This window comes from Salvelinus alpinus, chromosome 32 (genome assembly GCF_045679555.1).
Source record: "Salvelinus alpinus chromosome 32, SLU_Salpinus.1, whole genome shotgun sequence".
NCBI classification, from domain to species: domain Eukaryota; kingdom Metazoa; phylum Chordata; class Actinopteri; order Salmoniformes; family Salmonidae; genus Salvelinus; species Salvelinus alpinus.
In genome coordinates this window covers 25005732-25149910 of record NC_092117.1, presented here as the reverse complement: position 1 = coordinate 25149910, position 144179 = coordinate 25005732, and the positions used below count along the sequence as shown (strand labels likewise).

At 41.0% G+C, this 144179-nt stretch overlaps 3 protein-coding genes across 6 annotated transcripts; all 3 read right to left on the bottom strand.

The window, feature by feature from the left end:
* Positions 1-52126: 52126 nt before the first annotated feature.
* bcl2l11 (BCL2 like 11) lies at positions 52127-71339 on the bottom strand. Its single transcript, XM_071380097.1, is given in 5 exon segments — positions 52127-57519; positions 66182-66315; positions 68866-69217; positions 69219-69234; positions 70985-71339. Coding segments are annotated over 5 exon segments (648 nt in total). The 5' UTR covers positions 71002-71339; the 3' UTR covers positions 52127-57390.
* Positions 71340-72508: 1169 nt separating this feature from the next.
* acoxl (acyl-CoA oxidase-like) lies at positions 72509-119715 on the bottom strand. Of its 4 annotated transcripts, XM_071380093.1 has the most exons (20): positions 119487-119715; positions 119078-119174; positions 118870-118956; positions 118569-118655; positions 118215-118313; positions 117642-117756; positions 117451-117537; positions 117196-117268; positions 116887-117019; positions 115983-116017; positions 99243-99359; positions 98548-98701; positions 96206-96295; positions 94579-94688; positions 93171-93282; positions 92849-92936; positions 90974-91044; positions 78205-78306; positions 76841-76912; positions 73815-73950 (listed from the first exon to the last, which is right to left on the bottom strand). In XM_071380093.1, the coding sequence occupies exons 1-19, from the start codon at positions 119639-119641 to the stop codon at positions 76880-76882; spliced, it is 1845 nt and encodes a 614-aa protein (XP_071236194.1). In that variant the 5' UTR covers positions 119642-119715; the 3' UTR covers positions 73815-73950; positions 76841-76879. The 4 variants fall into 4 exon arrangements, with proteins under 4 accessions (XP_071236193.1, XP_071236195.1, XP_071236194.1 ...); XM_071380092.1 differs by lacking the exon at positions 76841-76912 and having other exon boundaries at positions 72509-73950; positions 119487-119714; XM_071380094.1 differs by lacking the exons at positions 76841-76912; positions 119487-119715 and having other exon boundaries at positions 72509-73950; positions 118870-118965.
* A 3109-nt stretch (positions 119716-122824) lies between these two features.
* Positions 122825-135012, bottom strand: LOC139562471 (sulfotransferase 6B1-like). Its single transcript, XM_071380190.1, has 7 exons — positions 134670-135012; positions 127548-127660; positions 126476-126565; positions 125242-125368; positions 124998-125092; positions 124744-124900; positions 122825-123460 (listed from the first exon to the last, which is right to left on the bottom strand). The coding sequence occupies exons 1-7, from the start codon at positions 134860-134862 to the stop codon at positions 123333-123335; spliced, it is 903 nt and encodes a 300-aa protein (XP_071236291.1). The 5' UTR covers positions 134863-135012; the 3' UTR covers positions 122825-123332.
* Between the last annotated feature and the right edge of the window lie 9167 nt (positions 135013-144179).

Genomic DNA, 144179 nt, shown 5'->3' with positions numbered 1-144179 from the left:
GGCTATTTACTGTATTGCAAAAGTGTAATTTAGTTGTGTTCAGTTGTCAACGCAACCAAATATCAAAATTTAAAGAAGATGTGTCTTTTGTGCCACTGACTTAGTCTGGCTGTAATTACAGTTTGTCTACAAATGAATAATTGATATGTTGGATTCACGTCTCCATCTCAAGCAAGATTCAAAATTAAGAATAGGATTAAGCCAGTGGCTCAGATGAAACTATCCAAGCATTAGATATCCTTTAAATGCTGTGTTGTCAACCAAACACAATTCAATAATATGTTTGTTATACAGTAATACAGAATAGGACTAAATCAAATCAAGCTTTAACTTGTATTTTTGGTTGAGATGGAGATGTGAATCCAACATATGAATTATTAATTTGTAGACAAACTGTAATTAAAGCCAGACTAAGTCAGTGGCACAGATGGAACTATTCAAACAGAAGATCTCCTTCAAATGTTGATATTTGGTTGCATTGACAACCAAACACAATTCAATATCCGGTTTGTCTACAAATTAATAATTGATATGTTGGATTCTCGCCTCCATCTCAACCAAAAAGCTAAGCTAAATAATAGGACTAAATCTAGTGTAGTTAAACTTAGTCTATTTTTAGTTGAACCCTGGGTTGAATTGAAACAATAGCTGTTGATGACTTTGTTAATGCTATATATCCCTAAACGGCATTATTGATGATATATGACTTATAAAGTATATTTACATTTCATTTGCTCTGTTAAACCTAACCTTTGAAATTACTTTGATAGCAACAGTGAATCTATTGAATTTTTAAGTGGGGGATTCTCAACAGTCATTCTCACAATATCACATTGGTAGTAGTCAGTGACAAATATAAAAGCTAAGCAGAGCTGGGCTTGGTTAAAACCCTGGATGGGAGACCAAATAGCTGTAGGAGGTGCTGCCCAGCCTATAATCTTTTTTTCTTTTGATAGTGCATATAACATTGAAGATCTGACGTTGTTTCAAATGTGAAAATTCAACATATTTTATACAAGGTTTGTCTATGTTGAAAATTGGTTACAATGAAAACTTGATTCTGTGGTAATTCTGTGGACTTTCTTCAAATCCAATGTATTTTCCACGTAGATTCCATATCACAATACGTTGACAAATTACGTTGAAACAATATTGATTTTACCAGTTTGTGCCCAGTGGGTATTTTACTGTGATTGTTTTCAATCAAAAAGGTACAAAAGAACCACAAATTGCTTCTTAGCAAGATACATTTCTCAAGCAATAATTTTTCTAGGACTGTGGGAGTGAGTGGTGAGGGGAAACCTAAAAACTGGCTTTAATTGGCAGAGAGCTTTGGAACTCTCTTTGTTATTGGTCTATTAACTAATTTGCCACCTGGTGATGTCTGCACAAACTGGAATTAAAGCCAGACTGTTTTTGACTGCACTGGGCCTTTAAACAAATGCACCTCATTGGTTGTTTGCTAGATTGATTAACTCAAGGTTTTCTTTAAGGCATAGTATAATAAAATCCCCCATAATGTATAGTACACATATAATTTCTAATGGAAAACTTTAGTTTAGTGCAAGAAAGTGTATAACGATAGAGTCACACTTTATAACCCAAATCAGATGGTTAAGCTTTTAGTTGAAGCGGGAAGGATTCTTGGCTGAGGTGTTTTCTGTGATATATGGGTCTCTATTGGTAAGAGAATCCCCCACCCTCATTCTGGTTCCGCTTATACTGCACCTATTTACTGTAAATGGAGCGTCTGTTGTGTGGTGGGCGTCTGTGAAGTGCTGGTAGTTTTGGTATTATGACCAGGGTGCACACCAAGAGCAGTGCAGCGTGGGTAGGTGAGTGTGGGAGGCTATGTCTGAAATTACTCAACATTCTGTTACTGGGCAGAAAAAGGAGGCCTCCATGAAATCTGCTTGCCAAGAACAATGTAAGATCTTAATTTGATCACTCCTTTGTTGCTGGGAATTTCCTACAGATGAACTTCATTATTTACATAAATTCACCTAATTTTTGCCAGCCTATAGCCTAACCATCGATCAAGCAACTTTATGAACTAAAGGGTTCTTTGGCTGTCCCCATAGGAGAACCCTTTTTGATTCCAGGTAGAACCCTTTTTGCTTCCATGTAGAATCCTATTTGGAAAGGGTTTTACATGGAACTCAAAAGGGTTCTACCTGGAACCAAAACAAGGTTCTTCAAAGGGTTCTCCTATGGGGACAGCTGAAGAACCCTTTTAAGTTGTAAATAGCACCTTTTTTCCTAAGAGTGTAAACATTCAAATCCTGTTGCTGCCGGATTCTTTTGCTGTAACATTACTGGTCAAATTAAGATCATACATTTGTATAGCTACTAGTCAATTAGATTAGTACATTTTGTGATATGGCAATCCTTTAATTTGAAGGTAGATAAAGTTTTGTATTACACACCCATAGCAATTTAGTAATTGCTTTGTAATTGCATAGAATGGAGTTGAGTAGTTTTTGAAATAAGGAGTTGTCTTGAAATGTAAGCATATGTGGGTTAGTATATTTCTGGTTATTAGATTTTAAATGGCACAAGTATTTATGCTAGAGGTTAGATACAGTATTTCTTAGCAACCTTAGCAGATGTAAGAGGTCTCTGTGTAATGCACATCTCAACATTACTTTTAATAACTTGTCAGTTATCACGTTGTGTGGGTTTTGTTTATCATTTGTATCTTCTTTTAGAGTGGGAGGTTTATGATTCCTTGTATAGATGATGTCAGATAGAAGATGCATAAATGTCAAGTTAATGTCACTGATGAATATGAGTAGTAGTAGCCTAGTGTCTGGGTCCTGAGTGAAATGAGAGTCGTCATGAGTTCTGATCTGAACTCAATGATTAATACCTAAACAATGAGTAGTGAATAACTGTTCAGTACATATGCACGTGTTTGTATGTAGTAAAATTCAGCAGACATCTTCATCGAATACAGGGGAATGTGTGTGTACAAGGGAAAGTGTGTGTACAGGGGAATGTGTGTGTACAGTGGAATGTGTGTGTACAGGGGAAAGTGTGTGTACAGTGGAATGTGTGTGTACAGGGGAAAGTGTGTGTACAGGGGAAAGTGTGTGTACAGTGGAATGTGTGTGTACAGGGGAATGTGTGTGTACAAGGGAAAGTGTGTGTACAAGGGAAAGTGTGTGTACAGTGGAATGTGTGTGTACAGGGGAAAGTGTGTGTACAGGGGAAAGTGTGTGTAGAGTGGAATGTGTGTGTACAGGGGAAAGTGTGTGTACAAGGGAAAGTGTGTGTACAGAGGAATGTGTGTGTACAGGGGAATGTGTGTGTACAAGGGAAAGTGTGTGTACAGTGGAATGTGTGTGTACAGGGGAAAGTGTGTGTACAGGGGAAAGTGTGTGTACAGGGGAAAGTGTGTGTACAGGGGAAAGTGTGTGTACAAGGGAAAGTGTGTGTACAGGGGAAAGTGTGTGTACAGGGGAATGTGTGTGTACAGTGGAATGTGTGTGTACAGGGGAAAGTGTGTGTACAGTGGAATGTGTGTGTACAGTGGAATGTGTGTGTACAGGGAATGTGTGTGTACAGGGGAATGGGTGTGTACAGTGGAATGTGTGTGTACAGGGGAAAGTGTGTGTACAGGGGAAAGTGTGTGTACAAGGGAAAGTGTGTGTACAAGGGAAAGTGTGTGTACAAGGGAAAGTGTGTGTACAGGGGAATGTGTGTGTACAGTGGAATGTGTGTGTACAGGGAATGTGTGTGTACAGGGGAAAGTGTGTGTACAGTGGAATGTGTGTGTACAGGGGAATGTGTGTGTACAGGGGAAAGTGTGTGTACAGGGGAAAGTGTGTGTACAGTGGAAAGTGTGTGTACAGTGGAATGTGTGTGTACAGAATGTGTGTACAGAATGTGTCTATAGAGGGGAAAGTGTCTATAGAGGGGAAAGTGTCTATAGAGGGGAATGTGTCTATAGAGGGGAATGTGTCTATAGAGGGGAATGTGTCTATAGAGGGGAATGTGTGTGTACAGGGGAATGTGTGTGTACAGAATGTGTGTGTACAGGGGAATGTGTCTATAGAGGGGAATGTGTCTATAGAGGGGAATGTGTGTGTACAGGGGAATGTGTCTATAGAGGGGAATGTGTGTGTACAGGGGAATGTGTGTGTACAGAATGTGTGTGTACAGGGGAATGTGTGTGTACAGGGGAATGTGTCTATAGAGGGGAATGTGTCTATAGAGGGTATGTGTCTATAGAGGGGAATGTGTCTATAGAGGGGAATGTGTCTATAGAGGGGAATGTGTCTATAGAGGGGAATGTGTGTGTACAGGAGAATGTGTGTGTACAGAATGTGTGTGTACAGGAGAATGTGTGTGTACAGGAGAATGTGTGTGTACAGGGAATATGTGTGTACAGGATAATGTGCGTGTACAGGAGAATGTGTGTGTACAGGAGAATGTGTGTGTACAGGGAATGTGTGTGTACAGGATAATGTGCGTGTACAGGGGAAAGTGTGTGTACAGGGAATGTGTGTGTACAGGGAATGTGTGTGTACAGGGGAATGTGTGTGTACAGGAGAATGTGTGTGTACAGGGGAAAGTGTGTGTACAGTAGAATGTGTGTGTACAGGAGAATGTGTGTGTACAGGAGAATGTGTGTGTACAGGAGAATGTGTGTGTACAGGGGAAAGTGTGTGTACAGGGGAAAGTGTGTGTACAGGGGAAAGTGTGTGTACAGGGGAATGTGTGCGTACAGAATGTGTGTGTACAGGGGAATGTGTGTGTACAGGGGAATGTGTGTGTACAGGGGAATGTGTCTATAGAGGGGAATGTGTCTATAGAGGGGAATGTGTGTGTACAGTGGAAAGTGTGTGTACAGTGGAAAGTGTGTGTACAAGGGAAAGTGTGTGTACAGAGGAATGTGTGTGTACAGGGGCATGTGTCTGTACAAGGGAAAGTGTCTGTACAAGGGAAAGTGTATGTACAAGGGAAAGTGTGTGTACAGGGGAATGTGTGTGTACAGGGGAAAGTGTGTGTACAGGGGAATGTGTGTGTACAGGGGAATGTGTGTGTACAGGGGAAAGTGTGTGTACAGGGGAAAGTGTGTGTACAGGGGAATGTGTGTGTACAGGGGAATGTTTGTGTACAGGGGAAAGTGTGTGTACAGGGGAAAGTGTGTGTACAGTGGAATGTGTGTGTACAGTGGAAAGTGTGTGTACAGGGGAATGTGTGTGTACATAGAAATGTGTGTGAAGAGGGGAATGTGTGTGTACAGAATGTGTGTGTACAGGAGAATGTGTGTGTACAGGAGAATGTGTGTGTACAGGAGAATGTGTGTGTACAGGAGAATGTGTGTGTACAGGAGAATGTGTGTGTACAGGGAATGTGTGTGTACAGGGAATGTGTGTGTACAGGGGAATGTGTGTGTACAGGGGAATGTGTGTGTACAGGGGAATGTGTGTGTACAGGGGAATGTGTGTGTACAGGGGAATGTGTGTGTACAGGAGAATGTGTGTGTACAGGGAATGTGTGTGTACATAATGTGTGTACAGGGGAATGTGTGTGTACAGAATGTGTGTACAGGGGAATGTGCGTGTACAGAATGTGTGTACAGGGGAATGTGTGTGTACAGGGGAATGTGTGTGTGAGAGTTTCAGTTTGTGTTAAATGTTTAGACAAGAATGATTGTGGTTGAGTTGAAGCCCTAAGATTCAAAAGAAAGACTCAACTTGTTTTACTACACCTTGGAGATATACATGTACCTGTAGTAAAACTATAGAATATTTAGTGGTATGTTTTACATTTTGAATAACTGTTTTGTCCTCAGCATATGTTAAACTCATGTACTCTTAAACCTGGACTATGGGATTCATTTGTTTTCAGTTGCACTCTATTTATATATATTTATAGCAAGGAATATGATTACACAACAATATGCTTAGTCAACAGTTTATGTTGACAAATACATCAACACAATGTACACGGAACAAAAATAGAAACACAGTGTTAGTGTTGGTCCCATGTTTCATGAGCTGAAATAAAATATCAACACGTTTTTTCATACGCACAAAAAGCTTATTTAGCTCAAATTTTGTGCACAAGTTTGTTTACATCCCTGTTAGTGAGCATGTTTCCTTTGCCAAGATAATCCATCCACCTGACAGGTGTGGCAAATCAAGAAGCTGATTAAACAGCATGATCATTACACAGGTGCACCTTGTTTTGGTGACAATAAAAGGCCACTCTAAAATATGCCATTTTGTCACACAACACAATGCCACAGATGTCTCATGTTTTGAGGGAGTGTGCATTTGGCATGCTGACTGGAGAAATGTCCACCAGAGCTGTTGTCAGAGAATGTAATGTTCATTTATCTACCATAAGACGCCTCCAACATCGTTTTAGATAATTTGGCAGTACGTCCAACCGGACTCACAACCGCAGACCACATGTAATCATGCCATTCCAGGACCTCCACATCTGGCTTCTTCACCCGTGGGATCGTCTGAGGAGGGGGGAGGAGGAGGAGGGTGGGGGGGGGTTGCTGAGGAGTATTTCTGCCTGTAATAATGCCCTTTTGACGGAGAAAAACTCATTCTGATTGGCTGCCCAGTCATGTAAAATCCATAGATTAGGGCCTAATTAATTAATTTAAATTGACTGATTTCCTTATATGTAACTAAGTAAAATCTTTGAAATTGTTGTATGTTGCATTTAGATTTTTGTTCAGTGTAGTTAAATTTCTGCTGACTACTTACTGAGTCACGGTTGAGAAGCATCATCATCATCTCTCTCTCTAGTCATATTATTGACAGTAATGTTGCTAGTCATATCATTGACAGTAACAATACCTGAAAGTGTGATTATACTTCATAGCTCCTCAGAGGGGCTCAGTATAATTTTTTTACAACCTTTATTTAACTAGGCAAGTCAGTTAAGATCAAATTATTATCTATAATGATGGCCTACCAGGGAACAGTGGGTTAACTGCTCTGTTTAGAATGACATATTTTTACCTTGTCAGCTCGGCCCAACGCTCTAACCACTAGGATACCTGCCGCCCCAACTATAATGACATAGCATAGCATCATAGCCTATAGGCTTACTGCAGTTGCCTACAGCTTTAACCTGTTACATACGACGGTATAATGTATTGAAAGCTCTTACTTTGTAAACAAACATGACAAAATTGTAGCTACTCTGAACTGACGGGTGTCTTGTCGTTCTAGAACTGGTTGACAGGTTATAGCCAGTAGATGGCGTTAAAGTCCCAGGAAAGTATCCTAGCTCAACGAGTTTTTGCCAATGAAAAGAGCAATTGGACATTTTGTAACACCTCATTCTACTTTTAGTTTTTCTCATTTCAACATGGTCCTAGAATGCAATGATATCAGAGTAAAATATCCTATTTCATATATGCCTAATGTTTATATAGGTCTGTATGTACAGTATCACACTGGAATAGGCCTATATTAAGTTTAATGCAGTAAATTTGTGGTCCTATAACACAGTTTACTTAGCCGCTGTTCATCCGTATTGTGAATTATACAATCGCTACATGTACACAGTACCAGTCGAAAGTTTGGACACACCTATTCAAGTGTTTTTCTTTATTTGTACTATTTTCTACATTGTAGAATAACAGTGAAGACATCATAACTATGAAATAACACATATGGAATCATGTAGTAACCAAAAAAGTATTAAACAAATCAAAATATATTTAATATTTGAGATTCTTCAAAATAGCCACCCTTTGCCTTGATGACTGCTTTGCACACTCTTGGCATTCTTTCAACCAGCTTCACCTGGAATGCTTTTCAGACAGTCTTGAAGGAGTTCACACATATTATGAGCACTTGTTGGCTGCTTTTCCTTCACTCTGCGGTCCAACACATGCAGAGAACATCCGTTCAGCTACTCTGCGTCTCACAAAGACACGGCGGTTGGAACCAAAAATCTACAATTTGGACTCAGACCAAAGAACAGATTTCCACCGGACTAATGTCCATTGCCCGTGTTTCTTGGCCCAAGCAAGTCTCTTCTTCTTATTGGTGTCCTTTAGTAGTGGTTTCTTTGCAGCAATTCGACCATGATGGCCTGATTCACACAGTCTCCTCTGAACAGTTGATGTTGAGATGTATCTGTTACTTGAACCCTGTGAAGCATTTATTTGGGCTGCAATTTCTGAGGCTTGTAACTCTAATGAACTTATCCTCTGCAGCAGAGGTAAATCTGGGTCTTCCTTTCCTGTGGCGGTTCTCATGAGAGCCAGTTTCATCATAGCACGTGATGGCTTTTGCGACTGCACTTGAAGAAACTTTAAAAGTTCTTGACATTTTCCACATTGACTGACCTTCCTGTCTTAAAGTAATGATGGACTGTCGTTTCTCTTTGCTTATTTGAGCTGTTCTTCCCATAATATGGACTTGGTATTTTACCAAATAGGGCTATATTCCCAATTTGTAAGTCGCTCTGGATAAGAGCGTCTGCTAAATGACTTAAATGTAAAATGTAATATTCTATATACCCCCCTACCTTGTCACAACACAACTGATTGGCTCAAACGCATTAAGAAGGAAAGAAGTTCCACAAATGTACTTTTAACAAGGCACACCTGTTAATTGACTACCTCATGAAGCTGTTTGAGAGAATGCCAATAGTGTGCAAAGCTGTCAGCAAGTCAAATGGTGGCTACTTTGAGGAATTTGTCTAATACTTTTTTGGTTACTACATGATTCCAATGTGTTATTTCATAGTTTTGATGTCTTCACTATTATTCTACAATGTAGAAAATAGTCAAAATAAAGAAAAACCCTTGAATGAGTTGGTGTGTCGAAACTTTGGACTGGTACTGTATGTACATTATTACCCTGTAATGTCTGGTGCTCTATAGCCTACTTTCTCCTTTGCTGTATGTTTTTCATGCCCAAATAGCCACATTCAAATAGGTCTATCCTTTAACAGAATTATGCACATTTTATGGTAATCTGTTACGCTATCTGTATTGTTATTTTGACAAAACTACAGGCAAATGTGTTTTTTGTCAAAACGGAAAAGAACATACTTTTGCTCACTCAGTGAAATGCCAACATCCCTTCCGTAGAAATGTAGTCTCACCGTGAAAATGAAATCCAAGTCATCTTCTTCTAAATATTTTGCTTACATGATTTTCAGAATATGTGCGATAACAATAAGAATGGTAGATAGGATTTAAATCATATTACGTTCTCATACAAATGTTGTATAATTGTGGCTGTCTATTTAATTTGGTTAGTGTGATATCATGGAGTACACTGCATCTTATATGCGTTTTGAAATTCCGAATAGATTTGGAAATTATTGATGGATCTTAGTCAACTAAGCTATTCACATTTCTTGCTTAGTAATGTAAGCCTAATTGTAAATAATTTTACAAGTGAATATTATACAAAAAATTGTATGAATTGTTCGAAATGTCCGACATCTATATCTCTGTTGTTTAGGATCTGGGTTCAAATCCTCTTGAATTTAATTGATGGTATCTTTGGAATTGTGTGCATTTTTGTTTTCGAGGAAAATGCTCAGTAAACTGAGTGAACCAAAGGCTATTGTATTTAGTAAAAAATGTAATAATTTATTACAACATTTATAATAGAAAACTATGCATGGCATAGTTATTGCTTATGAAATTATGTTTTTTTTAAACTTTGGTAAAAAGTTAACCTTAATATTAGGCTATTTGCAAATAATCTATTCATACAGTCCTGCGTATATATCAACTCAGAAAAGAACTGTTGTACCTTTTTTATTTGAATTATTTGCATCCATAACAGCAGTGGCGCAGGTGTTGACACAGACGCCCAAACTATGAGTTTGTTTATTAATACCGCTTCCTGAACAAACAAATCGATCAAATGTCACGGCCTGTGCTGAGGCTTCCTGTTTGATACGGAGGTGATAAGAAAAAACCTTCACTGACATTTAATTTTGTCTGGGTTTAGAGATGACTATTTGGTGCTCATTATGCAGTTCGCAGCACTTTGGAGTGGTAGCCTATTTGAGGTCAATATAAAACCTATGATATATTTGTTTTTGACACATGAATACATATTTTACTGGTGAATATGAATCAAATTTCAAATATAAATATTTCTTTTATGATCATTATGATTATGAAATGTTGATTTAGAAGTGCAAATGATTTCTCTCAAAGCATACTGAAATACCAGGGTTTTAATGAAGCAATAAGGCCCGAGGAGATGTGGTATATGGCCAATATACCACGGCTAAGGGCTGTTCTTCTGCACGACGCGACGTGGACTGCCTGGATACAGCCCTTAGCTGTGGTATATTGGCCATATACTACACCTCCTCAGGCCTTATTGCTTCATTATATTATACCACAAACCCCTGAGGTGCCTTATTGCTATTATAAACTGATTACCAATGTAATTAGACCAGTAAACAAATAGGTTGTGTCGTACCCGTGTTATACGGTCGGATTTACCACGGCTTTCGGCCATGTTTTTAATAGACAAGGGTTCATTTATAAAGCAAGACAGGACAAACATGGGTTAAAATTTTGTTGCTGTGCTAACCAGGCTTGATTTGGGAAAACTTAATGACATGTTCTCTCACAGAACTGTAGTCACTGATACAAGAAATACATCTAAAGTTACCGTTGCCATTTCTACCATTATAATTGGTGATGAAGATGTGTTAAAAGTCACACAAGTGTCACTTGTTCCCTTCAGTAAAAAAGTTTGATATTGGTCGCTAGTGTTCTGGAGAGTTGTAGCCTACGTCGCTAGAAGCCTATTGGAAAGTTGTGACTGTCCCTTTCTGACTCAACCACCTCCACAGTCTGTGGTTATGTCAATTCATGATGCTTATCCTTTGTCTTTTTCACTTTCAGTCACTGGAAAAAAAGTCATAACTTTTAAGAGCTGTTTCCGCATGATAGGATGTACTGCTTTATAAATCAAGCAATACCTTTTGATTTTATGCCACACTCTCCCTATCTCCAACCAAGCTAAATGGTTCCCTTCTGCATGAAGAAAATACTATGGGTAAATATACACAAATGATTTCAGTCTGGATTTTGTAATTTGTAGTAATTATAGGATTTGCTATTTTTATAAGGGAACCTTTTTGCATTGAGTAGTTGCATCCTTGATTAGGCATCGTGCCTCTCTTTGTTGGGCAACAAGTTTGTTTTTGTGTGTGTGAGCTCGTATCAAGCTCTGACCAAGCTCTGACCATCATCCAGTACCTGACGGCAGTGTTTTGACATGTGTCCTTTCTGTACTGGTTGACATGTGTCCTGTCTGTACTGGTTGACATGTGTCCTGTCTGTACTGGTTGACATGTGTCCTGTATGTACTGGTTGACATGTGTCCTGTCTGTACTGGTTGACATGTGTCCTGTCTGTACTGGTTGACATTTGTCCTGTCTGTACTGGTTGACATGTGTCCTGTCTGTACTGATTGACATGCGTCCTGTCTGTACTGATTGTTTGGGCATTGCTTGTCTAAACAAGCTGCAGTGTAGAGAGACTGATGGATCTAAGTAATAGACAGCAGAGCTTTAGAATAGCTAAAAGACTACTTCATTGAAATCTCTTTATGGAAATCTGTCTTCATGACAAAGGCAACATTGTGGAACATGACCTCAGAGGCACTGAGCACTTCGGGATATTTAGGTCGAAATAATATAATAATAATATATATGATTCATCTATTTATGATGTGTCCATCCCATTGTCCTACTGTACCTCACATCATCTATTTGTCTATGTGGTGTTATAATCTAAACGTATTATCACGGTCACTTTTATGTAGCTTTCTATAATAACTATGTCAAACATCATGAAGATGCACACGACATAGGTAGAGTTTCAGTAGGTTTTTTGTGCAAAGGAACAAAATATATATTTTTAGTTGACAAAATTGAGGTAAAATGTGTGTAACTTAAAGTAATCTTATCACCCTTAATGTCATTTTTTTTTTGTTGAGAAGACTCACACTGTAATATTGTCCTTGGGTATCTGACAGATAAATTGTGACATGAAGTGAAAATAAGAGGGTGACATAACTTGGTGATTGAAGCAGATTGCGTCTACGAAACCCTACTTCTGAAACGGTATTGCACAATATACCAAGCTGAGGCAGAGCGAAACTTCAGTGGACTTCCACAATGTAACTATTTGATAGCTGTCTGACTGTGCAATTGTTCACCTCTGAAAAAGGAAATTGAACAAGTGTCCGGTATTTAAGACCGTGTCATAGAAATGTGAGATGTTATCATGACAGACACCTGATGTTCACCATAACAAAACCTGTATGCAGAGTGGTATGGCCATGAGGAAACACAACAAAGTCATTATACAAGTAACCAAGAGACTTAATAGTGGGTCATTCATGTTCTTCAGAACTGAATATTTGTTTTAATTAAAGACATACTGAGATAAAGTCAGGGTTTTATCTACACAGACAAAAGTAATATAACTGCAATACAATAACTTGTTCCAAACCATACCATCACCTAGGGCAGTGAATACACTCCAGCTAAAATGAACAGACACACTAATTAGAAAGGTCAATGTTGACATTTGCAAAATAAATCTACCTAAATCAATGTTTCCCAACTCCAGTCCTCAATTAGTCCCAACAGTAGCCCTGGTCAAGCACACCTGATTCAACTTCTCAACAAATCATCAAACCTTCAATCGGTTGAATCAGCTGAGATATGTCCGGGGCAACAACAAAACAAGTTGCTGTCGCGGGGTACTCATGGACTGGAGTTGGGAAACACCAAATTAGGTTGATAAAATGTTTTTATGTCAGTTTTGACCTTTCTAATTGGTGTGTCTGAAGTTAATTTTAGTTGGAGCGTATTCACTGGAGCACATGCATTATTGCCATGGCATTTAAAGAGAGAATTGAGGACAGGCATGAATGTGACCCCTGACCTTTCAAGGTCATGTTAGTCAAGTCAAACGTTAAATGTCACATGGCGAAGAAATCAGGCCTATGAATTTGCATGCTGATGGTAATTATAATTCTCTAGCACAGTGTAATAGAAACATACATATTACAGTTCATGCACTTCAGGTTTAAAGGACAAATAGACAAGTTCAGAGCTGTCTAGACAGTCCAGATATAATCCATGCAGACCTTTCAGAGATGATTGGTTTATGACACCCTATAGCTGGACTTCCACTGCTCTAACAGGTTTCAGAGTTAGGCAGTCTGCAGTGTGTATATACAGGTATGTACCACATCATAATACTGTTGTAAACAGGGAATCTGATGACTATCAATTTGACAATAGTACAGGACTATGTGAATGAAGCAACAATAACTGAGTTATAACCATATATGACCTTGTGTTAGTGTGAGAGAATGTCTACGACTCACACAAAAGAGGGGAGATTTGAGCACTGAGCAGTGAGTCGAGGTGCGCGTGGGCTTGTTTTGAATGCACAGATGGCACCAACCAAACACATAGGATGTTGAAATGTCACCAAGAGGTACCAAATCCTCCACAAAATATCTCAGTCTGAATAATAAGGGTGAGCTTTTTGAGAAAACCACAAGCCTTTCTCAGTTTTGTTTTCAGGCGTAATTTGTTTACCTCGAAGTTAGTTATCTTGTTAATGTGACAGTAAAATGCACATTCTTGGAACTACCACCTGGTATCTTCCTTGTTCATTTCTGAAAAGTTGCTTTATCACATTCTTCTGAGTCCAATAGGTGATCCAGTGTGTCAGAACATGTAAATTGTGATGTTTAGTCTACCACTAACAACAAGAGAATACAGTAGATGATAACAAATAAACGAATGTCCTCTTTAGAGATTCACCTGTAGAAATGATGTACTATACTTTCAATTATCTACTGTACAGTATTCAACCTTTTGTTGCTTATACTGGGGGGATTTAATGGAATTACAAAGTGGGGGTCTATAATATGTGTGTTTGTGTGTGCGTGTCCGTTTGCATGTGTGTGTGTGTGTGTGTGTGTGTGTGTGTGTGTGTGTGTGTGTGTGTGTGTGTGTGTGTGTGTGTGTGTGTGTGTGTGTGTGTGTGTGTGTGTGTGTGTGTGTGTGTGTGTGTGTGTGTGTGTGTGTGTGTGTGTGAGAGTGTGTGTGTGTGTGTCAACACTCCCACCTGTGGTTGTGTGTGCTGCATGACATTTGGGTTGCTCCTAGCTAGACTGTGTGAGGCCTGCAGACTCTAAACGGCTTTCACGCAGGGACAAAATGTCTGCTGCACATGAGGAACATACCGTACCTCAGTCCATGTGATGTGGAGTCTCTTACTCTACAGTGTTCAGAAAATATAACATTAATTTACTGATGGCCAGAATGGTCGGATTTTTGTGTAAAGAAAAGGCTCAATATTAAAGGCACATATAAATGCCTTTATGAGCTTAGTACAAGTGTCATAACCCATCATATAACATAATCTAAGGTTGTATGTATCACTGTTTAAATTTGTGTTATCATTTGAGTCTTTATAAACAAGCAATACATAGCATAATAATGTTAATTTCTCAGTCCTTGAATCCATAGCTTTGTTTACTAAACACACTGGCAGTGTCAAGCTGTTGAAATTGTGCCTGGTGTCCCAGTTTTCACCTGTAGGCAAATGCATTTCAAATTACATTCCAACTATATATATATATTCAGTCAAAAATCCCTTTTAGGTAAATGTCAGAATCTGATGAGGTCAATGTTGCTTTCAGATGGAGGACGGAGCTGGCTTTTGTTTACGTTATGTGTCACCATGGAGGCTATAGTTGACCTTGTGAAACGTTCTCTGTGGTAAATCTACTCAGATAATTTTTTTATTTGTGTGAGTTTCAGTATTGATCGTTGGGGTTCGTTATTACGTAGGACTGATTGACCTTTATCTCCAGTGCCCAATATCAACCTTCTCTCTAAGAGCTCTTTTAGATTGAAACCAGTTTGAAGAGACCTACATTTAACTTGAATCTATTTACCTTTTGATCATTTTACAGATCATGGTAATGTCATGCTTTATGGCTGGTGCTGTTTTCAGAACACTGCTGTCTTCCCTCCTTTTGTTCTCTTTGTCTGACTCTTCTGAGGGAATTCCATATGGGACAGTAATTCTGATCAAGTTTGTTTAAACAACTCTAAATTCACATTTTTAAACTGCAAGTGTTGTATAGTTCAGCGGTCCTGTCTTTTCTCTAGCTTAATATCTCTATCGTTCTCTGTCTGTGACAAATAGAAAGGGGGGAAAAGACTCGGCAAGTGTGCCCACGGCTCAGAAATCCTCTCAGTTTAACCACGGAACGCATCAAAGAAATGCTCTCAAAACCTCTCCTGTGTCATCTGACTAATTGTGATAGTAAAAAAGCACAGTAAACCCTATGTTTGTTTTTTTCACAAGCACTGTCATGTTTTCTGTTGAATACAGAAATGGGTCAAATGATCTGTTTACTGCAAGAGTTGTTTATTCGATTTTTGGAAACAAGTTCACACTTAACAAACCAAGTGAAAATTGTTGACATAAATCATTGCTTGTCTTTAAATGTAATTTTTTTAATGAATCACAACAAATTGCATTCTATGAAAAACGTAAGTATTTGTTATTTTTGTTAAAGGCCTCAAAGTTCTTGTTAGGCCTCAACTTTTCTGAGTGTTTATTAATATGTCAAAAGTGAACAAAATCTGCATCAATTAAGACATGTAATTGTGTAATAAACTGTAGTAGCTCATTAATATTGTAACCTATTTGTGATAGACTTGTTTTTATATAAATAAATCTAGAAGTCATTCTGAAACTATGATGGATGGGTTGATAATATTACATATTGTATGCTTCTGGGAAATCAGCCTCATGAAATGTTCTTTCACAACCCACTCTGTTTCCCACTCAGTTTCCACAATCTTTAACCTTTTCAGCAACAACAAATGCCTGTCAAAAAAACAAGTGCAATATATTTTTAGGCTCTATTTCTTTGTCCCCAGAGACATGTATTATTGATGGAAATTATTGTTTTACTAATAAATGCATGGTAATCTAAAGTATACCTCTACCATGCAAACGTAGACTTAGTTAATTACAGATTAGTTTAAGACGATAGTTGTACATTTCCAATACATTTTTGCTTGCTTTAGCCAGTATTTAAGTTTGATAAAGTTTATGAAGTTTATTTCCTGTTTCACACTGGTACAGCGTGATTAAGTGTAATATTTTGTACTTTGTTGTTTTCCAATAATATTTAGATGAGTCCATAGTATAATTTAGTTGGATGTACTTAGTTTTAGAATCTGGACTACCTGCTTTCATGACCATAAAGAGGGCACATTACAGATTACTTGTAAGTGTTATTTTTTGTTATCGTTAATGAAGTGTATACAGTATTTATCCTGTATTGTTGTGATGGCTGTCAGTTGGTGTACAGTATAATGTGAGTGAGTGACAGATATTTCCACTGTGTTTGTTTCAAAGCTCAGAGACCTGTAACTCGTTTCACCTGTCCATGCCTCTTTAACTCCTCAGGTTTCTACTAGTCAGTGTGTGGTTATTTCTGTGTGAGTATTGATCTTAAAGTCCTTTATCCACTTATCATTTGGTAGCCCAACTGTAACATTTTGCAATTCAAAACAGAAATCTTTGCTATTTGCATACATATAACCTCTTGACTATGCTTGATGCTGTGCTGTCCTGTATGTTGTCCTGTGTGTGGGAATGTGTTTTTCTTCAAATGGACACTGGCCATTTGTATCTGTTTTCTATAGTTTTGATGGGGATATGACATCTAAGTCTCATATTAGAAATCCGTGTAAAACATGGGCCTGATGTAATATGCCCTATGTATCTCAACAGACACAGGGCATGGTTAACCAATGTGTGTGTATATTTTAGGATTTGTTATATGCTTTGTTTAAAAGAAAAGGAAAGTTGAATGTAGAAACATTACAAGATTTGGACTTGTTCTATAGCTGTTCTGAACCAGCATGCAGATATTAGCCTCTCACTTCCTGTTTAAAGCTGTTTTGTTTACCATTGAATGTGCTATTTTTAAATGGCTTAGGCATATAGCTTATTCAAACATTTTCTTGGTTTCATTTGTTGTTTTTCCTGCTTGTTCACTCTTGGAGTATACTATCAATCTAAAAATGATACATTGTGACTGTTAATTAATAGAATCTGACCACTACCCAGGGACCTTCAGCATATATTTTTTCCTTTGTCAGTTGAACAGAATTAAATGTGTGTGTGCTCATAGTCTGTGTGTATACACATATACCTATACTTAGATGACTGTCTACCTGAATTGTTTTGTAAAAAGATCTCTGTCACTACTTTATCCTCATTCTGGCATGTATTTTATTCTTACCCATGCAATGGTTTTTCTCTGACACACACCCAACTAAAATACTCTATCTTGTCTCTACCTTCTTGCCTTTGTGCTGTTGTCTGTGCCCAATAATGTTTGTACCATGTTTTGTGCTGCTACCATATTGTGCTGCTGCCATGTTGTGTTGCTACCATGTTGTTGTCATGTGGTGTTGCTACCATGCTGTGTTGTCATGTGTTGCTGCCATGCTATGTTGTTGTCTTAGGTCTCTCTTTATGTAGCCTTGTGGCATCTCTCTTGTCGTGATGTGTGTTTTGTCCTAGATTTTTATTTTTAATCCCAGCCCCCGTCCCCGCAGGAGGCCTTTTTCCTTTTGGTAGGCCATTATTGTAAATAAGAATAAGGTTATTGCCTAGTTAAATAAAGGTTAAATAACATTTAACAAAATACTCCCAGACTGCCTTAGCCATGTAATTCACACCTTAAATTCAGCTCCACAAAGATATTGACTATCAGCCAACTGCCTTTGTGTCTGACTAACTCCAATAGCACTTTGTGATCGGTAAACACAGACATGGGGCTAATTGTAGTTTCCGTCCTCTCCTTTTAGTGTCTGTTTACAACATGTGTGGGAGAAAGAAAGGAGGAGAAGAGGAGAGAAGTGGCGGAACGGTCACTCTCTCATGCGTATGAATTAACTATACCTGTTGATGATGAACGAAGACCTGAAACCTCAAAGAGAAACGTTCAGATCACACATCTCTTGTCCTTCCCAGCGTGTGATAAATGCCTGCTAGTTTAGTCAACCTCCTGCTTGCCCCCGCAAAGCCATTCTCAGTTGGCCAGCCACACGTAGGAGATGTTCAGACAATGTACTGTACAGGAGATGTTTACTAATCACCCCACAAACCATCCCAACCACATAATGGATGGATGCACACCTGGGTTCTTCCCCTCTTTTTATTTGAGATTAATTCACTAAAGTGGAGCTCATCCATTAAGTAGCCATGGATGATCAATGGCTGTTTATCCATGACAGAGTGGACAAAGCGCTGGCTGCCATGATCTCTAAGCCTGGGTGCTGATGTCAATGCTGTGCTCCTATGCCTTGTCTCATTCACCACATCTGTCTGTGATGCAAGACCGAGAGAACACATACGCTACAAAGATGGGACAGTGACCTTGTTATAGAGTATTTGTTCTGTCTGTAGTTCTGTTCTGGGAACAGGGTCACAACAGTTCCCAGTCACTATGCGGTGCATTCAAAGCCATAAAATTGTCATTGGGCAGAAAGAGGTCTGTGAAAAGGAGGAATGTCATATGTCCATTTCAGGCTGTAAAACACTGTTAGAGTGGTTGTTTTTCAGGGTATATTATGAGAAGCGTGTGGGAGTGCATGCAGATCTTTCTTTGTGGTGCATCTTTTCTAGTAGCTTAGCTGGTAATTCTCAGAACAATTTAACTCATGCACACTTTGTTGTTGTGATGGTGCTTTAGATGAAAACACTGTCTGTTTATCCATTGTGATGAAGAGAGGGAGTTGAGGTGTGTAGAAGTCATCTGATCAGAGTGTGGTTTGCTTTTATTGTTGTGGGCGGTTTTCTCTTCATTTGATCAGTGATAGAGACTCAAAAGATGAGTGAATCACTTCGAAAAATCTCTCTCTCTCTCTCTCTCTCTCTTTCTCTCAATTCAATTCAAGGGGCTTTATTGGCATGGGAAACATACAGTGGGGAGAACAAGTATTTGATACACTGCCGATTTTGCAGGTTTTCCTACTTACAAAGCATGTAGAGGTGTGTAATTTTTATCATAGGTACACTTCAACTGTGAGAGACGGAATCTAAAACAAAAATCCAGAAAATCACATTGTATGATTTTTAAGTAATTAATTAACATTTTATTGCATGACATAAGTATTTGATACATCAGAAAAGCAGAACTTAATATTTGGTACAGAAACCTTTGTTTGCAATTACAGAGATCAGACGTTTCCTGTAGTTCTTGACCAGGTTTGCACACACTGCAGCAGGGATTTTGGCCCACTCCTCCATACAGACCTTCTCCAGATCCTTCAGGTTTCGGGGCTGTCGCTGGGCAATACGGACTTTCAGCTCCCTCCAAAGATTTTCTATTGGGTTCAGGTCTGGAGACTGGCTAGGCCACTCCAGGACCTTGAGATGCTTCTTACGGAGCCACTCCTTAGTTGCCCTGGCTGTGTGTTTTGGGTCGTTGTCATTCTGGAAGACCCAGCCACGACCCATCTTCAATGCTCTTACTGAGGGAAGGAGGTTGTTGGCCAAGATCTCGCGATACATGGCCCCATCCATCCTCCCCTCAATACGGTGCAGTCGTCCTGTCCCCTTTGCAGAAAAGCATCCCCAAAGAATGATGTTTCCACCTCCATGCTTCACAGTTGGGATGGTGTTCTTGGGGTTGTACTCATCCTTCTTCTTCCTCCAAACACAGCGAGTGGAGTTTAGACCAAAAAGCTATATTTTTGTCTCATCAGACCACATGACCTTCTCCCATTCCTCCTCTGGATCATCCAGATGGTCATTGGCAAACTTCAGACGGGCCTGGACATGCGCTGGCTTGAGCAGGGGGACCTTGCGTGCGCTGCAGGATTTTAATCCATGACGGCGTAGTGTGTTACTAATGGTTTTCTTTGAGACTGTGGTCCCAGCTCTCTTCAGGTCATTGACCAGGTCCTGCCGTGTAGTTCTGGGCTGATCCCTCACCTTCCTCATGATCATTGATGCCCCACGAGGTGAGATCTTGCATGGAGCCCCAGACCGAGGGTGATTGACCGTCATCTTGAACTTCTTCCATTTTCTAATAATTGCGCCAACAGTTGTTGCCTTCTCACCAAGCTGCTTGCCTATTGTCCTGTAGCCCATCCCAGCCTTGTGCAGGTCTACAATTTTATCCCTGATGTCCTTACACAGCTCTCTGGTCTTGGCCATTGTGGAGAGGTTGGAGTCTGTTTGATTGAGTGTGTGGACAGGTGTCTTTTATACAGGTAACGAGTTCAAACAGGTGCAGTTAATACAGGTAATGAGTGGAGAACAGGAGGGCGTCTTAAAGAAAAACTAACAGGTCTGTGAGAGCCGGAAATCTTACTGGTTGGTAGGTGATCAAATACTTATGTCATGCAATAAAATACAAATTAATTACTTAAAAATCATACAATGTGATTTTCTGGATTTTTGTTTTAGATTCCGTCTCTCACAGTTGAAGTGTACCTATGATAAAAATTACAGACCTCTACATGCTTTGTAAGTAGGAAAACCTGCAAACTCGGCAGTGTATCAAATACTTGTTCTCCCCACTGTATGTAAACATTGCCAAAGCAAGTGAAGTAGATAATATACAAAAGTGAAATAAACAATAAAAATGAACAGTAAACATTCCACTCACAGAAGTTCCAAAAGAATAAAGACATTACAGATGTCATATTATGTATATATACAGTGTTGTAACGATGTACAAATGGTTAAAGTACAAAAGGGAAAATAAATAAGCATAATAATGGGTTGTATTTACAATGGTGTTTGTTCTTCACTGGTTGACCTTTTCTTGTGGCAACAGGTCACAAATCTTGCTGCTGTGATGGCACACTGGTATTTCACCCAGTAATTGTGAGAGTTTATCAAAATCGGGTTTGTTTTCTAATTCTTTGTAGATCTGTGTAAGCTGAGTAAATATGTGTCTCTAATATGGTCATACATTGGGCAGGAGGTTAGGAAGTGCAGTTCAGTTTCCACCTCATTTTGTGGGCAGTGTGCACATAGCCTGTGTTCTCTTGAGAGTCAGGTCTGCCTACGATGGCCTTTCTCAATAGCAAGGCTATGCTCACTGAGTCTGTACATAGTCAAAGCTTTCCTTAAGTTTGGGTCAGTCACAGTGGTCAGGTATTCTGCCACTGTGTACTCTCTGTTTAGAGCCAAATATCATTCTAGTTTGCTCAGTTTTTTTGTTAATTCTATCCAATGTATCAAGTAATTATCTTTTTGTTTTCTCATGATTTAGATGGGTCTAATTGTGTTGCTGTCCTGGGGCTCTGTGGGGTGTGTTTGTGTTTGTGAACAGAGCCCCAGGACCAGCTTACATAGGGGACTCTTCTCCAGGTTCATCTCTCTGTAGGTGATGGCTTTGTTATGGAAGGTTTGGGAATCACTTCCTTTTCAGTGGTTGTAGAATTTAACGTCTCTTTTCTGGATTTTGATAATTAACGGGTATCGGCCTAATTCTGCTTTGCATGGATTATTTGGTGTTTTTCATTGTACACGGATTATATTTTTGCAGAATTTTGCATGTAGTCTCAATTTGGTGTTTGTCCCATTTTGTGAATTCTTGGTTGGTGAGCGGACCACAGACCTCACAACCATAAAGGGCAATGGGTTCTATAACTGATTCAAGTATTTTTAGCCAGATCCTAATTGGTATGTCAAATTTTATGTTCCTTTTGATGGCATAGAATGCCCTTCTTGCCTTGTCTCTCAGATCGTTCACAGCTTTGTGGAAGTTACCTGTGGCGCTGATGTTTAAGCCAAGGTATGTATAGTTTTTTTGTGTGCTCTAGGGCAACGGTGTCTAGATGGAATTTGTATTTGTGGCTTTTTTGGAACACCATTATTTTGTTCTTACTGAGATTTACTGTCAGGGCCCAGCTCTTGCAGAATCTGTGCAGAAGATTTAGGAAGATTTAGGCCTCCTGTAGGCCCTCCAAACAGTAGACATTTGACTTCAGATTCTAGTAGGGTGAGGCCGGGTGCTGCAGACTTTTCTAGTGCCATCGCCAATTCGTTGATATATATGTTGAAGAGGGTGGGGCTTAAGCTGCATCCCAGTCTCACCCCACAGCCCTGTGGGAAGAAATGTGTGTGTTTTTTGCCTATTTTAACCGCACACTTGTTGTTTGTGTACATGGATTTTACAATGTTGTATGTTTTTCCCCCAATACCACTTTCCATTCATTTGTATAGCAGACCCGCATGCCAAATTGAGTCGTAGGCTTTTTGAAATCAAAAAGCATGAGAAGACTTTGCTTTTGTTTTGTTTTGTTTTGTTTGTTTGTCAATTAGGGTGTGCAGGGTGAATATGTGGTCTGTCGTACGATAATTTGGTAAAAAGCCAATTTGACATTTGCTCAGTACATTGTTTTCACTGAGGAAATGTACGAGTCTGCTGGTAATGATAATGCAGAGGATTTTCCCAAGGTTGCTGTTGACGCATATCCCACAGTAGTTATTGGGGTCAAATTTGTCTCCACTTTTGTGGTTTGGGGTGATCAGTCCTTGGTTCCAGATTTTGGGGAAGATACCATAGCTAAGGATGATGTTAAAGACTTTTAGTATAGCCAATTGGAATTTGTTGTCTATATATTTAATCATTTCATTGAGGATACCATCAACACCACAGGCCTTTTTGGGTTGGAGGATTTTTATTTTGTCCTGTAGTTCATTCAAGGTAATTGGAGAATCCAGTGGGTTCTGGTAGTCTTTAATAGTTGATTCTAAGATTTGTATTTGATCATGTATATGTTTTTGCTGTTTGTTCTTTGTTATAGAGCCAAAAAGATTGGAGAGGTGGTTTATAGATAGATAATTCTTTGTGTTGTTGTTTGTTTAGTGTTTTCCAATTGTCCCAGAAGTGGTTAGAGTCTATGGATTCTTCAATTGCATTGAGCTGATTTCTGAAGTGCTGTTCCTTCTTTTTCCGTAGTGTATTTCTGTATTGTTTTAGTGATTCACCATAGTGAAGGTGTAGACTCAGGTTTTCTGGGTCTCTATGTTTTTGGTTGGACAGGTTTCTCAATTTATTTCTTAGATTTTTGCATTCGTCATCAAACCATTTGTCATTGTTGTTCATTTTCTTCGGTTTCTATTTGAGATTTTTAGATTTGATAGGGAAGCTGAGAGGTCAAATATACTGTTAAGATTTTCTACTGCCAAGTTTACACCTTCACTATTACAGTGGAATGTTTTGTCCAGGAAGTTGTCTAAAAGGGATTGAATTTGTTGCTGCCTAATTGTTTTTTGGTATGTTTCCAAACCTACATTCCTTCCATCTAAAGCATTTCTTAATATTACTCAGTTCCTTTGGCTTTGATGCCTTGTGATTGAGTATTGCTCTGTTCAAGTAGACTGTGATTTTGCTGTGGTCTGATAGGGGTGTCAGTGGGCTGACTGCGAACGCTCTGAGAGACTCTGGGTTGAGGTCAGTGATAAAGTAGTCTGCAGTACTACTGCCAAGAGATGAGCTATAGGTGTACTTACCATAGGAGTCCCCTCAAAGCCTACCATTGACTATGTACTGTAGGTCTGATCTGAGGGAGGCTAAATGGGGTGTTGGCATGGTTGACTTGGGGGGGTGTTGATTGATTGGAGTGGGGGTGTGTATGTGGCTGGTGGTGTTGTGTTCTGGATGTAGATCCTCTCGGCGTGGGTCCTCTTTGTGTAGGTCCTGGGGGGGGGGGACCCGCAGGTCTGGGAAGTGTCTCGCTGGTTTGGGTGGGGTGTCTATAAATTGGATCAATCGTGTGGCAAAGTAGTTATTTATTTAAACTTTATTTATTATTCATATTTTAAACATAATTACTTTTTGTAATCCGTTGTTGATTTTCATGTAATTAAAAAATTGATGTTTTACTCAAGTAGATTGTCATGTCCGTTTTCTATGAAAGCCAGCCGTTCTAATGACTTAATTCAGTGCAGAAAATCCTGTCGTCGCCCCTGATCTTGAACCAGTTAATACAGCAGTGTTAACAGTAGGCCTGTAACCTGCTAAATGATGAGATGCACTGTATCAAGCAGAAAGACAAAGCTCCCAAGACACTATTCAGTCTTTTTGGTATAGACTGCATAATAAATCATTCACAACACTTTCTCTGCCCTTAGGAATGTGGTCATGAAGAATGACTGCCCTTGTGAAAAGTATACAAAGCCCTTTTTTCATGGCAGGATGATAAACAGCTAACTGAAAACACCTTCAAAACTCTAATCGTCTTTGTTCTAATTGTTGCAGTGCGTGTTGTAAATTGACGTTTTTTAATTTAATTAGACTTTTTAAGGCCTCTTTAATCATAATGTCCGCCTGCGATGTGTTCAGGTGACCTGAGAAATGTGTCTTGCATAGGAGAGCCTGTCTTCGTCGGCTGGGGTGACGTGGCAGTGAATGGGACTGCTCTCAGCATAAGTAATGCTGCAATTTTAACTTTGGGGCGGCCATTTTAAGTTGGTCTATGTTGCACTTGACATTTTTGTTGTGTACTGCAGCATCTTTCTGGAGGCTTTGCAATGAACACAGGACAGCAACACTTGTATGTATTTTCCTCTGTCTTGAAGGGAAGGTTTCACGGACATACTGTAGATAAGCCTATTCCATGACTAAATTGTACTTCAATCCAGAGCAGACCACTGAAAATATGGTTTCATGAACATGATTTAAATACTCTCCCACTCACTAACTAGTCCTCACTCTACTAAATTAGAACTATTCTGTCTAATCTATGTCAAAGTACATTTTAAACCAACAGGAGATTCTCTTTGGGATGGGAATCCATGTTTTTTTTACTTCAAATCATAGGTTGAATTTTGGGATGTTAAACATTTTCCCATACAGTGAGAAGAAAGCTGACATTACATCAAAACACAGACCTAATTGTCATGGAAAGGAGTTATTATCCTGATCAGCAATACAATTAAATATTTTGAAAAGATGAATAAGACATTTTTTATTAAGATTCAGGCAAATGTTGATACTTTAAGAAAGGTTGAGCTTTGCGTTTAATCTGCGTTTTTTTGCTCAATTCTCTGTTTACACATGTTTACAATACTTGACTGAGGACTTATTGTGTAAGAATGTTATTGTGAACCACTAATCTAACTATGGGTTAGAGAAGTCCTGTGGGAACGGGGGTGGGCGTCAAATGTTTGTCTTGTTCAGTCTTGTTGCGTATTTCTTTGGATCACAAAAAAATACTTGACTGAGGATGTGGGTTTTCAGACAACTTTCTGTCAATAGCTAATAAGAGCTTGGTGAGTGAGACTAGGTTGCTTGGGGGTAAGACATAACACCCTGTGGTTTATGAGCAAGGAAAATCCATCCAAAAACAGAGATGAGAAACAGAGGTTAGAAACAGAGATGAGAAACAGAGATGAGAAACAGAGGTTAGAAACAGAGATGAGAAACAGAGGATCATAACAATACACAACACTTAAACTTGCATTTTAGCTTACTATGGTGTGATGCAAATAATATTTGATAGAATCTAGGGAAATTATATACATTATTTCCTGCTAAATGTAAGGCATGATTTATTTATCTAAATATTATTGTTTGGTAATGGCAATTTAAGTAGAGAATGGGAAATTGTAATGATATGTTTTGGCAAGACTGGTGTGTCGAAGTAACGCCTCGATTGAAGCGAGATCAAAACATGTTACACATCAATAATAACAAATCACATTATCGCATGAAACGAACATCATAAAGCTTTTGTATAGGATAATGATAGCAAAGGTTTGTTTGTCTGTTTACAGTATTTATCTGCCCCTGGATACAATGTGTCTATCTATTTATTAGCCCTCCTTCTCTGTTCCACTTTAGATTTCGTTGGATGAGACGGATGTGTCATGAGACCGAGGTGAGATGAACTACCGTTTGAAATGTGAGGACGCTTAGACAGAGACTTCACAGTTAGATCACACTAGTTAGATAACACCAGATCACATCAGTTAGATCACACCATCTTTCTCATAGTGTACCTTGGCAGGTGGTAACCCAATGATTTAGTTTGAACCATACTACTTATGTACATTTGACTTTTCATGTTTTGAAGCTGCAAATGAATCTCTATCTATAAGGATGTTATATCATTAATTGACAAAGGCATTTTGGTTTAGAGAAATATTTGATTGAAAGGATCCACTCAGAGGACCCCCAAAGCATTGAAATCAAATATAACTTTTTTAAACACATTCCCTGCCTTACTGTCATAGACTGTTCTATGGTGTACTGATGCACCAAGTCTGGAACCAACAGGACACTGAACAGCTTTTACCCCCAAGCCATAAGACTACTAAATAGTTAGTTAAATGGTTAACCAATAACTACCTATCTGTATTGACCCTTTTTGCACTAGCTCCTTTGACTCATCACATACGCTGCTGCTACTGTTAATTGTTGTCTTGTCACTTTATACCTACCTATATGTACATATATACCACAATTACGTCGTACCCCTGCACATCGACTCAGTACTGGTACCCTGCGTATATAGCCGACTTATCATTACTCATTCCTCGTGTTATAATTTTTATATTATTCCTCGTTTTCTTCACCTCTGCACCTCTGCATTGGTAAGGGCCTGTAAGTGTTTCCATGATAATCTACACATGTTGCTTACAAAGTATGTGACAAATAAAATGTGATTTGACTGTAATATGATGTACTGTATGTCTCTGTTAGTGTGGTTTGGGATTTCCTGTGTGAGCCTGCTATGTGGCTCTCCTCACCTCGTCCTCTCACTCTGGGGGCCCTGTCAATAGCCATATTCCGTTTCCATTTCCTCCCTCTAGAACACCAGGCAACCCATTACTCTACTGTTAAAGCAGGATGGACCTTTTGGGATAAAGCACCTCATAGCTCCCAAGTGATGACATGGATCTGTTAGATGGCTCTAAAGCTGTTTCTGCAGACTATTGGCTTTAAAAAGGCCTGAGGCTCAAATACTAGGAGACTACCTTTTAATGACTAGTCAAGAGACGGAGGGAAATAGCTGGACGCATGAGTTCACGGTAAGCTGGGTTCATGCTGCTGGTTTTTCCTAGTTGCAGTTTTGATTCCTGGGTTGTTGAGGTCGATTTGTTGAAGTTGACTCCTTGATGTCTCAAAATGGTTCTGTACCTCTAACATAACAACAATAAATGATTTTATACTGAGGACGGTTTCTGACTTAAGTTTTTTGTTTTATATGGATAATTATAAATGTTTGAAATAATTTAAGAACCATAAGTTCACCCTGATGTGCCAAAAGGACAAATAAATGTTTCTCATAAATAGTGTCTCAATGCTAAAGTCTTCTGTAGTTGACAGGGAAACGCTCTTGACTTTGAGCTCAGTTCTCAAATGCAGAATGATTAGTGAGTCCATTTCCACTCAAATCACCCAAAATAAACACTAGCTTCCAATGAAGACACTGTAATTGTGTGTCACGAGCTGCACAATGGGGTGTGTTGAAGGTCATGAAGGAGGGTATCTGGGGGCATGCTTATGAACAGGGTTAGTCTGATTCAGGGTGATTTAAAAAGGGTGTTGAATGTGATTCTGACAGGTTCAGACAGCAGTAGTTGAGGTCATGGACAGGGGTTCCCCAGGGGGTGAGGTTGGAACATACACTGCTGTAGTAGAATGAGTAGTTATCTATGTATCCCAGGCTATAAATGGGATACAGCAATGTAGAGTGAGTGTTATGGGGCGCCTGATAATGCAGTTTGTCTGTGATATGATGCTGAAGACAGCTGTAAGTGTTTTGTATATGGCTATCATCAGGTACTACTGAGGTTTTACAGCCCAAGTTAATTCTGATTAGGACTGTTTTATGGCTCATTTGTTTCATAACATGTTTCATTGTTTATGGCCAAAGTCCTGAATTCAATCGAAACTGGTTTATTGGGTAAGGCAATACGACATTATTACGTAGGATTTGGGGTGGCATGGGTCAGGCTTCAGAATATTAGTCAATCTGTGTGAGGTTTTAGACAGAACATACCCAGGATGCACCTGGCTCCACACATAACGTCACAGAGAGTGACGCCCAAGCCCAATAAAGCGATGTGCGGTTGTCTTATTCAGGTCTTGTTCATTTTGATTCAATTGGGATGCTCCTATACAGCTTTTTAAACCACTGTTTGGATCTGGTATTAGATTCTATATAGTGTTATGTTATAATAGGGGATTCAATAGAATGTATTACTGTATTTTGTAACTCATTATATATTATGGTCATGAAGAAAATGCTATTTGTCAAGACAATGTATCTCTGACATAACACTGTTGTCTTTTTACATGACCTTGTTACATCTGTCTGTGTTCCCTTTAACAACTCTGGTGACTCAGCGAAAATACAGGAAGTTGTGTTACTTCCATAGTTATGTACTGTATGTCTCTGAGCTTTCGGTCCAGCTTGGCTTATATTCCCATTGCTCCCTCTCCTTGCAATGGACACCCACCAAATCACCAGTTCTTATCAGTTAACTGCTTTCTTAGCTATATTAATTGATATATTTTTTTTAATAAATCAATAAACTATATTACATGTAATAAAAGAGAGGTGTTATTATGTCCAATGCTTGTCGACAGCAGCGTGTCAAGGTCAACAGAGTGGAGAATGTGTCTAGAGCAACACAGACCTGCAGGAGCCAGGGCACACGTGATGCACGTCGGATGAATATCTGTTTACACGTCACTGAAAGCTGCCACACAAAGGCTGGAGTGACTCATGGTAACCAGAGACACAAGCTGTGCTACTAGCTCCTCTCCTGTTGTTAGGCTCACTCAGGGCCACTACTGTTAAGGTACACAGTTGCAATTGGGAGTAATATCACTAAGATGGCACTAACTCATTTAGTACTTATTTATGTGAGCATGTATGTACTGCATGTGCCTGTTACAGCATATAGCTGTGTGTGCATGTTTGTATCTGTTTAATTCGTCACTATATTCCTGACTGAAAGACTGACTATATCCCCATAATAAGACACACATCACTACCCTCCCCCTGCCCAAACACAATCCAACCACACCGCCACTCATTTAATGTTCTGTGGTGAGGTCATCACTCCAAGATGGCTGTCTGCCTTTTGTTCCTTCATGTCCGAACTGGCTACAGTTACAGGCAGATAGGGTGAGCGTCTGAACAGTTTCTGTCTGGCTCTCGTGAGGGTGCTCAGTAGGGCCTCAGGGTTCTGGCTCTACAATGTACAGACAAGGATACGCCCAGACATGTTGAGCAGTCAGTAGCTCACTCCCCCCACCCGGTTTACTGCTCTGTCCAGTGCAATATAAACACAGCCTTGTAGCAATCTGAGCCAGCTGCTTTTCAGCTATAATGCAGTGTCTTAGTGAAACGTCTGTACTGTATAGCCTGCTACTTAAAGCAAGCACACTGATCCTTCATCCAACCCCTTATTTTACATTTTAGTCATTTAGCAGAAGCTCTTATCCACAGCAAATTTTGAATAAGTGCCTTGCTCAAGGGCACATCGATAGATTTTTAACCTCGTCAGGGATTTGAATCGGTGACATTTCGGTTACTGGCCCAACTCTCTTAACCTCTAGGCTATCTGCCTTCCATTATCATAACCTAATGACACAGTCCCCCACCCCCAATCAACAGGCATTCTACTGTGTAGAAACCTGCAACTATTCTGTTACAGAATTTAGGCTACATTCAATCTCTGGCTTGTTTAGACTCACTATAACCCACTATTGGCCTCTTGTACATAATTCAGTGTTACTTCAACACCTCCCCTTCACCATTGTGCCCCTCCAACACCCTCCTAACACTTACACCAGTCAATTACCCTGACATCTCTCCCAAAAATGTCCCCTTTCTACCACATTTCAAAAAGGCTTCTCTTAAAGGAGCTTAACTTTTTTTGTGTGTGAGACAAAATTAGAATTGAAGGTGTAACTGGCAGGAAGTGAAAGAAAAGGGAGATACTAACAGAACTGTTGGACAACTACTTTATTCTCAGCACCGTACCAATAAAATTATGATCCTTCTTCGAACCCAGCTTATATCCCTGCAATAAACACTTTATACCCAATGTGATAATATGAGTCTGTTCAAAACTGTTTGGTTCCTGCTTGCCTAGGACAACTACATAGCAGCGAATGCAGTGGTGGCCTCTTCCCCACAACTGATGACTCATCATAAATTCACCATTAGAACTCTGGGTGTTAACAGATGCTGTCCACTGATTACTAATGCTTGACAACAAGTGCTTTGCCAGTGAGGTATATCACAGAGGCTTTATCATTGAACTTGGGACCAAACTCGGATTAAAAAGCAGATTTGAACCATGCTGAGTGTCAGGAGCACATAGTCTCATATGGGTGTCTGGGGAGTTCAACCTGATCAGAACTCTGGTAGTGGTTCCCTTGTTTGGATAAACTGTTACAGATGTAGGATCTTAATTTGATCACCCTGATGTAGGACATCTTTCCTGAAATGCAGATTTTTTTTGAGCATATTTGAGGTTTAAAGGGGCATCTGAAGTCTGTAATTTCCACTTTGACATCTCAGACTTGATTTTCCCTTACGAAAAATGTATCAAACCCTACAAAAACATCTATTCGTTATAATCCACATAATTTCCTGTTGCTGAAGGATCATTTTCCTGCTGTAGCAAACTGGCTCAAATTAAGATCCTACATCTGAAGATGGTCTAGTCATGTGACAGGGATGTGACTGTGAGCTGGGTTGGGTTGTCAGGACTGGGGTTGTGATAGTCAGATTCAAGGCTGGAGTAATTTGGGGGGAAAAAGAAAAAGAGTATATTCTCTCTCTCATTGGATAAAAAAAATAAACAGGGTACTGTAATCCTCAGCTGAAAAAGACAGTCAGTAGTTTGTAACCACTGGTACTAGGGTTGGGCGGTATCCAGTTTTTCATACCTTCATACCGTTTCTGTACCACACCGTGGTAAACGGTATTACTAGAAGTGCACACAAGGGGCGCTATTTCAACAACAACAGAATTTGACGCACAAAACAATTCAGGCAACAGGGATCTTGATCCAGGAGGGGATTGAATGTCTCTGTTGTAACCAATAAACTTGATCTTGACATCTAGCCACTTAGCTAGCAAGTTAGGAAACCAAATGCAAAGCTAGAGCCCTGAACTGGATATAATTTATTTGACACATCTTAGATTTCTTATAGTTACACTTAATTTAGTTAGTTATAAGCAGATATTGGATATCATACCATCAGTATTTCGAAATACCCTGGTATACGGTATGAATGGTATATGGCCAAGCCTAACTGGAACTTTAAATGGCTACCAGTATGACAATGCTGTTTGCATGGATTGCAGTCCACTTATAACACCATCCACAGGAGCATTTGCACTACAATCAAATGGAACATGTCTAATTAAATAATTCTTAGTAGTACAGTCTAATATTCTTCAAAAAGCATATGAAGGGTTAGTTACATGTTCTCTCTGGTTAAAAGGAGAAGCTCTGTGTTGCTGAGAGGAGAGGAGGCACGCAACCTCTGTCAACTAGTTTCAGTGACAGGACCTGTTGACTCATGGGAGGACTCTTTCCTGTTCAGGCGGCAGTCATTTTGATTGAGCACTCACAGAGGGAAATGCAGATTCATGTAACAAAAGAAACTCATGTAACACATCTTGTGTTAGGAAATACTTGAACTATGATTTGTTTTTTGGTTTACAGTTTCAACGAAGTTGACAAAATTAAATATTACATAAGGCCTACTTCACGTCATAAATATGTTTGAAAATATAAGAAAAAACACTGTCTAAGAGCATCATGCAGCGATATGAGTTTGAAGACTTTCATTCCTGAGCTCATCTACAGAAACTAACTACCGCACTCTGATTATATACAGGGCCTTTGGAAAGTATTCAGACCCCTTGACTTTTTCCACATTTTGTTACATTACAGCCTTATTCTAAAATGTATTAAAAAAATAAAGAAATCCTCAGCAAACTACACACAATACCCCATAATGACAAATCGAAAACAGGTTTTTAGACATTTTTGCAAAAAACAGAAATACCTTATTTACATAAGTATTCAGACCCTTTGCTATGAGACTGTCACGATCGTCGTATGGTGGAAGAGAGGAGGACCAAGGCTCAGCGTGAAGTGAATACATACTACGTTTAATGACACGAAACGAAGAACACTTGACAAACTAAACAAAACAACAAACCGACGAACTTGACGCTAAAGCTAAACAGTGCAGACACAGGCAACTGACATAGACCTAGACAATAACCCACGAACTACCCAATGAATATGGCTGCCTAAATATGGTTCCCAATCAGAGACAACGATAGACAGCTATCTCTAATTGAGAACCAATCTAGGCAACCATAGACATACATACACCTAGAGTAGACACTGCCCCATAAACATACAAAACCCCATGACAATACAAAACACATACATCCCCCATGTCACACCCTGACCTAACTAAAATAATAAAGAAAACAAAGATAACTAAGGCCAGGGCGTGACAGAGACTCGAAATTGAGCTCAGGTGCATCCTGTTTCCATTGAGCATTCTTTGAGATGTTTCTACAAATTGATTGGAGTCCACCTGTGGTAAATTCAATTGATTGGACATGATTTGGAAAGGCACACACCTGTCTATATAAGGTCCCACAGTTGACAGTGCATCTCAGAGCAAAAACCAAGCCATGAGGTCAAAGAAATTGTCCGTAGGGCTCAGAGACAGGATTGTGTCGAGACACAGATTTGGGAAGGGTACCAAAACATTTCTGCAGCATTGAAGGTGCCAAAGAACACACTGGCCTTCATCATTCTTAAATAGAAGAAGTTTGGAAACACCAAGACTCTTCCTAGAGCTGGCCGCCCGGCCAAACTGAGCAATCTGGGGGGGAAGGGCCTTGGTCAGGGAGGTGACCAAGAACCCGATGGTCACTCTGACAGAGCTCCAGAGTTCCTCTGTTGAGATGGGAGAACCTTCCAGAGGGACAACTATCTCTGCAGCACTCCACCAATCAGGCCTTTTTGGTAGACTGGCCAGACGGAAGCCACTCCTCAGAAAAAGGCACATGACAGCCCGCTTGGAGTTTGCCAAAAGGTGGTGGTGGCAGCATCATGCTGTGGGGACTGAGAGACTAGTCAGGATCGAGGCAAAGATGAATGGAGAAAAGTACAGATAAATCCTTAATGAAAACCTGCTTCAGAGCGTTCAGGACCTCAGACTGGTGCGAAGGTTCACCTTCTAACAGGACAACGACCCTAAGCACACAGCCAAGACAACGCAGAAGTGGCTTCCGGACAAGTCTCTGAATGTCCTTGAGTGGCCCAGCCAGAGCCTGGACTTGAACCCGATCGAACATCTCTGGAAAGACCCTAAAATAGTTGTGCAGCAACGCTCCCCATCCAACCTGATAGAGCTTGAGAGGATCTGCAGAGAAGAATGAGAGAAACTCCCCAAATATAGGTGTGCTGAGCTTGTAGCGTCACACCCAAGAAGACTCAAGGCTGTAATCGCTGCCAAAGGTGCTTGAGTCACAATACTATAATACACACCAGAGAGGTTTTACCCTCAGACACAATGGCCAAATATCTGGATCAAGTCTATGTGTTTACCCTGTGTTGAAACCACTGCCTAGAACTGTTTAATTAGTCAAGCTTACAGTAAGTACATATATCTTCCCTCTTTCTCATTCTATTATAATCTCAGTAAAACAAAGTACTGAGTAAAGGGTCTGAATACTTATGTAAATGTGATATTTCAGTTGTTTTTTTTAAAGAAATTAGCGTCATTATGGGGTGTTGTGTGTAGATTGATGAGGTGCAAAAATGATTTAATCAATTTTAGATTAAGGTTATAACTTAACAAAATGTGGAAAAAGTCAAGGGGTCTGAATACTTTCTGAAGGCACTGTACCTGCATGGAAATAGCCTAGCCAATCACAGGTGAGAAGAGTCGACTGACAGGTAAGATGAGTCACTACAGCAAAAAGAGCTCAAAATGACAAAAGCACAGTGTTCTGAGATACTTCCCATTGGTCAACAAATACGCTAGAGGGATATTAGAATAATAATAATAATATTTGTATACAGCTTTTCAATACAAGTAACAAAGTGTTTCACATCATAAAATAACGAAATAAAAGTACTTACAAAGAAACAAAGACAGGAGGAGGGAGAATTAATGAGAAGCATCCCAAATGTCTTTGTCAAACAAACTGAAACATTAATCTTATCAAAGAAAAACCTTCAAAACCCTAACTAACAATTAGTCATCATGCCATGTCTTGATATGAATCAGGGTGTTAATGTGAGAGCTTCCTGACAGGGGGAGGTTGTAAGACATGGTTGTGTGTTAAGAGAGTGAGGCACCATGTTTCATGACTAATATCTTAGGAAAGTACTGAAGATTCTAAAACTGACAACTTATAGCCCCGGGGCAGGATAACCCTTGCTCAAGGACAGATTTTTCACGTAGTCGGCTCTGGATTTGAACCAGTCAATCAATCAATCAAATTATTTTATAAAGCTCTTTTTACATCAGCAGATGTCACAAAGTGCTATACAGAAATCCATCCTAAAACCACAAACAGCAAGCAATGCAGATGTAGAAGATGTAGCAGATGTAGCGCGGAGGCCAGGAAAAACTCCCTAGAAAGGCAGGAACCTAGGAAGAAACCTAGAGAGGAACCAGGCTCTCGGGGGTGGCCAGTCCTTTTCTGGCTGTGCCGGGTGGAGACAGTACATGGTCATTAAGGCCAGATTGTTCTTCAAGATGTTCAAACGTTCATAAATGACCAGCAGGGTCATGACAGCAGGTGCGGTAGAGAGAGAGAGATATATAGAGTCAAAAACAGCAGGTTTTTGCTACAAGGTAGCACATCCGGTGAACAGGTCAAGGTTCCATAGCCACAGGCAGAACAGTTGAAACGGGAGCAGCAGCACAACCAGGTGGACTGGGTACAGCCAGGAGTCATCAGGCCAGGTAGTCCTGAGGCATGGTCCTAGGGCTCAGATCCTCCAGGCGGGGAGGGAAAGGGAGAGAGAGAATTAGAGGGAGCATACTTAAATTTACACAGGACACCAGATAAGACAGGAGAACTACACCAGATATAACATACTGACCCTAGCCCCCCAACACATAGACTATTGCACCACAGATACCGGAAGCTGAGACAAGGGGGAGGCACTGTGGCCCCGTCCAACGATACCCCGGGACAGGGCCAACCAGGCAGCATATAACCCCACCCACCGTGCCAAAGCACAGCCCCCACACTACTAGAGGGATATCAACAGACCACCACCTTACTACCCTGAGACAAGTCTGAATATTGCCCACGAGTATAGGCTAAGTATAGCCCAGTGACCTTTCGTTACTGGCCCAACGCTCTTAACAGCTAAACAACCTGCTGGCCAACATATTTCCAATTCTTAGGGAATGGATTCTCCTGATGGTGTTTTAGTTGCATATTTTTAGTTGAATGGTTTTAGTTTAATATTTTTCTTAGGCAGCTGAACAAACCAGAATGCATTTTTAGTCCTCATCATTGGACAGAAAAAATACCTGTTGATGCCATGCATTAAGAATCCTGTCAGATAAGTGTTTAGTGATAAAATGTAGCAAGAAGTGGAGGGGCAAGGTTCACAAACCAGTAAGATGGGTGTGAATCTCTTCAGTAACGTGGATGTGAAACTCTTCAGTTAGATGGATGTGAAACTCTTCAGTTAGATGGATGTGAAACTCTTCAGTTAGATGGATGTGAAACTCTCCAGTTAGATGGATGTGAAACTCTCCACTTAGATGGATGTGAAACTCTCCACTTAGATGGATGTGAAACTCTTCAGTAAGATGGGTGTGAAACTCTTCAGTTAGATGGATGTGAAACTCTTCAGTTAGATGGATGTGAAACTCTCCAGTTAGATGGGTGTGAAACTCTCCAGTTAGATGGATGTGAAACTCTTCAGTTAGATGGATGTGAAACTCTTCAGTTAGATGGATGTGAAACTCTCCAGTAAGATGGGTGTGAAACTCTAATGTATTAGGGCCCCTAACATCACCATTCTACTCTGCTGAAGCTGTTAATAGGGCCTCTCACTCAGCCTCACACCTCTAACCCCACCAGAGGAGGCTGGTGAGAGGAGCTATACGAAGACGGGCTCATTGTAATAGCTGGAATGGAATCAATGGAACGGTATCAAACATATTGAAACCACATGGTTGACTCCGTTCCATAAATTCCATTCCAGCCATTACAATGAGCCCATCTATAGGTCCTCCCACCAGCCTACTCTGAACCACACTTCTCGGAGGCCAGTTTAACAGTTTAACCCAGTCCCTTGCTTACAGAGTAAGACCAACCCACCCGTGAGTAGGTCTCGGCTCTGACAGGTTAAAGGCATCAGGATGCTTCAGTTCAGGGAAGCATGCGAACGCCTTTACTCTGTAAGCAAAGGACCTTGTTAAACTATTAAACTGGCCTCCAAGAGGTGTGGTTCAGAGGAGGCTGGTGGGAGGAGCTATAGGAGGACGAGCTTGAGTAAGGCACTCAACTCTACTGCTCCTGTAAGTCGCTCTGGGTAAGATCGTCTAGTGAATGTAATGATAACACTTTTCTTGGATAGTCCTCTTCATGTCCTCAACTCTAACCCCAGCCATAACCCTAACCCTAGCTTCATGTCCACATCAAGGCTCAACCCTAACCCCACCCATAACCCTAACTCTAGATTCATGTCCACACCCCTGCTATCACTCAGACCAGTATGGGGGCATCACTGCTCCCCCGGTTTTCCTACCTACCCTGCTGCTCCCCCTATGGACATTTCCCACCCCCTCATCAACTGACATTTAATCTGCCCCCACCCAAATGGACATTTACTATTGCGCAGCTGTTAATATGTATATATTATTATTTCTGTTTTTATTATATTTGTATTGTTTTATTTCACTTTATCCTGTGTTGATGGAGCTCGGAGCTCAGTAATTTCACTGTACCCTGTGATTACATCTCCAACCCTGTACAAGTGACTATTAAACTCTCTAATCTAATCTCAACCCTAACCCTAGTTATAAACCTAACCTTAACCCTAATCCTCAGAGATCAAGTCGCACCCTGGCCCCTTTCCTGAAAATAGCTGCTATCAGAGAGAAAAGGGAAGGCAATAAAAGTGCAGGGTGGATGTAACTATTTGTTTGTTCTGGGTCAGTATTACCAGAAACCCATGGTTTCTCTTCCTCATCTCCTGGTATGTGGGGGATCTACAGCCTGAGTCACTGACACTCATAGCCCTAGGTGTCTATGGGATGGGCAAGAGTGTTGCTAGAATATGAGGACATAGGTGGCATAACCCAAAGCCAGTGGGGCCTGCCAAAAACAGCCTTCCAAAAACATTTGCGGCGGCAGCCTCGGAAGCCCACCCCTAACGACGCCGATGAGGATGGGCATAACTTTACAGTTCTTATCTGAATATTTTTTATACACTGCCCCAAAAAATAAAGGGAACACTTAAACAACACAATGTAACTCCAAGTCAATCACACTTCTGTGAAATCAAACTGTCCACTTAGGAAGCAACACTGATTGACAATACATTTCACATGCTGTTGTGCAAATGGAATAGACAACAGGTGGAAATTATAGGCAATTAGCAAGACACCCCCAATAAAGGATGGTTCTGCAGGTGGTGACCACAGACCACTTCTCAGTTCCTATGCTTCCTGGCTGATGTTTTGGTCACTTTTGAATGCTGGCGGTGCTTTCACTCTATTGGTAGTATGAGACGGAGTCTACAACCCACACAAGTGGCTCAGGTAGTGCAGCTCATCCAGGATGGCACATCAATGCGAGCTATGGCAAGAAGGTTTGCTGTGTCTGTCAGCGTAGTGTCCAGAGCATGGAGGCGCTACCAGGAGACAGGCCAGTACATCAGGAGACGTGGACGAGGCCGTAGGAGGGCAACAACCCAGCAGCAGGACCACTACCTCCGCCTTTGTGCAAGGAGGAGCACTGCCAGAGCCCTGCAAAATGACCTCCAGCAGGCCACAAATGTGCATGTGTCTGCTCAAACGGTCAGAAACAGACTCCATGAGGGTGGTATGAGGGCCCGACATCCACAGGTGGGGGTTGTGCTTACAGCCCAACACCGTGCAGGACGCTTGGCATTTGCCAGAGAACACCAAGATTGGCAAATTCGCCACTCGCGCCCTGTGCTCTTCACAGATGAAAGCAGGTTCACACTGACCACATGTGACAGACGTGACAGAGTCTGGAGATGCCGTGGAGAACGTTCTTCTGCCTGCAACATCCTCCAGCATGACCGGTTTGGCGGTGGGTCAGTGATGGTGTGGGGTGGCATTTCTTTGGGGGGCCGCACAGCCCTCCATGTGCTCGCCAGAGGTAGCCTGACTGCCATTAGGTACCGAGATGAGATCCTCAGACCCCTTGTGAGACCATATGCTGGTGCGGTTGGCCCTGGGTTCCTCCTAATGCAAGACAATGCTAGACCTCATGTGGCTGGAGTGTGTCAGCAGTTCCTGCAAGAGGAAGGCATTGATGCTATGGACTGGCCCGCCCGTTCCCCAGACCTGAATCCAATTGAGCACATCTGGGACATCATGTCTCGCTCCATCCACCAACGCCACGTTGCACCACAGACTGTCCAGGAGTTGGCGGATGCTTTAGTCCAGGTCTGGGAGGAGATCCCTCAGGAGACCATCCGCCACCTCATCAGGAGCATGCCCAGGCGTTGTAGGGAGGTCATACAGGCACGTGGAGGCCACACACACTACTGAGCCCATTTTGACTTGTTTTAAGGACATTACATCAAAGTTGGATCAGCCTGTAGTGTGGTTTTCCACTTTAATTTTGAGTGTGACTCCAAATCCAGACCTCCATGGGTTGATAAATTTGATTTCCATTGATAATTTTTGTGTGATTTTGTTGTCAGCACATTCAACTATGTAAAGAAAAAAGTATTTAATAAGAATATTTCATTCATTCAGATCTAGGATGTGTTATTTTAGTGTTCCCTTCATTTTTTTGAGCAGTGTATAATAAAGTATCTGTTACACAGTGTGTTTTACAATATGTGACCCGATTCAGGAAACTAGGTGGCTGGCTGGCTCCCTAGCTGACATTATTATTTGTTTCCAGGAGCCGTTTGCTTTTCTAGTTAGAGCCTAATGTTAGCTAGCCAACATTGGACTTGGTTGGTTAGCACCCAGCACTGTGGCATTGTTGCCACTTTGTTCATTGTTGTTTAACTAGCTAACGTTAGCAGGCTGGCTCGTTAGCTAACGTTACATGACGTGTGTGATCTTAAAGGTTGTTTACCCTAGCTAGGTTCATTGTTTACCTAGCTAGCTAGCTAACGTTATATGTCTTAAGCAAATGTGTACTGTTAGCTGGCTGGCTCCCTAGCGGACGTTATTATTCATTTCCCAGAGATGTTTGCTTTTCTAGTTAGTTGGTTCATTGTTGTTTAACTAGCTAATGTTATCTGGCTGGCTCGTTAGCTAACGTTACGTGACGTGTGGTCTTAAACGTTGTTTACCTAGCTAGGTTCATTGTTTACCCAGCTAGCTTGCTATATGTCTTACGCTAAAGTGTACTGTTAGCTAGCTAACGTTATTAATCGTTTCCCAGAGCTGTTTGCCTTTCTAGTTAGAGCCTAGTGTTGGTACTTTGTTGTCTCTACTTGAATCCAATGTAAAAAAAAAAAAAAAAAAAAACATTTCACATTTTGCTACATAAGACCGAATCCAGGTAGTGAGTCACATATGGTCAAGAAATGACAGCGATACAAAGCCCATTCCAAATCTCCATGGTTTTGTTATAGGTTTATTTTAACATTTTGGAACATATGCAGAAACGTACAGTACCAGTCAAAAGTTTGGACACACCTACACATTCAAGAGTTTCCCTTTATTTGTACTATTTTCTAGATCGGGTTCAAGTCTGGGCTCTGGCTGGGCCACTCAATGATATTCAGAGACTTGTCCCGAAGCCACTCCTGCGTTGTCTTGGCTGTGTGCTTAGGGTTGTTGTCCTGTTGGAAGGTGAACCTTCGCACCAGTCTGAGGTTGTGAGCGCTCTGGAGCAGGTTTTCATCAAGGATCTCTCTGTAATTTGCTCCATTCATCTTCCCCTTGATCCTGACTAGTCTTCCAGTTCCCGCTGATGAAAAACATCTCCACAGCATGATGCTGCCACCACCATGCTTCACCGTAGGGATGGTGCCAGGTTTCCTCCAGACATGACGCTTGGCATTCAAGTCAAAGAGTTCGATCTTGGTTTCATCAGCACAGATAGTCTTGAGTCTTGTTTCTCATGGTCTGAGAGTCTTTAGGTGCCTTTTGGCAAACTCCAAGCGGGCTGTCATGTGCCTTTTACTGAGGAGTGGCTTCCGTCAGGCCACTCTACCATAAAGGCCTGATTAGTGGAGTGCTGCAGAGATAGTTATCCTTCTGGAAGGTTCTCCCATCTCCACAGACGGTACCCTTCCCCAGATCTGTGCGTTGACACAATCCTGTCTCGCAGCTCTACAGACAATTCCTTCGACCTCATAGTTTTTTCATGTCCAATCAATTGAATTTACCACAGGTGGACTCCAATAAAGTTGTAGAAACATCTCAAGGATGATCAATGGAAATAGGATGCAGCTGAGCTCAATTTCGAGTCTCATAGCAAAGGGTCTGAAAACTTATGTAAATAAGGTATTTTTTGTTTTAATACGTTTGCAAAAAATTCTAATAACCCCTTTTCATTTCGTCACTATGGGGTATTGTGTGTAGATTGATGAGGGAAAAAAATATTTAATACATTTTAGAATAAGGCTGTAAAGTAACAAAATGTGCAAAAAGTCAAGGGGTCTGAATACTTTCCGAAGGCACTGTACCTGCAGTAGGATTTCAGTTGGGAGGCCAGTTTGTCTTGCTACACTTAGGTAGTAGATCATGAGTTTAACCTTTTTTAGGATATACCTGATGTGCTTGTCCCAGGTCAGGTCAGCTGACACCATTACACCCAGCAAAAGGAAGGACTCCACACGTTCAGCTGGATGGCAGTTTACAGCAACCACTGGTGGAGAGGCCTTGTCAGCAGCCCTTTTGAAGCAGATTACCATATTCTTGCTTTTCTCTTCCTTCATGTAGAGGCAGTTGGTTTTTCCCCACTCTGCCACTGCATTGATCACTGCTTGCGTTTGGCAAGGTAGCTTGCCAGGGAGCAACTCTGTGAGTGTAAGTTTATCAGCGTACTTTACAGGGTGGACGCTGCTCGGGAGGCTGGAGTATAGGGTGTTCATGCATAGCACAAATATTAGGGGAGAGAGCAATCCACCCTGGGGTATTTTAGCTGGGACTAGCTGTGGGTTACCTCACTGTTCCCTTGTGGTTGTCTAGGTAGCTCTTGATGGTGTGAGTAGAGTGAGTAGGAGCTGGCCATGGTCCATGGTGTTAAATGCTCTTCAAAAGTCTATAAAGGTTACATTAACATCTTGCTTTGGCACTTGGTTTAAGATGTTGTGCTACAACTGTAGGATATGGAGAAGAGCAGACCCTGTTGACCTGTTCTTCACAAAGACATGTGGTGAAGACTTGATGTTATGAGCAGTCTCCTTCTCCAGTATGTCATGTAGCAACCCATTAAATATTTTCCCCATGGAGCTGAGATTTGCCTGTAGGGGAGGTGGGGCTTTTTCACTTAAGCACAGCACAGACAATGGACTGTTTCCATTGAGAGGGGAAGCAGCTGTGTTCCATACATGAGTTGAAGATATGGCACAAAACTGGTGCTAGCTCCTCACACTATGTTTTCAGGAACAAGGGTGGAACCTTGTCGGGCCTGCAGACTTCTGCCCATTCTGTTGCTTCAGACAGGTTTTGATCCAGCCAATGCTGAATCTGCGGGGACAGAGCTCTTATTTAGAATAACTTATTTGTTGTAAGGATCGGTTCACCAAAAGTTACTCCTCTTTCTCACATATTTCACTTCAGATCTTCAAGAGGAGTTTTCGATGGGATTTTAGTTGCCTAAGGTAAGAAATAACATTTTATGTAGATGCACTTCGATTCCGAAACCTTTGGTGTAAATTACTGCAATAACTACAGAGGTTACACTCTTAGGTTTTAACTAGGATTTAGTTCACTCTATGCAGATGATCAATGTTTCAGTACTTGTTTCTCTGGCAGTGACTCAAGGTCTGGTGAAATATAGCATGAGGGGAATACTGACAGGATAACCACTCATAGTGAATCACTGAGAATCACAAGCTGTTAGCTCAGTCACAGAACACAACTCAGGATTATCATCAAATCAAATCAAATTTCAAATCATTACATAGTGAGGAACAACCTATCATTACCGCATGAGGCTAGTGGTACATACACAGTAAATAGCCAGTACTGTTTTAATTGTGTTTTATATTTACAGTTGGTCAAATAAAATGGAAATTAAATTCTATTTTGGTGTGTTCTCTCTATTGCGTTATTTCAGTGAACGTGTTCTACTACACTTACAGTATAATTAAATACTCTGTAGTTGTAAGTGTTACTGAGCTCTTGACCACAGGGTTTGGTTTCAGTCAGCTGTATTCATATGAAGTGACCGCTTTACACAAAATGGCTCCAAACCTGTAAAGTTCATAGTATCACACAAAACATTGATTTTACTGTATGCTGTAGGACCGTTGAATGCAATGGATACAGAACTGTCTAAAGTAAGTTACCCTTAACTGCATACTGTGTCTGACATCAAAAAGCCTGTAGTGGGGTTGATGTAAATGTGATGCAATTCCTGCAAAGGTTCAACCGAGATGAAGGCCAGAGAAACTGTGCTGCGCACACACACACGCGTCCGCACACCCACGCGTCCGCACACACACGCGTCCGCACACACACACATTATCAAAAGGGACAAGTGATGAGCTCAAAGGAACTGTTCTAAAATTCTGAAATTCTTATGAATACATTTTCAAAAAAGAGAACTTGCAAATGCATGATGTAATTCTAAGAATGTTGTTTCATAGTAAATTGCTGTGTACTTCTAATAGCATTAAAACAAATCAATATAACTCTGCTTGTCAATATTTCAAGCTGGTCACATAACTAAACTGTACAGGGCCCAGTGAAGTAAAGGGAGTGATTTCAGACACAGTGTGCCTTGGCAGCCCGAGTGGGCCCATAAAGGGAAGACACAAGAGTTTAGTTCAAGTCTCTCTTGTGGCAGGCACTGCTCTAATATAAACCAAATACATTGAGAACAGGATATGAAGTTGTACTGTATCTCAAAGCACTCAATATAGGATTTGACTGGGTTCTTTGACCACGGTATCCTGAGTACGTTGCTTCTTGGCAGAGGTAAAAAAACGATTCCAATTAGACACAGAAAGAAGGCCTTTGCACTGTGCATTTCAAGCTGTAAAAGCTGTCACTGTGCTATACCAAAGCACTATGAATTTGATAGCTTCTAGTAATCTCAAGTGCAATTTAATTTGAATGTCTAATTCTGTAGATATCCTCATTCTGTATTTATTTAGATCAAAATTCCATGTGCTGTGAATTCTTCCCACTGAGGTGAAATCAAGGTTATATGCCCTGGAGTCTGTATAATTGTTACAAGAGCAACACTGAATACAGCGAGTAAAGAACTGAATAAGAAATACAATTTGTGTATATTACAGTTTTTCTCGATCGTGTACAAGCATTTTTTTGGAACTATGTTGTCGATTTCCAAAACAGAGTCCACAAGACACTCTGTGGCCTTTTGCAAAACAGTAAATGCGTTTTGAAAATGTATTTGCCTTCTCAAAACATAAATACATTAATTCATCAAAACTATATTATACCGTCAAAATTGCAAATATGTTAATCAAAAGAACATGACCGCCTGCAAAAAGATTAACACAACCACGCTTATCTTTTGAGTCCAAGCAGACAAAACAGAAAATTAGTTTGTCTTTTAAAAATTCAGGTAGATCTATACATTTTCTTTGCAGTCAACTATCCAAAGGTTGTATAGATGGAAGTTGCAGAATTATGGGCAATTACTCTCCTTTTATACATATTTCACCAAACAATTTCACATCAAATCTAATATTATTCCTAATAAAAATTATAATAATAAGCACATTGTGTGCAGGATTCATTCATCGGTATCATCACAATCCAAATCCATGCATTTCAATACATAGCCTGGTTTCCTCCTAGTTTTGTAGACTGTCCATTGGTGCACAGAAACACAATCCACAATAGAAATAAGGAAAGGTGAATACAATGGCGAAAACAAAACTGATATGAATGTATAGGCCTCAACCCACACCAAAGCAAATCTCTAAAATGGAAGGTCACAATGTTGGAGATGATGACTTAGGAGTAACCTAAAGTTACTTAGAAGTAACCCAACTTCCTTCACTACATCTCTGTCCCCATTGCCTAGACCTTTCCCTATATTGTACATGGTTTGACACTGAGGGGGCGATTTAGAATTTTGTGCAGTAGTGTTTAACGATTGCCGGGAAACAGTGAACACAATTTACTCTTCGCTAAGCACGCCCCCCAGTGTAGCTAGCACCTGAATGGTTCTGAATTCACTGTCAGCATGCAGTCAAGGCTATAACCACTTTTGGAGCTAACTAGTGGTCTCAAATGGTATCCTGATGTTGACAGCAGATGGGAGTCATAACATTGCTAATTTAGCTAGCTAACATACATTTTGAGAAAACAGTTATATTACGTGGCTAGCTAGCTAGCATTAGCAACGTTTGATGGTCAATGAGACTGAGAGCTAGCTAGCCAGCTGCGCTAGCAAACAATGTAATACAACTATAATTTCAGATTCTAAAAATACTCCAGGAGGCTGTTCATTTCAGGAATCACAGTAGCAAGTACTCCTGGTGCACTGTTGAATTATTTGTCATTTAAACATGACTTTTCAAAAGAAAACTCCGTTTTTGCCATAGCCCTCACTGGCATTCATGCAATTTAAACGTGAGTTTGTCCGAGGTGTCAGGCTCGACAACATTTGTTATCTATTGGAGCGCTGCAACTGGTTGGCCAAAATTATGGGTTGGTGTTAGCGAAGGGTCAATTGCACACATTTCTCTTCTGACGAAAACAATGTGTTAAAATTCTGTGAACAAAACACTTAACAGTGAATTTTGTATTTAAAGTTTAGCAAAAGGTGTTCTAAGATATGAAAGTCATATACAAAGACAATATAATTATCAGAAATTCTGTACATGTATTTTGCATTTGATCATTGCTGCTCTGCTATCGATACGTTTCAACTTAAGAAAAACTGTATTGCGCTATGCATTCATTGTTCTTATCAAAGGGCTGATATAGTTGGTCTTTAGTGATCCTTCAGGTGGTAATCCACTGCTATGAGTATTCCCATGGTGATACATGAGTCTGTGGTGAAGAGGGCAAGCAGACACATGCTCAAGTTACAATTTTGTTTAATCGCTTTGGTACTATTTTCACAAGTATGTGGTAAAATGTCACAACTCTTAGTACAAAACTCCAAACAGATCATATAAAAGGCTGTTTTTTAAAACTTTAAACACATTTTTAATTTGTTTTGTATCTGTATTTATTATGGATCCCCATTAGCTGCTGCCGAAGCAGCAGCTACTCTTCCTGGGGTCCAGCAAAATTAAGGCAGTTTATACAATTTTTAAAACATTACAATACATTCACAGATTTCACAACACACTGTGTGCCCTCAGGCCCCTACTACCACTACCGCATATCTACAGTACTAAATCCACGTGTATGTATAGTGCATATGTTATTGTGTGTGTGTGTGTGTGTGTGTGTGTGTGTGTGTGTGTGTGTGTGTGTGTGTGTGTGTGTGTGTGTGTGTGTGTGTGTGTGTGTGTGTGTGTGTGTGTGTGTGTGTGTGTGTGTGTGTGTGTGTGTGTATATGCATGTGTCTGTGCCAATGTTTGTGTTGCATCACAGTCCCCGCTGTTCCATAAGGTGTTTTTTTTATCTGTTTTTTAAAATCAAATTTTACTGCTTGCGTCAGTTACTTGATGTGGAATAGAGTTCCATGTAGCCATGGCTCTATGTAGTACTATGTGCCTCCCATAGTCTGTTCTGAACTTGGGGAATGTGAAGATACCTCTTGTGGCATGTCTTGTGGGGTATGCATGGGTGTCTGAGCTGTGTGCCAGTAGTTTAGACAGACAGCTCGGTGCATTCAACATGTCAATACCTCTCATAAATAAAAGTAGTGATGAAGTCAATCTCTCCTCCACTTTCAGCCATGAGAGATTGACATGCATATTATTAATATTAGCTCTCTGTGTACATCCAAGGGCCAGCTGTGCTGCCCTGTTCTGAGCCAATTGCAATTTTTTGTGGCACCTGACCACACGACTGAACAGTAGTCAAGGTGCGACAAAACTAGGGCCTGTAGGACCTGCCTTGTCGATAGTGTTGTTAAGAGCATCGCTTTATTATAGACTTCTCCCCATCTTAGCTACTACTGCATCAATATGTTTTCACCATGACAGTTTACAATCTAGGGTTGCTCCAAGCAGTTTAGTCATCTCAACTTGCTCAATTTCCACATTATTTATTACAACATTTAGTTGAGATTTAGGGTTTAGTTATTTTTTTTTAGTTTTGGAAATATTTAGGGATAACGTATTCCTTGCCACCCACTCTGAAACTAACTGCAGCGCTTTGTTGAGTGTTGCAGTCATTTCAGTCTCTGTAGTAGCTAACGTGTATAGTGTTGAGTCATCCGCATACATAGACACTCTGGCTTTACTCAAAGTCAGTGGCATGTCATTAGTAAAAATTGAAAAAAGCAAGGGCCTAAATAGCTACCCTGGGGAACTCCTGACTCTAGATTATATTTGAGAGGCTTCCATTGAAGAACACCCTCTGTGTTCTGTTAGACAAGTAACTCATTATCCACATTATAGCAGGGGGTATAAAGCCATAACACATACGTTTTTTCAGCAGCAGACTATGATCGATAATGTCAAAAGCTACACTGAAGTTTAACAAGACAGCCCCCACAATCATTTTATCATCAATTTCTCTCAGCCAATCATCAGTCATTTGTGTACGTGCTGTGCTTGTTGAGTGTCCTTCCCTATAAGCATTCTGAAATTCTGTTGTCAATTTGTTTACTGTGAAATAGCATTGTATCTGGTCAAACACAATTTCTTCCAGAAGTTTACTAAGGGTTGGTAACAGGCTGATTGGTCGACTATTTGAGCCAGTAAAGGGAGCTTTACTATTCTTGGGTAGCGGAATGACTAGCTTCCCTCCAGGCCTGAGGGCACACACTCTCTATTAGGCTTAACTTGAAGATGTGGCAAATAGGAGTGGAAATATTGTCTGCTGTTATCCTCAGTAATTTTCCATCCAGATTGTCAGACCCCGGTGGCTTGTCATTGTTGATAGACAACAATAATTTTTTCACCTCTTCCACATTGACTTTACGGAATTCAAAAGTACAATTCTTGTCTTTCATAATTTGGTCCGATATAATTGGATGTATAGTGTCAGCGTTTGTTGCTGGCATGTTACGCCTAAGTTTGCTGATCTTGCCAATGAAAAAGCCATTCAAGTAGTTTGTAATATCAGTGGGCTTTGTGATGAATGAGCCATCTGATTCATTGAATGAAGGAGCCGAGTTGGCTTTTTTCCCAAATTTTTTATTTAAGGTGCCGCAAAGCTTTTTACTGTCATTCTTTATATAATTTATCTTTGTTTCATAGTGTAGTTTACTTTTATTTTTATTTAGTTTAGTCACATGATTTCTTAATTTGCAGCATGTTTGCCAATCAGTTGGGCTGCCAGACTTAATTGCCATACCTTTTGCCTCGTCCCTCAACCATACCATTTTTCAATTCCTCATCAATCCAAGGGGATTTAACAGTTTTTACAGTCATTTTCTTAATGGGTGTGTGCTTATTAGTAACTGGAATAAGTAGTTTTATAAATGTGTCAAGTGCAGCGTCTGGTTGCTCATCATTACACACCGCAGACCAGAAAATATTCTTTACATCATCAACATATGAATCGCTACACAACTTCTTGTATGACCTCTTATACACTATATTAGGCCCAGGCTTTTGAACTTTGGTTTACATAGGTATGGCTATTATATTGTGATCACTACATTCAATGGATTTGGATACTGCTTTAAAGCAAATATCTGCAGAATTAGTAAAGATGTGATTAATACATGTTAATGATTTAATTCCTGTGCTGTTTGTAACTACCCTGGTAGGTTGACTGACAACCTGATCCAGGTTGTAGGCACTGGTTACAGTTTGACATTTTTTCCTGAGTGTGCAGCTTGATGATAGCCAGTCAATATTTAAATCACCAAGAAAATATACTTTGTTATATCACATACATTATCTAGCATTTCACACATATTATCCAGATACTGACTGTTAGCACTTGGTGGTCTACAGCAGCTTCCCACAAGAATGGGCTTTAGGTGAGGCAGATGAACCTGTAGCCATATTACTTCAACAGTGTTTAACATTAGATCATCTCTAAGCTTTACAGGAATGTGGTTCTGAATATAGACCGCAACACTGCCTCCGTTGGCATTTCTGTCTTTTCGGCCGATATTATAACCATGTATTGCTACCATTGTATCATCAAAGGTATTATCTTAGTGAGTTTCAGAGATAGTCAGAATATGAACATCATCTGTTACAAGCAAGTTATTGATTTCATGGACCTTGTTTCTTAGGCTACATATGTTAATATGGGCTATTTTTAGCACTTTTCTGGGTTGCTTGATTGTTTTTAATGCTTTACTGGGAAGCTTATCAGAGGTAGACTTACACATGTTATTTACATTGAAGCTGATAGTGCAGGGTGAGCTGCATAAAGTGGTCTTTCTAGTGTTGCACACCGCCTCAGTGCTAACAGTGTAACTCTGGTTTATAGACTCATGATTACTGCTTACAATAGCTGTAGGATAAACAGATGTATTCGGTGCAATTAGGGGTACATAAATTAAATTACTTACATTGTGTTTGCCAATGCCCCTAAGATCACGTACATTTGATGCAGCATTATGACAACTCATTGTCACAATAGTAGGGATTAACTGAACTGGTCTTGGATCATTTACCAGTCATTGTTTCAACGCAGCCTTGAAATGCGTGGACAGAGTCCAGGAGCCAAGATGATTTGGATGGACTCCGTCATTCCTGTAGAGTATCTTCTGTTTCCAGAAGGTGTCAAAGTTATCAATAAAAGTGACTCTAGCAGAACTACAGTAGTCTTTTAGCCAAATGTGTAATGACAGTAGTCTGCTGAATCTTTCACACCCACGGCCCAACGATGGTACTGGACCTAAAATTATTGGCTGTTTTTTTTGTCTTTTCATAATAAAATCTTTTTTTTCAACCTGCCGGGGCGACAGGTAGCCTAGTGGTTAAAGCATTGGACTAGTAACCAAAAGGTCGCAAGATCGAATCGCCGAGCTGACAAGGAATAAATCTGTCATTTTGCCCCTGAACAAGGCAGTTAACCCACTGTTCCTAGGCCATCATTGAAAATGAGAATTTGTTCTTAACTGACTTGCCTAGTTAAATAAAGGAAAAAAATAATACATTTTCAAATGTTCTGAGCTAGCCCTCCTGATGTTGTTTGACCCCACATGGACTACTACAGTGTCAGCTCCTGGCATCTGTGGTAGACCAGTTGGAAGCAGCCTTGTTATGTCCTGCACTCGTGCTTTTGGGTAGCACAGGGTTTCTGCCTTGGGGACCGAGATGTTTCTCACCATAGAGCTGCCTATGATGACAGCTGGTGATGTTGAATGGGCTGGTCTCTCAGGCAGCCTCATGGTCTGGTGAGCTGGGAGCTCTGAGGATCAGAACCCAGGACGAAGACGCAGGTACCTCCGGATTCGATCTTGATTGGTAAGCCACAAAGGACGAAGGCACCAGAACCTCTGGATTGAGGGCTGCAAAGCTGTTTCTGGTCTGTGTCAGTTCCGGGCTCAACATCTCCATGGAGACCCCGTTGCCAGAGGACGCGTATGAAGACATTTTCTGTATAGTTTTTTGGCCTTTTCCCCCAGCATTGTTCCAGCCATATCCGCGGCAACAGGAAGAATTAAGTCCTCCACAATAGTATGCGGCTTGCCTGTCCTAGCCACTCGGTAGCGCACCATATTAGACGCTTCTAGCCCCTTCTTATTAATGGTATCTGTTGCTTTTATACATGTCTTACTACTCGAAAGTTGTCTTTATTCTCGCACCAAAAACTACCGTGGCTTATTTTTCGAATTGTCATGTTTCGTTTCTAAACGTCTGCGCAAGAGTGAAGGTTTCCTGCGAGAGAGTAACTAGCTGTATTTGACATTGTGTTGTTATTTCACTGAACACTAGATGGTTTAATAATATTTTTGGCAGTGAAACAATGCTACTCAGGCGAGAAAAAAACCTCACTCAAATGTATAGCCCCGTTGGAAAATCTAATATTTTCAATGGTGAATCAAACGTGAATCACATTTTTATTTGGCATACTCCCGACGGCATTGCGCGTACCCCTGGCGGTACTATACGGTATATGGATTTTGAGAACCACATAAATAAATTGTCTGCTTGTGAAGTATAAACATCTAAATTACATGTATGATACATGATAACCATACATAATGACTACTCCATATTGCTAATTGATTTCATATAGTAGTAACCACAATTGGTCACCATATAAAAGGGTGTGTGTGAACACTTGTAAGGGAGAGGAAGAAATCAAAGAGCTCGTGGACAAGGGGCCTGTCAGAGAGGTCGTCATGGGCCCCATCAAAGAGGTCAAAGAGGTGGGCATGGGCCTCATCAAAGCATGGGCTCCATTAAAGAGGTTAAAGAGGTGGGCATGGGCCCTGTCAAAGAGGTGGACATCAGAGAGAGGGAGGCAGACGGCAGGGAACTGTTGCGTCTTATGAAGTCTGGGCCATCGTCGTTGACCATGTGGTAAACAGAGGCCTTACCATGGCAGAGGGTGACAGATGAGTTCACATCAATCTGAAAAGATCAGTTGTCAATTTGATCATCACAACATTTTGCCAAGAAAACCATTAAGTCTGCAGGATATGCACCATGCTTACCATTATATTTACAGTAAATTACATATTGTAATGCATGTAAATTCACAAAACATGTCACGGTATTCTTACATTATGATCTATTGACAGTACACTGTTCTACACTCAGAATTGACAGAAGACCACATGGTGGTGGCCGTGGCTGTGTGCTGACCGACCAGCAGGAGTGGGCCGTGGTGGAAATGGTGAGGGCCAGGAATGTCCGAAATAAAGCATGCCATTGAGGAGAACGATGACACCGTTGTAAATGTGGTATCCATCAGCCGACCAACAATCGCCCGCCTTTTGAAGAGTCACCAGGTATCTATGAAACACATTTTCCTGGTGCCTTTTGAGAGAAACAATGACCGGGTGAAACAACTGCGGGCCGAGTATGTTCCGGAACAGCACTATATACTGTATTACTGTTACTATTAATGCACATGATACTTCACAATATCATATTGGAACTGTACTGTAAAAATAACTAACCAAATTATATTTTTAGAGGGTGATGGTGCTTTATGTTGCTGTGAACCATCACACGTATATCTTTGTTGATGAAGCAGGCTTCAACCTGGCGAAAACTCAGCGCCATGGGCGGAACCTCATTGGCCAACGGGTGACCGTCCAAGTGCCAGGTGGGGGAAACATCTCCATGTGTGCAGCTATCGCTGAAGACGGTGTGGTAGGACGTAGGCCATTACTTGGATCCTACAACGCTGCACACCTCATTGTGTAAATTGAGCAGGCCTGTCAAGGTGAAGGGGTCACCTATTTCATTGCGTTGGACAATGTTAGGTTTCACCATGCAGAGGTGGTTCAGTCATGGTATGGGCCCATCCCTGATTCGTAACTCTATATCTGCCCCCATACTCTCCTTTCCTCAACCCTATTGAGGATTAATTTTCAGCATGGAGGTGGAAGGTGTACGATCACCATCCCCATGAGCGTGCCACCCTCCTTCTGGCAAAAGTCCTGCGGTGCATGAACAATGAGGACATTCACTGTGATGTGGATGAGAATTTATGGCCAAATGCTCAAGACAGGATTGATGCAAATTAATGTGTGCTAAATGTTAGGTTTTATTTTCATTCATTTAATTTGTTTCATTTAATTTCTTACATTTGATTACAGACAGTAAACCTATGTTGCAATTATATCTGAAATAAATAAATACAACATTTGCATGAATGATCGTAGAGGATGTCTTCATTGAGCACACCTTTGATTACACAGATAGATATTATGGAAATTATAGATTTTCTGTAATTTTTTTGGGGTAATGTAAGTATATTGTCTAATGTGAAAACTGTAATTTACAGTACTGTAGCATATTACTTTCAGCACTTCTAAGGGAAATTTGAAACACATATCTTGCATTGTTTGCTATTGGATTAACTGGTAGTTAAAACTAAATTGAAAAGATATCGTTGTGTTTTGGTGATTAAACCAATGTTCTTGTTCTATTACATTTCACAAACATATATTATAAATCAATGGTTGTGTGGTGAAAGATGTTTACGATCCAAATGAATGCACAATGAGAGGTTTCGAATGAAAGACTGGCAGCATTACAAGTGTGACCAGTTTGGATTTTGTACTATGAGTTGTGAAATATTTTCTTTTTCTTTATTTAACTAGGCAAGTCAGTTAAGAACAAATTCTTATTTTCAATGACAGCCTAGGAACAGTGTAACTGCCTTGTTCAAGGGCAGAACGACAGATTTTTACCTTGTCAGCACGGGGATTCAATCTTGCAACCTTCCGGTTACAAGTCCAACGCTCTAACCACTAGGCTACCTAACCACTAGACTACCTGTACCACATACTCGTGAAAATCACATACTCGTGAAGCAGCCACTGACTGGCTGAATATGGGATGCATAATTATCTTGGGTGGTTTGTGCCAAGTTGGGGAAGGTACCATACTTTCCGTGTCCTGCAGATGATCAGAGATAAGCATAGTCGCCACACAGAAGAAAAGAGTCCTCTTTTTACACGGTTACATAAATGAATAGTCTGCCCTATTTTCACTTGAACCAAAATAGAGACCGTTTTGAGAATTGATTTACACAAATGAAGACATATACAGTTGAAGACAGAAGTTTACATACACTTAGGTTGTAGTCATTAAAACTAGTTTTTCAACTACTCCACAAATTTCTTGTTAACAAACTATAGTTTTGGCAAGTCGGTTAGGACATCTACTTTGTGCATGGCACAAGTAATTTTTCCAACAATTGTTTACAGATTATTTCACTTATAATTCACTGTATCACAACTCCAGTGGGTCAGAAGGCACAGTCAACTAAGTTGACTATGCCTTTAAACAGCTTGAAAAATTCCAGAAAAGGATGTCATGGCTTTAGAAGCTGCTCATCATTTGAGTTAATTGGAGGTATACCTGTGGATGTATTTCAAGGCCTACCTTCAAACTCAGTGCCTCTTTGCTTGACATCATGGGAAAATCAATAGAAATCAGCCAAGACCTCAGATTTTTTTTTTCTGGTTCATCCTTGGGAGCAATTTCCAAACGCCCGAAGGTACCATGTTCATCTGTACAAACAATAGTACGCAAGTATTAACACCATGGGACCACACAGCCGTCATACCGCTCAGGAAGGAGACGCGTTCTGTCTCCTAGAGATGAACGGACTTTGGTGAGAAAAGTGCAAATCAATCCCAGAACAACAGCAAAGGACATTGTGAAGATGCTGGAGGAAACGGGTACAAAAGTATCTATATCTACAGTAAAACGAGTCCTATATCAACATAACCTGAAAGGCCACTCAGCAAGGAAGAAGCCACTGCTCCAAAACCGCCATAAAAAAGACAGACTACGGTTTGCAACTGCACATGGGGACAAAGATTGTACTTCTTGGAGAAATGTCCTCTGGTCTGATGAAACAAAAATAGAATTGTTTGGCCATAATGACCATTGTTATGTTTCCAGGAAAAAGGGGGATGCTTGCAAGCCGAAGAACACCATCCCAACCGTGAAGCACGGGGGTGGCAGCATTATGTTGTGGGGGTGCTTTGCTGCAGGAGGGACTGGTGCACTTCACAAAATAGATGGCATCATGAGGATGGAAGATTATGTGGATGGAAGATTATGTGGATATATTGAAGCAACATCTCAAAACATCAGTCAGGAAGTTAAAGCTTGGTCACAAATGGGGCTTAAGTACAACAAAGTCAAGGTATTGGAGTGGCCATCACAAAGCCCTGACCTCAATTTTATAGAAAATTTGTGTGCAGAACAGAAAAAGCGTGTGCGAGCAAGGAGGCCTACAAACCTGACTCAGTTACACCAGCTCTGTCAGGAGGAATAGGCCAAAATTCACCCAATTTATTGTGGGAAGCTTGTGGAAGGCTACCCAAAACATTTGACCCAAGTTAAACAATTTAAAGGCAATGCTACCAAATACTAATTGAGTGTATGTGAACTTCTGACCCACTGTGAATGTGATGAAAGAAGTAAAAGCTTTTTACTAGGATTAAATGTCAGGAATTGTGAAAAACTGAGTTTAAATGTATTTGGCTAAGGTGTATGTAAACTTCCGACTTCAACTGTATGTAAAAGAACAGTTTGCGTAAAAAAGATAGTCACACTTTCTTTGAATTGCCTGTGACAAATTCATTATGACTGCAATATGTGTGGTTATAGTTATAGAACAATGACAGTGGCTTATTGATTTTCATGAAAAAGGATGTGGTTTAATCAACAATGAAAGAAAATTCCAGATTTTTTTAAAGATGAAAAAAGGCTTTTTACAGGCACAGCAGTATTGCACAATTGAAATCACAACATTGCAATCTTTCAGTGCAAATTAGAAAATATAAAAAATAACGACATTTTGCTACAAATGTACTGGGTCCTGTGAGTCAGATAGATCAATTTCTGTCTGTCTGCACAGAGTGCAAAAGGGTCCTGAACAGACTGAATTCTGGGTACAGTAATAATTGTGCAAGAGGTACAAACCTGCACTTCCTCCACCAAGATGACACTGGTGAAAATGTATGGATCCAACTTGGGAATTTTGATGTGTCTGGGGAAAATGCTATTCCTATTTATGGTCTCTACCCATTAAGATGGATGGACAGTATGGACCATGTCTTCACTCAACACATATATATCTAGAGTACATGGAACCATTGGCTGACTGTCGGAGAAGTTTCCATATCAGTTTCAGAAGGTGACAGTTCAGCTTTCAGTTGTTCTCTTGGAAAGCATCTCTAGACACGACTACATACACCCTTCTGAGATACAGTACTTTGAAATGAGGTTTTTGGTTTCATTTGGCAACACCAAAAAAGAATAGACAGTCATACAAGATATAAAACATGGCAGAGCAGTAAAATGTTGGTACCAAGAAAAACATGACAGAATGAAACACATCATGCACTTCTCAAAATTGGGTTTGCAGAAATGTCATCAAACAATACCATCAACCTTACATTTCATCTACATGGTCAGCAAAACATTTTTTTAAATAAATGTAAAAGGCAGATTTTTGGCAGATAAAACCTTGAATGAGCTGTAAGTGCTATGCTATTTTAAAGATAGGCTTTCATCATCACATGTTATACTGTCAACATGCAATTTCCTGGATAATGTTTATTGAACTGTGGGTGTGGAATAGGTTTTCACATCAAATACCAACAGACTGACAGATAGGAGCCATTGGAATCAAAAGGGTGACCAAGGTAGTTGGACTGAACCACACCAATACTGTACTTTACAATAGGAACCAACCAGCAAAATGACAGTATAATCAATCTTTGGGTCACATGAGGGACACATACAATGTAAAACCCATGGTGCAGAATGTGGTAACAATTAACATGTAACATCCAAAGTAACCCTACTTCACTTTCTTAAAATATATATATATATTTTTTTTAAACATTCATTCTACCACAGATCAGAAATACAAAAATGTTTCAAGAATTTTGTCAAGAACATTTGGTGGTTTTTCTCACTGTTTATCCATCTAAGTTCTCAAGCATTGTGAGTGATCCCACCCATTCAAACCTGTCTCTCTATGCCTGTTCCTCTGGCTAATGTCGGCTCAAAGAGTTTGGTTCTCTTCCAGCAAAGCTTCTATGAGCTTTTAATGACCTAGCAACACTGCACTAGACTTGTCTGGGCCAACATGAGTGTCAGCTGGGCTAACAAAGCACTGACAACAGCAGGTCCGAACCAGAGGCTAAATGATAACAGGAATTATGTTTGACAGCTGATAAGGGCGGGGGGAAACAAATGAGACAACAGTAAAGTACGTTGTTTCAAGAAGTTACATTGTTTGCCCTAATTCATGTAGATCTACTTTGATTTCATTATATCTCATTCTTTTAGGCATTGTAGTTGCTATCAAACGTTTTTTTTTCTGTTCTCACAATGACTACTAACATCCATGCTATTGCTCTTAATACTGAATATGTTTGGAAAGGAAATACATTTTTAAAAATGGCATCTTCAGTTATTGCTCGAGGTTAATATACCTAAAGGGTTAATAAAAAGACTATTGGAGTGCACACTGAATCATTGTCTAAAACTACTGGACTTAAAAACACTTTCAATGGAGACTCTCCATTAAACAGACTTCATCTGGGTCCATGGAACCGACAATGGAACCGACTGCATCCAACCAGAATTGCAGGTTCGTTTTGGGAGGGAAATAGTGAGTTGCCATGAGGACCAGGAGGAACAGACACAGCGCAGACTCTACACATCTGACCATGGGTAAACTCACAAACACTTAGAAACAAACAAATACAGAGAAAGAAAATAGCGCAGTAGCAAAGAAAAAGAGAAGCTGTACAAGGTACATGTAACCTCCACAAAGCCTTATCCACACAGCGTTATCCCTGTGAGCGCTCCGCAATGGGACACTCCATCTTTGGTTCTTTGATTAGGCTCAGCTTTCCAGATCCGCGCAGGAAACATAGGTGCAAAATTCCAGGTGTTGTAGAATTTCCAAAGAAAGTATTCCCAAAGCATTACAGATTCCCTATCCCAATTTATGCTGGACCAGGGAATCCTGAGGCCATTCAAGGTCAAAAACCATCAAGACAAAGTTGTAAAGGTTCACATATGAAGGAGAGTCCATTCTGAAAATGTGACAATTTTACATATTCATATATGTATAGGGTCTATAACAGAATTCTCCCAGGTTCTACAGTATGTGCCTGCTGGGTGCTCCAGAGGATGGGATTGGGGCTTCTGTCTGTCAATCATCTTCTCCGCAGGATTATCTGTAATAGTCGTCCAATCAGAAGACCCATCCACAGTAGGAAGGCGGGCTCTTGGTGCATCTGCTGCAGGTTTCCCTGGGCAACCTGACCGTTTCCGCCTGCAAGGTGCTGTGGAGTACACAGAAAAGGAGCCGTGTTACATCCTCTTGTACATACAGTATAACCACTAAAGATACTACACAAACATAGAGCATCAACATTATTGCCACAACACACAGCGTAATAGCGCCACTCACCTTTTACTCCAGACATATGATTCAAACAAATTGCACTAATAAACAGATTTACCCTCCGTGAACCCATGGGGGTCTTGGCTGACCACCATAAAGACCCCTGCTGTGTATAGAAGACAGACAGCTGAGGTTTGCTGATAATACTGGACATGGCTGAGCTCAACTGTAGTCAGTGTGCCAGTCCTTTCATGACACACATGCAACCCTAACAAACACAGGAAGCAGGCCAACACAACTCAACATCCTGCCCCACCTCACCCCAAACCCTTGCTCCCTCTCCGGGTGTTAGGATCAGTGGGTTAACTCCACACTTAAGACCAGAGGCCCAGGCAATCAAATGAAACGTTCTTACATGTGTTGGCTCCTGTGAAACTGCCAGGATGTGCTTGTGTACAGTATGTGTGTTTGTTAATTATGTGTACACAGTATTGAATTATATAAGCACAATTGAGCATTAAATGAGCAACCAAGGTAAAAGTATTTACCCTTTCAATGGAGCGATGATCTGCTCTTCTGATCTTTGTGTCAACATTACTGTGTTGGGCAGAGGCCCGGCAAACTACCACACTAGAGCCTTGGGCTGAACTGAACCATCACACACGAACATACCAGGTTTACAACATGAGTCATACTTCTTAATGAGAAAAACAGGGCAGCAGCACGGTCATAAAAGCCATTCTATTAGGTCAGCTACTTCAGCTTCAGATGGAAGAGGTACTTGATGACCTAAACATAAATAGGGAAATATTTACTGTGAGATGAATGGAGAGATTAGGGAAGAGATTGAGCCATTCTATTAGGTCTTTAGCAGTGCACTTGGACTTGGCCAGGTCATAGGGTCCTGATAATGGTGGATGAATGGACTACTCCCTCCTCAGAGACAATTACCTCTGCAGACATGGCAAAGGGGAGATGAAAACAGGTGGCTGTCTTGGCCCGGCCATCACGTTGGCCTGAGGTCACTAGTTTGGCATGGCTCTTGCAATAAGCGTTGGTCATTTCCCCTGTGGCCTCTTTGGCAGAGGGGACTGAGGAAACACCAAGTCTGAGTTCTACAACTGTGCTGAAGTATGACTGGGGTATCACTCCATTAGTGAATCACTGCATGTGTGTGGATTCAGAGCAGCTTGGCAGGGAGCCATACAGTGCTGACATTTAGGAACTAATGCAAGGGGGATATCAACGCTTTGTTTTAGCTGAAATGAGTCATGCCAAGAACCACAAAAGCCTGGAGTGACTGTGAACAGTGTCTGAGGAAACAGGTGATGAGGAAGTGGACTTAAATGGAAGTGCATTAACCCCTCTGTAAGAAAGACAGAGCAGAACTGGGAACCTTGCAAGACCCCATTCACCTTAGGGCCAAGAATGATAAGTTCATGAAAGAAATGGCAGACCGATGGCTTGGCTAGATATAAATGATTGCTCTGAAAGATTTAACAAGAACTTAAAACACGCTGTTGAAAGGTTGTTTGATTAGAACATACAGTGCATTCGGAAAGTATTCAGACCCCTTCACTTTATCCACATTTTGTTACATTACAGCCTTATTCTAACATCGATGAAAGTATTTTTTCCCTCATCAATCTACACACAGTACCCCATAATGACAAAGCAAAAACATTTTAAAAAACAACATTTTTTCACATGTATAAAAATACAAAAAAACTGAAATACCTTATTTACATACAGTTGAAGTTGGAAGTTTACATACACCTTAGCCAAATACATTTAAACTCAGTTTTTCACAATTCCTGACATTTATCCTAGTAAAAATTCCCTGTCTTAAGGTCAGTTAGGATCACCACTTTATTTTAAGTGTGAAATATCAGAATAATAGTAGAGAGAATGATTTATTTCAGCTTTTATTTCTTTCATCACATTCCCAGTGGGTCGGAAGTTTACATACACCCAATTAGTATTTGGTAGCATTGCCTTTAAATTGTTTAACTTGGTTCAAAAATTTCGGGTAGCCTTCCACAAGCTTCCCACAATAAGTTGGGTGAATTTTGGCCCATTCCTCCTTTCTATAGGATTGAGGTCAGGGCTTTGTGATGGCCACTCCAATACCTTGACTTTGTTGACCTTAAGCCATTTTGCCACAACTTTGGAAGTATGCTTGAGGTCATTGTCCATTTGGAAGACCCATTTGCGACCAAGCTTTAACTTCCTGACTGATGTCTTGAGATGTTGCTTCAATATATCCACATAATTTTCCTTCGTCATGATGCCATCTATTTTGTGAAGTGCACCAGTCCCTCTTGCAGCAAAGCACCCCCAAAACATGATGTTGCCACCCCCGTACTTCACAGTTGGGATGGTGTTCTTCGGCTTGCAAGCTTTCCCCTTTTTCCTCCAAACATAACGATGGTCATTATGGCCAAAGAGTTCTATTTTTGTTTAATCAGTCCAGAAGAGAGGACATTTCTCCAAAAAGTACGATCTTTGTCCCCATGTGCAGTTGCAAACCGTAGTCTGTCTTTTTTATGGCGATTTTGGAGCAGTGGCTTCTTCCTTGCTGAGTGGCCTTTCAGGTTATGTCGATATAGGACTCGTTTTACTGTGGATATAGATACATTTGTACCTGTTTTCTCCATTATCTTCACACGGTCCTTTGCTGTCGTTCTGGGATTGATTTGCACTTTTCGCACCACAGTATGTGGAGACAGAACGCGTCTCCTTCCTGAGCGGTATGACGGCTGCGTGGTCCCATGGTGTTGGCTGATTTCTTTTGATTTTCCCATAATGTCAAGCAAAGAGGCACTGCGTTTGAAGGTAGGCCTTAAAATACATCCACAGGTTCACCTCCAACTGACTCAAATGATGTCAATTAGCCTATCAGAAGCTTCTAAAGCCATGACATACTTTTCTGGAATTTTCCAAGCTGTTTAAAGACACAGTCAACTTAGTGTATGTAAACTTCTGACCCACTGGAATTGTGATACAGTGAATTATAAGTGAAATAATCTGTCTGTAAACAATTGTTGGGAAAATTACTTGTGTCATGCACAAAGATGTCCTAACCGACTTGCCAAAATTATTGTTTGTTAACAAGAAATTTGTGGAGTAGTTGAAAAACTAGTTTTAATGACTCCAACCTAAGTGTATGTAAACTTCCGACTTCAACTGTAAGTATTCAGAACCTTTACTCAGTACTTTGTTTTACTGAGATTATAATAGAATGAGAAAGAGGGAAGATATATGTACTTACTGTAAGCTTGACTAATTAAACAGTTCTAGGCAGTGGTTTCAACACAGGGTAAACACATAGACTTGATCCAGATATTTGGCCATTGTGTCCGAGGGTAAAACCTCTCTGGTGTGTATTATAGTATCGTGACTCAATGTTGCATTTTGTATTGCATTATATAACTAGTACACACAGTATGTAATCACACGCCACTTCACACCCTGAGGCATGCAACACGAGAGGCTGGCGTAATGCAAATCAACAGGTGAATGACCCCTTTAGTAATATGTTATTAGTTGTGTAAAACTGACTGAAGGAGGGGAGGTGGATCAACTTAAATATGGGATCAATCTAGCTTTCCCTTTAAGAATCATGTTTTTGGCAGTGATGACGTTAATACCCAAATTCACTGAATACTGACAGTTTCGCCCACAACCAGCTAATTGGTACAATATTACAAAACATTAACACAATTTGAAGTAGAAGACATGCAATTAAAGTGACTCGCTAATACGTTCGCAGATGTCTGCCTGCAATTGCTGCCTGAGGAAAAACAAAGTTGTCACTGATACTCATCGAATGTGTTTTTATTTGATTAAAACAAGTTTTTATGCAGATGCTTAAAATAGTTTTTAAAACAGACAAACTTCTCTCTACCTCATTCTTCAAGACAAAGACTGCAGGTCCTAAAACAAAATAACATTGCGTCACAAATAAGAGGGTGCTTATTTGCGGCTTCCTACTGAAAATCCCTTTGAGGAACAAACCCAATTTTAAAATAAAATAGAAACTCCACAAAGTGAGCTGCCATGCGAATGCTCAGATAATTTGAGTGGCAAAATACAGACGTTAGTTATCTTAGAATAACAACATGTTTCTGTGGCCAGACATCTGCTTTGCATTAGCAGGGCGCTTGTCCTTTTGCGTCTCACACTGCTATCTGCCATATTCACCACTGGAGACGTCTCACACTGCTATCTGCCATATTCACCACTGGAGACGTCTCACACTGCCATCTGCCATATTCACCACTGGAGACGTCTCACACTGCCATCTGCCATATTCACCACTGGAGACGTCTCACACTGCTATCTGCCATATTCACCACTGGAGACGTCTCACACTGCCATCTGCCATATTCACCACTGGAGACGTCTCACACTGCCATCTGCCATATTCACCACTGGAGACGTCTCACACTGCCATCTGCCATATTCACCACTGGAGACGTCTCACACTGCTATCTGCCATATTCACCACTGGAGACGTCTCACACTGCCATCTGCCATATTCACCACTGGAGACGTCTCACACTGCCATCTGCCATATTCACCACTGGAGACGTCTCACACTGCCATCTGCCATATTCACCACTGGAGACGTCTCACACTGCCATCTGCCATATTCACCACTGGAGACGTCTCACACTGCCATCTGCCATATTCACCACTGGAGACGTCTCACACTGCCATCTGCCATATTCACCACTGGAGACGTCTCACACTGCCATCTGCCATATTCACCACTGGAGACGTCTCACACTGCTATCTGCCATATTCACCACTGGAGACGTCTCACACTGCCATCTGCCATATTCACCACTGGAGACGTCTCACACTGCCATCTGCCATATTCACCACTGGAGACGTCTCACACTGCCATCTGCCATATTCACCACTGGAGACGTCTCACACTACCATCTGCCATATTCACCACTGGAGAGACGTCTCACCAGACCTGGGCTCAAATAGTACTTGGGATTCGTTCAAATACTTTAGCTGCGCTTGATTGAGCTGGCCTGGTGCATTAGAATTGCTCAAAAAGTGCAAACCCTGTCCATCTCGCACTCTGGAAAGGCTCAGTTAAACGTTCAAAGTGTTTGAAAGAAAACAAATGATTTGTGTACCTCTAGCAGGAGGAGTGCCCTGAATTAAAAGCCTCCTATATCAGCCCATAAGACAGAGCACCTACACATGAAAAGCTAACTTCACAGCGATGCAACCACTAAACACCAACACAAGCATCACAGAACCAGAGAAAGGGAGTATGGAGACACCCAAACCCACAACACACTCAAAGACTCAGTGGATCAACTCCACTCAGAAGTTCTTTCCAGCGCCTCACACAAAGCATGACAACCGTTGGAGCCTGGGTTCAAACTGACCCTGGGAGAAGATGACAAGGAGGGCCGGGGCGGGGCTGAGTGCGTCTCCATGGCGCTGGGTGAGTGAGGCCTGTAAAGGCAGACCAGTGGATAATTAGAGCCCACAGTGGGCTCCCTGAGAGCCTTAACCACAGGGCAGTCACGTAGTCCTGCAATTCTGCAACACAAACAATCACTCACTAACCAGCTCCACTGCCAGGTCATTGTAACCTGACACTTCCTCCTGTCAGTCTCAAACCCCCGGGCTTGGCCTCTTTGACCTTGATCACACACTCAGACAGCCCTAAGAGTATTTTCCATGATGGCTATTAGGCAGAGAAGGAATGGGGTGTGTATGTGTGTGTGTGTGTGTGTGTGTGTGTGTGTGTGTGTGTGTGTGTGTGTGTGTGTGTGTGTGTGTGTGTGTGTGTGGCAAAACAAAACCTGGACATTGCTAGAGTAATGCAGGCCACTGGTCAGTTCTGTGGGTGGCCAGAGGCCATAGAGCCAATCAGAAGGAAGGACAGGGAAGTGTGACAGATGACACAGACCTGTGTGTCAGTAAACAAAGTGTGCAGGAGGGTTTTTGATTCACCTTACGTGACACCTGAAAACACACAAACACTTTGTCTACAATGAAATGACTCACTTTATAGTCACTAGCTAGGAAGTACTAGAGCTCATCCAGATACAATCATTATGACAGTTATTGGCAGTTGCCAATCTATACATAGAACTGTATGAAACACCTGCATTTGTCAGTAACACACAATGCAATAACCTGTAGAAAGTTATGTAATAGACAATTGTGACAGATGGGAGAAGTACAAGACAGCTCTAGATTCTAGAAAGGGACAGTCTTTCAGAATTCCTCTCCCTGATCGCAACCAAACACCTGAGACCAGAACATGGCACATAGAACACAATATGTTCTGCTTTTTATTGGGCTTTTTGTTCTCGAAATACATAAACCTCCCTCTATACAAGAGAGATATTTACATGTACGAAGCAAGCACACACACACACACACACACACACACACACACACACACACACACACACACACACACACACACACACACACACACACACACACACACACACACACACACACACACACACACACACACACACACAGAGAGAGAGAGAGAGAGAGAGCGAAACCCTGTTCTGTTCTACAGCCTCACCTGTTGAAAGGTGTGTAAATATTTACTTCTCCCCAGACACCCAGACGCCATTAGTAACACATTATTCATGGAAAATGCTTATGCACTCATTATAAATAAATATTTCTTCTTTTTTTTGTGAGAAAATACAAAGTCCAGTCATCAGTTCATATTTGATTATACAGACAAACCTTCCCCTTTTATGGGTACTAGGCAGTGTCCCTTGGGGATGGTGATGAAGATAACAGAATAGAAATGTCCATGACAAGAACATCCCGGGGTTATGAACTGGCAAGAAAAACAGTTTTCAACAAATTCCATGCAGTCACATGGAAACTCCCTAAAATGCATGCAACATGCACTGTCAACAGCTTTCAAACAGATGTGGGGCAGCAAGTAGCCTAGCGTCTAAGAGCGTTGGGCCAGTAACCGAAAGGTCGCCGATTCGAATCCCTGAGCCGACTAGGTGACAAATCTTTCAATGTTCCTTTGAGTAAAGCACTGAACCCTAATTGCTCCTGTAAGTTGCTCTGGAAAAGAGTGTCTTCTAAATGACGTAAATGTTAAAAAACATTTTATGGGTCTTTCATATCAGCCAATTCAAGACTGCGCAGATGGAGAGTGACAAGAATGGAACATGGAAGAAGATTCCCTATAAACTAAAAATTCCCTAAAAAAAAAATCCCAACAAAACTATTTGAGTATGATTAGTGTTCAAGTGTAAGATCTGAACAGAGTTATGAAATTAACCAGGAAATGGGTAACCCCGGGTAAGATGAATCACCACCTGACAGAGATTGTTTTAGCTACAAAGAGCATGTCCTGTAGCAGATGTAGGATCTTAATTTGATCACTCTTTTGTTGCTGAGAATTTTCCTGGAAACTCAGAGCTTTGTGATATACATAAATTAACAAAAAACCTGCACTAGTAGGGTTATATTAGTGCTATTGCACTTTTCATGTAGCCTCTCTCTCTCTCGCTCTCTCTCCCTCCCTCCCGCTCTCTCTCTCTCGCTCTCCCTCCATCTCCCTCTCTCTCTCGCTCCCTCTCTCTCGCTCTCTCTCCATCTCCCTCTCTCTCTCTCTCTCTCTCTCTCTCCCTCCACACAACCTTTTCATGTCGGTGTTGAAGGTCGCCTCCTGCTGGGTGTGTCTTTGAACATTAGGCCGGTCGCGTAACAGCTGATACGTGATATTCACCCCTCCACGGCATATGTCATAGTGAGCTCACTGAAAATGATTAAGATATGCAAATACAATTATTTTGGTAACAACACATTATTCTTATGCACTGTATTATAAATAATGTTCTAAAGCCAGAGTGCCCTCAGTACATAAGAAATGAGAACACAGAATGCTAGGTCAAGGACACAAATAGAAATCATCTAGAATGGCACGTTGAACTGAGCACCTTATCAGCTCCATTTGATCCAGTGCAGTCCTTGACAGGGTTTGTAAATAAGGTGATGCAACCTCCAGAAATGTAAAGTAGCAAGAGAAATGTAAAGTAGCAAGAGAAAGAAACCAACTGCACAGGCAATTTCTTCAACGATGCTGTCATGATTTCGGCAGCAGGTCTGCGAAAACGCTTAAATTATTGACACTATCTAATCGGAAGATTAACTTTCCATTGCACTGCAGTGACTACTGTGATCATCATTTATTTTTATTTTACCTTTATTTAACTAGGCAAGTCAGTGGGAACAGTGGGTTGCCTTGCAGAATGATTTTTACCTTGTCAGCTCGGGGATTCGACCTTGCAACCTTTCGGTTACTAGTCCAACGCTCTAACCACTAGGCTACCTGCCGCCCCAATTTGATCGTGATAGAATTATTTTTGCAGTGCCTGTGTATCGTATCCTATGAGAGTGGTTGACAGCCACAAACTCCCTTAGGGATATTTGAACTGAAGCTACCAATTCCCTGAAAGTGATTGTTTAATTCATTGTTTTCCCCCCCGAAACTACATATCATCAGGATATATGGGTCTCTTTTTAGGATCCTCCCGTCTGTAAGTCTCAGTGCTGGTGTAACTACTCACCGCATGTATGAAGAGGTTGTTAAACTCATCTCCAATGCGCTGAAGCTCCTGACCGATGAGTATCTCTGGCCGCATGTCCCCCGCAGTCGGTGGTGGGCGTGCTCTATAGGGCCGGAGGGGGTTGGGCCACACGTCTGGGGGACAAAGAACAAATGGCTCTCAGAACTCATTGGAACACAATCTAATAACAAAGACCAAGCTACAACAATACTAAGAGGAGTCCAGTATGACTCCCTGCTTATGTACTATAGTGTGGTTTAGTTATGAATGTGTTCTGATCTCTTGTTATGACTCACGTGTCATGAACCATGTCTAATATTTCTCATATCCCTCAAGGGCCCTACAATATCAGTTGCACCATATGTTAATATGGAAACACTTTACTGCAAGTAGCCTGATATAATGGCTTTATATCACTGTCATAAAAGAGACATAACAATAACACATAGCACAGTGATAATTATTGACATGCTTCATGCACATGATAGTGTAAGACTATTGTTATGAAACGTTACCTTTTGTTATCTTATGACAATCTTATGAGTGTGTTTTAAAGGCTATTTGTCAAGAAACCTCAAGTAAAGTTGTCAAAATCTAAATGTAATTGAATCCACCAAAGGCATACTGTATATTACAGATACAGTATATATAGAGCAAGGATCATCAACCAGATTCAGCCGCGGGATGATTATTTCTTAAGCGGATGTTCGGGGTCCGGAAAAAATAATTACTAATAATTTGTAGTCGCCAAATTTACCACAAGAAGCCCAAACAGATATAATGTTTGACTAAAACATAATCATTTCGAACCTTGCTTACATTTGTATACGATCACGTTTCTCTCGATTATGTGCGGGAATACTTGTGAACAGATTTCTAAAATTAAAATCACTTGGAGCTGAATTCCTGGTGTTTTTAGTCCATTATGTCCAACAATAAAAGAAAAATAAATGTAAAAAACCTTGTTTTTTTCATATTTGCTCACAAAACTTGGTGGGCCAAATAAAAACCACCCGTCAGTTGGGGAACGCTGACATAGACTATCAGATATTACACCAAACTTGTGGTTTTCTATACGTGTGCTAGGATCAATCATATCTGGTATTCAGAAAAGAAAGTCTGAGTCAAAAAACAGGTAAACAATTCCTCCCCAGCGTCTGTCTCCCTCAGGCAATAACAGGCGGTGGTAATAAAACTGGAGAACATTGATGTTATTCTCCACAAACAAACTCTTCAGACTTTATCTTAAGAAATGGCTTTGAGTGGGGCCCAATTATTGGCTTCCCAACATCAGAGATGGAAAAGTTGTTTCCAAACGGGTTCTTTGACTGTCCCCATAGGATAAACTTTTTGGGTTCCAAGTAGAACTCTCTGTGGAAAGCCTTCTATATAGAACCCAAAAGGGTTCTACCTGGAACCAAAGGGGTTCTACGTGGATCCAAAATAGGTTCTTCAATGGGTTAACCTATGGGGACAGCCAAAGAACCCTTTTAGGTTCTAGATAGCACCTTTTTTTTCGAAGAGTGTACCCATTAAAGGAAAATTCCACCGCAAAAATATATGTTGGTAGTGGTAACAGAGTGCATCATACTGGCTGTATTTAGAAAGTTATATATCTTGATATATATCTTGATTGTTGACATGCAAAATATTTTTGGACTATATCACCTACGGACTAATAAAACAAATACCAAAAGGAGTTTTCCTTTAAGAGTAGTCTCATTGGGATTAGAGATGTGTGTGCAACACAGATAGAGATGTGTCTGTCCCTCATATCAGCCGGCTCCTAAGGAGAATGAGCAGGGAGGAAGCCCTGTTTGCTGTTGACCAAAGACACAGAGGGCTATTTGACTGGCCTCTACTCCAATTCACTACATGTGGCCTCTACTCCAACTCACTACACGTGGCCTCTACTCCAACTCACTACACGTGGCCTCTACTCCAACTCACTATATGTGGCCTCTACTCCAACTCAAGACATGTGGTTAAATAAAAGTACACAGGTGAATTAGGCTGCTCAATCACATATATTATGCACGATGGGGCCAAAAAACAGTGCCTGTTTGTCCCAGTGTATTTCCTTTTGCTTGTCGTCTATGGCCACTGGCTTTGTCAGGGCATGTTATTGAGGTCGAGTGTAAATCTGGGTGCACGTACAGGTGCCATTAACAAACACATGCGCATGCATGTTTTGCTATCACGCACACTCCTTGGTGGCTTGTTATGACACAACTCAGTAAACGCAGTGCAGATACTGATCTAAAAAAACTTCCTGCTGAGGTTGAATCCAACTATTGGCTCATCGTCACGTTATACAGGAGTCTCGACCCATGCAGATATCGTAATGACTACGGTATTTAAGTAAATATAACTACAGACATTACAAACAACCCAAGGGCCAATTAGCGCGCAATAATCCAAGACGCATCCGTACATAATAGCCCGCCATCCTCCCCCCATATCAATAAATACGATACAGTATCAATGGTCCTTAGTACATTGTAATAGTCAGGGGACGTCGTCAAATGGTGTGAGTTAAGTGTATAAAACAAGTGTACTTTCTGATTGCCACAAGGGCAGCGTAAATAGTTTATCATGTGCGCAATGCCATGCCTCGAAGCCAGCGCTCTGAATTGTGAGTAACAATTTTATTTGTGCGACACCAGCAAGTGTGCGTGCCTTACCATAATCTCGCCGGGTCTCCAGTGCTCTAGACATGCGCTGCAGTGCGTGGGTAATGACTTGGCTAGATGGGCTCGGAGTCTGTGTCGACTTGTTATCTTTCAATAGCGGGGAGCTTGGAATAGAATCGCTGTCGAACGAAAAATATCCACTGGAGGACCTGGACAGTGTTCTGAACACTGGCGACCTCGACTGGAAACCAAGCAGACTATTCGGAATCATTATTCCTCCCCGTGACTGCTGGTCCCCTTCGCAGGACTGGGGGTTGTCAGACGGTTCGGCACGAGAGGCTGCTCCGCCACCGGGATGCGACTCTCCGCTTTTCCCTCTCTCAATTAGGGTGGTCGTGCCATTTGGACCGATTTTGTAGTCTGTAGGATAGATCAAGTATCAGAGTTAGGCTATTTTTTTTATATATATATATTTTGTCCGTGCATTGTCATTATTTGTTGGAGATTTCCTCTCCTGGAATCAAAAATCTAAAACAGACATAATTTCTAGAAAACGTAGGTTAATTAAACAAAACGCGCATGGCTAAATATCCCGCAGGGTCGAGTCCAGTGTATCCAAGTTTTTGAGTCGGCCGTAACTTCTTCTTCCTCTATACGTACCTCCATTGTTTGTACAGAAGTGCTGATTCCAGCATTTCTAGCAGGGAAAAACATTTGGCATGAAAATACAAGCCGTAGTAACTGCGTCACAACCCAATCTCCAAGCCAAGTTAACATCTTCGATCCGAAATGAAAGTTGTGAATAGCCTATTGTGGATCCACATGAAAAATCTAGTTATAGTCATGTTTTCGAAACTAATCTGATCGTTACTTGTATTCCATACTCGAATTGGTTCCAAATTGCGCATGAAGGACCGCAGACAGAGTACACTTTTTCACTATTATGCCTATAGGCTATCTGTCGACTTTATAATACTTTATATAATACTTTCAGTAGCCTACTATATCACAAATACTTACTCATATCAAACACATTCAAAGTTAAATCGAAAGCCACATTTTAGAGACAACCAAAACGCAGAGTCAGAAAACGAACAATAGAGTACAAGCACATCAAGCAGTTTCTTGCTGGAGAGTCTGCACACATTTGTTATGAAAAGTTCTCTACGAACATGTGTTGAAAGCAGACCTGATTGGATTAGAGCCTTTGTGACTGGCAGGCAATTGGATTAGCTAAATGAAACGCATCCAAAATCATAGGCTAGCCTACTGGTCCATTATCGCCACCCACAGGTTGCAGTAGTAGCCTCTCTTTTTTATTTTGTCTTGAAAATGGAAATACATGTTGACCCCTTGCCTATATATCACTGAATCACCTGAGAACAGGAGTCCCATTGTCGTTCAACTTCAACAGGTGATTAATTTATTGCTGGATCGTCTGAGAAGAATGAGGGTAGGTTAATGTGGAAAACAAAAGGGAAACAAACAGGTACCTTTCATCCCTATCTTCAAAATAAAACTGCCTATTGGCGTATTATAGGCTATATAATGTCATGCATCGCACTGTAACCGAGAATAAAGTAGACCAATAGGCCTACAAAAATATCGCAGTTTAAATCTCAGGCAGCAGTTGAATTTTTTTTGAATATGGTCTTTATTTTCATTATATTCAAGTCCATCGCGTCTAGTGTTTCAAGGTTTTCTAGGACGATGATAATAGGCTACTAAAGATCATCAGGAACGATTGACATCGGTTAAGATCGTATAATTCTCACACGCTAAACCGCTGTGCAGACACGGGGGTGGACTTCATCAAAACAAGTACGAACTTTCTCCAATTAATTTCAAAGCGCTGTCGCGGCGAGGCGTGCGGTGTGAGCGGAATAAGATACTTTTGTTGCATTACGAAAACACATGATATAGTAGCCTACAAAGTAAATGCATTTAGACAAGACACCATAGTTCTCTAAAAAACAATTAATTAGGCATATGAGGCTATCTTGGATATTCTTCTCAGAATCACGGTTTTCTTGACAACTGAGTGAAGTCTAAAGTTGGGAGAACCGCGGTGCAATTTTCTGTTACATTGTCTATTCTTAGTCTACTGCAATTATAGCCTTTTTAAAAACAGTAAATGCATGCGATATCCTGATGTTCATTTTGCACTCACCTGGACGAATCGGACATGTCCTAAACCGCTTTAGTAGCGGGACATAAGAGTTGTCAATAACAGTAAAATATCTGAAAATCCACTTTTGAACTTCTCACACCTCCAAAACGCAAAAGATTAGAGCCCACACAGTGTCTTTTTAATCAGAAAACGACGATGTCAACATCGAAAGAATAGTGGTTCCGCCTTGTAAAAAAAGATCCTTCAAAATATAGGTTGGGTGAAGGAAGGGAAAAAGCGTTCGACTCTTTTGTCTCCGGTGTGGATATCTCAGCTGGGGATACTTCCTTGCTGTAGCAGCTCACTCGCAACTGATAGAAAAAGTTGAAACGTCTGGTCTGTGTCAAGAGTGGGGTGACGCCTGTGTGCCATCCTCCGCCTCTTGACCCGCCTACTCTTTCAATGGGTGGGATCTCAGCCTCCTTTCAAAGCATCCTTTCAAGTGTCCAGAAAAACCTTCTCTCCCTCTTCCTCTATTTAGCCTAGAAAAACCTTCTCTCCCTCTTCCTCTATTTAGCCTATCTATCGATCCTGCTCCTGGTCACTGTTAACCTACTCTTGTTTCCATGTTGACATTAACATGAGTATATTACCATAGTATGAATACATCTGCTATCAGTCACTTTTCAGCCTTGTTTACACTGCTACTATTTGCTATTATTTACTATTATTATATATCCTGCAACCTGTCACTTTCTCCCAATCCCCACCTACATGTACATATCTACCTCAACTACTCCAGTATCCCCGCACACTACATTTGGTACGGACACTGACCCTGTATATACTGTAGCTTACAATCTCCTGTTTTATATTTCTTCCTTTCTTATTTATAGTGTTTTTCTAGTTCTACTGTTTTGATATTGAATACTGTATCATTGGGAAGGGCTCACAAGTTAAGCATTTCACTGTACTTGTGCATGTCACAAATAATTCTTGATAAAACTTGAAACTCTCCCTCTCTCTCTCTCTCTGTAGGTGAACAGTTTACAATACTGTAGTGGTACATTAGCCTACCGAATTCAAAGAGGGGCAACTTCACATGTCAAGATCCTATACTGTACCTACCAACATTTCAGTTGTCAGAGAAATTATGAGGGTCTCTTTCTATTAAAATAAACTCCATTAGATGATAATACATTTCAGCCAAATAGTTTTACAGATAATCAACATTGAGAAGAATTGTAATTTTCTAGAATCATTTAGTACACATCATTGAGCCCCTGAAATAGTTGTTGGGTCGGTTCTTCACACTTTCGCCCACACATTCTCAGTTAGAAGAACAGCTATTTCACAAGACAGTGTTAAAAAGCCAACTGCTCCTTCTCACAATCATGCATGTGTTGATCATTTGCACAATGAAACACTAATTATATAACTGGTTCACAACAAATTAAAACACAGCATTGTATGTAATTTTATGAATACGGAGCAGACTACTTTAACTTCTTGTTTTAACTGTTGACTGCAAGTCTTCAACAAACATAAAAAATGAGCGAAACAAGATACACTATACAGCACATGTATTTCTATGAAGTACATTTATTAAGAGCAGTGACAATTGATTTTCAGATATGACAAAGATACAGTACAAAACTGATGAGACTTTGTCATGGAAAAGTTTAAGTTTATATGCAAGCACAAGTAACCTACAGAGCTAACAATGTTTGTTCATCAAGAGTCAACATTACAGGCCTACATGTGATGCAGACAACTGATCAGAAAATTGAAGGATATAAAGTAGCCTACACTTCCCACATGTATTGTGTCACAAACCATTTGCTCACTGTGCTCATATTAATAAAATATATTATAAACATATCTTGTGTATTTTCCATTTTTGTATGTTGTTGAATCAAACAGCTGGCCATCACGGTCTAGCCGGTCTTGATGAGGGAAAGTGTCTGGCAGAGAGATTCACAGTCAAAGTGTGTCTCTATATACGCTGTGGATTTTATTGGTTGGGTGGGTGATTATACATAGCTCACTGGTCCACTTTGTGAAGTTACCACATGCTGTTAGCATTGCAGCCTACTTGTCTATTGAGTCAGTCGGCTCCCATACACCTACGGTCTGGTCTCAGGCTAGGTCTCAGCAAGTAAGGGAAACCAGTATCAAATGTTACATTACATTATTCTTTCTTAATATTAAGGCAAATAGAGTTGTTAAAAATGTAGTTGTGTCATGAATACATTTAATTTCAAAGCTTTGTTTGTACAAACAAAATGAGCACATTTTCAATAAGCAACACTGATTGTGTCAAGCTATTCTGAGCCACATAGGCATCCACTGTATGTAATGGATTGGACCAAGGAAAATACAAAAGCTCCCAAATGCACACATATCAAATAAAACCCAATGATTTGACAGTATAACAAACATGAAGCATTTCAACATTTCTTTGAGAACTGATAAGAGATTTAAATAGAAATTAATCAAAATGAGACTGTCCCGTGTATTATGCCTGCGGCTAATAGCACTAGTCTAGACAACAACTGGGTCTGTAGTCTTCAGACCGTGTCCAGATTAGGCAAAAGATCATGGGCTCTGTTCTAATATCCACACTACGTCACTTAGAATGCATGCATGCCAAATAAGTTGCTTTATTCTAAGTGGTATGCTAACATGGACATTGTAACACAGCCCATGGCTCTTCACTGAGACCAGGATGAGTCAAGCAGTGAGCAAGGCCCGTATCCACAAAGTGTCTCAGAGTAGGAGTGCTGATCTAGGATCAGTTTAGCCCTTTAGATCATGATGAACAATATTGGACAGATCCTAGATCAGCACAGTGGGGCTCATAACTTGGAGGCTCTGATGGGGTGCTCCGGTGCAGAGTAGAAGGCCCACTCAGCTCGGGGGTTGGCCACCCCAGCAATTGGCGCCTGGATGCAGCAGGAGGGAACGTTGAAGTCAGACACCACCTTCAGGGCCTCATCCTTCACCAATCTACACAGCTCCAACAGCTGGAGGACAAACGCAATAGGAGTCAATTACATTTACATAAATCAATGCAATCAATGAATGAGTGTGTGAGAAAATGGTTAGCCATGGATAAGGCTGATATGAATGACCTTGTAAGTAGCTTGTGTCAAAGGTTGAATTGGTGGTTTTTATAATGGTTATCTATTGGAATTCTAGATAATTTAGGGCAAGGTATAGACAAATATTGCAAATTAATCTGATTTGATATGAACTTCAAGTCAAAGTTCAGTGCAATCTTCTACTTTTCACAACAGTCCCCAGCAGGGGGAATGATTCAGCATCTTGAGTAAGCAGCATTGGCCATCATGGTATTGGCGGTACAGACACAAACAATGGTCAACTCTGGGCAGACAGGTGGCAGGTGTTGTATTGCACTGAGGATCTAAGTGTTCCAGTAGCAACAGAACGTCCAGACTGACTCAAGGAGCTAAATAGCAGAGCCCATTGTCTTTAGAGTTCAGACTTACAACAGATTCAACTGCCTATCAACAAAGTGTACTTGCATGATTGGGGGCGTTATGAGAGTTTGTGAAAGATAACAATGGGACATCATAGTGCAGAATGACTTAGTCTTCCTAACTGTAACTGCTAAAACAACTTGTCCGACTTTCTTGGTTTCCACTAGTTACCACAGCCACAAAGTCAAAACTGGCTATATCATAAAAATGTATGAGAGGGAAAAAATTGCCTTAATTTAAGGTTAAGGTTAGGTTTATGGCTATGGTTAGGTAGAACATCTCCTTTTAAGAAGATACATTGTAGAAATAGGCAGGCTTTATGACTTTGTGGCTGTGGTAAGTAGTGACGACCGACTTTCTTGCTTTGATATTCAAAGTCTCTTGTTCTAAGAAAATGCTGGAACCAACACCCAATCTGAGCTATCTCTATTCACTGTGCAACTAAACAGGAAGGTAACTACACAGCAATAGGCAAGCCTAATTATAGCAATAAACATTGAGATTAGCAATTGACTAATTTCAGTTGACCCAGGTCTCTGAGTCACAGGTGCAGGCAGCCTCACTCATTGGCCGACCAGTTTTCCATTGCTGTTATGCGGACAGTCATACTAATCATAATCTCAGGAGGGCCTATGATGTCATTGTTCCCAATCAGTAGGAGGGTAAACGTAAACAGCCTTATGGGACAGGGGTGTGGGAGAAGAATTGCCTGTGGATAATTCAGAAACCCATTAAAACCAATGTGGTGGAAAGGGTGAGTAATGCACGCCAACCCCACAAATCACTGAGACAGTGTGAACAAATAGAACACAATGGTGGGTATATTTCTTAAGACTAGAAACATCTTGTTTTTTCCCCTTATATGCTGTAATTAATTTATTTTACGTTTTTCAGCTCAACACTTAGTAAGCAATTCAGTTTGTGAAGTGAGGCAACAGCAAGCATAATTGTTAAAAAATCCAAAATATTAGCCCATCATAGGCCTGACTAAATGTAGATCCTCAATTCTGCTTTCATGTAGTTAATCTAGTATCATGTCACTGTTCATAGAGGTCTCCAGTTGTGTGGAGAATCTTCATTTCATGAACAGCAATTGTTCCCTCAGATTCACAGCTTGTTCAAGACCCATTGTAATGTCTGCCACCTAGTGGCTCTTAAGCAGAAAAGCACTAGCACATTTGACTCCATTATGTCGACTACGAGGCAACCTACTGTGCATTCAAAAAACGAAGTATTTACCTGTCCATCTGCTATTTGTTACCATACATTTGTGCTATTTTTTTTCACTCCAGGACATGGGGAAGTTTATAGACTGTGAAATACTGCAATACAACTTGGATATAATTTAGTCCTAAAAAGTAACTTACTGATGAAAAAACAGAGACCAGGCCTGTGATAAAGTGTTCAATTTAACCAACTCTTCAGTCTTTTATTTGCGTAACCCCATCTTATCTGTGGTCTATTAGGCACTAAATGATGCTTGGGCATGTTTGACGTGTAATTGCACTCTGCACCTTTCTAAAGAGCCCTCCCCCTATAAAAGGTACTGAAGGGTGTCAACCTGTCTCTCTGTTGAACATCTATCCTTCCTCACTCACTCTCTCTCTCGCTCTCTCTGAAGTCTCATTCCCCCCTTCCCTCCCTACTTGTCAAAGATGAAAGGAGTGCAGCGCCCAGACTAGAGAAAGCAAGAGGAGCGCCAGGTTTAAACAAACAGAGAGAGAAAGAGGAGCCAGAGGAAAGGTCACCATCTCCACATTGATGGGGGGACTGAGGGAGAGTCAGCATTAATAGCTAGTGAGCAGTGGCTATAAGGTTAAGAGTGTGTGTGTGTGTGTGTGTGTGTGTGTGTGTGTGTGTGTGTGTGTGTGTGTGTGTGTGTGTGTGTGTGTGTGTGTGTGTGTGTGTGTGTGTGTGTGTGTGTGTGGTTATTGACGACTAGTTATTTACAGCTACAGCAGTCCCCCCCCCCCTGGCAGAGCCCAGGTTCCCATGCAGTGAACCCCATTACCCCCGCGTGGTTGGAAGGGCTGGACACATGCTGAGAAAACCACATCTATATGTTACAACTGTTCTCTTTAGTAAGCCTTAAGAAAGACCACGTGGAGCCACCATGCTAATAAACGATCTATCTCACAGTCAATTGTTTCACAACAACAACAGACATCCTTGTTATGAAGTAGAGGAAGAGAGAGCTACATTAGAGAACACCTTTTACAACTCCCTCATAAAGGGTCTCTGACTCAAGCAGACTGTTACTACACAGTATCAAAAACTAAATACAGGGACCATCAGGAACAGTTCCAATATTGAGCGGACAAGAACAGCAACAGCAAGCAGCAGTGTGTGGGTGTGTGGGCACATATAAATTGTAGGTGCGTGCATAGAGATCAATCTGATGATCATCACCCACCTCGCCTAGTGTACAGGAGGAGCCGGTTTCTGTCCAGGCTCACACAGTACAGTCAGGTAGGCAGGGTTTTGACTAGATGGGATACAGCTTTTGTCAGATTTGACATTTCGTCGAAGGTTAGGAGAACTTACGCAGCAGGTTAGGAGAACTTACGCAGCAGGTTAGGAAAATTAAAGTAGCAGGTTAGGAGAATAAGGTTAAGGTTAGGAAAAGGGTTTCAGTTAGGTAAAATGCAAAACAATTATACTTTTGACATCAAAAGCTGTATCCCTTCTAGCCAGGACCGGTGGGCATGGGCATTTGCATAGCCTGTTTAATACTGCTGCCTGTGTGGTGATAAGCAAAGACAGTCACTCTTATCTGTTCTGTTTTTCAGTGACTCTCACTCCACCTTCAGAGGAACTCACCTATGAGAGATGAGGATATGAGGCTTAGATATGCAGGAAATGGAAGGTACAGCAGATTGGCTCGTTACATAATAACACAAGTTAAATATAGATACCTGACATAAGGAGTGTGGGAACCAAGCCTGTGTAAATGTCTGAACACAGCCTACCACTTCAATTCTGAGATATATATAATTCTCTCTACTAACAGATGTAGGATCTTCATTTGATGACCCTGTTGCAGGAGAACCTTCCTTGTAGTGTATTGAGGTTTAAAAAGGCTTCTAAAATGTGTTATATCAACTTGATTTTCCCTTATGAAAATCAACCTCTACAAAAAGGTCCATTCATTTTAATCCACATAATAATTCACATTTTCTGTGGATGCAAACTATTAAGGTCCTACATCTGTACACTTTTCTTACTAACTTTGTTCAGGTTCTACAAGTGATATTTTCATCTGTTCCAATGATCTAGTCCAGCACCATGCTAAATAACTGTCTCCTCAGATATGACTGTTCCCAGTGGCCGCTCTGACAGTAATGAGGGGTATTGACACAGCGAGCAGCAGCCATTTTGTTCCTCTGGAGGTGTAAACTCATAGCCTGAGCACCTGCTGGTTAGATGCTAGCACAGTGGTGTCGACTCCCCCTACTTATCGGCTCCGACGTGCTCTGCAGGGTGGGATAGCCCTCGTCATAAACACTGCTGTTTGATCACAGCTAGCTGTGAACAACTGGAATAACAGTGGTAATACAAGGGGCTATGGAAGTGGGGTTCTTGTTTTTGACCAATGCTAATTATCCATCTGAAGTTAGCATTTTTCACAGTTGTTCCCTGACGGTACAACAGCAAGACTTCGGGGAAATTCAAGAACTGACTAATCACTGTTTATCCCTCCACGTGGGTACACACACATAGAAGGAAGACATACAAGAACATATGCATGCAGTCTATTCTATATGGCAGATATCTTACCTGGGTGCGTATTTGTCGGCTGGTGGCGGGGGTCAGGTAGTGATGCTCTAGATACCAGGCTCTCTCCTGGTACACCAGACTGGTGCCATGGAGGAGACAGAACTAAGGAGAAGCATAGAAAGACAATCAAGCAATGGTAAAAATATGTCATAGCGAAATGTCACGTTCTACCTGCTAGCACAACGAAAAGCCTGTGGATGAGAACATCATCTATAGTAACACACAAGTTGTGCACATCAGTTGTTCGAATGAAGACAAAAGGGATATTTGATTTAACAATAGAGTTTCAATTGCGAAATGCAACTAGGTAATACGACTATCGCATTATATCAGTTAAACACAGAGGCCCCCAGCTTAATGCACCACACACACACACACACACACACACACACACACACACACACACACACACACACACACACACACACACACACACACACACACACACACACACACACACACACACACACACACACACACACACACACACACACACACACACTTGTTTCTGACTACGCATCCGGTTATTGTTTTAGAATAACATGTTTGTTCCTGTCAGGTCAGAGCTGGTACTGTGTATTCTGAGGACCATGAAGGAAATGGAAAAACAGAAACGGGTGGTCTAATATCTTGTCTCTTCAGAGGTGATGGTGATGACAGCAAACCGCCACAGAAGATCAAAAGAGAGGAGTGGAAAATAGACAGAGAAAGAGAGAGAGAGAGACAGGAGAGAGAAAGAAAGAGAGAGAGAAAGAAAGAAAGAGAGAGATAGCAGCCCCTCAACTCTACACTGTGGACACAGCTCTCCACTGAGAACCAAACAAGACCATTGACCTCTAAATAAAGAACACAGTTCAGGAGGTTTATCACGTTTCGTCAGCTTTGCTCATTTCCTTGGTTCACACGGTCCGGCTAGTGAAGGGATGCCCACTGAGTGAGAGTAGTCGAAACCCAACATGACCACACAGTCCATCATCTCGGAAACCCAGAACTAAAATCTTGCCTAATTGCGTCTGATGCTCGATTAAGTTCTGGGGGAGATGTTAAGAGAAAAATACTAACTGGAACTGTAAAATCCCCCCCCCCCCCCCCCCCCCATACGGAAACTCTCTGCAAGTTTCAGGCAAGGCTATGACCCAAATGTCCCCTCTCCTTCCAAAATGCTACAGATGCGAGCACCTGCAGGGCTGGATTAAGAAATCATGGATTTTTTTTTATAGCCCCCTAACCTAATTGAGTTTCCCATTAAGGCTTGATATGAACAGCTGATTTTCCAATGTCATGTCACAGTGCCACTGCCATCATTAAAAGTCAAGCATATCTCTCCACACAGAAGCTGTCACCCAGAGCATACTCAGCATGTGATATGTATGAGAAATACAATGCATTTGATATCACTAGCAATGTCAACATCCGTACATCAGATGTGTGACACTGCACTTCCAATACTTGAGTGAGATGTATATACAATACCTTCGGAAAGTATTCAGAGCCTATGACTTTTTCCACATTTTGTTACGTTACAGCCTTATTCTAAAATGTATTCAATCTTTTTCCCCCCACATCAATCTATACACAATACCCCATAACTGAAATAGTATTCAGACCCTTTACTCAGTACTTTGTTGAAGCAGCAATTACAGCATCGAGTCTTCTTGGGTATAACGCTACAAGCTTGGCACACCTGTATTTGGGGAGTTTCTCCCATTCTTCTCTGCAGATCCTCTCAAGCTCTGTTAGGTTGAATGGGGAACGTTGCTGCACAGCTATTTTCAGGTCTCCCCAGAGATGTTAGATCGGGTTCAAGTCTGGGCTCTGGCTGGGTCACTCAAGGACATTCAGAGACTTGTCCCGAAGCCACTTCTGTGTTGTCTTGGCTGTGTGTTTAGGGTCGTTGTCCTGTTGGAAGGTGAACCTTTGCCCCAGTCTGAGGTCGTGAGCGCTCTGGAGCAGGTTTTCATCAAGGATGTCTCTGTACTTTGCTCCGTTCATGTTTGCCTCGATCCTGACTAGTCTCCCAGGCCCTGCCTCTGAATAACATCCACACAACATGATGCTGCCACCACCATGCTTCACCGTAGGGATGGTGCCAGGTTTCATCCAGACGTGACGCTTGGAATTTAGGCCAAAGAGTTCAGGCTTGGTTTCATCAGACCAGAGAATCTTGTTTCTCATGGTCTGAGAGCCTTTAGGTGCCTTTTGGCAAATGCCAAGTGGGCTGTCATGTGCCTTTTACTGAGGAGTAGCTTCTGTCTGGCCACTCTACCATAAAGGTCTGCTTGGTGGAGTGCTGCAGAGATGGTTGTCCTTCTGGAAGGTTCTCCCATCTCCACAGAGGAACCCTGGAGCTCTGTCAGAGTGACCATCGGATTCTTGGTCACCTCCCTGACCAAGGCCCTTCTCCCCGATTGCTCAGTTTGGCCGGTTGGCCAGCTCTAGGATGGAGTCTTTGTGGTTCCAAACTTCTTCCATTTAAGAATGATGGAAGCCACTGTGTTCTTGGGGACCTTCAATGCTGCAGACGTATTTTGGTACCCCTCCCCAGATCTGTGCCGCGACACAATCCTGTCTCGGAACTCTACAGACAATTCTTTCAACTTCATGGCTTGGTTTTTGCTCTGACATGCACTGTCAACTGTGGGACCTTACATAGACAGGTGTGTGCCTTTCCAAATCATGTCCAATCAATTGAATTTACCACAGGTGGACTCCAATCAAGTTGTAGAAACATGACGAGGATGCACCTGAGGTCAAGGGTCTGAATACTTATGTAAATAAGGTATTTCTGTTTTTTATTTGGACTAAATTAGCAAAAATGTCTAAAAAACTGTTTTTGCTTTGCCATTATGCGGTATTGTGTGTAGAGGATTTCTTTTTATTTAATCAATTTTTGAACAAGGCTGTAATGTAACAAAATGTGGAAAAAGTCAAGGGGTCTGAATACTTTCCGAAGGCACTGTAACTGGTGAACTGTGACAGGTGCATTGTGAAAACCTAACTGTGCATTGCTGTAGTTTAATGGTCTGCACAATGGACAAGCAGTCACAGTATCTGCAATGAGCAATGGTTTTTTCCTCTATGGTTTTGGTGGGGAACAGTAATACTAATTTAGTAGGATGAAACTCAAGGACCCCAGTAAAAGCTCTTTTGTATGAGAACAGCTGTGTCACTGTTGCTGCTTCTGTACTGTCCAACAAGCTGTATTGATTGATTTGTTTGTTGCATAAGATGTAGTGTTTCATTGATGCACAAGAGTCACATGGAGAGAAGCTTCAGGGACACTTGAGGCTCTCTGTGCTTATACAACAGACAAAGGCTGTATCAGGGAGAGTTTGAACTGCCCTACAGCCTAGAGTAATTCCTTTGAAAATAAATATTGACGAGAGTTGATTCAATGTGTAATTGTACAAGTTAAGTAATATGGGGGAAAACATCCTAGCAACAACATTTTAGGGGAGCATCAACAACATTGTGGAAACACCTAAGGCTTCGTTGGATAGACATCAAGAAGGTGTCCACTAGATAATTACTCTGATAAACAGTTGGTGTGTTGTTCACTCACAGTTTCTGTTGACCAAAACTTAAATTAAGAATCACCATTGAACTTCCTTCTTATTCCCATTGTAAAGTATACTGAGTCCTCAAAAAAGGTGATTTCCAACTATGTGTCATCACATTAAACATAACTCTGATTTTTTTAATATCACATGTCCTTGTATTCAGATGTTGGGTTCAAATCACTGGCTTCACTTTACAATGTAATGAATAAACTATTGATAAGTAGAGTACATATTAAATTAGCATTCCAGTATATAAAAACAAACCTTTTTAAGCATTGAAACGTATTTATAACTATTTATACTGGATTATTCATGGGAGTTATTGAATTCTAATCTTCACCAAGAAATGTGTGTAACATTGCACGTCCTCAGATAAATGGTGTTTGTTCAGTACATATACACATAAATCTAAGAGCTGGCATAAAACATAACTGGGCGAAGATGAGGCAATCAGTAGACATCAAACTCAATCTATCAAATTAAATAAATACTATTGATATGATATCTGTTTAGAGTGGTTGCAATTCATAACAATTTTGTAACCATGCGTGTGGAACAGAGTAATAGAATCATATGATGTAGCATCATTCGGAATCTGGGTCTGACTTTTGTCTCCAGGCGCTAGGTCAGACAATTGGTCAGACATTGGTGCTCCCTACGGCCACTTACATGCTTCTACTTAAAATGTTAAAAGAAAACATTTTTATTTCTAAAAACAAAAAGTCAGACACAGATTCCAAATGATGCTACATCATATGATTCCATTTGGTTCAATACACGAAGCAATGGTTTCAAAATAGATTCCTACCATCTCCATAATGAATAGGCCGACCAAAAAAATCGTAGTCATTTCGAGATTCCAATAGATAACTCAGACATTTTTTTATTTTCTCATGTGACAAAAGTGACAGTAAAACATTGTGAACCAGACTCTTTAACATTAACACAGAAATCGTAATTTTTCCAAATGATCAGTGACGAAAAATCTGCGTATAGGAACTAAGTTCCCCGTTAGTTGTCGCATCCCACAGTCTGTTGACAGATGCTACTACGATTTATGTTACATCACTCCACAAGGAACTACACGGTCCATAAACTATGGTTCGTAACCAGAAATGTTTCATTATTGGCAACTTTCTTACTTGAGTGAACTGAATGCTAATTTCCTGGTGTGTGTTTGATTTATTGTGGTAAATGAGGACGAGAGATGTTTGTGGCAGCTCTCGTCAAATATGAGGTCTGGCCCATTATGACATTGTGTTGACATTGCTGTGTGAATGGCACACGGAAGTGTCGGGCCTCTCTCTCTGTTCCCACTCTCTTCCTATTATGCAAAACTGGTAACCTGGCAAAAAGGGCTGGACAGAAACTTATCGCCAGGTTATTAAGTTTCTTATCGAGAACAGTCCTCCCAAAATGCTCTTTAAAGGCAGGTCTACATGGTAAGTATTAGAGCATCGTGGGGCCATCAGAGATTATTTGACATCAGATTGGATGTCTGACCTTGTAAGCAACATTGCTTGGAGCAATCTGAAACTGACTAAAACCACAACACAGCACTGACTATAAGAACGGCATAGGAAGGCTACATTTGAGCCATATTCAAATCAGATAGGACCGCCAATATACACTACATGACCAAAAGTACGTGGACCTGCTCGTCGAACATCTCATTTCAAAATCATGGGAATTAATATGGAGTTGATCCCCCCCCCCCCACCCTTGCTGCTATAACAGCCTCCACTCTTCTGGGAAGATTTTCCACTAGATGTTGGAACATTGCTGTGGGGACTTGCTTCCATTCAGCCCCAAAAGCATTAGTGAGGTCGGGCACTGATGTTGGGTGATTAGGCCTGGCTCGCAGATGGCGTTCCAATTCATCCCAAAGGTGTTTGATGGGGTTGAGGTCAGGGCTCTGTGCAGGCCAGTGAAGTTCTTACACACCGATCTCGACAATCCATGGACCTCTGTATGGACCTCGCTTTATACACGGGGGAATTGTCATGCTGAAACAAGAAAGGGCCTTCCCTAAACTGTTGCCACAAAGTTGAAAGCAAATAATTGTCTAGATTGTCATTGTATGCTGTAGCATTAAGATTTCTCTTCACTGGAACTAAAGGGCCTAGCCCAAACCATGAAAAACAGCCCCAGACCATTATTCCTCCTCCACCAAACTTTACAGTTGGCACCAGCATTCGGGCAGGTAGTGTTCTCCTGGCATCCGCCAAACCCAGATTCGTCTGTCAGACTGCCAGATGGTGAAGCGTGATTCATTACTCCAGAGAACGCGTTTCCACTGCTCCAGAGTCCAATGGCGGCGAGCTTTATACCACTCCAGCCGACGCTTGGCATTGTGCGTGGTGACCTTAGGCTTGTGTACGGTTGCTCTGCCATGGAAACCCATTTCATGAAGCTCCCGACAAACAGTTATTGTGCTCATGTTGCTTCCAGAGGCAGTTTGGAACTCGGTAGTGAGTGTTGCAACCATGGATAGATGATTTTTACACGCGATGCGTTTCAGCACTCGGCGGTCCAGTTCTGTGAGTTTGTGTGGTCTACCAATTCGCGGCTGAGCCGTTGTTGCTCCTAGACGTTTCCACTTCACGATAACAGCACATACAGTCGACCAGGGCAGCTCTAGCAGAAATTTGACGAACTGACTTGTTGGAAAGGTGGCATCCTATGACGGTGTCACTTTGAAAGTCCCTGAGCTCTTCAGTAAGGTCATTCTATTGACAATGTTTGTCTATGGAGATTGCATGGCTGTGCGCTCGATGTATGTATCATGTAAGGTGCTAACCATGTAGTTTAACATAGGGTATGTACTTACTATGGGACCTACATTATGACCTCCAAGTTTCTATGAGGTCAGATTACAGTCAGGCTTTCTGGACACAGCCTTGCTACATCATATTGGTTTACAATATTAGCCTCAGTCCCAGTCATGCTCTAATGTGTAAAAGGACCCTGATGACATGCCGTGTGTATCCCAACATTACGGCCATATCTGTCTGACCCAAAATAAAAGGGTTGAGTGATATGAACAGCACAAACCATGTTATTGTGGTAATCACACGATTGGTCGAGCAGATGCGACCGTTGGCGTTTGCAAGCAGTAAACTGTTAGGCCTGTTAGAAGCACAACGATTTAATTCCACTGAGAGTCAATGGAGGAACTTTTTAGTCTACTCACACAGTTCGAACACTGCTCAGATTTGATCCCTATTATGCTAACAGGGTCATCATCAATCCACCACAGCTCTGGTTTCTGTATGTGCTTTAATGTTTTTGCTTACTGCATGCAAGGTGTATGAATATCACCGTAAAAAACTATTTTGCTTTTTGAATTACTGGTGTTTTCCAAGTAGTCTTGTTGTCAATGCTGAGATGCTTAAGGGCAATTCCATGGTAACAGAATTTCACTTCAGTTTAACAAGCCATAAAACTCTGCACAGTAAATAATTTACACAGTAAATCAATTTAAAACATTTACTGGAAAAACTGTGCAGATGAAAAGTTTGTAAAGATTTCAGTGGAAATTGTTAAAAGTAGTCATAGTCATTGTGCATAGAGTTCTATGGTTTGTTAAACTTTGAAATCAATGGTTTTTGTTTGGTATAGATTTTAAAATGAAAAATCTGAGCCTATGTAATTGCCCTTAAGCAGTGTTGGAATGTGAACATTTCCAACGCTTGGCTCATTGAACAGACCGCAGGTATGACATCCGTCAGCTTCTGCTTCAATAGCTAATGCCGCGTTCAAGACAACTCGGAACTTGGAAACTCAGAAATGTCAGACTTGGAAACTCATTGTAGAAAGATGAGCTCAGAGTTTCCCTCTTGGAAATGATCAGATTCAACCAACAGGAAGCTATATGGAGAGAAAAAAATCTACACATATTTCAACTCGGAGGTTCCGAGTTGTCTTGAAAGCACCATAAGCACCAGCTGTATACAGACGTCATCCACCATGCCCAACCTGTCTGTTCTACACAATGTTCTAACACTGAAACCAAACGTGTGTTGATCTGAGTAGTTCACATGCAACCAGAGGCATCACACAAAAACAAAAACTTACCATCTTGAAAACGTATGATATTTTAAGAGCAGTAGAGGGTGTTTTCCATCCTAAAATGAAGTATGACCTTAATGCAGCCCATAACATACATTTAGAGATACAGAGGTACAGGGGAGAGACCTTGATAGTACCCACAGAAAGGGGCTTATCTGCCTATGCAGGACTCAAGGCAGCCCGGCTAAGGCAAAGCAGCAAAGTAATCGACCACATACAGGATGGGTAGATAGCTGTGTAGGTTGTATACTAGGAGCAGCTGACACTATGCTTGATGCAGATATACAGTGCCTTCAAAAAGTATTCACACCCCTTGACTTTTTCCACATTTTGTTGTGTTACAGCCTGAATTTAAAATGGATGACATTTACATTTTGTGTCACACACAATACCCCATAATGTTAAAGTGGAATTATGTTTTTAGAAATATTTACAAATGAATTACAAATGCAAAGCTGAAATGTCTTGAGTCAGTAAGTATTCAATCCCTTTGTTATGACAAGCCTAAATAAGTTCAGGAGTGAAAATGTGCATAATAAGTTGCATGAACTCACTCTGTGTGCAATAATAGTGTTTACATGATTTTTGAATGACTACCTCATCTCTGTAACCCACACATACAACTATCTGCAACGTGAGACAAAAAATGATATTAAGTCTATTTTAAATTCAGGCTGTAACAAAACAAATGTGGAATAAGTCAAGGGGTATGAATAATTTCTGAAGGCAGTGAAAGGGAATCGCAGCTGAACCCACACACGTGGCAGAGGGACAGCTGACTCACACTGCATGATGGTCAGAGCTTCCCTATATTACATTTAGCAGCGATAGCCCACTAAACTGTTTCCACCACTGCAAAAAAATATGAGGTAATGTTTTTTATATACAGTACCAGTCCAAAGTTTGGACACACCAAAACCAAGGGTTTTGCTTTATTTTTTACTATTTTCTACATTGTAGAATAATAGTGAAGACATCAAAACTATGAAATAACAAATATGGAATCATGTCGTAACCAAAAAAGTGTTCAACAAATCCAAAAATATTTTATATTTGAGATTCTTCAAAGCAGCCAACCTTTGCCTTGATGACAGCTTTGCACACTCTTGGCATTTTCTCAACCAGCTTCATGAGATAGTAAACTGGAATGCATTTCAATTAACAGGTGTGCCTTGTTAAGTTCATTTGTGGAATTTCTTTACTTCTTAATGCGTTTGAGCCAATCAGTTGTGTTGTGACAAGGTAGGGGTGGTATACAGAAGACAGCCCTATTTGGTAAAAGACCAAGTCCATATTATGGCAAGAACAGCTCAAATAAGCAAAGAGAAACGACAGTCCATCATTACTTTGAGACATGAAGGTCAGTCAATCCGGAAAATGTCAAGAACTTTGAAAGTTTCTTCAAGTGTAGTCGCAAAAACCATCAAGCGCTATGATGAAACTGGCTCTCATGAGGACCGCCACAGGAAAGGAAGATCCAGAGTTACAATTGAAGTCGGAAATTTACATACACCTTAGCCAAATACATTTAAAAAATCTGTTTTTCACAATTCCTGACATTTATTCCAAGTAACAATTCCCTGTCTTAGGTCAGTTAGGATCACCACTTTATTTTAAGAATGTGAAATGTCAGAATAATAGTAGAAAGTTCTCAGTGGGTCAGAAGTTTACATACATTCAATTAGTATTTGGTAGCATTGCCTTTAAATTGTTTAACTTGGGTCAAACGTTTCGGGTAGCCTTCCACAAGCTTCCCACAATAAGTCGGGTGAATTTTGGCCCATTCCTCCTGACAGAGCTGGTGTAACTGAGTCAGGTTTGTAGGCCTCCTTGCTCGCACACGCTTTTTCAGTTCTGCCCACACATTTTCTATAGGATTGAGGTCAGGGCTTTGTGATGGCCACTCCAATACCTTGACTTTGTTGTCCTTAAGCCATTTTGCCACAACTTTGGAAGTATGCCTGGGGTCATTGTCCATTTGGAAGACCCATTTGCGACCAAGCTTTAACTTCCTGACTGATGTCTTGAGATGTTGCTTCAATATATCCATATAATTTTCCTTCGTCATGATGCCATCTATTTTGTGAAGTGCACCAGTCCCTCCTGCAGCAAAGCACTCCCACAACATGATGCTCCCATGCCCGTGCTTCACAGTTGGGATGGTGTTCTTCGGCTTGCAAGCCTACTATTTTTTCCTCCAAACATAACGATGGTCATTATGGCCAAACAGTTCTATTTTGTTTCATCAGACCAGAGGACATTTCTCCAAAAAGTACGATCTTTGTCCCCATGTGCAGTTGCAAACCATAGTCTGGCTTTTTTATGGCGGTTTTGGAGCAGTGGCTTCTTCCTTGCTGAGCGGCCTTTCAGGTTATGTCGATATAGGACTCGTTTTACTGTGGATATAGATACTTTTGTAAATGGTTCCTCCAGCATCTTCACAAGGTCCTTTGCTGTTGTTCTGGGATTGATTTGCACTTTTCGCACCAAAGTACATTCATCTCTAGGAGACAGAACGTGTCACCTTCCTGAGCGGTATGACAGCTGCATGGTCCCATGGTGTTTATACTTGCTTACTATTGTTTGTACAGATGAACGTGGTACCTTCAGGCGTTTGGAAATTGCTCCCAATGATGAACCAGACTTGTGGCGGTCTACAATTTTTTATCTGAGGTCTTGGCTGATTTCTTTTGATTTTCCAGGACACAGCTTTCCAGGACACAGTTTTGACAGGACACAGCTACTCATTCAAGGGTTTTGCTTTATTCTTTACTAATTTTCTACATTGTACATCAAAAGACATCAAAACTATCAAATTTGTCACGAATATCACCGATCCCTTTTTCCTTTTCGTTTGTTTTTGTCTAATTTGTTTCACCTGTTCCTTGTTGGGTTTTTGGGGTGGGTACTATTAAAGTTCGTTTAGCCCGCTTGTGTTTGGCTTGTTGTTATTGTACGTAGGAGGTGTATTGTTGATTTTGCGTTTTTGCTGTCCGGTTTATGTAACAGTGGTCTTTGGGTTGTGTTTGCGCCTGTGTTTTGGCTTCACCCATTTTTGTACCTGTTCCTGTTTACTGTGGACATTAAAGCGTTTTTTCCCGTGAAACTTCTGCTCTCCACCTGCGCCTGACTCCACACCCATCATTCTCCTGACGTTACAAAATTACACACATGGAATCATGTAGTAACCAAAAAAAAGTGTTAAACAAATCCAAATATATTTCACAAGTAGCCACCCTTTGTCTTGACAGCTTTGTACACTCTTGGCATTCTATCAACTAGCTTCATGAGGTAGTCACCTGGAATGCATTTCAATTAACAGGTGTGCCTTGTTAAAAGTACATTTGTGGAATTTCTTTCCTTCTTAATGCGTTTGAGCCAATCAGTTGTGTTGTGACAAGGTAGGGGTGGTATACCGAAGACAGCCCTATTTGGTAAAATACCAAGTCCATATTATGGCAAGAACAGCTCAAATAAGCAAAAAGAAATGACAGTCTATCATTACTTTAAGACGTGAAGGTCAGTCAATCCAGAACATTTCAAGATCTTTGAAAGTTTCTTCAACGGCAGTTGCAAAAACCATCAAGCGCTATGATGAAACTGGCTCTCATGAGGACCGCCACAGGAAAGGAAGACCCAGAGTTACCTCTGCTGCAGAGGGTACGTTCATTAGAGTTACCAGCCTCAGAAATTGCAGCCCAAATAAATGCTTCACACAGTTCAAGTAACAGACACATCTCAACATCAACAGTTCAGAGGAGACTGTGTGAATCAGGCCTTCATGGTCGAATTGCTGCAAAGAAACCACTACTAAAGGACACCAATAATAAGAAGAGACTTGCTTGGGGCAAGAAATACGAGCAATGGTCATTAGACCGGTGGAAATCTGTCCTTTGGTCTGATGAGTTCAAATTTGAGATTTTTGGTTCCAACCGCCGTGTCTTTGTGAGACGCAGAGTAGGTGAACTGATGCTCTCTGCATGTGTAGTTCCCACTGTGAAGCATGGAGGAGGTGGTGTGATGGTGAGGGGATGCTTTGCTGGTGACACTGTCGGGGATTTATTTAGAATTCAAGGTACACTTAACTAGCATGGCTACCACAGCATTCTTCAGCGACACACCATTGCATTTGGTTTGTGCCTAGTGGGACTATCATTTGTTTTTCAATAGGACAATGACCCAACACACCTCCAGGCTGTGTAAGGGCTATTTGACCAAGAAAGAGAGTGATGGAGTGCTGCATTAGATGACCTGGCCTCCACAATCACCCGACCTCAACCCAATTGAGATGGTTTGGGATGAGTTGCACCGCAGAGTGAAGGAAAAGCAGCCAACAAGTGCTTAGCATATGTGGGAACTCCTTCAAGACTGTTGGAAAAGCATTCCAGGTGAAGCTGATTGAGTGAATGCCAATAGTGTGCAAAGCTATCATCAAGGCAAATGGTGGCTACTTTGACGAATCTAAAATATATTTTGATTTGCTTCACACTTTTTTGGTTACTACATGATTCCATATGTGTTATTTCATAGATTTGTAGAAAATAGTACAAATAAAGAAAAACCCTTGAATGAGTAGGTGTGTCCAATCTTTTGACTGGTACTGTATTTCTGCCGAGACGCGCTTTTAAATGGATAGTCGTGGGCTCAATGACTGGAAGGCTATGGGAACAGCTAGCATTTCTTTGCACTAACGCTGGTAGCAATACACCCCCCTTCGCTACCCTTGCCACCACTAAATTCCTAGGGGAAACACTGATGGTACAGTAATGCAGAAAATGTATACAAATAAAAATTCTACTGCATAGGGTATTAAGTGAGAATGTTACTGTTCTCTCAACATGTTTTTTACGAGGACAAGTAAGAATTATAGGAAACAGATCATTTTAAGACTTTTGCATTCTCAAATTGTATTCTTCGTAAAAACACAAAATGTGAACGGGACAGGTGTGATTAGGTTATACAGTAGGTTCATATGAGGACTTATCACATTATTACCTTGTAAGGAACTCATGAAACGTGTTCAACGTGTTGTTTCTGAGAACTTTCCATAGGACCTAACTGATGACTCAAAAGCAGAGCTTATGGTTTCCTATTGAACGGTGAGAGACAGAAGAGTGGAAAACTGGTTTCACACATACCTTCGTTAGCAAGGTGTGGTCTTCTTCGACTGGGCACTCTTGAACGGCCAGAGCAAACTGCTCCAGAGTTACTATGGAAACAAACAAAAAAACAGTGAGTCTAAGCAAACAGTGCTATTACCCAGCTAGGCAGTGGGTCACTATTGTTCAGCCTCAATGCAGTGACAGTCACACAGAACAATATTTAATGGAAATGTAATGAAATATTGGGTTCTCTTTTACTGTTCGTTGCTTTGCCTTACTGTAATACAAAACAGGATACCATATGCACATAATGAATTATAGTCAGTAGATAATGAATAAGAATGTGATGATCGACTAAATAAATCTTAACAATTTATGAACAATAAACACCCTTAAGAAAGTGCTGAGGAAAACACATGTTGCACCCACAAAAGTATCTGAATATGAATCTTGTGTAAATAACATAGAACTGAATCCCTGTTCAGAATCAATATGTGTCGGTCGGCCAATTGTGGTGGGGAAACCTACACCTACACCCACATTATTAGAGGACCATGACATCTAGTCATAGTGATACTAGGTATACGCACTAACCCACGTCAAGGCCATCACACTGTGCTACTGCACCACCAAGAGACAACTACTATGCAACTTCACTGCAATTTAGGAAACTTTTTTTCAAGTCCTGTCAAAACTGTAGGGCAAAGGCATTATATTGCTAAGGAATGGAATATGACAACAAAACCCTTTCACTCTGTGGGTGCCTCTATGTATCAGTCAGCCTCCAGACCGCTCTTAGCTTTCAAACATCAGACACCTTTGTGCTCTTTAGTACCTTGCGGCTGGTTAAGGTTGTAAGACTGCTTGTGTGTGTGTGTGCCCGTGTGTGTGCCTGTGAGTTTGTGAGTTTGTGTGTGCCTGGGAGTTTGTGTTTGCTTGTGTGTGTGTGTGTGTGTGTGTGTGTGTGTGTGTGTGTGTGTGTGTGTGTGTGTGTGTGTGTGTGTGTGTGTGTGTGTGTGTGTGTGTGTGTGTGTGTGTGTGTGTGTGGGATGAAAGTGAGAGAAGGGAAAGGTTATGGTCTTTAAGAGACAGTGGTGTCTTTACATAGACCCACTAGTTCAAAACACAAACACACAAACCCCTACACTTATGCACACAGTTTTAGTACACAAATACAGATTCTGCTATCTTACTTTTCGTACGTAATGACCACTATATGCGTTCATCTACTTAACGCCAAGGAGAGTTACAAAAATGCACATATGATTCAACTAATCAAATCGTATTTGTCACATACACGTGTTTAGCAGATGTTATTGCGGGTGTAGCGAAATGTTTGTGTTTCTAGCTCCAACAGTGCAGTAATATCTAAACTAATCAACTAGTCTCGATGCGCAGCTGAATCATATGTTAATGCTAGGCCGGAGGAAAAAGCCTGCACAGTGCACACCCTGTAACTCTCCAGGACCAGGGTAGGCTGTAGTCTACCCAACCAGTAACTCTCAAGAACCAGGGTAGGCTGTAGTCTACCCAACCGGTAACTCTCCAGGACCAGGGTAGGCTGTAGTCTACCCAACCGGTAACTCTCAAGAACCAGGGTAGGCTGTAGTCTACCCAACCGGTAACTCTCCAGGACCAGGGTAGGCTGTAGTCTACCCAACCGGTAACTCTCCAGGACCAGGGTAGGCTGTAGTCTACCCAACCAGTAACTCTCAAGAACCAGGGTAGGCTGTAGTCTACCCAACCGGTAACTCTCCAGGACCAGGGTAGGCTGTAGTCTACCCAACCGGTAACTCTCCAGGACCAGGGTAGGCTGTAGTCTACCCAACCGGTAACTCTCCAGGACCAGGGTAGGCTGTAGTCTACCCACCTGTAACTCTCCAGGACCAGGGTAGGCTGTAGTCTACCCACCTCTGTGTATGTGTGCTAAGGCCAGGCCGGTCACATGATGAAGACAGGAGTTCCAGGCATCAAAGAACTCCTCTCTTTTCTTCTCTACCTGCAGGAGACAATGGACAGAGCAATACAAGGCTTCATTAAGAGTTCATAAAGTCTTGATCAAACTTTTCCAAAATCAACTGTGAATCAATTTACACCTAGCTGTATCAACATCAAACAGACGTTTGACAATCTGGTGCTAAATAGTAAATTCATGCCTTTAACATTTCTGTTGTTGGACTTCTCTTATTGTAGTCAATGCCTTTAGATGAGATGGACTGGGTGATGGACTGACCTTGTTGTAGAGTCTGGTTGCTAGGCTGCGCTGTAGAACCCTCTCCCTATAGGACACTGCTTTTAGCAGGAAACTCAGGTCCCCCACCGTATCCACATTGAAGCCAAGGAAACTACCGAAGATGGACATGAACAACATTATCAACCTGAACAAATTCTATCATTGCACAATTCTATAGACATGAGGAAAGGGGGCAGTTAGTGTACTATTTTAGTGTACTAAAGCACTCACACACACACTTCCACAAGTGGGTACAAGCAAGACTATTCTCTCATTAAGGACTTTTTAGATACATTGTTTTCATTGTATAGTATGTTCAAGCAAATAGGCAGAATAAACAGCATTGGACAAATAACAATTGCATCATCAGTGCACATCCAACACATTTTCACATGATGTTCAGTAAAAACAAAGCAAAAAACAAATGAGAAAATAAACCCTAAATTAAACCCACCCCATCCACCCACCCAAGTGACCGGTTTGATTTAACTCCTTATAGCAAGAGACCTTTCAATTTCAGCGGCGTTTGACCACATCGTTAAGGTTCTTTCATTAACGACTTCTAATAACTTTCAAGATGGTCTCATAACCAGCCAAGCACAGGGATTGTGTAAAAGTTGTACACACTAAAACGGACATGACACCTAGTGTGAAGACATCTCACCAGATAGTGGAAAACCACACTACCATAGTAGCAGTGTTCAAAATGAAAGGGGGACTCTATTCTGGGAAACTGTAGCATCTTAAAAGAACATATATCTTAATGTTCCACTTCACAATAAGATAAAAGCGTTTGTGTGATAGCTTGTGAGAAAAGAGATGTGGTTTCCCCTACTAGGAAATATGAGAATATACAAAAAATATTGAGAATACATGTGAATAAATTAGGTATTTGAGAGGAGTTAAGAGTGTGGACAAATGTCTGGGTTTTTCTGTCGTATAGAAGACTAAATTCGAAATTCTAGAGGTTTATGGGTGTTTAGCGAGTCTAAAACTGTCCCCATGAGCAAGAAATAGCTCACGTGAATGTACTTATTTGACGCACAAGGAATAGAAGACAGTGGCATAAAAAGCAGTGTACTGTATACAATTTGAACCCATTTCCTAAAGTATAAAAATAAATAATAAAAATAAATAATAAATATGAATAATTAATGGTTTTGTCACATACACTGGATAGGTACAGTGAAATGTGTTGTTTTATAGGGTCAGCCATAGTAGTACAGCGCCCCTGGAGAAAATGAGGGTTAAGTTCCTTGCTCAAGGGCAAATCGATAGATTTTTCAACTTGGGTATTTGAACCTGGGACCTTTCATTTACTGGCCTAACGCTTTAACCGCTAGGATACCTGCCACCTTCAATATATGACCCTCTAATGACCTTGTGGCGTTGAGTGGCGTTCACTGACCTGGTTCTGAGCCTGTCAGACACTGAGCTCGTCCAGGTTTTGATGAGTCCGCCCATCACACTGTTTCCCAGCTGCCTGGTGAACTGGGTCATGAGCTCCTTTACCACCACCTGGGACAGGTCAGAGGTCAAAGGTTGAGTGCTTGAATGCTGAGTTGTCAAACATGCAAACCTCTGTTATACTAGTACAGTTACATGTATTTAAGAATGGGGACAATGGTGGATGATCAGGATTTATATTGGATAAATGTATAGATATCCTGCTTGTCAACATTCATTGTGAAAAACAAGGCTGGGGAAGCTAAACTGAACTGAAGCGGTCTATAGCTAGCACCAAGACATATTTTAACCGCTCATACAGTAGCATAACCAGTCTTTCAATGTAGAGCTGGATGTTAATTGCCCTCTCATGATAGGTGAAACACTCGCAATGTCATAAATGGGCAAATCCACTTTTGGAACTGTAAAAGAGAGATCCTATACAATCTGGCACACCCTTCATGTTTCAATTTGGGTAAAATGTCAGTTTGGGTCAGCTGTGGTCTTCTTCATGCTTTCAGGTCAGTAGTAAACTGATTAAATGTGGTCGGGGACTGTCATCTTCCTTAGGGGTGCAGTGGGGATACTGGTGGTGGAGGGTTGAGTTGAGTTCAGCTGGCAGAGCCTCCTCTCTCCTTGTGACTGCAGTCCAGACAGACAGACACCTTAGTTGCCATAAAAATGTAATTATGTTTGACTTGGCACTGTGTTTGACTTCAAGTTCCCACTCCGATCCTTCCCACTGCAATTTTTCACACTTCACTTTCCTATACATCTTACCTTTGATGTATATGAAGCAAAATAAAATAGTGACTATACTGTACAACAATATCGAAATGATAAGAACATATGATTGCACGACAGTTGGTCTGACACAAAACCACCTTCATGTTCAGTCACACCCTTGTAAATACATTCTGTCAACCAAATTAACCACCTGTCTACAGAAATATCATTCTCCATAATTAAATCAAACTGGGACAATGATTTTACTATCCACTTGATGGTTTATGAATATTTCCCGGGGTCTGCAAATAATATTTGTTTATTATGAGCTATTCTGATTTCTGAGTCTCCCTCAACAGCACTGTATCTGAATGGTGACCTTGTCCTATTATCTCAGAGTTCAGAGAGTCGTGTGTGTGTGTGTGTGTGTGTAGTACGCTCATCACTTGCTTTGTAGTTCCACTACACTCGCAAACAAGGAGAAATCCCCCTCATCCCCAATAAGCCAAAAATAATAATATCCAATTGTGTGAAAACACATACTACTGAAATTCTCTCAAAGCACAATTCCTTTATCAAGTTGCAGGGGCTCCACTCTAGAAAATGTCAGTATATAGTTTTTGCCAAAACTAAGATTCATCTGACTGTTTTGAGAAATAAAGGCAGTCTCTGTGAGCTCTATCAACTTGTCTGTCTAGTAGCCATGGTTAGTATACAGTAAATGTGAAAATCACATTACCAGTTTAAAACATTTCACATCAAAAGTGTGATGAACAGCAAAACAACATCATATAGCACTTAAAGTTTTAGAGAAGATGTGAGTAAAATATTGAAGAGGACATTGCCCTCTTTGGTTCTTTTACCTGTAACATGACGACGTTGTCCCCTTCAAATGTGACAAAGACATCAGAGTCACACTTCAGAGCAGGGATTCGGTTCTCCATCATAAAACCCTAACAAAGGGCAGAACCCAGAGAAACACGTCATCCACCGATATAAAGACACACCTAATTTATATACAGTAGTAATGGGTTTCACATTCACATGTCCAATTCATGTACCTAAATTAAATTAAATGAGTGGTCAACAACCCTGGTCCTAAAATGCACAGACTATGTAGGCTTCCATTCCAATGCAGCACTAGAACACCCAATTCCACAAATCATGGTACAGGGACCAGCAAGATTGTCAACTAATATGTCGACCAATTAAATAATAGATCAACACTAGTTGGTTATTTTACATGAAGAAAAAGTGTGTGACTTGCTTCAGCTCTTTGAAAGTATTTTCTGGTAGTGGAAGAAGTTTAAAATGTATTACTTAAGTGAAGCGGTGAAATATTGTCAAAGTTAAATATATTAAAATATCTGGTCTGATTACTTTGATAGACTACTATATCAACAGTATTAATTTGGAGTGTGGGGCAGTTGGATCACATATTTCATCACAAATAAGATTACTGCACTTTTATGCACATTCTTACTAGAAAACCACAGTATATGACAGCTGTAATAATTACTCATAAGGAATTAGAAAAGTTTTGGGCTATTATTGGGGAGAGAAATAGGATGGTGCCTCTAGTTGAAGAAGTTTAGACTTTTTTTTTGCTATAGTAACCTCCCGTCAACCATACATTTATTTCATAACCAAATTATAAAGCTGTTAAAAGAAAGTTATGACTGGATGGATTGCTCAATAAATAGGATGTATAAATAAATGGATAGATACATAAAGTAAGGACACAGAATTAAATGTGTTGTTGTGTTGTTGTATGTGTCGAATTGCTATGCTTTATCTTGGCCAGGTCGCAGTTGCAAATGAGAACTTGTTCTCAACTAGCCTACCTGGTTAAATAAAAAAATAACTAATGGATGGAGGAATGATGGGATAAATGCAAAGATAAAGGAAGTCATGGAATTTGGATGAATGGACATTTTCAGTATAATGAGAGTTGTGAATGTGTTGTGCAAGTCAGTATGTCTTGCTTTACACCACACAAAGAATGTTTGAAATCAAAACAAAGGCGTCTCCAATCCTACTTCCGTGTCCTAGTCAAGGAATTTTAGAAAATTCCTTGGTTCTAGAAGACATTTTTGTTCCTACTTCAGACTTGAATAACAGAGAAGTAGACGAAAATGTCTTACCCTCCAACTTTTTGTCTAACTTGTTGGGAAAGTGGTAAAAATGTCAGTTGTTTCTAAAATGTTAGAAGAAATGTTGTTGATGAGGTTACTTAAAGAGCTGTAACGTTTGATCGGTACCAGATCATTCAGTTCTGATTTCAGATTTGAACAGCAGAGAAGTAGAGGAAGATTCCACACGCTCTAACTTTTTGTCTAAGTTGTTGGGAAAGTGGTCAAAGTAGCTGATTTGTGTCAAAAGTGACATTGTTTATAGTGAATAGAATAGAATGTTGAGAGTGGTAATGTCACAATGGGACCTTAAAAATGCTGAGGAAATCCAATGAAAGTGGATGGATGACAAAAAAAAAGGACAAAGTGTAAAAGATATCAAAAAGTTGTATGCAAGCACACTATTCCAGACCAGTCTACACGTTTTAAAGTTAAAACAGCGTTTCTAGTTTAAACGGTGTAGGAGGAGTCGCGTTGTAAAGAATAATAATAAACTATAAGTCAGAAATCATTCTTACAATATCTAAAGAATATTATGACTTGAGAAATGGAGACTCAAAGATGTTAATTGTTTCATAAATAATTTTTAAAAACTATTTCAAAACAGCTTCACTTTTGAAAGCAGTGAAATAAACAGGTAAAAGTCAGACAGTGTCACTACAAAGTGCGGTCTGTGTAGGATCAGACACTCAAGAGATGCGAGCACTCCCACATGACAAGGTGCAGCGTTGTGGTTTCCCAAGTTGCCCTTAGATCACCTCAACGAGAAACACTCAAACCTATTCATCACAGCATTAGGGACTTATTACAATGAAACTTTCCCCTACCACAGCAGTATTACATCAACTGAAAGAGTAGACAGAAATGACCTCCAAGAACCCTCTGCACTCTACATGGACAGTGGCATCCAAAAACAAGATCCAGAACTAGACAATGGACCTGGGTCTTTAAATGAAAGAAACATGGTTAGCAGATGACTGGGGAGTAGTGGTATTTTAAATAGGATTGGAATAATGTACACATGTATGCACGCAGGCATGCACACCCACAAGCAAACGCGCACACACACACACCATGCCCCCGGTGCACTCGCGGCACTCTTGAAGGCAGGCGAGGTTCTCCCAGGTACTGTAGGCTTTGAGTCCAGCAACCAGAGCCTGGAGAGAACTATTGTTCTGTAGAACCTCTCCTTTGCACAGAGCATGGTCCATCATACATGCTGCAAACCTGAAACACACACACACACACACACACAATGGACACATAACATAAGAAATTAGAACACATTCCTAGTATGATGTTCTATAATTATAATACCATATAATTGTGAGGGGCATAACTTCAAAAGAAAAAGGAGAGAATCTGTACAGACAAAACACTAACAGACAGAACACTGACACTACAATGCATCATCATAGTGACAAGACTGTCATTTACTGGCATTAGATACAACTGCTCTTTTCACCACTATGTCAGTTAACATCAAACCCATCAGCATGTGGGGGAAATAACACTGTTTAAGAGTAGTGTTTCCCTTTATATATCCCAGCGTAGGGCCATGAGAGTAGGGGCAGTTTCAAGTGATGTTTGACTACAGTTCTCTCTGATATTGACGTGTGTAGAGCAAAAAAACCCTGAAGAAGCCCATAAGCCGAAACGCATAGGTTTTACTTTTTGCAATAAAGAAGCATTTTTATTTATTAATTCCATTGTCAAGCAAGGTAGCGGCAGCGATCCCTTTACACTATAGAGGAAGTGCTAACATTACCTGGTGGTGAAGGTGAGAGCCAGAGCTGCAGCCAGGTGAGGCATCAGTCTGAGGTACTGGGTCTGGTGTTCAATGATCTTCACCTCCTGCTGGTCCTTAGGCCCAAACTGACGCCGACTGGAGGGAGATAGAGAGGAGGGAAAGAGAGAGAGGAGGGAAAGAGAGAGGAGGGAGAGAGAGAGAGAGGAGGGAAAGAGAGAGAGGAGGGAAAGAGAGAGGAGGGAGAGAGAGAGAGAGGAGGGAAAGAGAGAGAGGAGGGAAAGAGAGAGAGGAGGGAAAGAGAGAGAGGAGGGAAAGAGAGGGAGGAAAATGTGTGAGAGAAGGGGAGAGTAGAGCGTGAAAGAGACTTACATTTTGTGTGTGTGTATGTGTATGCTTGTGTGTGTGTGTGTGTGTGTGTGTGTGTGTGTGTGTGTGTGTGCGCACGCATTTGTTGTACTGTGAATATGTACAGTGCCTTCAGAAAGTATTTATAACACATTGACATATTCCACATTTAGTTGTGTTACAGCCTGAATTAAAAATTGATTGAATAGTTTTTTTCTCTCACCCATCTACATACAATACATACAGTTTAAGTCGGAAGTTTATATACACGTAGGTTGGAGTCATTAAAACTCGCTTTTCAACAACTACACAAATTTCTTTTTAACAAACTATAGTTTTGGCAAGTCGGTTAGGACATCTACTTAGTGCATGACACAAGTCATTTTTCCAACAATTGTTTACAGACAGATTGTTTCACTTATAATTCACTGTATCACAATTCCAGTGGGTCAGAAGCTTACATACACTAAGTTGACTGTGCCTTTAAACAGCTTGGAAAATTCCAGAAAATGATGCCATGGCTTTAGAAGCTTCTGATAGGCTAATTGACATAATTTGAGTCAATTGGAGGTGTACCTGAGGATGTATTTCAAGGCTGGTTCATCCTTGTGAGCAATTTCCAAATGCCTGAGGGTACCACGTTCATCTGTACAAATAATAGTACGCAAGTATAAACACCATGGGACCACGCAGCCGTCATACCGCTCAGGAAGGAGACGCATTCTGTCTCCTAGAGATGAACGTACTTTAGTGCGAAAAGTGCAAATCAATCCCAGAACAACAGCAAAGGACCTTGTGAAGATGCTGGAGGAAACAGGTACAACAGTATCTATATACACAGTAAAACGAGTCCTATATCGACATAACCTGAAAGGCCACTGCTCCAAAACCGCCATAAAAAAGCCAGACTACGGTTTGCAACTGCACATGGGGACAAAGATTGTACTTTTTGGAGAAATGTCCTCTGGTCTGATGAAACAAAAATAGAACGGTTTGGCCATAATGACCATCGTTATGTTTGGAGGAAAAAGGGAGAGGCTTGCAAGCCGAAGAACACCATCCCAACCATGAAGCACGGGGGTAGCAGCATCATGTTGTGGGAGTGCTTTGCAGCAGGAGGGACTGGTGCACTTCACAAAATAGAGAGCATCATGAGGCAGGAAAATGATGTGGATATATTGAAGCAACATCTCAAGACATCAGTCAGGAAGTTAAAGCTTGGTCGCAAATGGGTCTCCCAAATGGACAATGACCCCAAGCATACTTCCAAAGTTGTGGCAAAACGGCTTAAGGACAACAAAGTCAAGGTATTGGAGTGCCCATCACAAAGCCATGACCTCAATCCTATAGAAAATGTGTGGGCAGAACTGAAAATGCGTGTGCGAACAAGGAGGCCTACAAACCTGACTCAGTCACACCAGCTCTGTCAGGAGGAATGGGCCAAAATTCACCCAACTTATTGTGGGAAGCTTGTGGAAGGCTACCCGAAACGTTTGACCCAAGTTAAACAATTTAAAGGCAATGCTACCAAATACTAATTGAATGTATGTAAACTTATGACCCACTGGGAATGTGATGAAAGAAATAAAAGCTGAAATAAATAAATCATTCTCTGTACTATTATTCTGATATTTCACATTCTTAAAATCCTAACTGATCCTAATCCTAACTGATCCTAACTGACCTAAAACAGGGAGGTTTTACTGGGATTAAATGTCAGGAATTGTGAAAACCTGAGTTTAAATGTATTTGGCTAAGGCGTATGTAAACTTCTGACTTCAACTGTACATATATATATACATACATACATACATACATACATACATACATACATACATACATTATTACATACATACATACATACATACATACATACATACATACATACATACATACATACATACATACATACAGTGGGGAGAACAAGTATTTGATACACTGCCAATTTTGCAGGTTTTCCTACTTACAAAGCATGTAGAGGTCTGTCATTTGTATCATAGGTACACTTCAACTGTGAGAGACGGAATCTAAAACAAAAATCCAGAAAATCACATTGTATGATTTTTAAATAATTAATTTTCATTTTATTGCATGACATAAGTATTTGATCACCTACCAACCAGTAAGAATTCCGGCTCTCACAGACCTGTTAGTTTTTCTTTAAGAAGCCCTCCTGTTCTCCACTCATTACCTGTATTAACTGCACCTGTTTGAACTCGTTACCTGTATAAAAGACACCTGTCCACACACTCAATCAAACAGATTCCAACCTCTCCACAATGGCCAAGACCAGAGAGCTGTGTAAGGACATCAGGGATAAAATTGTAGACCTGCACAAGGCTGGGATGGGCTACAGGACAATAGGCAAGCAGCTTGGTGAGAAGGAAACAACTGTTGGCGCAATTATTAGAAAATGGAAGAAGTTCAAGATGACGGTCAATCACCCTCGGTCTGGGGCTCCATGCAAGATTTCACCTCGTGGGGCATCAATGATCATGAGGAAGGTGAGGGATCAGCCCAGAACTACACGGCAGGACCTGGTCAATGACCTGAAGAGAGCTGGGACCACAGTCTCAAAGAAAACCATTAGTAACACACTACGCCGTCATGGATTAAAATCCTGCAGCGCACGCAAGGTCCCCCTGCTTAAGCCAGTGCATGTCCAGGCCCGTCTGAAGTTTGCCAATGACCATCTGGATGATCCAGAGGAGGAATGGGAGAAGGTCATGTGGTCTGATGAGACAAAAATAGAGCTTTTTGGTCTAACTCCACTCGCCGTGTTTGGAGGAAGAAGAAGTATGAGTACAACCCCAAGAACACCATCCCAACCGTGAAGCATGGAGGTGGAAACATCATTCTTTGGGGATGCTTTTCTGCAAAGGGGACAGGACGACTGCACCGTATTGAGGGGAGGATGGATGGGGCCATGTATCGCGAGATCTTGGCCAACAACCTCCTTCCCTCAGTAAGAGCATTGAAGATGGGTCGTGGCTGGGTCTTCCAGCATGACAACGACACGAAGCACACAGCCATGGCAACTAAGGAGTGGCTCCGTAAGAAGCATCTCAAGGTCCTGGAGTGGCCTAGCCAGTCTCCAGACCTGAACCCAATAGAAAATCTTTGGAGGGAGCTGAAAGTCCGTATTGCCCAGCGACAGCCCCGAAACCTGAAGGATCTGGAGAAGATCTGTAGGGAGGAGTGGGCCAAAATCCCTGCTGCAGTGTGTGCAAACCTAGTCAAGAACTACAGGAAACGTATGATCTCTGTAATTGCAAACAAAGGTTTCTGTACCAAATATTAAGTTCTGCTTTTCTGATGTATCAAATACTTATGTCATGCAATAAAATGCAAATTAATTACTTAAAAATCATACAATGTGATTTTCTGGATTTTTGTTTTAGATTCCGTCTCTCATAGTTGAAGTGTACCTATGATAAAAATTACAGACCTCTACATGCTTTGTAAGTAGGAAAACCTGCAAAATCGGCAGTGTATCAAATACTTGTTCTCCCCACTGTACATACATACATACATACATACATACATACATACATACATACATACATACATACATACATACATACATACATACAGTGGGGCAAAAAAGTATTTAGTCAGCCACCAATTGTGCAGGTTTTCCCACTTAAAAAGATGAGAGAGGCCTGTAATTTTCATCATAGGTACACTTCAACTATGACAGACAAAATTAGAAAAAAAATCCAGAAAATCACATTGTAGGATTTTTTATGAATTTATTTGCAAATTATGGTGGAAAATAAGTATTTGGTCACCTACAAACAAGCAAGATATCTGGCTCTCACAGACCTGTAACTTCTTCTTTAAGAGGCTCCTCTGTCCTCCACTCGTTACCTGTATTAATGGCTCCTGTTTGAACTTGTTATCAGTATAAAAGACACCTGTCCACAACCTCAAACAGTCAAACTCCAAACTCCACTATGGCCAAGACCAAAGAGCTGTCAAAGGACACCAGAAACAAAATTGTAGACCTGCACCAGGCTGGCAAGACTGAATCTGCAATAGGTAAGCAGCTTGGTTTGAAGAAATCAACTGTGGGAGCAATTATTAGGAAATGGAAGACATACAAGACCACTGATAATCTCCCTCGATCTGGGGCTCCACGCAAGATCTCACCCCGTGGGGTCAAAATGATCACAAGAACGGTGAGCAAAAATCCCAGAACCACACGGGGGGACCTAGTGAATGACCTGCAGAGAGCTGGGACCAAAGTAACAAAGCCTACCATCAGTAACACACTACGCCGCCAGGGACTCAAATCCTGCAGTGCCAGACGTGTCCCCCTGCTTAAGCCAGTACATTTCCAGGCCCGTCTGAAGTTTGCTAGAGAGCATTTGGATGATCCAGAAGAAGATTGGGAGAATGTCATATGGTCAGATGAAGCCAAAATAGAACTTTTTGGTAAAAACTCAACTCGTCGTGTTTGGAGGACAAAGAATGCTGAGTTGCATCCAAAGAACACCATACCTACTGTGAAGCATGGGGGTGGAAACATCATGCTTTGGGGCTGTTTTTCTGCAAAGGGACCAGGACGACTGATCCGTGTAAAGGAAAGAATGAATGGGGCCATGTATCGTGAGATTTTGAGTGAAAACCTCCTTCCATCAGCAAGGGCATTGAAGATGAAACGTGGCTGGGTCTTTCAGCATGACAATGATCCCAAACACACCACCCGGGCAACGAAGGAGTGGCTTCGTAAGAAGCATTTCAAGGTCCTGGAGTGGCCTAGCCAGTCTCCAGATCTCAACCCCATAGAAAATCTTTGGAGGGAGTTGAAAGTCCGTGTTGCCCAGCAACAGCCCCAAAACATCACTGCTCTAGAGGAGATCTGCATGGAGGAATGGGCCAAAATACCAGCAACAGTGTGTGAAAACCTTGTGAAGACTTACAGAAAACGTTTGACCTCTGTTATATACCCTTTGTTGGCAATGACAAAGTATTGAGATAAACTTTTGTTATTGACCAAATACTTATTTTCCACCATAATTTGCAAATAAATTCATAAAAAATCCTACAATGTGATTTTCTGGATTTTTTTTCTAATTTTGTCTGTCATAGTTGAAGTGTACCTATGATGAAAATTACAGGCCTCTCTCATCTTTTTAAGTGGGAGAACTTGTACAATTGGTGGCTGACTAAATACTTTTTTGCCCCACTGTACATACATACATACATAACAATACCCCATAATGACAAAGTGAAAACAAGTTTTTAGAAATGTTTGCAAATGTATTGAAAATGCAGAAATATCAAATGTACGTATTAAGTAAGTAAGTAAGTAAGTATTCACACTCCTGAAACACCTTCGGCAGCGATTACAACGGTAAGTCTCTAAGACCTTTCCACACCTGGATTGTGCAACATTTGCCCATTATTCTTTTCAAAATTCTTCAAGCATGGTCAAATTGGTTGATGATCATTGCTCGACAACCATTTTCAGGTCTTGTCATAGATTTTCAAGTAGATGTAAGTCAAAACTGTAACATAGTCACTCAGGAACATTCACGGTCTTCTTGGTAAGCAACTCCAGTGTAGATTTGGCTTTATGTTTTAGGTTATTGACCTGATGAAAGGTTTATGAAACAGGCTTGCCTCTATGATTTTCTATTTCTTTTTTATCCTGAAAAACTCCCAAGTCCTTAACAATTACAAGCATACCCATAACATGATGCAGCCACCACTATGCTTGAACATATGGAGAGTGGGGAAAGGGGGATACCTAGTCAGTTGTACAACTGAATGCCTTCAACTTAAATGTGTCTTCTGCATTTAACCCAACCCCTCTGTATCAGAGAGGTGCGGGGGGGCTGCCTTAAATTGACATCCACGTCTTCAGCGGGGATTTGATCCAGCAACCTTTCGGTTACTGGCCCAACGTTCTAACCACTAGGCTACCTGCTGCCCAGCGGTACTGTTGAATTGGATTTGCCCCAAACATAACAATTTGTATTCAGGACAAAAAGTGCCTTTAGTGCCTTGTTGCAAACAGGATGCATGTTTTCAAATATTTTTATTCGGTACAGGCTTCCTTCTTTTCAGTCTGTGAGTTAGGTTAGTATTGTGGAGTAATTACAATGTTATTGATCCATCCAAAACACTTTTATCATGGCAACTGGTTTGATATATTCACCTCTGAAGGTAAATAATGTACTTACATTCAGTAATCTTGCTCTGATTTGTCATCCTGAGGGTCCCAGAGATAAAATGTAACATAGTTTTGTTTGATCAAATACATTTTTATATTCAAATGTAGGAACTGGGGTCTACAGTTTGACCCCACTGCTGTCTCTGGCTCCACACCCACCCAGCCATCTTGATGTGTGAAAGTTAGTGTATTTTCCTGAGGGAAGCTAATGATTCATCATGTATAACATTCCTGGGAGTGTGTAAACTTAAATGTTTATTTGCCATAGCAGTTTTGTATATTCTCTATAGTTATATACTTGAAAATGTATACATTTCCCAATTCGGCACATTAGGGCAAACTCCTGGCAGACTTGATGTAATTATTCACTGGATCAGTCTATAACTTTGCACACAAACTGCTGCCATCTTGTGAACAAAATCTAAATTACACCTAGAGTCCTCTCTCAATGTATGGCCTTTCTCTTGCATTTCAAAGATGGAACAAAAAAAATAGAAAACGCTTTTTTTTTTTTTTCTTGTATTATCTTTTACCAGATCTGATGTGTTATATTCTCCTAAATTAATTTTACATTTCCACAAACTTCAAAGCGTTTCCTGAGCTACAGGCAGTTAGATTTGGGTATGTAATTTTAGGCATAAATTGAAAGTAACTGTCAGATCCTTAAGATGTTTTAAATTCTTAAACTTTTTTAAAGTCATCATTGGCCTCCCTGAGCAATTTCCTTCCTCTCCGGCAACTGAGTTAGGCAGGACGCCTGTATCTTTGTAGTGATTGGGTGTATTTATACATCATCCAAAGTGTAAACAATAACTTCACCATGCTCAAAGGGATATTCCATTTCTGATTTTTTTTTTTTTACCCTTCTACCAATAGGTGCCCTTCTTTGCAAGGCATTGGAAAACCTCCCTGGTCTTTGTGGGTGAATCTGTGTTTTAAATTCATTGCTTTTCATTTTTAATTAATTGGAAACATTTTAATAAAACATTATTTCACTTTGACATTATGGAGTATTGTGTGTAGGCCATGGACCTAACATCTAAATGTAAACTATTTTAAATTCAGGCTGTAACACAACAAAACGTGGAAAAAGTCAATCGGTGTGAATACTTTCTGAAGGCACTGTATGTGCTGATGTGGTGGAACATTAGTTTTGCGGAGTGTATGTTGAGTGTTGAGATGTGGTCACCGTCACACACATGCCTTGTTGTGCACCTGTTGCTCTGGAAGCATTACAAAGTTTATCTCTGAGTATATCTGCACAGGTGTCTCAGTGGGGAGAGTGGGGGAGGATGGGGGGCAGACGAAGGCGATGGATGGTGGTATAGACTGGTTTAGGGGGTACAAGTGAGTTTCAAAGAGATTGCAGGAAAAATGTAGATGCTGCAGTCTCAAAGGGATGGATGGCACTGTTATCATTCCTACTCTGATTTCTAGACAGAGGAGCAAAATATACTAACTTTGATGACATCAGTTCACTAACCGAGATACTGTAAAGTTAATGTGATGTGACACTCCGATATACTTCAGCTGTATGGTTTAAGTTATACACTCTAACTGTGTGATTGACAGTCCCATGTTACTAAATAATGTGTTAACCAAAAAGATCACACGGATGTTTCTACTATGTCAAGGTTTGTCCCCTGCCAGACCACAGAAGAGCGCACACCTGGGTGTTTACACAGAGGGGAAGTCCTCACAGATGATGATCCCACAACCTCTCCTCAATGTATAGTAGACTCAACTCTGAAAACAAAGCTAACAGTGGTTACACAATGTACTGTTCAAACACAGCTAACACTAATTGTATGGGGTTAGCGGTGTTCTCTTTAATGCTAGTCACTGACAACACGACCATCATTACTCTCACTACCAAGACCACTAGCCCCACTTCAAGTTCCTAAAGGTTTTACTATGCGTGTTGGTGGTGCATTGGAGGGTTTGGTGGGGGAGGGGGACAGGACGTGTGTCACAAAACAGGAAACGTGTCCTCCATGTGCAGTAGTCTGCATCGGTATTGTGATTACCTCCCTCCCTCTTTCTATCTCTCTCTCTCTGTGTGGGGGTGATTTTTGGGGATGCCAACCACAGAGAAAACCCTCCCCTTTCCGCCAACCCACGCTCTCGCCCCCACATTGGAAACTTTAGCAGAACACACGCAACCCACACGTGAGGATGCACAAAAAACAGATATGGAAAAACAAGAGACTCCCTCAATAGGGCTGTCAAAAGAATGTGTGTTCTCGGAGGTAAACTAAATAATGCTCAATATCTATTGTTGTTTTCTTCCCATATTGAGCCGTTTGTTCTTTTGTTGATATTCAGAAGCATTTTAAACATAATAGGAATTGAATGGAGTTGAGTCAGCTTTGAATGGAAAAAATAACCATCTACATAATTTATTACATTGATTATGGGATGAGTTGGTGTGGAGCTAGTCTCGTGTTGCCATACCTCCAAAATCACGTCGTTGTCACGCCTCACTTGGTGGTTTGGAGAATTTCATATTGCAAAAACTGTTTGAATGGTCCGCTTGCACCCAACGACAAGGTTTTGATTGGATGTTACATTTCAAGGACCCTCCCCCCACACTCCCGTAGAAGGGCTGCTGTGTGTTATGTGTGTCACTGTTTTCCGTCCGGGTAGGACACATTTTGTATAAAAGTAAGTTTCAAGTGCTCGTTTTCAAGTCATCAAGTGTGGCCGACAGTCTGCGATTTATATTTATTGAAATTGAAAGTGAATTATGCTGGTAAAGTCAAACGTCACAACACGTTCTACATCGCTCTGGTGACAAACACTTTTTGGCTCGTCTCCATTCATCCAGATAAATACCGGAAGGCACCCAAAAACACGGAGGAAGTGGGAGAACCTATTCAAGTAAGTAAATACATTTTTTTTAATGTAAAAAAGCTATGTATTATTAACTAGCTAGCTGGCTATAGTAGGCCACTTTGTAGGCTAACTCAGCTGAGCTGCTAGTAAGGTATCTAATTGACTTTACAAACTGTTTAGCTAATTTAATTAAATGTCATCAGCTAGCTAACTTCCTTTCAGCTAGCTATCTTGATGTAATCATTGTAAATTAAAAACACAGTCTCCAAATGCATTTGGAGATAACAGTCATGGAAGAGGGTGAAATTGCAGCTCCAGCTGTCAGTAAAGGTAGAGCGTAGGTATTGATCAGTTCAGTGAAGTATGGAATGGGAGAGTTCTGATAGCGGCCTGTGCGTGTCACGGGAGTGTTCGGTTTGTGGCAGTTGCGGGTTGCCTGTCCAGTAATCTTCTGTCTCGAAAGTGTCTGTTTCTGTGTTGTATGCTCAAATTAACATTTCCTTTTTGTCTAGTTGTAAGATCTCCCATGTGTTTTATTTGATTGGTGGGTGGGGACAGGACGTGTGTCACAAAACAGGAAACGTGTCCTCCATGTGCAGTAGTCTGCATCGGTATTGTGATTACCTCCCTCCCTCTTTCTATTTCTCTCTCTCTCTGTGTGGGGGTGATTTGGGGTGATTTTTGGGGATGCCAACCACAGAGAAAACCCTCCCCTTTCCGCCAACCCAAGCTCTCGCCCCCACATTGGAAACTTTAGCAGAACACACGCAACTCACACGTGAGGATGCACAAAAAACAGATATGGAAAAACAAGAGACTCCCTCAATAGGGCTGTCAAAAGAATGTGTGTTCTCGGAGGTAAACTAAATAATGCTCAATATCTATTGTTGTTTTCTTCCCATATTGAGCCGTTTGTTCTTTTGTTGATATTCAGAAGCATTTTAAACATAATAGGAATTGAATGGAGTTGAGTCAGCTTTGAATGGAAAAAATAACCATCTACGTCGTTGTCACGCCTCACTTGAAGGTCTGGAGAATTTCATATTGCAAAAACTGTTTGAATGGTCCGCTTGCACCCAACGACAAGGTTTTGATTGGATGTTACATTTCAAGAACCCTCCCCCCACACTCCCGTAGAAGGGCTGCTGTGTGTTATGTGTGTCACTGTTTTCCATCCGGGTAGGACACATTTTGTATAAAAGTAGGTTTCAAGTGCTCGTTTTCAAGTCATTAAGTGTGGCCGACAGTCTGCAATTTATATTTACTGAAAGTGAATTACGCTAAAGTCAAACGTCACAACACGTTCTACACCGCTCTGGTGACAAACACTCAAAAGTGTCTGTTTCTGTGTTGTATGCTCAAATTAACATTTCCTTTTTGTCTAGTTGTAAGATCTCCCATGTGTTTTATTTAATTGTTACTCTTTTTCAGAATATCAACTATGTGAGTCCATTTTCCAGCTTATCATATGGCATGCATCGCCAATGCAGCCATAGGCCTACAATAGGATGGCATTACTGGCCTTATGGGAATCTGTAATCTGAAGCAGAGAATAGCTAAATTCACACATTTACATGTTGAGCTATATGTTCTCAATTTAAAATGATACCAGTAGACAATGTATATGAGGAAAACCATTTACCCGATTTTGTAGATTCCTTTTAAAGTGCTGACATACATTTTTTTGGGGGAAATTAGGCTATAGGAAATGAACATTACAGGTAACATATGAGACTAATTTTATTTAACTTATGTTGCTCATACAGCACTAATCTGGTGAGCACCTTTGGAGCTCCGCCCAAGCGTGGGGGTGATTTTTGGGGATGCCAATTACAGAGAAAAACCTCCCCTTCCCCCCCACCCACACTCTCGCCCCCACATTGGAAACTTTAGCAGACAACACGCAACCCACACATGAGGATGCACAAAAAACAACAACAGATACGGAAAAACAAGAGACTCCCTCAATAGGGCTGTCAAAAGAATGTGTGTTTTCTGAGGTAAACAAAATAATGCTCAATATCTATTGTTGTTTTCTTTCCATATTGAGCTGTTTGTTATTTTGTTGACATTCAGAAGCATTTTACACATAATAGGAATTGAATGGTGTTGGGTCAGCTCTGAATGGAAAAAATAACCATCTACAGTGCATTCAGAAAGTATTCAGACTCCTTGACTTTTTCCACATTTTGTAACGTTACAGCCTTATTCTAAAATGGATTAAATTGTTCCCCCCCCTCATCAATCTACACACAATAACCCATAATGACAAAGCAAAAACAGTTTGAGAAACTTTTGCAAATGGATTAAAAAAAAGGAAATAATCACATTTACATAAGTATTCAGACCCGTTACTCAGTAATTTGTTGAAGCACCTTTGGCACCGATTACAGCCTCGAGTCTTCTTGGGTTTGACCCTACACGCTTGGCACACCTGTATTTGGGGAGTTTCTCCCATTCTTCTCTGCAGATCCTATCAAGCTCTGTCGGGCTGGATATTTCAGGTCTCTCCAGAGTTGTTCAATCGGGTTCAAGTCCGGGCTCTAGCTGGGCCACTCAAGGACATTCAGAGACTTGTCCCGAAGCCACTCCTGTGTTGTCTTGGATGTGTGCTTAGGGTTGTTGTCCTGTTCGAAGGTGATCCTTCGCCCCAGTCTAAGGCCCTGAGCACTCTGGAGCAGGTTTTCATCAAGGATCTCTCTGTAATTTGCTCCGTTCATCTTCCCCTCGATCCTGACTAGTCTCCCAGTCCCTGTCGCTAAAAAGCATCCCGACAGCACCATGCTTCACTGTAGGGATGGTCCCAGTTGTCCACAGAGGAACTCTGCCAGAGTGACCATCGGGTTCTTGGGTCACCTCCCTGACCAAGGCCCTTCTCCCCTGATTGCTCAGTTTGGCCGGGCGGCCAGCTCTAGGAAGAGTCTTGGTGGTTCCAAACTTCTTCCATTTAAGAATGATGGAAGCCACTGTGTTCTTGGGGAACTTCAGTGCTGCAGAAATGTTTTGGTACCCTTTGCCAGATCTCTGCCTCGACACAATCCTGTCTCGGAGCTCTATGGACAATTCCTTCGACCTCATGGCTTGGTTTTTGCTCTGACATGCATTGTCAACTGTGGGACCTTATATAGACAGGTCTGTGCCTTTTCAAATCATGTCCAATCAATTTAATTTACCACAGGTGGACTCCAATCAAGTTGTAGAAACATCTCAAGGATGATCAATGGAAACAGGATGCACCTGAGCTCAATTTAGATTCTCATAGCAAAGGATCTGAATACTTATGTAAATAAGGTATTTCTGTTTTACATTTTTTATAAATTTGCTAATATTTCTAAAACCCTGTTTTTGCTTTGTCATTATGGGGTATTGTGTGTAGATTGATACGGGAAAATAATTTAATACATTTTAGAATAAGGCTATAACCTAACAAAATGTGGAAAAAGTGAAGGGGTCTGAATACTTTCTGAATGCATTGTAGATAACAGTCATGGAAGAGGGTGAAATTGCAGCTCCAGCTATAAGTAAAGGTAGAGCGTAGGCATTGATCAGTTCAGTGAAGTATGGAATGGGAGAGTTCTGATAGCGGCCTGTGCGTGTCACGGGAGAGTTCGGTTTGTGGCAGTTGCGGGTTGCCCATCCAGTAATCTGCTGTCTCGAAAGTGTCTGTTTCTGTGTTGTATGCTCAAATTAACATTTCCTTTTTGTCTAGTTGTAAGATCTCCCATGTGTTTTATTTAATTGTTACTCTTTTTCAGAATATCAACTATGTGAGTCCATTTTCCAGCTTATCATATGGCATGCATCGCCAATGCAGCCATAGGCCTACAATATGATGGCATTACTGGCCTTATGGGAATCTGTCATCTGAAGCAGAGAATAGCTAAATTCACACATTTACATGTTGAGCTAGCTATATGTTCTCAATTTAAAATGATACCAGTATGACAATGTATACGAGGAAAACCATTTACCAGATTTTTTGGTTTGATGTGTTGCGAGGCGTCACTGATTTACACTGGATTCCGATCCCTCGGAAAACCCAAAATGGTTCTCCAGTAGATTAAGAAAGGTTCATCCTTTGTTTAAAAATTGCCTTTTTACAGACTACAACTTCTCATTTCCGACTAATTGAAAAGGAATTTTGTTTAAAGTGTCGCCCTTTCTTAAAACAAGCCATACAAAACTGGTTACAATGTCAGTTTTATCCTCCAGAATAGATAATAACAAATATCACATAAATGTTATGGTTAAACTCAAAATATACTGACTAATAAAAAAACTATTATTTATTGAAATTGTTTTTTAAATTGTATTATATCTATTAATGATATTATGAATATAAATCGGTGGAGTTGTCACATATGCAGTTATCGAAAATATATGGGAATGTCTGCTCAATCCAAATTTACAACCAATTGATTGCAGCATTATCACAAAAATGGAGGAGGCAAGCGGAAAAGAGAGAAGGTAGGGAACTTGTTTGCCTGCCATATATAAAAGATACAAATTGAACTAGAAGGAATTGGCATATATAGAAAAATCTACCAGTTTCATCGTAGGACAAAAATGTTGACAGCTGCGCCATACAGGTTGCAAAATAAATGGGAAGAGATTTTCGATGTACCGATTCCATGGCACATAGTTTATGAACTGGTACAAGAAAACAACACTTGATTCAAGACTTCGAGTTTTTCAATTTAAATTATTATGCAAAATTCTTGCCACCAACAGAATCTCACACAACAATCTCAGCTCTGTAGCTTTTGCTGCATAGAGACAGAATCACTAGATCATTTATTCTGGTATTGCCCCTATGTAGCTGGTCTCTGGTCACAGGTATGTTTTAAAAAAATCACAACATTCACTTAAAATTAACCTTACAAATAGCAGTGTTGGGCAATTTGGAAAGCCATAGTCAGTCAATAAATAATATAATAATATTCGTAGAAAAGGTTTTCATCTTTAGCTCACAATTTGTGGATACTATACGATTAGAAAGGTTCAAAATGTATGTAAAACATCACAGCACAAATAAAAAATATATGGCACATGGAAACCAAACGAGGGTGGTCTATGGTGATAGGTGGGATGGTCTGAGAGTGGCTGAGGGTTGGGATTAAAGAGCTTATGTTTGGTAATGTACTATTGTTATGTGATTGCTTTATATAAAAGTATGTATGCAAAATGTGTATGTAAAATGTACAGTACATGTCAAAATGTTGGACACAGCTACTCATTCAAGGGTTTTGCTTTATTTTTTACACATTTTCTACATTGTACACCAAAATACATCAAAACTATGAAATTACACACATGGAATCATGTAGTAACCAAAAAGAAGTGTTAAACAAATCAAAATATATTTGACAAGTAGCCACCCTTTGTCTTGACAGCTTTGTACACTCTTGGCATTCTATCAACCAGCTTCATAAGGTAGTCACCTGGAATGCATTTCAATTAACAGGTGTGCCTTGTTAAAAGTCAATTTGTGGAATTTCTTTCCTTCTTAATGCGTTTGAGCCAATAGGTTGTGTTGTGACAAGGTAGGGGTGGTATACAGAAGATAGCCCTATTTGGTAAAATACCAAGTCCATATTATGGCAAGAACATCTCAAATAAGCAAAGAGAAATGAAAGTCCATCATTACTTTAAGACGTGAAGGTCAGTCAATCCAGAACACTTCAAGATTTTTGAAAGTTTCTTCAACTGCAGTCGCAAAAACCATCAAGCGCTATGATGAAACTGGCTCTCATGAGGATAGCCACAGGAAAGGAAGACCCAGAGTTACCACTGCTGCAGAGGATAAGTTCATTAGAGTTACCAGCCTCAGAAATTGCAGCCCAAATAAATGCTTCACACAGTTCAAGTAACAGACACATCTCAACATCAACTGTTCAGAGGAGACTGCGTGAATCAGGCTTTCATGGTCGAATTGCTACAAAGAAACCACTACTAAAGGACACCAATAAGAAGAAGAGACTTACTTGGGCCAAGAAACACAAGCAATGGACATTAGACTGGTGGAAATCTGTCCTTTGGTCTGATTAGTCCAAATATGAGATTTTTGGTTCCAACCGTGTCTTTGTGAGATGCAGAGTAGGTGAACGGATGATCTCACATGTGTGGTTCCCACCGTGAAGCATGGAGGAGGTGTGATGGTGCTTTTCTGGTGACACTGGCTGTGATTTATTTAGAATTCAAGGCACACTTAACCAGCATGGCTACCACAGCATTCTACAGTGATACGCCATCCCATCTGGTTTGCGCTTAGTGGGATCTATCATTTGTTTTTCAATAGGACAATGACCCAACACACCACCAGGCTGTGTAAGGGCTATTTGGCCAAGAAGGAGTGATGGAGTGCTGCATCAGATGACTTGGCCTTCACAATCACCCAACCTCAACCCAATTAAGATGGTTTGGGATGAGTTGGACTGCAGAGTGAAAGAAAAGCAGCGAACAAGTGCTCATCATATGTGGGAACTCCTTCAAGACTGTTGGAAAAGCATTCCAGGTAAAGCTCGTTGAGAGAATGCCAAGAGTGTACAAAGCTGTCAAAGGCAACAGGTGGCTACTTTGAGGAATCTATCATCTAAAATATATTTTGATTTGTTTAACACTTTTTTGGTTACTACATGATTCCATATGTGTTAGTTCATAGTGTTGATGTCTTCACTATTATTCTACAATGTAGAAAATAGTAAAAAAAATAAAGAAAAACCCTCGGATGGGTTCAACAAAATAATAATAATAATAATGAGGTTCTTTTCATTATATTTAACTTATGTTGCTCATACGGCACTAATCTGGTGAGCACCTTTGGAGCTCCACCCAAGCAAGGCATTTGATTGGTTTGATGTGTTGCGAGGCGTCACCGATTTCACCGGGTTCCGATCCGTCTTTAGCTGATTTCTGCAATGGAACTTCCCCAGGCTTACTGTTTACGGAAGCCTGGTTCGCGACGAGGCTAGCGTGGAGCTAACCCATCACTTCTATCGGCTTTATGTAAACGTTCCACATTATGAAAAGTGCTATTGTGCATGAGCAGGAATACAAAAGACTACCACTAGAATGACTGTCAGAACCTTTTCAGTTGAAATACAACGAAGAAAATCATATAATTCCGATCTCAATCACATCCATTGCATATGTGCATACATGCATTTGTCAAATGAAATGTAAAAGCAACTCATTTTAAGTTAATGTGGGATGTATGGGAGCGTCAGAAGTGCACTGGGGCGGCAGGTAGCCTAGAGGTTAAAATGTTGCTGGTTCGAATCTCCAAGCCGACTAGATGAAACATCTGTCGATGTGCCCTTGAGCAAGGCACTTAACCCTAATCGCTCCTGTAAGGCGCTCTGGAGAAGAGTGTTGACTAAAATGTAAATGTACTGTACCTGTGGCTGTAACGCACTGCAATGATGAGGCCCAACTGTAGGTGAGAAAAACAACACAGAACAGCGCTGATGCTACATGCCTTTATCTCTAGGTACAGCTTCAGTGCAAAATATGATTTTGCAAAATCATATTTGTTTTGTGTAAAGTTCTTACAGTTCCAAAAACAAAATCATAAGTTTAAATATGAAACTGTGTTTATTTGAAACTGTCTATGGACCATAATGTATTATTTTATTTCAATTAAAAAGACAGCTGCAAACTTTGTACAGGTTCAAAGACTAAGTTACTGTGAACCATAGCCTATACACACTGATAAGATCAGTCCAAAAGAACACCAGACATAATCTGGGCCAGATCAGAGCTGTTAATAGATTTCTATGCTTCTCTGCTCTCCCCAAGCTAATAACAGTCCATCATATTTTGAAGCAGCTAGATCTGTTTTAGCAACTCATTCAGAGTATGACAATTCTATTTTTGCAACCATCCAACATCACCAAAGGGTCACCTATGGTCAGAGCTTTGTATGATTGTCTCTTGGTTACCTGCCAGACTTGGGACACAACATGGAATTCAGTCCAGTCATTGGGTACACACAGCAGACTATGACGCCAACCCATCTGGCCTAGATTTACCCAGACTGAGGCCCATAATCCACTCAAACTGCAGATGACTGAGCTGATTTTTCTCATTAGAATAGCATGTAGAATATAAAAGATGGTGTAACAAAGGCAGTGTTATGCTTTGTCCCTATGATGGTGTTGAGGGAGGTAACGTAAATCAAGACTGCCCTCTAGCTGTCACTAACCATCACAGTAAGATGGTAAACATGGTTAAAGCTAAAGACAGCTAATCAGTTGACATACACTAGCCTAAATCATAGTGCACATGGCCTTGTAAACTCACCTTCATGGCAGCTATAGCCTGGACAGTGAGTCCCAGCCTGGTAGGGGTGAGAGCAGCCAACATGGCGTTAAAACGTTTGCTCTTGTTCTGGACAGGAGAAGAGTACAGCCCATCTGCCGACACACAGCCAAACCTGGAGCAGGAGGGTCATAAAACACATTGATGCTGCATACTGTACACTGTACACAGCTAAGAATAATTTAATTAAGGACATATTCCAATAATGTCTGGAATGCATTCAACTTCCAAAGGCAGTTATAGAGAACTGTTTAATGACCCGGCTGTGGAGCACATGTACAGTCCACTCACTTGCTGAGCAGGTTCGTCCTCGGTATCCTGACATTGTCGAATATCAAGATGCCATTGTCAACCCCGTGTAAGCCTGTGACAACACACACAGCATAGCTAAGTTTCAAATGTTCAATGAAAATCCACGTATTAATACACAACGGTGTGCATTTGTGACAAGAATGATTGTCTCACAGCATCATATTCATGTATTTGTCATACAGTTGGAAGAAGAATACTGCTTAGATGAAAAACAGGCCATTGAAAACTAGCTACCTTCTTTGTGCTTCATGTCAATGGCTGTCACTCCAGGATTCATGACTCCATGTCGGTCTCGGATTGGAACAATAAAACAGTGAGGACCTATGGGGATGAATAAAACATTTTAACACTCATTAGTAAATGCACCGGGGCTGTTGCTAAACACAATCCATAGCAGGCAGACTGTTGTATTGAGTGAGTCCCACCTTGGGAATCTCCATTGATGATGAGCTGAGCGAATACAGAAGCGTAATTCCCCTTCATGGAGTTTCCGATGTACATCTTCTGGGCATCCTCACACGGTGTGTGGATGATGAACTCCTGAAGGCCAAAAGAGGAATGGATAACTAAATATGATGATATTGATGCTTCTTTTGGACTCAATGAGTACAGGGATCAGTAAAGAAAGGCATGAAACACAGACGAAGAGGGAACATACTGTATGTACTAGATATGACCTGCACATTTCAAATACATATTGATGTAGTTTTGTAACACAATATTATCTAGTCCACTGTAATACGGACCACGTACAACAGACTATCATTTTGGGTATGTGGTATATTGTCCTCTGCACATAGTGTAACTAATTATGATACACTGTAACTAAAGTGGAATTTCATCCTAACCCAACTGACCGGTACAGTTGGTCCATGTTGAGTGGTGAAAAGAGGCCACTGCCGTGTTGAACCAAACGACTGTCCATCAGCTCAGAATTCCGCATGACCTCAATGGTGTCACTTGATTCGTGAGTGTGTTATGCATATTATTAAGCTGACCTGTGTAGATGGCTCGTAGCAGGCCTCTGTAAGGATTCCCCGGACGTTACTCCCATGACCCCTCTCTGTCATGGCAAACATCCCAGTGAACTCCGAATCCTGACAGAAGTTACACCCAGTCATTCAACCAAAACAATTAGGATGATGATTTGACAAAGAGTTAAAAATTAAAGGCTAAATCCATTGTTGTATCAGATAAATAACAACATCCAATGGCAATATGTGCTGTGGATGAATGTGTATGGCGGAAAAAGCTATATACAAGTGCATGCATGGTATGAATGTAACGACAAGAGGCAGACATTGAACAGAAGCTGTAAATTATCTGTTATATTAGTGGCAGTGGACACATACCGTAACCGGGAGATACCATTTTTTCTTCTGACCAGGGCTTCCAAGGTTTGTGACTGCACCACCAAACAAGCCACAGACAACACCCAACTGTGGACCAGAGGGGAGAACACCAAAGAGCACTGTACAGACAGCGAGTACACACAGCCGACACAGTGTAATCATACATGGATTTGGTTATTTGGTTATGTAAATAAATGCCTATGACAAGCAGTGTGTGTGTGTGTGTGTGTGTGTGTGTGTGTGTGTGTGTGTGTGTGTGTGTGTGTGTGTGTGTGTGTGTTGGAGAAGTCAATTAGCATACCTTTACTCCAGTGGACATATCTGCAGAGCATATCAGTTCCGTGATACCCAAGCTCTTGGCTATGAAGCCTGGTTGTTTCTCTTTCATCTAAAACCCCTCAAGACATAAAAACTCAGTTTCATAACTGAACAACACCCAGACAAACATTTGCAATGAGTGAGGTGTAAAATTGGTATCAGTTGAGGGGTGTAAGACTGAATTTGTTCACCTGATCTTTGAGGTGATGTCGCATTAGTGGCCTCGTTAAGATATACTCCAGTCTCTCCACCGTCAAATCTCTATTCTGGTCCAACGTGAGACCATAACTGTAGAATAAAGATGTATTACATTTTAGTATGTGACAGAATTTAACATGAACATTGAACTGAAAATGAACATCGCAGCGGGGAAATTAGCATTATTTTAATCCAGATGTGTGCGCAACGAGCAACAGCTGGCAGCCGCACAATCCCTTTGCATAAAGCGATGGCATCGTGACATGATTTGCCAACCGCTGAAAACTGTAGATAGATACGTAAAAGAGCATGTCCTTAAACCTTAGCTACCACAGGATTAAGTCGTGATGATCAACATATGATAGAAAAGTTGGATAAAACCACCAGTAAGAGATCACGAACCTGCTAGTTCGAAAGGGCTCGCCTTGGGATATTTCTTCACGAATATGATCTTTGGTTTCCCAAAATTCACCATCGAGGTATCTTGCAAGACTACTTGGAGTAGATTTGTCAGACATTGATGTCTCATATGTCCTCTCTTGTTGGGAAATATCCATTGTCAAGCGGAGCACACAGAACACAACCAGACACAACTGAAGATTGTCACTTTCACTGTCAACTTCCGCGTCCGGATGATGTCACTCGATGTGTCGCTGAAACGTGTACAAAATGATACATGGTTGCGATTACACAGGCAGCCAAATTCTGATAGTTTTCCACTAATTGGTCTTTTGACCAATCATCAGATCTTTTCACATGAGATATTTTTCAGAGCTGATCTGATTCCTCAAAACATAAATTTGTGTATTGATGCAGCAGTATCACGCAGCAGTATCATACGTTTTTTTAATGTAAAATGTCTCTGTCAGCAAAATGAGAGAGAAAAGTGTTTGAGACAGACATGTAATGTTTATACTTGCCCAGAACTTGCTCATAAATATTGATGATGTAGTGTACGTGTATAGGTAAAATGGGAACAATATAATCAACGATTCAATGAGTAAAAAAATATTTGCATGTAATGCACTGCATCATTTCATTAATGTCTCATCATAAAGTGCACTGAAACCAAGTCTGAAACCCAGGAATTTAAATTCAATTACGTTGTGTGACTTACACTCACTAGATGTCAGCAGAGAATAGACTATAGCCAACAAACTGCAAACACTTGAGAGTAAATGCGGGATACAAAGTATATTGAAAGCAGGTGTGGTTCCTGAGTTAATTGAGCAATTAACATCCCTGGGCAGGCCATTATTTAGACTACCATGGCCTGACCCCATAAAATGTAAACCACCTCAGTCACCAGATCTCAAGCCCAACTGAACACTTACGGGAGATTCTCGAGCTGTGCCTGAGACAGCGGTTTCCATCAACAAAGCACAAAATGTATCGTGGAAGAATGGTGTTGCATCCCTCCAATAGAGTTCCAGACACTTGTAGAATCTATGCCAAGGTGCATTGAAGCTGTTCTGACTCCTGGTGGCCCAATGCCCTATTAAGACACTTTATGTTGGTGTTTCCTTTATTTTGGCAGTTACCTGTACAATATGATAGAGGCTATGTGAACGCAGAGGTAGGTCTACTCTCTATGTTACAAAAACAGTCTATTTTTTAACATGGTATTTCTTGAGCTACTAAAATAAATGTATGTATGTGTAATGCTCGACTGTCCACAGTGGATATTAATAGATTGATTATCTGATTGATTGACCAATTAACAGGGTGGTTGATTAACCAATATCTAGATATGTAGCTAGTAAAGATGCTTAGGCTTCATTTACACAGGCAGTCCAATTAAGATATTTTGCCAATTATTTGCATATCTGATACCACAAGAGTTTGGTGGTGTCACGTTCCTGACCTGTTTTCTGTTAGTTTGTGTATGTGTTAGTTGGTCAGGATGTGAGTTTGGGTGGGCAGTCTGTTTTCTGTTTCTATGTTGGTTAATGGGTACCTAATATGGTTCTCAATTAGAGGCAGGTGGTTTTCATCTCCTCTGATTGAGAATCATATTAAGGTAGGTGTTGTCACATTGTTTGTCGTGGGTGGTTGTCTCCTGTGTCTATGTCAATGTTCTATGTTGCATGTGTGCACTAGTTCGTTATAGCTTCACGATCGTTTGTTGTTTTTGTTAGTTTGTTAAAGTGTTTCGTGTTGTGTTCTTTCATCTTCTTTAATAAAGAGAAGATGTATCATTATCACGCTGCGCCTTGGTCCGTCTCTCCACACGATCGTGACAGGTGGCACCTTAATTGGGGAGCACGTGGCAATGGCTGGAACGGCATAGGTGGAACGGTATCAACAACAAACACATGGTTTCCATTCGCTCTGTTCCAGCCATTATTATGAGCCGTCCTTCCTTCATCAGCCTCCACTGTCTGATACCTATCTGATCTTTTGCCTAATGTGTAAACGGCAATAACAAAATCATGGAATCTGATCTTTTGAATCCTGATCCTCCATATGTTGTCTCTGTCTGGATGCTAAGATGTGATTATTGCTTTTGCGCTGAAGTTTTTTGTTGTTGCACTTGACCTGCAATAACTTTTTTTTTAAAATAATATTTTAACCAACAGTTTCAGGAAATTGCATCTGTGTGCTACCAGAAATCTGTATATAATGATGAGATGCTCATGTCTCCAGCTTAACAATGGGAGTCGTTGTCTTGAAGGCAGGTGACAAGCTTAGGTCCAAAATAATCTCATAGAAATGCATTGGGCTTATTTTGGCGAGAGTGAAACCTCTCGCTTTGCCTCTTCCTCTCTGGTGCTACTTCAGAGGTTACATCAGTGTGAATGTGCACATCGGTCACATGTAAAACTGATTGTGTAGATCAGATATAGAAAGAAAATAAGATTTGGATTCTTAGGGTGGCTGTGTAAACACAGCCTTAGTCCCACGTTATGTAAGTACCAATGGCAAACAACTAAAACATTATCAATAACAGGTAGCCTACAGTGCATTTGAACATTTTTGTTCTATATTGTACCGACTGGATATAGACATTCTTTTCACTAAATCAAAACGGGTTTCACGGATAATGGAAATTATCAACTAAGGGAAGAAATGGTGCAATCCCCAGTGTAGGCCCTCATACAGCACAAATATCAGACAATATATACTGTATCTATGGTGAATATCGCTATGTATACCGTATCTATGGTGAATATCACATCAGTAGGCTACCATAGTCTTAGTTTTTGAAAATTCCCTGTTTTGATTGTCACTCTTTACAATTAAGAATTTATGGAACGTTTTACTTTCAATTTAGACAGTCTCATCTTGGTCACCTTTTCCAAATGGAATAATTCTATTTGCTTTGAATCTAGTATTGTATGCATTGCAATCCAAGGGTTTTATTGCGTGCAACTGGTCACATTGCTGGCCTGCAGTAAAGTAGGTTACCATATGATCTCTCAGGTGTTCTAGCAAGGACATTGAGCATATGATTATTATAGTTTGTCATGTGGCATGTCATTTGTAGAACTAGACTTTTTGACACATTCCATTACTCTGAACTGAAAAGTACAACATCTTACACAGGTTGTTGGTGGCACCTTAATTGGGAAGGACGGGCATGTAGTAATGGCTGGAGCGGAATAAGTGGAACGGTATCACCATCAACGCATGGTTTCCGTGTGTTTGACATTCCATTCGCTCCATTCCAGCCATTTATGAGCCGTCCTCCCCTCAGTAGCCTCCACTGACATCTTGAAATATTGTAAAATGCACACAAGGCCGATATCAACTTTAATCAACAAACAGTGATATAAAAACAAGGATTACAAGATTTAAAAATCTATCATGAAGTCTGTCATTGTCATGTCGACTTTTTCTCATGCAGTGGAGACTGGTGGGAGGAGCTGTAAGAGAACAGGCTCATTGTAATGGCTGTAATGGAATTAATGGAACGGTATCAAACACCAAACATATGGAAACCATGTTTGACTCTTACATATAATCCATTCCAACCATTACAAGGAGCCCATCCTTCTATAGCTCCTCCCACCAGTCTCCACTCGTCTCATGTAACACTTTCACAAAAATGCCCTTCAATGGCTCCAGTGTAGGATAGCCAAGTGGAATAAAGTGTTTCTGTAGTAACAAGTGTTGCACCACCAAATACCTCATTGTGAATGTCAGTTTAGCTACTGCATACCAGCCTGCCTGTTTGGGTTGATCTTCCCTGTCAGTGTTTCCCTTGTGTCCTGTCTCAGCTCAGTAAGTGTTTGTCCAGTCTGCTGTCTACTTGTAGTACAGGTCATACTTTAGTTTGGCCCCCAGCGTAGTCCCTGCCAGGTGCTTCTTGAATGCTGTGTCCATCTCCTGGCTTTGGGCTGGGCTGAAATGGTTCTTCCAGTCCCCTACTTCACCTGGGGAGGAAATACCCATCAAAAACACATGAACACGACTAAAACACATGATCAATGTACAGCAAGAGCGACATAACATTTTCTAGTACTCTGTAGTTTGGACATAAAGCAAATTATCTTTAGTTATTTTAGATTACAGTTGACCTAGTCTTTAAGGTAGTGTGAGGTAGCCTACATATTGTAAAAAATATAACATAGTTGTATCACTTTGCTTGATGTTAAGATTACCTCAACTTTACACCTAAGACATGCAGTACTGTGAATGTACATGGTGAGTATGAAACATACAGTATATGGGTCTTTCCATGAAATGAGTCCCTTCTGCGTCCCCTTTGATATTTGAATTAGAGATTGTGCACCAATATTGGATTTTAAAAGCCTGATTCATTAAATAAAGTGCTCTAATATAGACCACATACAAAAAATCTTTTTAAATATGAATAAAGACTTGTTAAACTGCAAAAATTCAGCATTTTCTGTGATTTCTTGGAAGATTTTAACCCACTTAACCCCAACATTTCTCCAAGTTTTCACCATTGTAAAGCCCTAGTTATTTTTCTTGCTTTTGACAGTCATTTGTGAAGATTATTATTTATTTCATGTGATTTAAGGAGAAAAAAATGTAAACCGTCCCTCATTTTAAGGTCAGCCCTATTACATGAACTGAACTCTCGTTTTAATATGGTGAAACTATTCTTATTTTTTTTCTAAAAGGAACATTGAACATCTAGTCAAATCACAGTGTAAAAGCAGGGGAGCCTGTTCTGCTCTTTTAAGCCATTTTCTCATGTTTTGTGGTAGGAAACTGAGTGGGTTGAGCATAACATGTAAACCATGTTACCCACAGATAGGCAGGCTAGAAATGTTTTAACAATATTTTTTTTTTTGAAATTTGCATTCAATTGTCCCTCCCTGTTGCAGACAACAAGCTTCCATTCCCCCTGTCATAAGGTGATTTATGGCTGATTTGAAATCATCAACCCTGTAACTTTTTTGGCACTTAATAATTCATTCAACCTATAGGAGGTCAGTATGACAATGCTTTCTTTCCCTGGAAAGGACAACGGTTGTTTAAGGATAGAGAGGACCAGGAGACCGGAGACATGAGTCTGTATTTATAGTCAACATACATCATATCAAGTGTTTGTTTGTCTCACCATAATCCCACAATTTCTGTCTCCAGTGGGTAGGATTAAACAAACTCTGGAACAAAGCTCCCTCTAGCCACATACAGCGCTCTTTCTCTCTCTTGCTCCCTCTGTCACTCTCACGCACACACACACCTTTCCTGAAGAAGACGTTGGCCATCTGGCCGTGTGAGGCCTTGGAGCTCTCCTTCATAACATTGAAGGTGCTCTCCTCTGCGATGGTCTGGACTTGGGCATCACTGAGACTGAAACCAAAGAACTCAGAGACCCTTCGCACACCTTCACTCAGGTCCTGTGTGGGTCACAATTAACATGACAGAATGTAAATGACAGAAAGCAGACCGATCAAAACTAATGTCTGTATTCAAAAAGAAAGGAATACTTGATACCTGTTTTAACTCCTCAAAGGTGACTATCATCACGTTAGGGTCATCCATTCTCCTCTCCCAGCCAAGTACATGGTCAAAATATGAACCCCAGGGAACTAGGAATAGGAAATTACTGTTCAGGTGAGGTTTTGTACTGTATAGGTACAAATCTTACTGTAATACAACTGACTCAAGTTATACTTTTGTATAAAGCAAACTCCAACATATAAACCCAATTTTCATAAGGGCTCTTCACTTTAGGTACCTTTTCCACTCATAAACTCTGAGAAGAAGCAGTCCCAGGACTTTGCAGTGGGTAGCACTGGGTTCTTGTTGGAGAAGTGATAAAAAGAGACCACTGTGTCTTTCGGGTTCCTGAATATCACCAGCATCTGTTTTTGATCAACAGAAGACCATGACATGATAATGACAACAGTATATTTTTATAGATTGATCCAGGACATTCTTTAAAGTTTATATCCTGAGTGTAACGTCTGCTTCCAACTCACACCCTAAAACACGTAGATCCCCAGAATGCAACTCACTTTCCAGCTCACACTCTCAAACGCCTAGATCCCCTGAACGCCGCTCACTCTCCAGATCCTAATCACCTGAATTCGGATCACCTGTTCACACACCTGTATGTTATTATCACACACTATTTAGTTCAGTTCTTTGCACCCCATCACTGTGAGGTATTGTTTGTTTTGTGACACATGTCTGTCGCTGTGATTTATGCCTCCCGTGGATGATAGTTTTTGCCTGCCTCACTAACGATGCCTTTTTACAGGCTATTCCCTGCCTGTACTTTAGCCTGTTATCTACTTATTGCCTGATCTCCTGGACTACGTTACTAGCCTTTTCCTTGCCTGTACTGTTGGCTTTGGACCCCCTTTGTATGACCTTCTGCCTGCCCCTGGACCCAGCTACCTGCCTCCTCCTGTGGTTCTTTTAAATAAACACCTGCTGCTCCCTGTGCTTGAAACCAGCTCTCTGTCTCCCCTCGTGTTCATTACACTGAGGGAAGGGGAGGGCAGAGTTATGGAGAGTTGTGAGACACACTGTATTGCAAATTGGAGGTTTTATATTTCAGTGTAGCATAGTTACTGTCTGCTGAAAAGTGTCCTAAGTGTGTATGCTATGTGATTTGATTAATCTGTCTACCATGTACTCTGTACAGTGTGTGCGCTTAATCTGTCTACCATGTACTCTGTGTGCTTAATCTGTCTACCATGTACTCTGTACAGTGTGTGATTTGCAGTGTATGTATCTATGTCTGTGTGGTACGCTCTCTGCTGTGGCTGCCTCTGCAGAGAAACACTAGCTGCCATACTACACAGGAAAAGCTTTCACTCTTACACAACAGGGGAATTACAAGTTGCTGTTTGGAGGAAGTTGTGATGGAATTTTGTATAAAAAGATGAACTACTGTGGAGCATTAAAAAAACAGCTGTTTTGAGTTCCACAACAACACCTATGTTCTAGTTGAAAGTACATACCTTTGTTTTCTTTGTGGTGAAGGATTCAGGAATGTTATCTGGGTGCATGTGTGTCCCCAGAAATCTAGGGGACGGTGCTTGGTGAATAACCTGCGAGATAGACAAGGTGTCCATTTAACTCTACGTGAGCCATGGTATGCTGTTGCTCTAACGCTCATCTAAGCAGACACTGTGCAAACAGGCATGTTATATAATTTTAGGCCCAGGAGCTCGCAAGTTTAGTGAACAAACTCTTCACTCCTGACACAGATGGCCATACAAAACACTTTTATATGAATGAATCTCACTATATCCTCCACAGTTAATTGCATTCGATGTGAGAATCACGGGTGTATACTGTAGGTAGACCTGTCTTCTTGGATGAGCTTAAGCTGTGCTAACATTTACACACACAGAGGCTCATGAGGCCACTCACGGAACATGTGTTAGTAATTCACTAACATTCACTAACTGGCCTTATTGGATCACAGCATGATTGCAACACCTGCATGTAATTATTGTGGCCAGTTACAGAACAGCAAAACGACATGACTATTTAGCAGATGGGGATCTGTGAAACTCACTCCTCAGCCTGAATTGTCTCAACTTGCGCTGCAGACTAGATAGACGCATCGGGAGGGTGGTCACGTGTTTAAGAGGCAGACGTTCTGAGTTCGAGCCTCGGTATGAGCCGAATCAGGAGAGAGCGGCACTCGCTAAGCAAGCAGCGTGACGTCCTTTACACCTGGCTGTATAGACATTCTGTCTTGAAAACCTACTTTATAGACCTAAAGTTAGCTGAACACCTCCCAATATAACTATAGAACCTCTTTAGACTATAGGGGATCTGTGCATTAGTGAACCAAACAACCCATAAACAGGATTTCCAATAAACTACACCTGTAGTATTTCTATATTTGACTTATTTGAGGCAGACAAACCTGCAGTGTTGCTAAAGCTACAGGAAGTCAACCAGTATTGCACAAACCTGCAACATTTCGGTCCCAAAGAACTCCATCAATGGAGTGAATTTGGACTCTGCTTTCTCACCAGTTGCACAAAGCTACAGAAAGTCAATCAGTTTTGCACAAACCTGCAGCATTTCGGTCCCAAAGAACTCCATCAATGGAGGGAATTTGGACTCTGCTTTCTCACCAGTTGCGTGTGCTATTATTTTACGCAGCACCGCCACCATCCAATTAAAACCTGCCAGACACAGAGAACATTCAGGTCCATTTACCTTTTTCAATTTACACAGAGGGATCGGGAATAGAGAGGTGTAGTGTCCTTTGATATTCTTCTAAAAGTGTCATCACGTTTAACCATGAGACGAGAGAGTTATTATTGCATTATGCCAAAATATTTGTAATATCAGGGGCAATCCTATTCAGATATTGAGTCTAGTCATGGATGAAAAACCATTCTCCATTGAAAGTGCATTTTAGTCCAGGACTAGGCTTAATCTGGATCTAGGAAACCAGCCCCTAGTGTTTTGTATGATCCATAAAATGGTTTCAGCAATAGTAGTACAGCGTCCCTGGAGCAAATAAGGATTAAGTGCCTTGCTCAAGTGCACAGACAGATGTTTCGCCATGTTTACTCAGGTATTCAAACCAGCAACCTTTTGGTTACTGGCCCAATGCTTTAACCACTAGGCTACCGGCCACCCAGCAGGTACATGACCACATACACCATGTTTATGTCATATGCAGATTATTATAGAAACATGGGGCTTTGTCCCCATACAGGGCCCATAGAGTTAGATAGAGGACTCATCTTTGTATCTGTGCCATTATGGTGTCTGTGACAGCATGGGCAGCGTTGTTGAAGCTATCTCCATTTGAAAGTAGTACTTTTTAAAAATTATTTTGTGTTTGAAAAAAGCGTAAAGCTGATATTGGGGATTTACCTCCACTTGCATTATTTCATTATATTAAATTGACTGCATTATATGTGCGTGTTCAGTTGTTATGTTGATAGTGTCAAATAAGTGCATGTACAGTACTGTAGGGAGAGGGATGTCTCTGTACAGCAGAGAGATGGATGAACCTCCTCATATGGAAAACCTGTGTGACTGACTTGGACCCCTTGGTTTTGTTTGTCCACCCGCCTCTTGAGGATTGACCACAAGTTCTCAATGGGATTAAGGTCTGGGGAGTTTCCTGTCCATGGACCCAAAATATCAATGTTTTGTTCCCCGAGCCACTTGGTTATCACTTTTGCCTTATGGCAAGGTGCTCCACCATGCTGGAAAAGGCATTGTTCGTCACCAAACTGTTCCTGGATGGTTGGGGAGAAGTTGCTCTCGGAGGACGTGTTGGTACCATTCTTTATTCATGGCTGTGTTCTTAGGCAAAATTGTGAGTGAGCCCACTCCCTTGGCTGAGAAGCAACCCCACACATGAATGGTCTCAGGATGCTTTACTGTTGACATGACACAGGACTGATGGTAGCGCTCACCTTGTCTTCTCCAGACAAGCTTTTTTTCCGGATGCCCCAAACAATCGGAAAGGAGATTCATCAGAGAAAATGACTTTACCCCAGTCTTCAGCAGTCCAATCCCTGTACCTTTTGCAGAATATCAGTCTGTCCCTGATGTTTTTCCTGGAGAGAAGTGGCTTCTTTGCTGCCCTTCTTGACACCAGGCCATCCTCCAAAAGTCTTTGCCTCACTGTACGTGCAGATGCACTCACACCTGCCTGCTGCCATTCCTGAGCAAGCTCTGTACTGGTGGTGCCCCGATCCCACAGCTGAATCAACTTTAGGAGACAGTCCTGACGCTTGCTGGACTTTCTTGGGCGCTGAAGCCTTCTTCACAACAATTGAACCGCTCTCCTTGAAGTTCTTGATGATCCGATAAATGGTTGATTTAGGTGCAGTCTTACTGGCAGCAATATCCTTGCCTGTGAAGCCATTTTTGTGCAAAGCAATGATGACGGCATGTGTTTCCTTGCAGGTAACCATGGATGACAAAGGAAGAACAATGATTCCAAGCACCACCCTCCTTTTGAAGCTTCCTGTCTGTTATTCAAACTCAATCAGCATGACAGAGTGATCTCCAGCCTTGTCCTTGTCAACACTCACACCTGTGTTAACAAGAGAATCACTGACATGATGTCAGCTGGTCCTTTTGTGGCAGGGCTGAAATGCAGTGGAAATGTTTTTTGGGGATTCAGTTCATTTGTATGGCAAAGAGGGACTTTGCAATGAATTGCAATTCATCTTATCACTCTTCATAACATTCTGGAGTATATGCAAATTGCCACCATACAAACTAAGGGCAGCAGACTTTGTGAAAATTAATATTTGTGTCATTCTCAAAACTTTTGGCCACGACTGTACTTACTTACAAGTAATATGCAGGCTCTATTATGTTTAATCTTAGGTACCTTTAGTCATGTAGTTTACTCATTTCTGTTTTCCTATGACAGTGTCAAAGTAGGAACATGACCTGTCCAGTAGATGGCTAGGTGTAGGTCTATTAAAAGCACTGAAAATCCAGATTCTGTGATCTTGATATTGTGGTGTCTGGATCAAAATGATCTTAGTCCGATCCTTAAAAAAAAAACATTCTCAAAATCAACCAGATTGATCTGATCCTGGATTGCAAAAAAAAGGGGATTACACAATCCTTATTATACATATTAAACGTTGCATAAATAGTGTGTCGGGGGATGGCTACTGTGACAGCAAAAATATACATTTCCTTTGTTATGATAAATAAAGAGCTATTCAAAGGGACTTTTATTTTTGAAAGTTCCTTTACGATTGATGTTGTATAAACATTTTATGTGTGTGTGTGCATTTCAATGTGTGCTTGTGAGTGTGTGTTTGTGTAAGAGTGTGCATGGGTTTGTGTGTGTGTTAGCAAAAGGTGGAGGGTAGTATGTGTATTAAAATTAGGGAAATCTTACATGAAGCATAGATTTTGGAATGCTATTACATGATCGGTTGAAGTTACTACATTATCTATTTAAAAATGTTTACAAGATATTACATAAACCGGTTTTATGACATCTTAAATCGAAAAGTTAACATTTAGACATTAACCAGTGTTATTACATTGTTGTTAACCAGTGTTATTACATTAACATGACCTTCTTGATCCAAATCAGTCAGGTTTCAAGACTAGTCATTCAACTGAGACTGCTCTTCTCTGTGTCACGGAGGCGCTCCGCACTGCTAAAGCTAACTCTCTCTCCTCTGCTCTCATCCTTCTAGACCTATCGGCTGCCTTTGATACTGTGAACCATCAGATCCTCCTCTCCACCCTCTCCGAGTTGGGCATCTCTGGCGCGGCCCACGCTTGGATTGCGTCCTACCTGACAGGTCGCTCCTACCAGGTGGCGTGGCGAGAATCTGTCTCCGCACCACGTGCTCTCACCACTGGTGTCCCCCAGGGCTCTGTTCTAGGCCCTCTCCTATTCTCGCTATACACCAAGTCACTTGGCTCTGTCATATCCTCACATGGTCTCTCCTATCATTGCTATGCAGACGACACACAATTAATCTTCTCCTTTCCCCCTTCTGATAACCAGGTGGCGAATCGCATCTCTGCATGTCTGGCAGACATATCAGTGTGGATGACGGATCACCACCTCAAGCTGAACCTCGGCAAGACGGAGCTGCTCTTCCTCCCGGGGAAGGACTGCCCGTTCCATGATCTTGCCATCACGCTTGACAACTCCATTGTGTCCTCCTCCCAGAGCGCTAAGAACCTTGGTGTGATCCTGGACAACACCCTGTCGTTCTCAACCAACATCAAGGCGGTGACCCGTTCCTGTAGGTTCATGCTCTACAACATTCGCAGAGTACGACCCTGCCTCACACAGGAAGCGGCGCAGGTCCTAATCCAGGCACTTGTCATCTCCCGTCTGGATTACTGCAACTCGCTGTTGGCTGGGCTCCCTGCCTGTGCGATTAAACCCCTACAACTCATCCAGAACGCCGCAGCCCGTCTGGTGTTCAACCTTCCCAAGTTCTCTCACGTCACCCCGCTCCTCCGCTCTCTCCACTGGCTTCCAGTTGAAGCTCGCATCCGCTACAAGACCATGGTGCTTGCCTACGGAGCTGTGAGGGGAACGGCACCTCCGTACCTTCAGGCTCTGATTAGGCCCTACACCCAAACAAGGGCACTGCGTTCATCCACCTCTGGCCTGCTCGCCTCCCTACCTCTGAGGAAGTACAGCTCCCGCTCAGCCCAGTCAAAACTGTTCGCTGCTCTGGCACCCCAATGGTGGAACAAACTCCCCCACGACGCCAGGTCAGCGGAATCAATCACCACCTTCTGGAGACACCTGAAACCCCACCTCTTTAAGGAATACCTAGGATAGGATAAAGTAATCCTTCTAACCCCCCCCCCCCCCTTAGAGTTAGATGCACTATTGTAAAGTGGTTGTTCCACTGGACATCATAAGGTGAATGCACCAACTTGTAAGTCGCTCTGGATAAGAGCGTCTGCTAAATGACTTAAATGTAATGTAAATGTTAAATGTAACTGTTGTTACAAAGTATTACATTAACTGGTGTTATTACATTAACCGTTGTTACAAGGTATTACATTAACCTGTGTTATTACATTAACCTGTGTTATTACATTAACCGTTGTTACAAGGTATTACAACAACCGGTGTTATTACATTAACCTGTGCTATTACATTAACCGGTGTTATTACATTAACTGCTGTTACAAGGTATTACATTAACCGGTGTTATTACATTAACCAGTGTTATTACATTAACCGGTGTTACACGGTATTACATTAACCGGTGTTATTACATTAACCGGTGTTACACGGTATTACATTAACCGGTGTTACAAGGTATTACATTAACCGGTGTTATTACATTAACCGGTGTTACACGGTATTACATTAACCGGTGTTACAAGGTATTACATTAACCGGTGTTATTACATTAACCGGTGTTATTACATTAACCGGTGTTACACGGTATTACATTAACCGGTGTTACACGGTATTACATTAACCGGTGTTACAAGGTATTACATTAACCGGTGTTATTACATTAACCGGTGTTATTACATTAACCATTGTTACAAGGTATTACATTAACCTGTGTTATTACATTAACCTGTGTTATTACATTAACCATTGTTACAAGGTATTACATTAACCGGTGTTATTACATTAACCGGTGTTATTACATTAACCTGTGTTATTACATTAACCATTGTTACAAGGTATTACATTAACCGGTGTTATTACATTAACCTGTGTCATTACATTAACCTGTGTTATTACATTAACCATTGTTACAAGGTATTACATTAACCGGTGTTATTACATTAACCGGTGTTATTACATTAACCATTGTTACAAGGTATTACATTAACCGGTGTTATTACATTAACCGGTGTTATTACATTAACCGGTGTTCTTACATTAACCGTTGTTACAAGGTATTACATTAAGAAGTGGTATTACATTAACCGGTGTTACACGGTATTACATTAACCGGTGTTATTACATTAACCGGTGTTATTACATTAACCGGTGTTATTACATTAACCTGTGTCATTACATTAACCTGTGTTATTACATTAACCATTGTTACAAGGTATTACATTAACCTGTGTTATTACATTAACCTGTGTTATTACATTAACTGTTGTTACAAAGTATTACATTAAAACATTAACCTGTGTTATTACATTAACCTGGGTTATTACATTAACCGTTGTTACAAGGTATTACATCAACCGGTGTTATTACATTAACCTGTGCTATTACATTAACCTGTGTTATTACATTAACCTTTGTTATTACATTAACCGGTGTTATTACATTAACCGGTGTTATTACATTAACTGATGTTACAAGGTATTACATTAACCGGTGTTATTACATTAACCTGTGTCATTACATTAACCTGTGTTATTACATTAACCATTGTTACAAGGTATTACATTAACCGATGTTACAAGGTATTACATTAAGAAGTGGTATTACATTAACCTGTGTTATTACATTAACCTGTGTTATTACATTAACCTGTGTTATTACATTAACCATTGTTACAAGGTATTACATTAACCAGTAGTATTACATTTACCTGTGTTATTACATTAACCGGTGTTGTTACATTAATCTGTGTTATTATATTAACCTGTGTTATTACATTAACCGATGTTATTACATTAACCGGTGTTGTTACATTAATCTGTGTTATTATATTAACCTGTGTTATTACATTAACCGATGTTATTACATTAACCTGTGTTATTACATTAACCGTTGTTACAAGGGTGCCTCTCTGCCAGCGGGCAGAGCGGTCTGTGTTTAATTCAACATTCCTCAACACTGATTACCTTATCACTCTATAGTGTGCAGAGGAAAGAGCTGACAAAGCTGCAAAACTGGGTTGTTTTGACAAGGTTAAAACCAGAAACAGACTTTATTGCAACCATTTTTGCCTGACAGGGAGGGCCTACCCCAAAGCACACAGATTATATTCTGCAAGTCCAAACATTCAGAGGCCCATCCATTGTGAAACTGAATTTTAGATAACTTCAAACCCAGTTAGCAAGTCAAATACCTTTTGTCTGTCTCCTTTTTAAATACACAGCAAGACAAAATATCATAGGCTATGAGCTATGTGTAAGACACTATGAGCTATGTGTAAGACACTATGAGCTATGTGTAAGACACTATGAGCTATGTGTAAGACACTATGAGCTATGTGTAAGACACTATAAGTAAGTTTCATTACCCCAATTGTATTTTGAACTTGAACTTGAACTTTGAGCCTATTATTATAACCTTTTACTGCAGTGGGCTAAATCATGGTCATACAGCGTTTCTTGGTAGTCTTAAATCTACTTTGAGACAAAAGTATACACCTCATACATTGTTATGGGCTTACCTAGAGCCAAAAAAGGTTCTACTTGGAACAAAAAAGGGTTTTTCTATGGGGACAGCCGAAGAACTCTTTTAGAACCCTTTTTTTCTAAGCGTGTACAGTAGGTATAGGCAGAGAGTAGACTAGTAAAGACCAAGTGGAACACTCCTTTTTCCACTGATGAAACTTGATATAATAAGCTAGTCAGTGACTATTAGAAAACATAAATGCTTAATCAAGATGCTCATTGCCAAAGGATGTCTCTCAAGGAACTAACTACACATGACTTTACTAATGCACATTCTTCTGACCATCTAAATACAGTTTTTCCATATTTAAATATTTTTTGACTTACCACATTTGGGATATGCAACTAACATGACATCATCTGCTCTTGCTTCCAGCCTCTCCATAGCCTTCAGGTTCTCCTCTGGACTCATGAGGACAGGGTACAGCACTCCGTTATATCTGTACAACTTATCCTCCTCCTTCATATTTTTAGCCAGTTCCATTTTGGACTGGATTTTGGCTGAGAAAGAACTGCTCATTTTGTATAATCCTGGAGAAAATCTCAAGCTTGAATCTTTTCAGTTTACACCTCCAGTGAAATTGTTCAGCTGGACTGCCACAAGCTCCACTCTGAGTGTGGGTATGTGTGTGCGTGTGTGTGAATGTGGTTGTGTGTGAGAGTGAGTATAGTAAGAGGAGAAAGAGGTGTGTCCTTCACAGATAAAGCTTGCATGAGAAGCAGGAGTTTCCTGGTTTCTGTAGGGGCGTTGAGAAGATCTGGTTTCATGTGTGTGATATCTCAGATGTTGAAATGTCCTCCCATGAGTGTTTATACAAACCATTCATATGTGCAGGAATTCCCCTTAGAATATAGTGGCCCCTATAGCTTCATCCACTCAAAACTAAAGTAAATACTGTTGCCTCATTCACATTTCTCACTGTCACTTGATTAACCGTTTCTGTACAATGTGACTACTCATGCCCAGAAATAAGCAAATAAGCTTCCTCTCTGGCCTCCCTCTTGGCATGGTGCCACCAAATCAAACACACCCAGTGGGACATAAATCATGGCGTGTGATCAGACTTCACATTTTCCCATACTCTTAATGGAAATTAATAATCTCTGTATAATAATGCCTTTGGAAATGAGGCCCATTCAACAGTGCCGGTAATAGACAAGGTCATGGGGTCAGTGAACATTGAGATAGGAAAGTATTTACGGGCGTAAATAAATAAAATGGGAGGTTTTAGTTAGATGTTTTACTGCAGAGCGTATCCTGCTGGGATCTTGGTATGCATACGTCATTAATTCTCGCTTTTATTGTAGGTTATTGGACTACTCCTTACTGAGACAGCTGCTGTTAATACAGGGGAAATAATGACAACCCATCAACCCCTAAAAGCCCAAAACAGAGGAGACAGAGAAGATGTGATTGCATCTCTAGAGCAGAATGTTTTTTGTGTTGCTTATATAGGCCTAGTTCTATGTGGCACAGGCTTTGTGATGAAAGTGTGCATTGGATGAGATGTTAACATGATGTGATATGTTATGACTGGGGTTATTCTGACCCTCTCCCATCGACGAGGCCAATACCCTTTTCCTGCATGACTTAGAGAGGTTGCATATACTGTATACCACCTACCTATACAGAGCACTATAATGGAACGACTCAAGTGCACATAAGGATGTTTTATCGCCCAAAACTGCACAGCAACCAGACTCAAACTCACCTTGACATATGTCAAAGCGGTTGGAGAGAATGATGGCATTTGTAAAAGATGAGGTCCTCCAGTTCAAGCAGCCAGTCAGGAGATGTGCCCTGTGCTAAACATGAGAACCTCTAGCAGGCCTCCAGTCTCTCCAAGTGATTACAGGACTACAGGACTATTATTTCAATAAATGCGGATGCAGATCTGAACAGAAACACAGCACAGTCAAGCCTTCTCCTATGGCTCTTCAGTGTTGTAGCAAGGCCATAACACTGTGATATTTCTCGCCAGGTTAATGTAAGAAATGTATGAGGTACCGAGATACAGAGTGAAATACAGAGGAACTGTCGAACCAAACTGAACCATCACTGGCATGCAAAGGTTCAAGATCATTGACCACTGCCGACAGGCAGTCAAGTTCAGCCTTAATTCACTGTGAAAGCACTTTTTTTGTTTTTTTTGTGTTTATGGGTAGATCAGCTTTAATATTGCAGATAGATTGTGGCTTCTATCAATGTAATTGTCTGCATCATTTCCAATCCCCCATATATTTTGGTGTAAATATATCTTTTTTATATATTTTCCTTCTTTACTATTTTCTCCTAACCCTTTCATCCCTCCACTAATTGAAGTAAACTAATGGACAACAACACTTAAGCTTCTACTTCCAGCTCATACATACTGTATACATTTTACGGACAGTTTATTTTACATGAATTATCTTGTTTTTTAAATATTTTTAGTCCCACCCTTCAGCTTCCCTCAACCCCATATATCTCTGAACACCATCCAGTTTTGATTTCTACTAGCCATATCATTTTTAACTATGCTGTGATATTTCACAAAAGTCCTGAACCTTTCCATTCTCATAGATTCTCCAGATTGTAAATTAAAGATCAAATGTTTCGCTAAGAGTATTGACTATTACTTTTCAAATCTCCCAGCAGTGCTATTTGTAGAGTTAACTCCAGGTAAATGTTGTAATTCTTCAGCCATTCCTGAACCTGCGACCAAAAACAAGCTGCATATGGGCAGTACCAAAACAAGGGATCTAATGATTCTGTCTCTTCGCAGCAAAATCTGCAGAGCTGGGATGGTTGTATACCCCATATACAGTGCCTTCAGAAAGTATTCATGCTCCTTGACTTATTCCACATTTGTGTTACAGCCTGAATTCAAAATGTATATATATATTTTTTTCTCTTACCCATCTACACACAATACACCATAATGACAAAGTAAATACATGTTTTTATAAATGTTTGCACATTTATTGAAAATGAAATACAGAAATATCTAATTTACATCACACCCCTGAGTCAATACTTTGTAGAAGCACTGATGGCAGCAATTACAGCTGTGAGTCTTTCTGGGTAAGTCTCCAAGAGCTTTCCACACCTGGATTGTGCGTCTTCAACTCTGTCAAATTGGTTGTTGATAATTGCTAGACAACCATTTCCAGGTCTTGCCATAGATGTTCAAGTAGATTTAAGTCAAAACACTAAGTCGGCCACTCAGGAACATTCATTGTCTTCTTGGTAAGCAACTCCAGTGTAGATTTGGCTTTATGTTTTAGGTTATTGTCCTGCTGAAAGGTGAATTAATCACCCAGTGTCTGGTGGAAAGCAGACTGAACAAGGTTTTCCTCTAGGATTTTGCCTGTGCTTAGGTCCATTACGTTTATTTTTTATTCTGAAAAACTCCCCAGTCCTTAATGATTACAAGCATACCCATAACATGATGCAGCCACCACTATGCTTGAACATATGGAGAGTGGTATTCTGAATGTCATTGAGTGGCCCAGCCAGAGCCCGGACATGAACACGATCAAACGTCTCTGGAGAGACCTGAAAATAGCTGTGCAGCGACACTCCCCATCCAACCTGACAGAGCTTGAGAGGATCTGCAGAGAAGAATTGGAGAAGCTCCCCAAATACAGTTGTGCCAAGCTTGTAGCGTCATACCCAAGAATACTTACATGTAAGGTGCTTCAACAAAGTACTGAGTAAACGATCTGAATACTTATGAAAATGTAATATTTAAAATAAAATAAAAATATCATTAGGCAAGGGCAATTTAAGTGTAGGAAACGACTATACAGCTTCTGTGCCACCAGTAAATACAAGTAGTAGTATTAATCCCCCTGCACAGTCCCCACAGCCGGACAATTTTCTCACAGCTTCTGGAAAGAAATGTTATCGGCATGCTCAACCGGTGTCACTCATTCAGTGGATAGAAATGTTCAACCGGTTTTGCGTCGGAGTGAAAGCCCGAGCCTTCTCAGGACTCTTCTGCACCCGTTACGTGGTCTGAGCCGTCGAATCCTCCCACCATTAGCTCTGACAAATTGAAAATCCTAGTCATTGGTGACTCCATTACCCGTAATATTAGACTTAAAAATAATCATCCAGCAATCATACATTGTTTACCAGGAGGCAGGGCTACTGGCGTGAAGGCTAATCTGAAGATGGTGCTGGCTGAGGCTAAACCTGTGAGTGTAGATGGTATAGGCACCAACGTCGGCACCAATGATCTAGGGTGAAACAGTCAGAGGTCACCAAGCACAACATAACTTCAGCGTGTAACTTAGCTAGAAAGATGTGTTGGCATCGAATAATTGTCTCTGGCCCCCTTCCAGTTAGCGGGAGTGATGAGCTCTACAGCAGACTCGCATAAGTCAATCGCTGGTTGACAACTGTTTTCTGCCACTCCCAAAATATAGAATTAGTAGATAACTGGCCCTCTTTCTGTGACTCCCCCACAAACAGGACCAAGCCAGGCCTGCTGAGGATTGCCGGACTCCATCTTAAATTCTCAGACAACCCAAAGATTCCTTGATGCCCTTCCAGACTCCCTCCACCTACCCAAGGACGTTGGACAACAAAAATCTGTTAACCACCTCACCGAGGATCTATACTTAACCTTGTATAATACCCTAGATGCAGTCGCACCTCTAAAAACAAAAAAAAATCTAGCTAGCTTCCTGGTATACAGAAAATACCCGAGCCCTGAAGCAAGTTTCCATGAAATTGGAAAGGAAATAGCGCTTCACCAAATTGGAAGTCTTCCGACTATCTTGGAAAGATAGTACTGTGTAATATCGAAGATCCCTCACTGCTGCTCGATCAGCATAAATTTTACTCCCTTTTCTCCCCAATTTCGTGGTGTCCAATTGCTAGTAATTACTATCTTGTCTCATCGCTACAACTCCCGTACGGGCTCGGGAGAGACGAAGGTCGAAAGCCATGCGTCCTCCGAAGCACAACCCAACCAAGCCGCACTACTTCTTAACACAGCGTGCCTCCAACCCGGAAGCCAGCCGCACCAATGTGTCGGAGGAAACACCGTGCACCTGGCCCCCTTGGTTAGCGCGCACTGCGCCCGGCCCGCCACAGGAGTCGCTGGTGCGCGATGAGACAAGGATATCCCTACCGGCCAAACCCTCCCTAACCCGGACGACGCTAGGCCAATTGTGCGTCGCCCCACGGACCTCCCGGTCGCGGCCGGCTGCGACAGAGCCTGGGCGCGAACCCAGAGTCTCTGGTGGCACAGCTAGCGCTGCGATGCAGTGCCCTAGACCACTGCTCCACCCGGGAGGCGATCAGCCTACTTTTTAACCTGAGTTTAAAAACTATCCAACATTTATTTTTGATACTGTCGCAAAGCTAATGTAGTGTCTGTGACTATTATTAAATGTGAAGACTGTTATTTTAGCAAATCAATTCTCTATGTGTAATTATTATTACGTGATTAAACTAATCATGTCAATTTGAATTAACTAGGACGTCGAGGCACCACGGGAAAATGTTTATAGAGTCTATTTCTCGAATTGACTCTTCAGATATGTTCATATCTTATCAATGAATTATTATTACCTGTTAAGAGAATTATGTTCTCAATGTTCATAAACTGAACTTCAATTAAACTACTCGGTCTGTTACCAAGAATGTGTAAGGTTCTTGTTGAAATGAAACAGACAGAGGCCAGTCTACAATAGTCAGAATGTTTATTTACGAGAGCTCTGCTTATCATTTCCTGTACATTGGCTTATATACCTCTCATTTCGTAATAAATGTCCCTCCTCCTCTCAGAGACAATGACAATATAGTTCACAAGTCTTCTCCTACTCATACATTGCCTGCCACCTGTTATACAATCTACTACAAGCCCAAGGTTTCTCCCCTCCCTGGGTGGGGACAGAATGTCCTGTATGGAACACAGTAAAACAGCTTGTCTGTCAATAGCTCCTCTTATCATTTGTTTCACACTTGAACCCTGCTTACATACTAAAAAGGAACAAAAAGTCCTTGTTCTAATTCTGACTAAAACTAAGCACATCAGATTATAGTTTTATGATTCTAATAAATTTCATACAATTATATAGTTTCAGAGTGGAATATTTTTAGTCATTACCATTAAGCATATAATTCCCTTATCATTACCTCATCAGTTCTCATTACTGAACGTCGCAAAGCCTTGGATATCTGCATGAACCCTAGCCTAAATGATGAATCAGCGATATACAAATTGACTTAATTATTTATTTACTAACTAAATAATCACAGAAATACATAACAAACAAACAGTAGATATTGGTTACTAACAAAATGCATTGATAAGTCCCTAGTGGACGAAGACAATATGATGGCTTGGAAGACAAAGGAAAGGGGTGGGGACAGAGAAAGAGCGGGAAAGACAAAATGGATTCGCTACACACAGTTGATAACTATATTCATTGAAATGCTAATCCTTTGCACATGAATGGCCGCTCATTCGAGAATAATTTCAATGTATATATTTATGCCCGTATGTCGTTGTTGTCCTCTCTGTTGGAATCGCCGGTCCGTCTGCTGGAGTGTCAGTTCATCAGAGAGTTTCTGGTTAACTTCCCCAGAAGTCACAATGTCCTTCGTGGTTGTAGCTTTCTCCGCGGCTCTGGATAGTGTCTCTTGTAATGGATACGTCAGGCCTACAGATGGTCGTTGCATAGAATAGATGCTTCCGCGGTTGTCGGTATTCTTGTACTAGACTTAAGTAATTTCCAGCTGCAGGCTAGTAATTATACGTCTAGGATTTTTTTCTCCCCAATTTTGTGGTGCCCAATTGGTAGTTACAGTCTTGTCCCATCGCTGCAACTCCCGTACGGACTCGGGAGAGGTGAAGGTCGAGAGCCGTGCGTCCCCCGAAACACAACCCAGCCAAGCCGCACTGCTTCTTGACACAACGCCCACTTATCCCGGAAGCCAGCCGCACCAATATGTCACAGGAAATACCGTACACCTGGCGACCATGTCAGGGTGCATTGCGCCCGGCCCACCACAGGAGTCGCTAGTGCGCGATGAGACAGGAATATACCTGCCGGCCAAACCCTCCCCTAACCCGGACAATGCTGGGTTAATTGTGCACCGCCCATGGGTCTCCCGATCGCGGCCGGCTGCGACAGAGCCTGAACTCGAACCAGGATGTCTAGTGGCACACCTAGCACTGTGATGCAATGTCTTAGACCACTGCGCCACTTGGGAGGCCCTTACAGCTATACATTTCAATGAAACATGGTGAAGCCCCAAAATTTCCATCCCTGGAAGCCTGTGTTCCTGACATAAGGAGGTGGATGGCGGAAAGGTTCAAATGGCTACCGGACTATTTACATTGACACCCCCCCTTCCCCTCCATTTGTTTTGTATACTGCTGCTACTCGCTGTTTATTATCTATGCATAGTCACTCCACCTACATGTACAAATTACCTAAACTAACCTGTACCCCCGCACACTGACTCGGTACTGGTACCCCCTGTATATAGCCTCGTTATTGTTATTTTATTGTGTTACTCTTTTATTATTTTTTACTTTCATTTATATGGTAAATATTTTCTTAACTCTTCTTGAACTGCACTGTTGATTAAGGGCTTGTAAGTAAGCATTTCACGGTAAGGTCTACACTTGTTGTATTCGGCGCATGTGACAAATAAAGTTTGACTTGATTACTCTGGACTCTCTTATGACAAGCATACTGTATCAAAAATATTTTAAGGACAGCTTATTTTCCATCTTCATAACATTGCAAAAATCAGAAACCTTTTGTCCAAAGATTATGCAGAAAAGCTAATCCATGCTTTTCATACTTCTAAAGTAGATTACTGCAATGCTCTACTCTCCAGGTACCTGGATAAAGCACAAAATAAACTTCAGTTAGTTCTAAACATGGCTGCTAGAATCTTAACTAGAACCCCAAAATGTGATCATATTTCTCCAGTGCTAGCCTCTCTACACCGGCTTCCTGTTAAGGCTCGGCCTGATTTCAAGGTTTTACTGCTAACCTACAAAGCATTACATGGACTTGCTCCTACCTATCTCTACAATTTGGTCCTGCCGTACATACCCACATAAACGTTACGGTCACAAGATGCAGACCTCCTTATTGTTCCTAAAATTTTTAAGCTAACAGCTGGAGGCAGGGCTTTCTCCAATATAATAAAATGTTTATGGAATGGTCTGCCGATCAATGTGAGAGATGCAGACTTGGTCTTGACTTTTAAGTCTTTACTGAAGACTCATCTCTTCAGTGGGTCTGATGATTGAGTGTAGTCTGGCCCAGAGGTGCGAAGGGGAACGGCAAGGCACTGGAGTGACAAACCACCCTTGCTGTTTCTGCCTGGCTGGCTCCCCTTTCTCCACTGCGATTCTCTGCCTCTGACCCTATTACGAGGGCTGAGTCACTGGCTTACTAGTGCTCTCCCATGCCGTCCCTAAGAGGGGTGCGTCACGTTGTGCCAGGCTTTTTTCGCCATACTCGACTTGAGTCCAGTTTTGTGCCCCCTCTGGCTTGTGCGATGGGGGAGGTATTCGTGGGCTATACTCAGCCTTGTCACAGGGTAGTAAGTTGGTCTGTTGATATCCCTCTAGTGATGTGAGGGCTGTGCTTGGGCAAAGTAGGTAGGGTTATATCCTGCCTGGTTGGCAGTGACCGGGGGTATCGTCAGATGGGGCCAAAGTGTCGTCCCCCCCCCCCCCCCGTCTCAGTCTCCAGTAACTATGCTGCATTAGTCTATGTGCCAGTGTGATCTTAAGTATGCTCCGTCTAATTCTCCAATCTCTTTCGCTCTTTATCCCTTCCTGGAGGACCTGAGCCTTAGGACCATGCCTCAGGACTACCTGGGCTGAGGACTCCTGGCTGCCCCCGTCCCCAGTCCACCTGGTCGTGCTGCTGATCAAGTTTCTGCTGTTCTGGCTGCGGCTATGGAACCCTGACCTGTTCACCAGACATGCTACCTTGTCCCGGACATGCCTCTTTCTCCTTCTCCCTCTCTCTCTCAATGGGAAACATGTTTTCATTGCCAAAGCAAGTTAAAAAGATAAACAAAAGTGAAATAATCAATACAAAATGTACAGTAAACATTACACTCACAAAAGTTCCAAAAGAATAAAGACATTTCAAATGTCATGTTATGTCTATATACAGTGTTATAATGATGTACAAATAGTTAAAGTACAAAAGGGAAAATAAAAAAACATAAATATAGGTTGTATTTACAATGGTGTTTGTTCTTCACTGGTTGCCCTTTTCTTGTGGCAAGAGGTCACAAATCTTGCTGCTATGATTACACACTGTGGTACTTCACCCAATAGACATGGGAGGTAATTAAATTGGATTTGTTTTCCAATTCTTTGTGGGTCTGTGTAATCTGAGGGAAATATGTGTCTCTAATATGGTCATACATTTGGCAGGAGGTTAGGAAGTGCAGCTTAGTTTCCACCTCATTTTGTGGGCAGATTGTACATAGCCTATCTTCTCTTGAGAGCCAGGTCTGCCTTTCTCAATAGCAAGGCTATGCTCACGGAGTCTGTACATAGTCAACGATTTCCTTAATTTAGGGTCAGTCACAGTGGTCAGGTATTCTGCCACTGTGTACTCTCTGTTTAGGGCCAAATAGCATTATAGTTTGCTATGTTTTTTTGTAAATTCTTTCCAATGTGTCAAGTAATTATCTTTTTGTTTTCTCATGATTTGGTTGGGTCTAATTGTGTCCTGGGGCTCTGTGGGGTCTGTTTGTGTTTGTGAACAGAGGACCAGCTTGCTTAGGGGGCTCTTCTCCAGGTTAATTTCTCTGTAGATGATGGCTTTGTTATGGAAGTTTTGGGAATCGCT

Excerpts from the sequence above, each read along its gene's own strand:
- acoxl (XM_071380092.1), bottom strand. The coding sequence starts at position 119,641 with ATGGATATTTCCCAACAAGAGAGGACATATGAGACATCAATGTCTGAC. Across the intron at positions 118,656-118,869 it reads ATATGTCCACTGGAGTAAAG|TTGGGTGTTGTCTGTGGCTT; the intron begins GTATGCTAATTG and ends TCTGGTCCACAG. Across the intron at positions 94,689-96,205 it reads ACAACGTCGTCATGTTACAG|GTGGTGGTAAAGGAGCTCAT; the intron begins GTAAAAGAACCA and ends GACCTGTCCCAG.
- LOC139562471 (XM_071380190.1), bottom strand. The coding sequence starts at position 134,862 with ATGAGCAGTTCTTTCTCAGCCAAAATCCAGTCCAAAATGGAACTGGCT. Across the intron at positions 125,369-126,475 it reads TCACCACAAAGAAAACAAAG|ATGCTGGTGATATTCAGGAA; the intron begins GTATGTACTTTC and ends GATCAAAAACAG. Across the intron at positions 124,901-124,997 it reads CCTTTGAGGAGTTAAAACAG|GACCTGAGTGAAGGTGTGCG; the intron begins GTATCAAGTATT and ends TGACCCACACAG.